Consider the following 118,136-nt stretch of genomic DNA (forward strand, 5'->3'; position numbering starts at 1 on the left):
ATGGTCCACGGTGTCAAAAGCCTTCGACAAATCAATAAAGACAGACACACAATGTAACTTCTTATCAAGAGCACAGTGGATACCATTTAAAACCTTCAATGTTGCTGAAACAGTGCTGTGGCCAGACCTAAAACCTTATGCTCAACGTGGAGTTCCTGGACAGCCCTTAGCCATGTTATATTGGCCATATATCACAAACCCCAGAGGTGCCTTATTGCTATTATACTGGTTATCAATGTAATTAGAGCAGTAAAAATAAATGTTTTGTTATACCCATGGTATACAGTCTGATATACCACAGCTGTCAGCCAATTAGCATTCAGGGCTTGAACCACCCAGTTTATAATTAAACACAGCAAATGTGGCCCAATATGTAATCCCTATGCTAGTTTTACGAAAAAGATTTCAGACATCTGCAAACTGAAATCTCAGGATGTCCAACAAATTCCCCTGTCTCTTTCTGTGGCAAATGTCAAATGTGACACTAGGCTTTGACAGAAAGACTTCTGTAGTGTCATGCAGATTTTCATGATACTGGAAGGATGGACCTCCTGATTTGACACTGGTCTTTCTCATTTGTCAAAGCCAGAGAGGGTGAAGTAGCCAGCCACCTAGAGATAAGATTTGGGGAAGACCAATTGGAGGAGAAAAGTCCTTTATGAAGTAAGCGGTCATTCTCTGAGTAGGAAACACGTCTGCTCAGCAAATGGGGATTGTTCTCGTCCATCGTGATAGAGTGACTTGCAAGGTGCAGCATCTCTATGGGAAGCAGACCACTGGTCCTCATTCAACAGCTGTTCCCCTTTGGCCGCCGGGCTCAGCCACCGCTCCTCTCCTGCGAGGCCAATGTAGAGACGGGACAAAGAGTCACGTGACCTGGGCGGTTTTTAGGGGAAAGCAGCACAAATTCATCACAATGAGAGACACAGCTGGGGGTGCCCCGGTCTCCTATAGGCTACGTCACACAATATGGAGCACTCTGTGAACTCAAAGGAGTGCCAAAATTAGAGTACACCTCATTATATCAGGGCCCGTATTTATAAAGTTCTTCATAGTAGAAGTGCTGAATAGGATCAGGTCCCTCTTGTCCATGAAGTCTCATTCTTTATGATCTAAAAGGTTAAACTGATTCTAGATCAGCAGTCCTATTCTGCAATGGTTTATGAATATGGCCCCAGCAATATATAGGTTTTCTATTAGGATTTTTTTGGGGGGGGTATTGTGGTTTAGGCAATTATTCACATCAACAGCAAATACCTAGAATCACACGATTTAAGATCAGCTAGGCTTATGTGAATTTTCATCAGAACATCTCATAGTAAAAATTCTAAGGAAAGTAGACTGTTCTTTTTCATTGAACCATTGGGTAACACTTAAAGCCTGAATGAATAATGCATTATGATGCAGGTATAATGCATCGTAAAACCTGTTATGAGCATGTATGACCCCTGTATAATGTCTTACTATCATCTTATAATGATCCTCTTGTTAACCCAGAACTAAAATGTCACGTCAGCTGCTTGATTAAGTTTGGGAGCCACTTGGGTGGGGCTCCCGAGTGGCGCAGCAGTCTATGGCACTGCATGTCAGTGGTTGAGGGCTAAGTGCTCAATCACCATAATAGGATAGGAATTCTCAATCATCTGGACCCATCTCTTGCCACTGGTTCAAATGGGTCCAACTGGCAAGCAGGACACAGGTGTTTGTAGGATGCAGTTAGGAACTACTGGTAACCTCATGGGTACACTTGCAAATACAAAGGGAAGCACAGCCGAGAGCTGCCCAGTGACACGAGCCTACCAGACGAGCTAAACTACTTCTATGCTCGCTTCGAGGCAAATAACACTGAAACATGCATGAGAGCACCTGCTGTCTGGAAGACTGTGTGATCACTCTTTCCACAGCCGATGTGAGTAAGGCCGCTGGGCCAGACGGATTACCAGGACGTGTACTGCGAGCATGCACTGACCAACTGGTAAGTGTCTTCACTGACATTTTCAACCTCTCCCTGTCCGAGTCCGTATACCAACATGTTTTAAGGAGACCACCATAGTGCCTGTGCCCAAGACCATTAAGGTAACCTGCCTAAACGACTACCGACCCGTAGCACTCACGTCTGTAGCCATGAAGTGCTTCGAAAGGCTGGTCATGGCTCACATCAACACCATTATCCCAGAAACCCTAGACCCACTCCAATTTGCATGCCGCACTTACAGATCCACAGATGATGCATACTCTTGCACTCCACACTGCCTTTTCCCACCTGGACAAAAGGAACACCTATGTGAGAAGGCTATTAATTTACTACAGCTCAGCGTTCAACACCATAGTGCCCTCAAAGCTCATCAATAAGCTAAGAACCCTGGGTCTAAACACCTTCCTCTGCAACTGGATCCTGGACTTCCTGACGGGCAGCCCCCAGGTGGTATGGGTAGGTAACAACACATCCGCCACGCAGATCCTCAACACAGGGGCCCCTTAGGGGTGCGTGCTCAATCCCCTCCTGTACTCCCTGTTCACTGATGACTGCACGGCCAGGCACGACTCCAACACCATCATTAAGTTCACAGATTACTGCACCTGTATATAGCCCATCTATAATTTAGTCCAAACAACTACCTCTTCCCCTACTGTATTTATTTATTTATTTTGCTCCTTTGCACCCCATTATTTCTATTTCTACTTTGCACTATCTTCCACTGCAAATCAACCATTCCAGTGTTTTACTTGCTATATTGTATTTACTTCGCCACCACGGCCTTTTTTGCCTTTACCTCCCTTATCTCACCTCATTTGCTCACTTTGTTTATAGACTTATTTTTCTACTATATTATTGACTGTATGTTTGTTTTACTCCATCTGTAACTCTGTGTTGTTGTATGTGTCAAACTGCTTGCTTTATCTTGGCCAGGTCGCAATTGTAAATGAGAACTTGTTCTCAACTTGCCTACCTGGTTAAATAAAGGTGAAATAAATAAATGAAATAAAATAAAAAAGTTTGCCAATGACACAACAGTGGTAGGCCTGATCACCGACAACGATGAGACAGCCTATAGGGAGGAGGTCAGAGACCTGGCCGTGTGATGCCAGGACAACAACCTCTCCCTCAACGTGATCAAGACAAAGGAGATGATTGTGGACTACAGGAAAAAGAGGACTGAGCACGCCCCCATTCTCATCGATGGGGCTGTAGTGGAGCAGGTTGAGAGCTTCAAGTTCCTTGGTGTCCACATCACCAACAAACAAACATTGTCCAAGCACACCAAGACAGTCATGAAGAGGGCATGACAAAATCTATTCCTCCTCAGAAGACTGAAAAAATTTGGCATGGGTCCTCAGATCCTCAAAAGGTTCTACAGCTGCACCATCAAGAGCATCCTGACTGGTTGCATCACCGCCTGGTATGGCAACTGCTCGTCCTCCGACCACAAGGCACTACAGAGGGTAGTGCGAACGGCCCAGTACATCACTGGGGCCAAGCTTTCTGCCATCCAGGACCTCTATACCAGGCGGTGTCAGAGGAAGGCCCTAAAAATGGTCAAAGACTCCAGCCACCCTAGTCATAGACTGTTCTCTCGGCTACCGCACGGCAAGCGGTACCGGAGCGCCAAGTCTAGGTCCAAGAGGCTTCTAAACAGCTTCTACCCCCAAGCCATAAGACTCCTGAACACCTAATCAAATGGCTACCCAGACTGTTGTTATCATCTATGCATAGTCACTTTAATAACTCTACCTACATGTAAATATTACCTCAACTAACCGGTGCCCCCGCACATTGACTCTGTACCGGTACCCCCTGTATATAGTCTCGCTATTGTTATTTTACTGCTGCTCTTTAATTACTTGTTACTTTTATTTATTTTTCTTATCTGTATTTTTTAAAAACTGCATTGTTGGTTAGGGGCTCGTAAGTAAGCCTTTCACTGTAAGGTGAAATACCTGTTGTATTCGGCGCATGTGACAAATACAGTGCCTTGCGAAAGTATTCGGCCCCCTTGAACTTTTCGACCTTTTGCCACATTTCAGGCTTCAAACATAAAGATATAAAACTGTAATTTTTTGTGAAGAATCAACAACAAGTGGGACACAATCATGAAGTGGAACGAAATTTATTGGATATTTCAAACTTTTTTAACAAATAAAAAACGGAAAAATTGGGCGTGCAAAATTATTCAGCCCCCTTAAGTTAATACTTTGTAGCGCCACCTTTTGCTGCGATTACAGCTGTAAGTCACTTGGAGTATGTCTCTATCAGTTTTGCACATCGAGAGACTGAAATTTTTGCCCATTCCTCCTTGCAAAACAGCTCGAGCTCAGTGAGGTTGGATGGAGAGCGTTTGTGAACAGCAGTTTTCAGTTCTTTCCACAGATTCTCGATTGGATTCAGGTCTGGACTTTGACTTGGCCATTCTAACACCTGGATATGTTTATTTGTGAACCATTCCATTGTAGAGTTTGCTTTATGTTTTGGATCATTGTCTTGTTGGAAGACAAATCTCCGTCCCAGTCTCAGGTCTTTTGCAGACTCCATCAGGTTTTCTTCCAGAATGGTCCTGTATTTGGTTCCATCCATCTTCCCATCAATTTTAACCATCTTCCCTGCCCCTGCTGAAGAAAAGCAGGCCCAAACCATGATGCTGCCACCACCATGTTTGACAGTGGGGATGGTGTGTTCAGGGTGATGAGCTGTGTTGCTTTTACGCCAAACATAACGTTTTGCATTGTTGCCAAAAAGTTCGATTTTGGTTTCATCTGACCAGAGCACCTTCTTCCACATGTTTGGTGTGTCTCCCAGGTGGCTAGTGGCAAACTTTAAACGACACATTTTATGGATATCTTTAAGAAATGGCTTTCTTCTTGCCACTCTTCCATAAAAGCCAGATTTGTGCAGTATACGACTGATTGTTGTCCTATGGACAGAATCTCCCACCTCAGCTGTAGATCTCTGCAGTTCATCCAGAGTGATCATGGGCCTCTTGGCTGCATCTCTGATCAGTCTTCTCCTTGTATGAGCTGAAAGTTTAGAGGGACGGCCGGGTCTTTGTAGATTTGCAGTGGTCTGATACTCCTTCCATTTCAATATTATCGCTTGCACAGTGCTCCTTGGGATGTTTAAAGCTTGGGAAATCTTTTTGTATCCAAATCCGGCGTTAAACTTCTCCACAACAGTATCTCGGACCTGCCTGGTGTGTTCCTTGTTCTTCATGATGCTCTCTGCGCTTTAAACGGACCTCTGAGACTATCACAGAGCAGGTGCATTTATAAGGAGACTTGATTACACACAGGTGGATTCTATTTATCATCATTAGTCATTTAGGTCAACATTGGATCATTCAGAGATCCTCACTGAACTTCTGGAGAGAGTTTGCTGCACTGAAAGTAAAGGGGCTGAATAATTTTGCACGGCCAATTTTTCAGTTTTTTATTTGTTAAAAAAGTTTGAAATATCCAATACATTTCGTTCCACTTCATAATTGTGTCCCACTTGTTGTTGATTCTTCACAAAAAATTACAGTTTTATATCTTTATGTTTGAAGCCTGAAATGTCGCAAAAGGTCGAAAAGTTCAAGGGGGCCGAATACTTTCGCAAGGCACTGTACAATTTGATTTGATTATTGTGATGCAATAATTCCCATGGCAATGTAGAATGTTCATTCAAATGATGTTAACTGATGTGGCTTATGCTAGACAGGGCAAACCCGTTTTGGAATATGAATTTCAAATAGAATATGACATCAATATGACTTGACCAATATACTGTACATACAGTGAGCTCCAACACATTTTTTTGATGTTTTGGCTCTGAACTCCAGCACTTTGGATTTCGAAATGCTACAATGCAACTATGAGGTTAAAGTGCAGACTGTCAGATCTAATTTGAGGGTATTTTCATCCATATCGGGTGAACCGTTTAGAAATTACAGCATGTTTTGTACATAGTCCCACCATTTGTAGGGGACCAAAAGTATTTGGACAAATTCACTTATATGTGTGTTAAAGTAGTAAAAATGTAATGGTATGCGTGAAGGGCTGTAGGAAGACAGGCGCAGGAGAGCAGACAGTTGGTAGCAAAACAGAGCCTTTTATTTGGCGACCCAAAAGCACACGGCACAAACTAACACGAAATACATATAAGGGTTTAACATAACCCAGCGTAACCAGCCTAACATGTGCATACATGAACAGATAAATAATCACTCACAAACATGGGGGAATAGAGGGTTAAATAATGAACAAGTAATTGGGAATTGAAACCAGGTGTGTAAGACAAGGACAAAACAAATGGAAAATGAAAAGTGGATCGGCGACGACGTCGAGGCCGGTGACGTCGACAGCCAAACGCCGCCCGAACAAGGAGAGGGACCGACTTCGGCGGAAATCGTGACAAAAAAAGTATTTGGTCCCATATTCATAGCACCCAATGACTACATCAAGCTTGTGATTCTACACATTTGTTGCATGCATTTGCTGACTGCTTCTTCCCTAAATAGTTCTTGCATAGTTTGGAGCTGTGCATTGGGTCATTGTCCTGTTGTAGGAGGAAATTGGCTCCAACTAAGCGCCGTCCACAGGGCATGGCACAGCGTTGCAAAATGGAGTGATAGCCTTCTTTCTTCAAGATCCCTTTTACCCTGTACAAATCTCCCACTTTACCACCACCAAAGCACCCCCAGACCATCACATTGCATCCACCATGCTTGACAGATGGCGTCAGGTACTCCTCCAGGATCTTTTAATTTTTTCTGTGTCTCACGAATGTTCCTCTTTGTGATCCGAACACCTCAAACTTAGATTCGTCTGTCCATAACACTTTTTTCCAATCTTCCTCTGTCCAGTGTCTGTGTTCTTTTGCCAGTCTTAATCTTTTCTTTTTATTGGCCAGTCTGAGATATGGCCTTTTCTTTGCAACTCTGCCTAGAAGGCCAGCATCCCAGAGTCGAACTCTTCACTGTTGACGTTGGTGTTTTGCGGGTACTATTTAATGAAGCTGCCAGTTGAGGACTTGTGAGGAATCTGTTTCTCAAACTAGACACTCTAATGTACTTGTCCTCTTTGTCACGGCTGTTCAAAGGATCGGACCAAAATGCAGCGTGTTCGTAGTTCCACATATTTTATTTACCGTGAAACTAAATGCAATACACTAAATACTTGAATACACAAAAACAACAAACCGTGACACAGAGAGAAAACACACTACTCAAAAATTAATCACCACATCACCCAATTAGAGACAACGACAACCGTCTGCCTCTAATTGGAGATCATACCAAACAAAACCAACATAGAAATACAAAACTAGAAACTGAACATAGAAATACAAAACATAGACAAACACCCCCTGTCACGCCCTGACCTACTCTATAGAAAATAACAACTTACTATGGTCAGGACGTGACACTCTGGCTCAGTTGTGCACCGGGTAGAGCTGGGTAGAGCATGCTGTGTGTGGACTCACTGGGGCACTGGGCCACACAGATGGAACTGTACTGGTACTTGGCGCTGGGGTTGGGTTCCAGTTTGAAGGTGTGCTTGTTGTAGATGAGGGTCTGGGGACACTGGGGCACACAGGAGCCTGGGTTGTTGAAGTTACGGCAGGCCTGGATAGAGAAAATACACAGTTATATGATACTGTATGCATTGCTTAATAGTATAGTTTTAACCCATTCATTTCTATGCAATGACTATCAGAACTACTTTTAAGACTTCTTTGCGGTGTGTTTGTGTGTATAGCAAACTCACAAAGCAGTCGGTGTCCAGGGGTTCGGTGCAACCTCCTGCACACTCCATATGACAGCACTCACTAGGACTCCTCCCAAAGCAGCGGCCATTACACTGAGGGATACACACTGTCTTCGTCACTGGGGGGGGGGAATAGAGAGTACTTTGAGCCAAGCAAACTGACTGAGCTGGGTTGTAGGACATTACATCAGAGCGAAGCTATCTAGTGTTGTCAGAAAATGAGAGCCAGGGGTCAAAAGTGACTCACAGCTCTGGCAGGTGTCATTCCTGGGCCCCCAACATGGACCTCCGCATGCCTCATCACATGGCTCTGAAAAACATGTCAGAAATCTTAGAAAACATAAAAGCTACATCACACAAAACCATAGAAGAAGGCCAGCATCCCGGAGTCGCCTCTTCACTGTTGACATTGAGACTGGTGTTTTGCGGGTACTATTTAATGAAGCTGCCAGTTGAGGACTTGTGAGGCGTCTGTTTCTCAAACTAGACACTGTAATGTACTTGTCCTCTTGCTCAGTTGTGCACCGGGGCCTCCCACTCCTCTTTCTATTCTGGTTAGTGCCAGTTTGCACTGTTCTGTGAAGGGAGTAGTACACAGCGTTGTACGAGATCTTCAGTTTCTTGGCAATTTCTCACATGGAATAGCCTTCATTTCTCAGAACAAGAATAGACTGACGAGTTTCAGAAGAAAGGTCTTTGTTTCTGGCCATTTTGAGCATGTAATCGAACCCACAAATGCTGATGCTCCAGATACTCAACTAGTCTAAAGAAGGCCAGTTTTATTGCTTCTTTAATCAGGACAACAGATTTCAGCTGTGCTAACATAATTGCAAAACGGTGATAATTAATTATCCATTTAAAATTATAAACTTGGACTAGCTAACACAACGTGCCATTGGAACACAGGAGTGATGGTTGCTGATAATGGGCCTCTGTACGCCTATGTAGATATTCCATTAAAAAAATCTGCCGTTTCCAGCTACAATAGTCATTTACAACATTAACAATGTCTACACTGATTTCTGATCAATTTGATGTTATTTTAATGGACAATTCTTTTTGCTTTTCTTTCAAAAATATCTTATATTTATTAATTTAATGTCATAAACTTGTGTTCATTAGACCAACTGCCTGATCATCAAATGAAATATCTGTAGTCGCACACATCTTGATTATTGACTCCATTCTCTGATTGCACTCCATTTGTTGCGTTCAGATGTCAAACACAGACAGAGAGAAGACCAGTTGTGGGAGGAGTCACATGATCCACTGACACACATAGTGCCACACCATTCTCCAGCATGACCCGATGTGTATGGGGCTGCGCCGAGCAGTTTTGAGAGGCCCATCTGCTCATGTGGTCAATACCACACACACACACACACACACACACACACACACACACACACACACACACACACACACACACACACACACACACACACATTTAAACACACACCCTCGCTCAAAGAGAGTGAGACCCACAACTAGAGTGCCAATTAGCTAAATGAGACTGATTGTTTGCTTTGTGTTGAGTTTCATTTCGAATGACGGCGCACATACAGTACATGTGACATTTTGGGTTTGCTTTGAGATTTGTCCCGTTGATTGAAACGGCTATTGATTAAGTTGATCATACTCTGTCATATGTCCTTTTGGACTTTCTCATTTATAAACCAACGTGTTGATGTTGTTTAGACACTTGGGCATTGGAGAAAAGTGGAAGGTGAGTTTTCCCTCCCTTGATAATAATGACAAATAAACATAGGGAAACTGAGGGCTAGTTCAGCTTACTTGGGGGCTGCAGAGGAGCTGTTGACAAGGTTGTCAGTCTTCTATCTAGCATATCTCATTTATAATAAAAAAATACTTACCAAAGGCACCCATTCTAAGAAAATAAAGTTATATGTTATATGTTAGTAATCCTGACTTCCTGTCAGTTTTGACTGGAGCCAACTGCTTTGTCAGTGCCGTCATGCCACGTGTCGAACACAGATATTTCCCCCTTTATTCTGCAAAAAAAAACTAAAATAGCTGACAAACCAATGCAACTGATAAGGGAAATGGAGAGTCATTTCGGCAAGGTCACTTGGGCACTGTAAATCTCCATCTCTGTGTCACGGCGCCAGGCTTCGGCCCCAATAGCCTGGTCCCAAGGGAGCAGCTGAGTTGCTGGCTGTCGCATGGCTTTAAGGTGACGGAATGTAGCCCTCTACCAATATCCCACCCCTTACACCCCCTCACACTACTGCACGCCCCATTACGAAACCCTGAGCAGATGGCCCCGGGACAAAGAGTGTGAGAGGGTGAGAAATCCCTCCCCCTGAACACACACACACCACTTCCCCCCTTAGACCCCCTCCCTCTAGCACACAGCTCGTGGTCTCAGCACTACAGCTGGCCCCTATCACACCCATTGTAACCTCTCCTCGAACCCCCCCCCAACACACAGACACACACACACTTTCCTGCACGTGCCACGTGCCCCTCAATTAGGCAGAATTGATGATGCGTTCTCCCGACATTCCTTTTTCAGCTCATATACAGATACAGTGATTATTCTAGTGGTACTTCATTTTGTGAAAAATAGCTTTTTTAATGCAGACCATAGCCAAATGGTATGTTGTTTCCTTTCAGATAAGAGTCCCCATTGGGGTCCTCTGCAGGTAATTCTCCCTTAATACTACTACTAATAATTAATAATACTCCCTTTGACAGTGCAATTGAACCGCGAGCGCTGAAGGGCTATCTGGCAAAGAGCCATTTAGTGTAAGTGCTCTCAAGGCCACCGAATGACACTTGTAGAGACAATGTCACCCCAAGTGGCACCATGAGTTGATTGCATATTGAATAGGGACAAGGGAAGTGATATATGCTCCTCTGGGTTAGAAATATGCAGTATTATTGGCAAGCATGAAGTCCCAAGGCCAAGTGTCCTCCTACGAAAGTTAATTCACTCTGGATGTGTCCCAAATGACACCCTACTCTCCACATAGTGCACTTCTTTTTACCAGAGCCCTATGGGTCCAGGTAAAAAGTAGTGCACTATATAGGGAATAGGGTGACATTTGAGGCGCAAGCCTCTAATATCAATATCAAGAGCCAAGGACAACGGGATGCTATTGGGACATTTAGCCAATAAAATCGGGTTATTTCAGTAATGCGATAGACACAAATTGTACGACATAATCTTTTGTTATGGCTTATCAGTGTAGTGGACACCTGTTCTTTTTCTGAGACAATAGAATGCACCAAACAGGCACTCGTCAGCATTTTCAACATTGTCTAATGTCATTGATCTACTGTCTGAAGCTGAGCTGACCTTTGCATGTTGTTTGTACATTTATTTTGTATTTTCTTTTGGGGGGGGGGGGGGGTAGTTTGAGCAAAAATGGACACAGCCCACGTTTTAGCGCTATAAAAAAAGAATCACATGTTCTTGTATCCTGTGTTCATGGTTTGTAATGTATCATTATTGGTCAATAAGAACACAATCACAAGTACTATTGAAATTAATGTCTCATGCAGTACAGTACATTTCTCCTATTGTCTGCTCTAGCATCCATTCAGATCAGGCATCATGTCACAGCTTTCTCCTCCTAATGCACCTTATTCTCTCTTCTTCTGCCTTCTGTAGGTCCCAGTTCCCAGGAGACCTGGTCCTCCTCACACCACCACAACGGATGGACGTCGTGGAGAAAGACCGGTGGGAGGGAGGGAGTGACACGTTTGATTGATGACCACTGAAATGGAGAGGAGAGAGACGGACAGAATCCTTTTATCAGGGTTGAGGCTCGACTAGATTAAAATGTAGTTGTACAACCCCCGTTGTTCCCCCAACAGCTCTCCGCCCTACTCCATCTCTCCGCCCTACTCCATCTCTCCCCCCTACTCCGTCTCTCCCCCCTTATCACAACACCTAATGGGTTGATGTTTTTCTCATATCTCTTTCCGTGACCTCTCATCAGACCTTCTTGTTAAGGTCTTTGGGTGGGATAGGGATGGTGAGGATAGAGTTGATTGTACATGCCTTTTCAAGTCACCTCAAAATTCAAGTGGAGGTTTTGTCATGTGTTTGTCCTATGCAGAATCCCTGTGGTCCTTGTAGCATTGTTTTCCTAAGCAGAAATAGAGCTGAAGTCAACAAAATGTTTATGTGCGTTATGGGTATGTATAAGACTACACTAAAAGTATATATTTTTTAAGAATAATTCTTCATTTTCAACTTGGACAATACTCAGAAATAAGTGAGTGAAGGGAATAAGTGGAGTGAAGGTGAAAACAAGTTAATTCCTTTCTTTTCTCAGATTCACTCACTGGTTACTGCCGATTAATGGACAAGACAATCAGGCTCATTCATTGGCTTGCAGCTGTCTCATTGTCAGGTGCTGAAGAAAGCGACTTTAGCGAAGCGCTGAAAAGACGTTCTTAGTGAAAAGGACCTGCATTTGTTTTGCAGAGGGCCCTCCACCAATGACTGGATGCGATTAGCACAAATTATCTCAATTATCGCTACTAAAACAGACCACAATAGCCACTCCCTACTAACACACTGTATGGCCTAATTTCTATGCGGTTAGCTAGTCAAATAGTGCACAGTCGCACACAAAATGAATCAGTGATGTGTATAGAGTTAAAACACACGTGCAATGTTGTACTTTATATGTAAGTATCTTTACAGATTTGCAGGATTGCACATTTTCTACCATTACCTTGTTCCTTGTATGAGTAAAACACTTGTTTTCCCCAAAAAGAAATTAAACAGAAAAGGAATGAAATTAGGCATATCGCTTTTCTTGTTGTTGGAGAGAGGGTTTTCCTTCTGTTCGTTCATTAGCAAAAAATACATCCAAAGACTTTTCAAGTCACATAGCCCACGATTTAATCCAACTGTACCTTTAGAATCTATAAACCCATCTGTATGTGTGAGGAGTGTATCCTCACTGTCCAGGCCTTGGTAAAGCCGAGTCCCAGCCGCCAGGCCAAAAGTCACGTCCGGTTGACGTTGGGGTTAAGATATTCTTAAGTGGACATAAAACTGCCAGAAACCTACAATACGGGATGAGAGTGAACAATAGCAGCTGTGGTCTCAGCACTGATTGCAGTATCTCTGAAATGTCAAAAATGTAAATGTCAAATGTGGAAGTGGTTTATGCTGGAGAGATACACATCGCAATGTAATGCCCTTCGTTCATTACATCCAATTCAATATGTACGGCTGATGGCTACATTCACATTTTACAGCCTCTGCCACATATATGTACATGTAACTACCAAAATAAAGGAAACGCCAACATAAAGTGTATTAATAGGGCGTTGGGCCACCACGAGCCGCCAGAACAGCTTCAATGCACATTGGCATAGATTCTACAACTGTCTGGAATTTGGTGTTTTGTTGATGGTGGTGGAAAACGCTGTCTCAGGCGCCGCTCCAGAATCTCCCATAAGTGTTCAATTGGGTTAAGATCTGGTGACTGAGACACACAAACCCTTTAAACCCTCTATGCACCCTCCTAATCATATTTAATTTACAGTTAAGACCTGAAGCTAGTTCAATTGGACACCTCCCTCTACAGCCGTCAAATTCATCTCTGAGTCACTGAGATCTCTTCTTCTAGTCATGGTAGCCAAAATAATGGGCTGCCCAGCATTTTTTATACATGACCCTAAGCATGATGGGATGTTTTAATTTCTTAATTAACTTAGGAACCACACCTGTGTAGAAGAACCTGTTTTCAATATACTTCAATATACTACCTCATTTAAATGTTTCCTTTATTTTGGCAGTTGCCTATATATTGCTTTTTGATAAAATCCATATCTCCATTTACAGGAGGTTGGTGGCACCTTAATTGGGGAGGACGGGCTCGTGGTAATGGCTGGAGCAGAATAAGTGGAATGGTATCAAACACATGGTTTATATGTGTTTGATGCCATTCCATTTGCTCCGTTACAGCCATTACCATGAGCTGTCCTCCCCTCAGCAGCCTCCACTGCCACTTACATATACTTTATAAAAGAAGATTATCATTATGAAATCAAATTCCATGAATCAGCATTTAGCCGTTAAATATTCTAATATCTGCAGAAGAGGGTAAGACAATAGGAGACAAGATGTTGTGTGTAGTGTCACCCATGTGCTTCAGCCATGCTATCGTCTGCTCTCACTCTCTCTCTCTCTCTCTCTCTCTCTCTCTCTCTCTCTCTCTCTCTCTCTCTCTGTGAGCGCAGTGATGAAGGGGTGAAAGAGTGGGGGTGGGAGGAGGGGGAGTTGGCTGCAATGTGCATGTGCACTCGTGTGTGTGTGTATGTGTATGTGTGTGTGTGTGTGTGTGTGTGTGCGTGCGTGTGCGCATGTGGGTGCGCGCGCTGGCATGCACAGACGGCTTGTGGTAATTTGATGTGTGTCCCCGGGGATGTTTGATGGATTAATGCTAAGCAGGCTCCCTTTTCCAAAGGCACCACCTGATCTTAGGGGACTCGTGTCCCATATAAAAGCCTGTGCGATTGCTGAGCTCAGCTAGTCTAGCCCTCTTCTCTCGCCCTCTATCTCTCTACACTTTATTTCTTTCTCTGTGTTCTTTCTCCTATCCTTTGTCTTTCACTTTTCCCTTTCTCTTCTGTCCTTTCTGTTTCTCTTCTTTCTGGCATTCAGACTGAGGCTTTTCAGGCTATTCAGGCCTGGGAGTTTTAGCAGTGAGGGAAATCTCAGAGCATCTTTTAGCATCGTCCACCACCATTTTGGCTTTCTTTGACTTGAGGCCTTTTCTAAAGGGTGCAGGCCTTTGGCTTTTTCCTGTGCAGTTTTGTTCTTCATACGTGGCATTAGGAACAGCCCGTCAAGAAAATGCCGCGTTCTTTTTTGGTGAAGCAACTGAAGGTCCACGATTTCTCCTCCAATCATCCTCATCAGCATCACAACGACGGATCGTACACAATCACACGTGCCATCAACGAGTCCACCACCAACTTGGCGGTCCGTTTGAGTGAAAATGGTGAGTCAAGATTACTTACAAATTCTGTCTCCACATTGAAAACAAAAAGTGCATTTTCATCATTAATTTGCTTGCTGTATATTTTTTATTATTTTATTTTTATTGAACCTTTATTTAACTAAGCAAGTCAGTTAAGAACAAATTCTTATTTCCAATGATGGCGTACCCCAACCAAACCTGGACGACGCTGGGACAATTCTGCGCTGCCCTATGGGACTCCCAATCACGGCCGGTTGTGATACAGCCTGGAATCAAACCAGGGTCTGTTGTGATGCCTCTAGCACTGAGATGCAGTGCCTTAGACCGCAGCGCCACTCAGGAGTATATAGATTAGAGTTGTAGGTTTTAGATCACTTTTTTGTTGCAATACTGTATTTGTTCAGGAATGGAAAAATCACAAACGCATTTGTTTTAAAAATTACTTTTATTAAAAAAAATATTCAGTAAACGGATCAACTTCTTGATCCATGTTTTGTCTTCTGCCGTGAAGCCTGTGATGTGTTTGCAATTCAACCTTCTGTTTTCTAACTCCAGTGATGCTAAATAGTATTCAGGTCACACTGGACCAATCAATTTAATACAGAGCAGATCACACAACAGGCTTTAATACTATTGTGTACATAATGGTATACATGGATGCGTACATTAGGCTTGAAATCCCATTCAAGCCTTTGTGAGGTCCAAACCTCTCCACCACCACCAGAAAGCAGATATCCACATGGGACTGGTTTGTCCTTAGCTGTTGTTCTCGAGCTTTTCCCCTTATCATCACCAACCCCCCTCCATATCTCCATCCCTCCATCTCTCCATCTCCTCATCCCTCCATCCCATCTGATCTTACAGGATGCTAGATACCCACAGGGGGTCGAATTGTAGAAATTAAATCCCTCTCTCTCCCTCTCTCTAAAATCCATTGACAAAATATACAGTTTCTCTGATGAATTGACAAAACTCAATGTTAAATGGTGAAAAAGAGCATACATTAGAAAATATTACCTTAAATGGAAAAGGGCAACATGCTTTATGTAACATTATTTGTTTATGTCACAAAATGGATTCAAAAAACGAGAGGGGAGTACAACCAACTTTAGATGTACAGGTTTTGTCAGCTGATACTGTGATTTCAGGGCAAAACACTTCCATAGAAATGTGTGGTGTGTTTAGTTTTTGTTGTTGGTGGAATGTCCTTCATAACCACAGAGCTTTGGCTCGCCGGATCATCTGTCCCCAGATTTAGGATGCCAGCTGTCTGGTTCCCTTTGTGTTGCAGGGGGGAGCACAATATAGTGTGCACTGCTGTCAAGATCAGACTATAACTCCTCCTCTCCATCCCCATCCTCAAATCACATGGCACCTGTCATTCAATCTCTCTATTACCATACTCACAGGCACTTTCAACACGCCACAGATGGAGAATGATCTGATTACAATGAATTAGTGCTTTGGGGGATTTCTCTTCTTAGACATTCTGTTTTGTTTTGGCCCAGATTTAGATATGGTGGCATTGAATGGGAAGGTGACAAGTGGATCGTTTGTGGAGAACTAACAAGTGTGTTTAATTTTATGACTGTTGTGTCAGTGCATAGAACTTGTGTTTTGTATGTGATGGTGTTTTTGATGTAGCTAGCAATGATAGTCCTTAGATGCGTCCCAAATGGCACCCTATTCCCTATGGGTCCTGGTCAAAAGTAGTGCATTATATAGGGAATAGGGTGCCATTTGGGATACAACCCTTGTTCTGAGCCGGATGAGTTATTGATCGTTGCAAAACGGTGCACTGAAGAGTCATTCATATTTAATTCGCAAATCTTGCTGAACCAAGTACTTGCAATTGGTTTCCTGTATACAGTTTCATATTGATTCGCAATGCATGGAAGATCCAGCTCACTGGACACACTGGTTGAATCAACGTTGTTTCCATGTCATTTCAATGAAATTATGTTGAACCAACATTGAATAGACGTTGAATCGACGTCTGTGCCCAGTGGGAGATTTTTACTCAATGGCTCAACAAAAAAATAAAAAACAACAAGATGCTTTCAACTGGCATCAGAAAGAGTGCTGGAATCATAAAACCATAGCATCCTCGACCCCAAAACGTATTTTGTAACAAATTATTTAGTAAAAATGTGTATACATTTTTATAAATGTATGCCCTTATTTATACAAAATCTTTCTCTTCCAACCCGCTACAGGCTACATCCAGGATTATGTCATCCCCTCAATATGCCAGAGCACAAAGGAGCTGGGTTCGAAGCAGCAGACCGGGCTCTCTGTGGGGCCCCTGTACTCTCCAGGGAGCACGGGGAGCAGCGGGGGGGAGGACTACTCCGACCATGACATGGAGCAGCCCGACAGCCCCCACTCGAGCGTCACCACCGAGTCGGATAGCAGCATCTACTACCCGGTGGATGCTTTCCTCATCTCCGACGGCCGCTCTCGGAAAAGGGCCAACCACAGGCACCAACACAAGGAAGGTGAGGAGAGAGATAGCAGTACAGAAGCAAGCTCCACAGGAGCCACAGCGGCCAAGGCTGCCAAAGGGAAGTCCGGGAAATCCAAGGGACCGGGCCGCCACACGTGTGGCGAATGTGGCAAGACCTACGCCACCTCGTCCAACCTGAGCCGCCACAAGCAGACACACCGCAGCCTGGACGGCCAGCAGGCCAGGACATGCCCCACGTGCCACAAGGCCTATGTGTCCATGCCGGCGCTGGCTATGCACATGCTGACCCACGACCTGCGGCACGAGTGCAGCCTATGCAGCAAGGCGTTCAGCCGGCCGTGGCTGCTGCAGGGTCACATGCGCTCGCACACGGGCGAAAAACCATTTGCCTGTGCCCACTGTGGCAAAGCGTTTGCGGACCGCTCCAACCTGCGTGCCCACATGCAGACACACTCAGCCTTCAAGCACTATGAGTGCAAGCACTGCGGCAAGAGCTTTGTACTCAAGTCCTACCTGAACAAGCACTATGAGTCGGCCTGCTTCAAGGGCTCTGGAGACGAAGAGGACTGCTGCTCTGAGGACTGATCAGGGATCAGTTTATTTTCTATTTCAGCTTATTTATCCAGGTCAGTCTCACTGAGATATCATCACCTTACAAGAGAGACCAGGGTTGTGTTCATTAGGGCATATAACAGAAAATATTTTAAAATACTTCGTAACTGAAAGCGAAAATTAGGGTTTCTTATTGGACAAATCCAGGTAGTCCCTCTCCTTGTTTCAGTCTGATTTCTTCCATTTGGTGCCTAATAAACACAGCCCTTGTCAAAGACGGCACTCCTCAACACTCGTCTTCCTCTTCCTGCCTTTTGGTAGAGAGCAATAATAATGACATTGAGGGTTGTTCAATAACATAGAAGATAACTGATGATGAGGACTGAATAACTTATTAAAATGTGAATATTTTTTATTCAATATTTATTTTATGGATTCTTATTTATTTACTTGCAATAATTTACATTCCAGTATTATTTTATATGCCAATTAGCTCTTAATTCCCCTTAAACATGTCTTCCACAAGAGACATACAGTGGGGCAAAAAAGTATTTAGTCAGCCACCAATTGTGCAAGTTCTCCCACTTAAAAAGATGAGAGAGGCCTGTAACTTTCATCATAGGTACACGTCAACTATGACAGACAAAATGATAATTTCTTTCTCCAGAAAATCACATTGTAGGATTTTTAATGAATTTATTTGCAAATTATGGTGGAAAATAAGTATTTGGTCACCTACAAACAAGCAAGATTTCTGGCTCTCACAGACCTGTAACTTCTTCTTTAAGAGGCTCCTCTGTCCTCCACTCATTACCTGTATTAATGGCACCTGTTTGAACTTGTTATCAGTATAAAAGACACCTGTCCACAACCTCAAACAGTCACACTCCAAACTCCACTATGGCCAAGATCAAAGAGCTGTCAAAGGACACCAGAAACAAAATTGTAGACCTGCACCAGGCTGGGAAGACTGAATCTGCAATAGGTAAGCAGCTTGGTTTGAAGAAATCAACTGTGGGAGCAATTATTAGGAAAAGGAAGACATACAAGACCACTGATAATCTCCCTCGATCTGGGGCTCCACGCAAGATCTCACCCTGTGGGGTCAAAATGATCACAAGAACGGTGAGCAAAAATCCCAGAACCACACGGGGGGACCTAGTGAATGACCTGCAGAAAGCTGGGACCAAAGTAACAAAGCCTACCATCAGTAACACACTACGCCGCCAGGGACTCAAATCCTGCAGTGCCAGACGTGTCCCCCTGCTTAAGCCAGTACATGTCCAGGCCCGTCTGAAGTTTGCTAGAGAGCATTTGGATGATCCAGAAGAGGATTGGGAGAATGTCATATGGTCAGATGAAACCAAAATATAACTTTTTGGTAAAAACTCAACTCGTCGTGTTTGGAGGACAAAGAATGCTGAGTTGCATCCAAAGAACACCATACCTACTGTGAAGCATGGGGGTGGAAACATCATGCTTTGGGGCTGTTTTTCTGCAAAGGGAACAGGATGACTGATCCGTGTAAAGGAAAGAATGAATGGGGCCATGTATCGTGAGAAAACCTCCTTCCATCAGCAAGGGCATTGAAGATGAAACGTGGCTGCGTCTTTCAGCATGACAATGATCCCAAACACACCGCCCGGGCAACGAAGGAGTGGCTTCGTAAGAAGCATTTCAAGGTCCTGGAGTGGCCTAGCCAGTCTCCAGATCTCAACCCCATAGAAAATCTTTGGAGGGAGTTGAAAGTCCGTGTTGCCCAGCGACAGCCCCAAAACATCACTGCTCTAGAGGAGATCTGCATGGAGGAATGGGCCAAAATACCAGCAACAGTGTGTGAAAACCTTGTGAAGACTTACAGAAAACGTTTGACCTGTGTCATTGCCAACAAAGGGTATATAACAAAGTATTGAGATAAACTTTTGTTATTGACCAAATACTTATTTTTCACCATAATTTGCAAATAAATTCATTACAAATCCTACAATGTGATTTTCTGGATTTTTTTTCTCATTTTGTCTGTCATAGTTGAAGTGTACCTATGATGAAAATTACAGGCCTCTCTCATTTTTTTAAGTGGGAGAACTTGCACAATTGGTGGCTGACTAAATACTTTTTTGCCCCACTGTATTTGTTTATTTATAAATTTTTTCATTCATGTATTTATTTATTTATCAAATGATGAATTGATTGGTGATGTTGTTAATTGATTTGATTTATGAATTGAACATCTTATAGAATGCTGTAATATATTTCTGAGACTAAGTAGTGCTATATCTGATTTCATTCACAATAATTGTTATATTCGTGTTCTATGTAGAAAATTATTAATATGCCCCTTTGTTTTTGAATCTATGCAAAGGATATAATTGTAAGCTACAATGTGATAGTTAGACATGTAAAGACAGAGTGAAATTGTTATACCATTATTAAGGATTGGTACCATTCATTATTTGTCCTATGTAGGTCTACAATACAGCTGTTGAATTTGAATTGTACTCAACTTTGTATGTAATCATGAAAAGCCTTGAAAAAATGCCTTGAACTTTTACCAAGTAATATTAATGATTAAAATATCATATTTTCACTAAGTTGTTGTCTGTGCCGTGTTCCATTTTCAATGGGTCAACCATCATCGACTCAACACACATGTTCACTCGAGGTAATATTACCTGACACATAAGCCATTAAGAAAACAAAAGTATCAACGAATTCAGAATATATTTTGTTTGAATCCTTCTTGCTTCACACAACATCTTTGAGTTAATTCAACTAACAAATAACAGACAACCAACCATCAGTGATTTACTTTAACTGTAGCTCTTCTCTTGACCAGCAGAGGGGGCTACCACTTTTATGAATCAGGATCCATCAAACAAACAAGGTTTGTACGACCAACCAGTCAGTCCTTAGTATACAGTACATAGGGAAAACCACAATATAGGGTGTGACAGTAGTGTGTTTCCCCCATGCTTGTGCCTCCAGAGAGCCAGTCAGAGAGCCAGTCAGAGACCCATCCGGATCTAGTTTGGGTCAGAGGCTCTCCAATGGCTCGGCTCGGCCCCCTGACCACACCACGCTGTGGGGCTGAGGACAGGATGTGGACTGGGTCAGGTGTCATGAGAACCAGGCCCCTTTCCCCCCTCTGGCCCAGACGGGGGCCCAGAAACTTCCCTTCTCGGCCCCCGGCCACTGGGTCCCCCATGGGAAAGTACAGCTATGTGTCTCAGTGCACTCCAGATGACTATTTTTAGACACAATGCGGTCCGTACACACACATAAACACCCATCCCACATACACGCGCTATTCTAAACCACAGTCCATGAAAAGGATGTACCTAGCTATTAAAAACAGCCAAACCCCACACACACTATACATTTAAAAAAAACATCAAAACAATTAACAAAAGAGTCCGTATCCCCACTCCAGGTCCACTCTCAGCCAATCGCGACTAAGGATACAAGCGGCCCAAATCAAGAGCACATTACATTAGAGGGATAAAGCGGAAGGGACCTTTTATAGCCTACCTTTACTAAATCTGATCAAATCTTCAACCTTGGAAGTAGGATCATAAAAAAGGAGCTTTTATGACCCGCCTTGTATGTTCTTGTAGATTCTCCAGCCTGATAAACTAGCCGGCCCGTGAACACCATGGAGTTGAGACAAGGGTCCCGAGGTCCCATGCGATCCAAGAGGAAGCTGTCTAATGTGGGTCAGAGGAACCGCAGACAAGGCCAGGCGACCATTAAAGCCTGTTAGCAGGCTTCTCCAAAGAATCGTCGCGTGTGAGAAAACTTCCTGTTGTGATCGAGGGGTTGACCTCCAAACTGTCTGGGAGAGATGAGGGTCTCAGAGGAGATGATGATGACATGATAGTTAGTTCATCAAACGCAGTATCAAACCTCGGCACCTGCTCCGTTTGGATATCCGTCCGTCCCACCAAAAATACCACCCAAATGTCCCCAGGTCAATACTTGACCAAGCAAGTGTAACCTTGAGAAACTGTCACCTATAATAGGAAATGTTTGCTGTTTTTGAATCTATCCTACAATGTAACAAAAGACATTGTTATTATATAGGAAACATATCTAAGTACTATCTCAAACCAGAAAATCTGCTGTTCTGGCCTTGAGCAAGGCAGATAACCCTCACAACAACTGCTCCCCGGGCCCCAATGACCTCGATAAGGGACCTCGATAAAGGCACCTCGATAAGGGCACCTCGATAAGTGCACCTCTCTGATTCAGAGGGGTTGATATTAGCTACTTTCAATGCAACATACCCAAATAAAACTAACTATGCAAGACTTAGTATGCAAAACCTATGCAAGAGATTTTACAAAGAGCATCAGATTAGGATTCTAGGATTCTATTGCATTGACAGGCACCAGCAGTCTTGAGTAGATGTGCTTGTTTTGAGATCAAAGCGAGAGCTGCATGTAGCCACGTGTACACTTACTGTATGTTCATATTCATTGCTAGTTGTGTGGAGTTATTGGCCCTGTTCTATCTCATTTCTGGTCAACATTGGGAGAGTGATTGCTTCCTACAAGAACACAAAACATGTACATTTCTAGCCATATTTGAAAAACAGGTCAGGTAAAGAGCATTTTTTATGTCTTAAAGGGGCAGTGTTGTATTTTGAGATAGGCTTGAATAAGCTAAGTAGCTAATAGGCAGAGGGTAGCATACATTTTCATCTGATTCTCTGGGAATAATCATTTATTTTATTTTGTAAAGTGTTTTCTTGCATCATGGTTGTACAGTCGTCTCAAATAAAACTGTGAAGGACCTCGGCGTTACTCTGGACCCTGATCTCTCTTTTGAAGAACATATCAAGACTGTTTCAAGGACAGCTTTTTTCCATCTACGTAACATTGCAAAAATCAGAAACTTTCTGTCCAAAAATGACGCAGAAAAATTAATCCATGCTTTTGTTACTTCTAGGCTGGACTACTGCAATGCTCTACTTTCCGGCTACCTGGATAAAGCACTAAATAAACTTCAGTTAGTGCTAAATACGGCTGCTAGAATCCTGACTAGAACCCCAAAATTTGATCATATTACTCCAGTGCTAGCCTCCCTACACTGGCTTCCTGTTAAGGCAAGGGCTGATTTCAAGGTTTTACTGCTAACCTACAAAGCATTACATGGGCTTGCTCCTACCTATCTTTCCGATTTGGTCCTGCCGTACATACCTACACGTACGCTACGGTCACAAGACGCAGGCCTCCTAATTGTCCCTAGAATTTCTAAGCAAACGGCTGGAGGTAGGGCTTTCTCCTATAGAGCTCCATTTTTATGGAATGGTCTGCCTCCCCATGTGAGAGACGCAGACTCAGTCTCAACCTTTAAGTCTTTACTGAAGACTTATCTCTTCAGTAGGTCCTATGATTAAGTATAGTCTGGCCCAGGAGTGTGAAGGTGAACGGAAAGGCTGGAGCAACAAACCACCCTTGCTGTCTCTGCCTTGCCGGTTCCCCTCTTTCCACTGGGATTCTCTGCCTCTAACCCTTTTACAGGGGCTGAGTCACTGGCTTACTGGTGCTCTTCCATGCCGTCCATGGGAGGGGTGCGTCACTTGAGTGGGTTGAGTCACTGACGTGGTCTTCCTGTCTGGGTTGGCGCCCCCCCCCCCTTGGGTTGTGCCATGGCGGAGATCGTTGTGGGCTATACTCGGCCTTGTCTTAGGACGGTAAGTTGGTGGTTGGAGACATCCCTCTAGTGGTGTGGGGGCTGTGCTTTGGCAAAGTGGGTGGGGTTATATCCTGCCTGTTTGGCCCTGTCCGGGGGTATCATCGGATGGGGCCACAGTGTCTTCTGATCCCTCCTGTCTCAGCCTCCAGTATTTATGCTGCAGTAGTTTATGTGTCGGGGGGCTAGGGTCAGTCTGTTACATCTGGAGCATTTCTCTTGTCTTATCCGGTGTCCTGTGTGAATTTAAATATGCTCTCTCTAATTCTCTCTTTCTCTCTTTCTGTCTTTCTCTCGGAGGACCTGAGCCCTAGGACCATGCCTCAGGACTACCTGGTATGATGACTCCTTGCTGTCCCCAGTCCACCTGGCCGTGCTGCTGCTCCAGTTTCAACTGTTCTGCCTGCGGCTATGGAACCCTGACCTGTTCACCGGACGTGCTTGTTGCACCCTCGACAACTACTATGATTATTATTATTTGACCATGCTGGTCATTTATGAACATTTTAACATTTTAACATCTTGACCATGTTCTGTTATAATATCCACCCTGCACAGCCAGAAGAGGACTGGCCACCCCTCATAGCCTGGTTCCTCTCTAGGTTTCTTCCTAGGTTTTTGGCCTTTCTAGGGAGTTTTTCCTAGGGAGTTTTTCCTAGCCACCGTGCTTCTTTCACATGCTTTGCTTGCTGTTTGGGGTTTTAGGCTGGGTTTCTGTACAGCACTTTGAGATATCAGCTGATGTACGAAGGGCTATATAAAAATAAATTTGATTGATTGATCAAACACAATACAACATTTCACTCACCTCCATTTCCAGTCACCTCTAAAGGACAAGTGAATAAACAGGTTAATGTCAAGCCCTGCATGTTTTTTTTGTCTCATGGAATGTAGACCTACATTGAACACCACACATTGGCTGCTACTGTAGACTGAATAATAGAACAGCTATTTCCATGTTAAAATGTTATGGGATGCATTTTCTCCATTGTTTTGGATGGTAGGCCACTCTGGTAGGCCTACATTATGATTTTAAAAATAATGTTTTGAGGGAACATTGCACCTATCTCATTGGACCAGTCTCAAACATGTACATTTTTCATAATTTGTTCATGTAATCCTGAAATAAAGTGAAACTAGGGTAAATACATTGTGGTGTAGTCAGACTACTGAAGTATAGGGCCATTTAGTGCTGATTTTAACTGACACTCCCACCTGTCCAGATAACTCAGCATGTCGAAAGCTGTGTAAGACGATCAGTATCTTTGGGAAGGCGGGAGAGAGGGAGGCAGGGAGAAAAAAAGAGGGGGGAGGGTTAGATTGAAAGCCTCATCTTTAGGTCACATTTAAGGGGTCAAAAAAAGTAGAGTCTTGCTACTTTATAGTCCTACCAAGTTGCATGAACTGAGGGACAAACTGGAAACAATGGTATTGATAGAGATTAAAGTAGAATAAAAAGTGTCATGTTCTTATATTTAATACGTTATATAACAACCATGACAACTGATGTGTTTCAGTATTAAATAGTCTCAGTCAGTAGTCAAGTAATAATAAGGAATTTCCCTCGACCACGCCCACAAATTGGGGGAAAATAACATTTCCCACGTAGGGAAATACAGGGTGCGAGAAGAGCCCTGTGGCTTCAGGCTATTCGGGGTGGGAGAGTGGGGAATGTGGGGACCCGGTGCCCAAGTAGGCTACACGTAGCTATGTGTGTGGGAAACATTTCATCACAGGTAAGACTTGTTTAGTCCGTTTGTAACTCCAGTCACTATTTCTAGCTGACTGTATAGTCTGTTTGTTTGTGTTATTGGTCTTGGCTAGCTTAATGTTCCAGTCGGTAGCTAGTTAGCACTCACACACGTGGCTGCTAGCACCGCCATGACAAGGGTCATGAGAGAAGCCCTACAATATTAGGTTTTTATAAGTAGTGAAAATGCTAGGGAGAAGGCAATGTTGAAAAGTCATCTTTAGACATGTTGTACTTTTCTTAAACGTAGCTTTGTCATTGATTTAAACAAGCAGACAACAAGAGAATTGTGTTTGAAAAATGTCATGTTTTTGCTGTGGGCCAATGGAGTAACCTAGTTAACCTTGTTTTCCCCACAGGCGGGAGGGGCAGCGACGTTCTGTTTAATACAGACATCCTCATGATGCACCTCCTCCACAAAAACGGTGTGATGTTTGCAGCAATAACCACTTCTATTGGAGCAGTCTCTTTGAATGAGTGATATAGACACCTGAAATGTTATTCAGACCTCATATCCTACCACTGCATTTACTTTTCTGTACATAAACCTCATGCTGGAACTATTGTCAATATTAAAATCTATTGTATGCCCCCAATATTCTAGGAGAGCTGCAGCTGGCAGGGTGATATTCGGTGTAGCTACTCTAGCCTGGTTCCAGATCTGTTTGTGTTGTCTTGCCAAGTCCTACACTCTTAGAAAAAAGGGTTCCAAAAGGGTTCTTCAGCTGTCCCCGTTGGAGAACCCTTTTTGGTTTGAGGTATAACCCTTTTGGGTTCTATGTAGAACCCTCTGTGGAAAGGATTCTACATAGAACCCAAAATAGTTCTACCTGGAACTAAAACGTTTTCTTCAAAGGGTTCTCTTACGAGGACAGTCGAAAAAACCCTTTTAGGTTCTAGATATAACCTTTTTATCTAAGAGTGTGTGATGACTTCATGACCACAGGTGTTGGCAAAACAGCACAAACAGATCTGGGACCAGGCTAGAGCTGCTCTGGGTCGGGGTTTCATCTGTTTTCTCCGAGGCTTCCATGAGTCAACACGCCTGACTATAGAGAGTATCTAACCCTGGCGGGTCATCATGGCAGCGCTCTGCTGGCTCTATTACAATATTGGGTCTGACTCACGATGTGGTCACCATAACATCACTCAAAACAGTGCAGGAGTTGTCCAAGAGAGAAAACAGTCAGGAGGAGTTGGTATATTGTCCTAAAGGGAGATATTTGTCAGGCCTGTTGTGACACTGTTCAGCTGCCTGCCTATACAGACATCACTTAAAAACATTATCTTGATTTTTACTTTCTTTTGTCATGTAATGGTCACAACTTGTGGTTTCTTGCAAATGTCGTTTTTTATTTCTTATTTTTCTGTCCTAAAAAATTAACAATTACTTTTTGCACCATAGTCTATAAATTGCACTTAAATACCACCTTCTCATTGTACACCTACAAACACTACTTTGGAGCACACTGTGACTGCAAACTAAATGTCCCTTAGTTAATCACCTCAACAAGTTTTAAGTGGTATTCCTTGGTGCAGGGGGGGCAAAGTATTTACGGTTCCAAACTGTGAGCTCGGGGAAAGTGAGTAAGGGGTCGTGTTGCTGGCTGGCTGAGGAGCAGTAAAAATGACCTTGGCTTGCGGTGTCCCAATTTATGAGTGTGCACTGGGTCTTCTGCAGGTCAGCATTGTTGGTGCAGCTGAGCTAGTGCCAGAGGCAGCAGGGTCTGCCGGTGGCTCGATGTGTCAGAGGTTGTGTTTGTAAAGCAAGCCAAACAGGCCCTTTGATGGCACACACCAGAGAATCTGGAAGCCATTTGCTTTTCCGCACTCCGTGTGCGCATCCCAAACAGCACCCTATTCCCTTTATAGTGCACTACTTTTTATCAGGGTCCATCAAAAGTAGTGCACTATATAGGGAATAGGGTGCCATTTGGGGCCACAAGCAGAGAAAGTGGAGGGCTTGATCACCTCCAGCATCTGCTGCCTGTTTATTTACCCAGCTCACTTAACCCTTTAAACAAACTAACCAGGGCTCACCGTTGTGCCACTCTTAGATTGGCCTCTGAGGACAGAATCTGTCACAGGGGCCTTAGACTAATACCCATAGAGAGACATAACATATACCTTGTTATAAGACATTGTAATGTTGTGAAGTTATACATAACTTATAAAGCATCATACCTGGATGCTTTAAGTAAAGTGTTATTATTTGTAAGAGGAGATAGAGTTTAGAACCCCCTTGTCAATGATCCTAGGCCTACTTTAGTTTGATTACATGATAATAAACTGTAATATGTATACTTGGGCCTACATAATAAACAATTTGTTGTGGTTATAGATTGCTTGCTTTCTAGCAGTTTTGGTAAGTGCACTTACCTTTTTATATCTTGTCTTGTTGCCATGTTGACCAAAACCTACATTTTTTATATAAAGGATTTGGTTTGAGTGCCACACCTCACATTCGTTTTGCATAATCACACTAATAACATATTTTGAATATCCAACAATGGTGGTAGGCCAATTTAAATTAGTGCAATGTTGGACAAGAGGTTTTTCTCATAACAATAGCTATTTTTTTGATGGTGGTGCATAATTAAATGGCAAAAGCAGCCTCCAGTGTCAAACAGTGTTTAAAGGGAATTCAATAAATAATTGAAATTCCACCATATCATGTAAATTATGCTTTAATTTATGAAAATGGTACTGACCTATTCAAATTATAAAAGTTGTTTATAGTCTATAATATCATTTTGGAGGGAAATTGTTTCTTTTGGACAGTTATTGGTCCTTTTGGACAGATTGGTTTGCCTGAACAACCCCTCCCCTTCTGCTGAAGAGCTACAGTAGGCTATAAGAGCTCACTCAAGCACGTTTACACACACTCACGGTTGATCATCTGGCCACACCATCCTACGGGGATATGTCAAAAAAAAAAATCTTATTCGAGGTGGAATTCTTATGCACGTTCTGGTCTCCACGGCTGTCCATGCCCACAAATTAAACTGTTGCCTTCTCTAGGGAATAGTTTCATTATACTTTCGTTTACCATGGCCTTTACCATGCTTCGGCCGGTGGCAACTTACCCCTTCTCCTCATATCCTCCTGACTTCAACATGATGTCGGACGACGAGGGGAACCGCAGCGAGAGCGACGGCAGCTCAGACCAGAGCTATGGATGCTGTGCCTCTTCAGAGAAGACTTGTCGGCAGATTTCCCGCGTGGTGGGAGTCGGTGGGGTTGTTGTGGTCAAACAGCGCAACACAGCCAACGCCAGGGAGCGAGACCGGACCCAAAGCGTTAACACCGCCTTCACCGCGCTCCGGACACTCATACCCACGGAGCCGGTGGACAGAAAGCTCTCCAAAATTGAAACGCTACGGTTGGCGTCCAGCTACATCTCGCACTTGGCCAACATTCTTGTCCTTGGGGACGGGTGCGAGGATGGGCAGCCGTGCTTGAGTGCAGTGTATCGCGTGCAAGGAGATGGCGAGGGGAAGCAACCCAGAACAATCTGCACCTTTTGCTTGAGCAACCAGCGGAAAGGGGTAAGCGTGCATGACAGTGCTATGTCAAGTATGAACTTCAAATATATTTAACTTATTTTACGTAGTAGACAGGCAGTAGCCTATGGTTCTGAAGTGGGCGCGTGGCACCTTTGACAGCTAGTATTGCATCATGTTATTATAGTCTACTGTTGCTGTGCATTCAATATCATTTACAAAAATAGTAATTTCACAATGATAGTATGGCATAAAAACAATACTAGGCCTATAACAAAATACTTTCTTACCATATCACTTGAAGATTCACGATAATGGGCATCCATCAGTTAAGGGCAATTTTTCAAACATGCTAAAATCTGTCAAACAGCTTCTTGAGAGAGAACACACAATGGAAAATGATCCCTGTTGGGACATCGTGCATTTATTAATATCATTTTCAGTCTGCTTAGATATCCTTTAAAGGAAAAACCGAGGAAGGGTTTGTTGATATCAATGACATTAGATTTCACTAAACTATTTGTATTATCCACAAGGGAGAATGAGCATGGATTTAAGCCAAAGACAAAGATGCATGTAGTATTCATATGTTGGTCGCAGATGGTTCCCGCTTCAGAATTTTCCAGAAATCAATTCTGATGTTAATGAAAAACATTGACCTAACATGCCATTTATTTTTGCAGGGGAAAGGTGGTCGGGGTTGTCTGAAAATGCATGCAAACCGTGCACTACGAATGAGCCGAAGATAGACAACTCTCAAACTCCAAGGATGGTTTAGTTCAAGTCCGCACCTCAGGGATAAAACTCCAGCTATCACTCCTACTCCTACACAGACCGACACATAGGCCTTTGAACTTCGGAAAAAGACTGTCAAAAATATGAGTATCAGGAATGTGTTTGTTGGAGAAAAGAATGTTCCTCTCATAATGCTAGTTTGGTGAAATGTGATTTTGGAGGAACAAATTAGACTATTTGGTTGCCTTTTCAACACCATTTTCTATTTTGCTTTGAAATTAAATATATTTTTACATAGTTGTTGTTGTCCCTAGTCTAATTTCAGCCCCTCGTACCAACAAATTTGTGGTGATGTTTTCATATGGTTAACCCCTTACACTTGTGGAAATTGGGCCATATTGAAATGTTTCTAACATAATAACAATAAAAAGCATATGCATGACCATGGTAGCAATTGAAAGAAAACACTTTGGAGATTATGGGGAAATTAACACACCAAAGGTTAAGACACAACAGTTTACCTGACACAAGACTGAATCTAAACATTACACTGTTGATTTTATGTGCATATTCCATTTACTGTACTTTTCACAGCATATGGCAAAAACTAAATCTTAAAATACTCTGGATACATTCAGTAACATATTCATTGACATTTTGGAGTAGGTGCAAGATGAGAAAAAAACGATTACAATGGTTTGACTGAGAGGTCTAACTGGTGTCTCCAATTGGCCGCCCACCTCTCCAAACTGTGCACAGTTCTTAACTAATTTCAATGTATGTGTATGACTCAAGGAAAGAGCCTTCAACTATAAGGTGATTTTTTTTTAACTCTCCTAGCTTTGATAGGAACACAGCCCGGATTCCCCACAATCACACAATTACTGTTTTTCTTTACGCAATCCAAAAACGTTCCATTATAAATTACAAATTGGGTGAGGTGGGAATCATTTGAAAGCTTATTCTCTTGCCAACATGGTTATAAAGTTGGTTAACAAGTTATAAAATATGATCTTAGTGTTAGGCTTTCAAAAGGCACTTCAGACAAACATATTGTCATGTTGGTGGTAATAGAATGGAGTTCTGACATGAGTGCATTCAAGTGTGTGTTCCGCTGCATGCAACACGACAAACATAAGCTCATTCTGTTCAGGAAAACCCAGGCAGGGCATAACACATGTCAGTCATCCTTTTAACTGTGGATCAAACATAGCGATCATAAACGTTGACACTGTAAATTACATTCGTTTTCAAATATGGAAATGTGACGTGCACATTTGGACTCACGGGTGTGTGGTTTGCTTGTATGACATCAAAGCTGTATTTATTATAATCCTCAATGTCTCATCTTTCAGAACACATCGACTTCTCTCAATTTACAGCATTTCCCTCACTCAGAGAATAACAAATGTGCAAAAGTAGCACAATTAGTGGGAGGGATGGGGGATCTTCTTGTCGCGCGCTGTGCTCAAGTTTATAACGTTTGTTAGTCAAAAACCATACTGAACTGTAAAGCGGAAAACCGGAACTCTGACGTCATGTATAGCATGTTACTGTACAGCGACTGCGTTCCAATTTATGCGTTTGACAATGACAAAATCTGTCATTTTCAACCCGTTTACGTGATGACAGGAGTGGAAAGGGCTACCGAAATGTCCACCAACAAGGTGAGGTAGTGAATTGTTTGAAGATGAAGTATATATGGGAATTTTAAGTACAGATTTGCCTTGAGCAATGCTAAGGAATCTCTAAAAGGAAGTGTGAGATGGGGCTTTTCCAAAATAGCTGAGCTGGCCGGTTCTAAAGTGGCCAACCAAGGGCCCTTTGAGCCTAGTAAGGATAGGACATAGCAAAGTGTGTGAGGAAAACATTATTCACTCCGAATCACCATTCTCTGAATTTGCTGTACAAAGTTAAAGGGGAAAACAGGAAAGGCAACCTGAGTAGATCTATTGTCAAGACTAATGATTACTCATGGAAACCATCAAAACGTGTGGCACATTGCTGAACCGATGCCCAATATCAGGAAATTATGGTTAAAGGTAGTGAGCTGAACAATTGGTAGCACTTCAGTTAAAGCCTCAACCAACTCAGGGGCTTTTGGTTATAGTGTCCACCCTGAGATTGGAAGGTTGGGACTTCAATCACCGGCCAAGTCATACAAAGACTGTAAAAATGGGACTTGATGCATTTTGCCGGGCGCTCAGCATTAAGGAGATTGGGGGTAAGGCCCTGCGATAGACTAGCATCCTATCAAATCAAATCAAACTTTATTTGTCACGTGCACCGTATACAACAAGTGTAGACCTTACTGTGAAATGCTTACTTACAAGCCAGCCCTTAACCAACAATGCAGTTCAAGAAGAGTTAAGAAAATATTTTCCAAATAAACTAAAGTAAAAAATAATAAAAATGAACACAAGAACATAACAATAACGAGGCTATATACAGGGGGTACCGATACCGAGTCAGTGTGCGGGGGTACAGGTTAGAATGAATTTGTAAATGTAGGTAGGGGTGAAGTGACTACGCATAAACAGCGAGTAGCAGCAGTGTACAAAACAAATGGACGCGGGGGGTAAATTTAATAGTCCGGTGGCCATTTGATTAATTGATCAGCAGTCTTATGGCTTGGGGGTAGAAGTTGTTGAGGAGCGTTTTGGTCCTAGACTTTGTGCTCCGAGTACGGTAGCAGAGAAAACAGTCTATGACTTAGGTGACTGGAGTCTCTGACAATTTGGGCTTTCCTCTGACACCGCCTATTATATAGGTCCTGGATTGAAGGAAGCTTGGCCCCAGTGATGTACTGTGTCGTACGCACTACCTTCTGTAGCGCCTTATGGTCAGATGCCGAGCAGTTGCCATACCAGTCAGTGATGCAACCAGTCAGGATGCTCTCGATGGTGCAGCTGTGGTGGTATGTAGACAGCTATGAAAAATAGAGGTGAAAACTTTCTAGGTAGATAGTGTGGTCTACAGCTTATCGTGAGGTGCTCTACCTCAGGCAAGCAAAACTTGAGACTTCCTTAGATATCGTGCACAAGCTGTTGTTTACGTAAATGCATAGGCCCCCGCCTGGCCATGGTTCACATCAACAGCATCCTCCTGGATACCGTAGACCCACTCGAATTCGCATACCGCCCCAACATATCCACAGATGACGCAATCTCAATTGCACTCCACATTGCCCTTTCCCGCCTGGACAAAAGGAACACCTATGTGAGAATGCTGTTCATTGACTACAGCTCAGCGTTCAACACCATAGTGCCCTCAAAGCTCATCACTAAGCTAAGGACCCTGGGACTAAACACCTTCCTCTGCATCTGAATCCTGGACTTCCTGACGGGCCGCCCCCAGGTGGTAAGGGTAGGTAACAACACATCTGCCACTCTGATCCTCAACACGGGGGCCCCTCAGGGGTGCGTGCTCAGTCCCCACCTGTACTCCCTGTTCACTCATGACTGTACGACCAGGCACAACTCCAACACCATCATTAAGTTTGCTGATGACACAACAGTGGTAGGCCTGATCACCGGCAACAATGAGACATCCTACAGGGAGGAGGTCAGAGACCTGACCGTGTGGTGCAAGGACAACATCCTCTCCCTCAACGTGATCAAGACAAAGGAGATGATTGTGGACTACAGGAAAAGGAGGACCGAGCACGCCACAGGTTGAGAGCTTCAAGTTCCTTGGCGTCCACATCACCAACAAACTAACATGGTCCAAACACATCAAGGCAGTCATGAAGAGGGCAGGACAAAACCTATTCCCCCTCAGGAGACTGAAAAGATTTGGCATGGGTCCTCAGATCCTCAAAAAGGTTTTACAGCTGCACCATCAAGAGCATCCTGACGGGTTGCATCACTGCCTGCTATGGCAACTGCTTAGCCTTTGACCGCAAGGCACTACAGAGGGTAGTGCGTACGGCCCAGTACATCACCGGTGCCAAGCTTCCTGCCATCCAGGACCTCTATACCAGGCGGTGTCAGAGGAAGGCCCTAAAAATTGTCAAAGACTCCAGCCACCATAGTCATAGACTGTTCTCTCTGCTACCGCAGGGTAAGCGGTACTGGAGCGCCAAGTCTAGGTCCAAGAAGCTTCTAAACAGCTTCTACCCCCAAGCCATAAGACTCCTGAACAGCTAATCAAATTGCTTCCCAGACTATTTGCACCCCCCCCCCTCCCCGGACCCCCCCACCCTGCTGCTTCTCTCTGTTATTATCTATGCATAGCCACTTTAATAACCCTATCTGCATGTACATAATTATCTCAATTACCTCAACACCGGTGCAACCGCACAATGACACATTAACTCTGAACCGGCACCCCCTGTATATAGCCCTGCTTTGTTATTTACTGCTGATCCTTAATTATTTGTTTTTCTTTTCTCTTTCTCTTTTTTAGGTATTTTCTTAAAACTGCATTGTTGGTTAAGGGCTTGTAAGTAAGCATTTCACTATAAGATCTACACCTGTTGTATTCGGCGCATGTGACAAATAACATTTGATTTTATTTAACATCGGCTACTGAGAGCGATATCACATGGTCATCCAGAACAGCTGGTGCTCTCGTGATTGCTTCAGTGTTGCTTGCTTCGAAGCGAGCATTAAAGGCATTTAGCTCGTCTGGTTGGCTCGCGTCACTGGGCAGCTCGCGTCTGGGTTTCCCTTTGTAGTCCATAATAGTTTTCAAGCCCTGCCACATCCGATGAGCGTCAGGTCCCGTGTAGTAGGATTCAATCTTAATCCTGTATTGACCCTTTGCTTGTTTGATGGTTCAGCTGAGGGCATCGCAGGATTTCTTATAGGCGTCTGGATTAGTGTCCTGCACCTGGAAAGCGGAAGCTCTAGCATTTAGCTCGATGCGGATGTTGCCTGTAATCCATGGCTTCTGGTTGGGATATGTACGTATGGTCACTGTGGGGATGACGTCGTCGATGCACTTATTGATGAAGCCCATGACTGAGGTGGTATAATCCTCAATGCCATTGGATGAATCCCGGAACATATTTCAGTCTGTGCTAGCAAAACAGTCCTGTAGTATAGCATCCGCGCCATCTGACCACTTCTGTATTGAGCAAGTTTTTGCTTGTACGCAGAAATCACGAGGATAAAATGATGATTGGATTTGCAAAATGGAGGGCGGGGGAGAGCTTTGTATGCATCTCTGTGTGTGGAGTAAAGGTGGTCTAGAGTTTTTTGAGTCTGGTTGTGTAACAGTGTAGGTTCCGTCCCTCTCTTTGCCCCAACCTGGGCTCGAACCAGGGATCCTTGCACACATCAACAACTGACACCCCACAAAGCATCGTTACCCATTGCGCCACAAAAGCCTCGGCCCTTGCAACGCAAGGGGAAACCCTACTTCAGGTCTCAGAGCGAGTGACGTCACCGATTGAAACGCTATTAGCGCGCACCACCGCTAACTACTAGCCATTTCACATCGGTTACAGTTGCATATGTGACATGCTGGTAAAAATGTGGTAAAACTGATTTGAGTTTGCCTGCATTAAAGGCCAGCATCGGTCTGTGGTGGTAAATAGACGGCTACAAATAATATAGATGAGAACACTCTTGGTAGAGAATGTGGTCTACAGCTTATCATAAGGTATACCTCAGACGGCAATACCTCGAGACTTCTTTAATACTAGACATCGCGCACCAGCTGTTATTGACAAAAAGACAATCACCCCCACCCCTCGTCTTACCAGACGTAGCTTCTCTGTTCTGCCGGTGCATTTAAAAGCCCCCCAGCTCCATATTGTCCATGTCGTCGTTCAGCCACGACTCGGTGAAACATAGGATATTACACTTCTTAATGTCCCGTTGGTAGGATAATAGTAGGTCATCCATTTTATTTTCCAATGATTGCATGTTAGCAAGTAGCGGTTCATTGACCCCCCCCCCCCCTGTTACACTGTTACTACTCGCTGTTTATTATCTATGCATAGTCCCTTTACCCCTACCTACATGTACAAATTATCTCGACTAACCTGTACCCCCACACATTGACTCTGTACCGGTACCCCCTGTATATAGCCTCATTATTGTTATTTTATTGTGTAACTTTTCATTTAGTTTTTACTTCAGTTTATTTAGTAAATATTTTCTTAACTCTATTTTCTTAAAACTGCATTGTTGATTAAGGGCTTGTAAGTACGCATTTCACGGTAAGGTCTACACCTGTTCGGCACATGTGACAAATAAAAGGTGATTTGATTTGATTACTTGTACATCAAGCTGCCACATGCTACAGAAACAGGAGAGGCTTGTGCTCCTATGAGCCATTCCAGCTCACTTGTGCAAGGCTACTTACTTAGTTAAAGCCTGGAGGTATAATTAAGCAATAAGGCCCAAGGAGGTGTGGTATACGGCCAATATACCACGGCTAAGGGCTGTTCTTATGCATGACACAACGCAGAGTATATGTTGGCCATATACCACAAATCCCTGAGGTGCCTTATTGCTTTTATAAACTGGTTATGACCAAACTACTTGTTTACTGTTCTATTTATGGTTAGAGTTGGGCCACTAACCAAAAGCTTGCCGGTTTGAAAACTGGTTTGAAAACTCTAATGCAAGAAGGCACCTCAAGGGTATGTGGTATAATAACTAAGTTTCTCATTGTGCATAAGAACAACCCTTAGGGGTGGTATAGTCCCAGTCGGTAGATAGTACACACGCCTGTGGGGAAAAAAACCTGTGGTTACCTAGGTTACCGTAATACGGGCCTTGACCTCCATTTTTTGTTGTATGCTTGTTTTAGCCAATTACAAAACTACATTTTAAAAAAGTACAATATGTCTAAAGATGACTTTTCAACATTGCCTTCTGCAGAGCATTCTCACTACTTAGAAAAAACATTTTCATGATGTTGCTAGCAGCCATGTGAATGAGTCCTTGCTAGCTACCGCCAGAACATTAAGCTAGACAAGACGAACAACACAAACAAACGGACTATACTAAACAAGTTAAACGTCGTACCTGTGATGAAATGTTTCCCATTCACATAGCTACCTGTAGCCTACTTGGGCACCAGCACCCCACATTTCCCACTCTCCCACCCCGAATAGCTTGAAGCCACAGGGCTTTTCTCGCAGGCTCTGCTTCCCTACATGGGAGCATTGCGAACCATAGGTGTCACGATCCTCTTCGTCAGAAGATATGTTGAAATCGCTGTCGGAAAAAGTTGACCAATATGCAGCGGATTGCGTGCTCATCATACTTTATTAAAATGTGAACACCACGAACAAAACAAGAAAACAACGACCGACAGGAACAGTATAGCAGGCTACACACATATAGCCGTGCTAAAACAACTACCCACAAACAACAAGACCAAACACACCCTAATATATAGGACTCCCAATCAAAGGCAACTAGAAAACACCTGCCTTCAATTGAGAGTCCATACCCCAATTAACTAACATAGAAACAGAACAGATAGAAAACCCATAGAAACACAAACATAGAAAAGAAACCCAAAACACCGACTACATAAACTAATACCCTCTGCCACGTCCTGACCAAACTACAATAACACATAATCCTTTATACTGGTCAGGACGTGACAATAGGTCGGAATTTTTGACCTGGTTACATGTATACCACGGTTTTCAGCCAATCGGCATCCAGGGCTCGAACGGCCCGGTTTATGATGGCCATTATAAAATGGGTTGGTTGAATCCTGGATGCTAATTGGTTGATAGCATCCATTCCTGAAAAATGTCATAATGCGATAATTCCATTTCAAGTATCAATGCACATCCACTGTTACTTCCCCATGCTTCTTCCATAGCATTGTGCCTTTCTGTATTTTGAAAGTTCTATATCTTGGAAACTTGATTGGTGACATGCAACATTTGTTGGGACTATATCAACAGTGGACTAATGAAACAAATACCAAAAGATAGTTTTTGAGTGGAACTTTCCTTTAAGTAAAGTGTTATTAACTGAACAAATTACATGTTTGAGTTACAGATCCACAAGTTTATCAATTCTCAGGTCTGCAGTACAGTGCACTTAGAGTAGAAAACCATTTAATGATTTTAGCTTAGAATGTATTGAAGCTGCATTTCAAGAGCTGCAGAGGATCCAAGTAAGCAGTAAGTTGCAGGGTGTTCTTTGGCACTGGTGTGTTTCAGTGAATCTCGTGGGCTTTTAATGCACATGTGCTATTGATCAGTCACACCTAATATCACCTAGCAGCCTGTGTCGAGAAAAACACAGCTGCTGATATATTAATGGTGTAAATCACAACTCTAGTCTCCGGAGCTGGAGCGGTATGGGGGAATGGGGGGTCGCTTTTAAGAGGGGAGTTGTTGCTTTGTAAGCACTTCTAAACTGGTGCAAGTTGTGATTTAGCCCTTTTTTTTTATAATCATCTGTCATAAAGACAACTTATTGCTGTCATATTGACTTATATGTCTTTTCTCCATAACACACATGAGGTAATCTTGTTTGAATAGTTGGTTACCTCAACTCTGATAATATAAGGACAAAAAAATCTATATTTGCAGTTAGTTAGTTACCATTATCAGATTTGGAATGTTGTCATGTCACCAAAATAACTACATTACTGTAAATGACAGGTGTCACAAAGTGGCATTGCAGTGGTGCGTTACGTTACAGCCGTAACTCATGAAGAACGTCCAAATAATTGCGCACTTGCATAAAAACACTCCCAGTCCCACTCCCCTCTCTATCTGCTGTCCAACAGACGTGAGTTCAAACAATATTCAAAAACATTTCTAATACTGTAGCTGGGCTCAAGTGAGCTTGCCTGGTTGCAATGGAACCAATGGAAGAGTCCTAAACCACGCCCACCTGGCACTCCAGGCACACTAATGCAAACGCTCAAATATATGAACAATTTCAAATAGTATTTGAACCTGATATGCTGTCAAAACATATCTAAATAGAAGCTGCTGCTGCCTGAGCTTATCCTGAAAGTCTGGGTTTTGGGCCCACAAGGGCCCCTTCAAATGGCTCCCAGAGGGCCCCAAGGCAGGAAGATGACACGGAGGAACAGGAAGGAAAAGCCGGAGCAGCCAGCACGGCAGAGGCCCTCCCTGTGGGGCCAGCAAGTCCTGGGTCAGTGCCAGTACTGACATCAGCCTGCAGAGCTGGGGTCCAGATGTCCAGCTTCTAATTTTAATTCCTGGGTGGGAAAGCCTGGCATTCCATCATGTATTATACAAGTCTAGAGGGATAAACTGTAACACCAAGTCCCTAACAGCTGATAAGGTTACAGGAGAAAAGATGTTACACTGTAAAAGTATGGCAACCTGTACTGTAATAGCGCCAGGCATGGAGGCTGTTGTTTTTAGTGTTACTTATCTTTATTTTACAGAGTAATTTGACTAAGAGCAGATATTTACAGCAGCAACCTGTACGTCATTGAGAACAGAACATTTAACTGCCATGGGGTTAAGAAGGAATAAAAGGAACATATACATTTAGAAGCAAATTGTCTTGTCAACGAGTCCAAACGCATCAATTCCTCAATTCCTATCTGCTAAACATTTGGTAAGGAAACCATGGGACAACTACATGAGGCTAATATTGTGATGCAGTGCCGTCCACAATGCTTCGACCAAAACAAACACTTATGCTGCTGTATCTCAGACAATCGACCAGGGAGCTCCCCCCTCCCCCTCCCCCATTCAACTTAAAGTTTCCTGGCCAACCTGCACGTCAGGAAAGCTAATCGCCATCAGATACGGCACTGCGGCCCTTTCATGAGACATGGCTTTGGATACGCTGCTTCCGATTTTTTATGATCCTTTTTTCCATGGTAGGAGGGTGGGGAGCCACCCAATCCAGCCAAGCAGTCCCAACCAGAGCCAGACAGAGGGAGGGATACAATGTGTGCATGCATGTGTGTGTGTGCGTGGCTGTGTGTGTGCGTGTACCGTAGAAGCGATACTGTTGACACACTCTCCACCCGACGGACACCCTGTGGGCTATTGTTTCTCTACAGTGTGAGGAAGGGAATGAATGCTCTGAGACATTAGCCCAGAGACAATGTCAGTCTGCCGGGGCCGGGCCCTGATTGCCATGTGTCCCTGGCTCCCGCTTCTGCCGCTGGGCCTCAGACCCAGGGTGGGGTCCTTAATGCAGAGGTGAAAAGGCGGCTAATTTCTAGCCTGATTTCTTCCCTGCCAAATTATAAAAAAAATATGAGTGCACAAGCAGCCCTTCAGGAGGAAGTAACCATCCATCATGACGTAGTCATTCATCGTTGTTTTGCGCATGAGCATGGGATCACTGGGGGTCAAGTGGAGCTGCCCAACGATCAGGTCTGCTTGTATAATACCAGACACTAGGCACAAAACCTCTCAGAGTAGGAGTGCTGGGACAGGAGGGTCAGGTCCCTCCTGTCCATGCCATCTTATTCGTTACGATCTAAAATATATATTTTTTATCCTAGATCAGCACTCTGAGGCGCTTTATGAATACGGGCCTTGACATCCATCTACCATGAACTTAATTTTATGAGTCTTCAATACATCTCAATGTTAGAATGAATAAATCAGGAAATGGAATGCAGGTCGTGTTGTTTAGCGTTCTTTTCCTCTCTTGTAAACTTTACGTGTATCTAATGGTTGCATCACCACAAAAGTGTAACTCTGTGCCGTACACTCACTGACCAACTATTTTCTGTATATCCTAACTTCGACATTAGATGGTGTGAATGACTTAAATGTGTAAAATGAGGTCTAAGAGCCTATAAATCTGATATTTTTGTTGTCACTCAGGACAGCGATGTCTGACACTTTCCCACCAGTTCCAATGTGTGTGTGAGAATGTGTGTGTTTTATTTTTGTTTTTACAGTAGCTTGGAAACTCTTCTGGCTGGGTAGATGACTAGACATCTAAAACGTAAAATAAGGTGGGCCACATTTCATTTTAACACCAGGAGCAATTGTTAGGAGGATATCCTCAATCAAGGACCCCAAGGACCCAAAGACCGCAATGAATAGCCTCACTTACAGAAACAAAATAAAACCCTACATAATGTGGGATAATTGCTGTGAGGGTGTTTATTGTTGTTCTTAAGAATTGTCCGGCCAGACGTCTAGACATATATCTGAAACATCTGCAAGCAGCATGGTGACATTTCACATGGATCCAGTCTAACCTAACCATTTTGAAGTGGGAAGTGGCCAGCATAACCAAAAGGGGACAGCAACACAACACACATTTACAACTGTGTATGGGCACAGCTAGGTTCAGTTGGCCTACTGTAGCCTACTTATCTCACTGGCACAGCATTCACAGATGCAAGTTACATATTGCCCCCTTGTGGTGTAGCCTAAATAAAGTTTCTGGAATGTTATATATAACGTCTATCTATGCTCTGGAGTGGGGTGTAAAGAAAATTGCACGTTTGTTTTATGAAACTATATTTTAATTATGTTTTTATTCATTGCTCTTTGAATTAATTACCATTTGACTGTTGTCTGTTAGTTGATGATACATGTCCAGCTGACACTTTTTATTTGATTTTTTGATTTCACCTTTATTTAACCAGGTAGGCCAGTTGAGAACAAGTTCTCATTTACAACTGCGTCCTGGCCAAGATAAAGCAAAGCAGTGTGACAAAAACAACAACACATAATTACACATAAACAAACGTACAGTCAATAACACAAAAGAAAAGATCGATGTACAGTGTGTGCAAATGTAGAAGAGTAGGGAGGTAGGCAATAAATAGGCCCTAGAGGCAAAAATAATACAATTTAGCATTAATACTGGAGTGATAGATGTGCAGATAATGATGTGCAAGTAGAGATACTGGGGTGCAAAAGAACAAGAGGGTAATAATATGGGGATGAGGTAGTTGGGTGTGCTATTTACAGATAGTGTACAGGTACAGTGATCGGTAAACTGCTCTGACAGCTGATGCTTAAAGTTAGAGAGGGAGATATAAGACTCCAGCTTCAGAGATTTTTGCAATTCGTTCCAGTCATTGGCAGCAGAGAACTGAAAGGAAAGGCGGCCAAAGGAAGTGTTGGCTTTGGGGATGACCAGTGCAATATACCTGCTGGTGCGCGTGCTACGGAGGGGTGTTGCTATTGTGATCAGTGAGCTGAGATAAGGCGGGGCTTTACCTAGCAAAGACTTATAGATGCCCTGGAGCCAGTGGGTTTGGCGACAGATATGTAGTGAGGGCCAGCCAACGAGAGCATACAGGTCGCAGTGGTGGGTAGCATATGGGGCTTTGGTGATAAAACGGATGGCACTGTGATAGACTACATCCAGTTTGCTGAGTAGTGTTGGGGGCTATTTTGTAAATGACATCGCCGAAGTCAAGGATTGGTAGGATAGTGAGTTTTACGAGGGTATGTTTGGCGGCATGAGTGAAGGAGGCTTTGTTGCGAAATAGGAAGCCGATTCTAGATTTAATTTTGGATTGGAGATGCTTAATGTGAGTCTGGAAGGAGAGTTTACAGTCTAACCAGACACCTAGGTATTTGTAGTTGTCCACATATTCTAGGTCAGAACCGTCCAGAGTAGTGATGCTGGTCGGGTGGGAGGGTGCGGGCAGCAATCGGTTGAAGAGCATGCACTTAGTTTTACTAGCATTTAAAAGCAGTTGGAGGCCATAGAAGGAGTGTTGTATAGCGTTGAAGCTCGTTTGGAGGTTTGTTAGCACAGTGTCCAAATAAGGGCCAGATGTATACAGAATGGTGTCGTCTGCGTATAGATGGATCAGAGAATCACCAGCAGCAAGAGTGACATCATTGATATATACAGAGAAAAGAGTCGGCCCGAGAATTGAACCCTGTGGCACCCCCATGGAGACTGCCAGAGGTCCAGACAACAGGCCCTCCGATTTGCCACACTGAACTCTATCTGAGAAGTAGTTGGTGAACAAACTACTTAAAGTTAAAGTTGGTGAACCAACTACTTAAAGACCCAGTGCTGTCAAAAACATGATATCCTGTGTTGTATATATACACCACCGTTCAAAAGTTTTGTCCATTAAAATAACATCAAATTGATCAGAAATACAGTGCAGACATTGTTAATGTTGTAAATGACTATTGTAGTTGGAAACTGCAGATTCTTTTAATGGACTATCTACATAGGCGTACAGAGGCCCATTATCAGCAACCATCACTGTGTTCCAGTGATGGTTGTGTTCCAATGGCATGTTGTGTTAGCTAATCCAAGTTTATCATTTTTAAAGGATAATTGATCATTAGAAAACCCTTTTGCAATTATGTTAGCACAGCTGAAAACTTTTGTTCTGATTAAAGAAGCAATAAAACTGGCCTTCTTTAGACTAGTTGAGTGTCTGGAGCATCAGCATTTGTGGGTTCGATTACAGGCTCAAAATGGACAGAAACAAAGATCTTTCTTCTGAAACTCGTCAGTCTGTTCTTGTTCTGAAAAATAAAGGCTATTCCATGCGAGAAATTTCCAAGAAACTGAAGATCTCGTACAACGCTGTGTACTACTCCCTTCACAGAACAGCAAATCAAATCAAATCAAAGTCTATTTGTCACGTGCGCTGAATACAACAGGTGTAGACCTTACAGTGAAATGCTTACTTACAGCCTCTAACCAATAGTGCAAAAAAGGTATTAGGTGAACAAAAGGTAGGTAAAGAAATAAAACAACCGTAAAAAGACAGGCTATATACAGTAGTGAGGCTATAGAAGTAGCGAGGCTACATACAGACACCGGTTAGTCAGGCTGATTGAGGTAGTATTTACATGTAGATATGGTTAAAGTGACTATGCATATATGATGAACAGAGAGTAGCAGTAGCGTAAAAGAGGGGTTGGCGCGTGGTATGTGGGACACAATGCAGAATGTCCGGGTAGCCAATGTGTGGGAGCACTGGTTGGTCTGCCCAATTGAGGTAGTATGTACATCAAATCAAATCAAATCAAATTTATTTTTATATAGCCCTTCGTACATCAGCTGATATTCTCAAAGTGCTGTACAGAAACCCAGCCTAAAACCCCAAACAGCAAGCAAAGCATGTGAAAGAAGCACGGTGGCTAGGAAAAACTCCCTAGGAAAAACTCCCTAGAAAGGCCAAAAACCTAGGAAGAAACCTAGAGAGGAACCAGGCTATGAGGGGTGGCCAGTCCTCTTCTGGCTGTGCAGGGTGGATATTATAACAGAACATGGTCAAGATGTTAAAATGTTCATAAATGACCAGCATGGTCAAATAATAATAATAATCATAGTAGTTGTCGAGGGTGCAACAAGCACGTCCGGTGAACAGGTCAGGGTTCCATAGCCACAGGCAGAACAGTTGAAACTGGAGCAGCAGCACGGCCAGGTGGACTGGGGACAGCAAGGAGTCATCATACCAGGTAGTCCTGAGGCATGGTCCTAGGGCTCAGGTCCTCCGAGAGAAAGACAGAAAGAGAGAAAGAGAGAATTAGAGAGAGCATATTTAAATACACACAGGACACCGGATAAGACAAGAGAAATACTCCAGATGTAACAGACTGACCCTAGCCCCCCGACACATAAACTACTGCAGCATAAATACTGGAGGCTGAGACAGGAGGGATCAGAAGACACTGTGGCCCCATCCGATGATACCCCCGGACAGGGCCAAACAGGCAGGATATAACCCCACCCACTTTGCCAAAGCACAGCCCCCACACCACTAGAGGGATGTCTCCAACCACCAACTTACCGTCCTAAGACAAGCCCGAGTATAGCCCACAACGATCTCCGCCATGGCACAACCCAAGGGGGGGGGGGGCGCCAACCCAGACAGGAAGACCACGTCAGTGACTCAACCCACTCAAGTGACACACCCCTCCCATGGACGGCATGGAAGAACACCAGTAGGCCAGTGACTCAGCCCCTGTAAAAGGGTTAGAGGCAGAGAATCCCAGTGGTGAATGTATAGTTAACGTGACTATGCATATATGATAAACAGAGAGTAGCAGCAGCGTAAAAAGAGGGGTTGGGGGGGAGCACACAATGCAAATAGTCCGGGTAGCCATTTGATTAGATGTTCAGGAGTCTTATGGCTTGGGGGTAAAAACTGTTGAGAAGCCTTTTTGTCCTAGACTTGGCACTCCGGTACTGCTTGCCATGCGGTAGTAGAGAGAACAGTCTATGACTGGGGTGGCTGGGGTCTTTGACAATTTTTAGGGCCTTCCTCTGACACCGCCTGGTGTAGAGGTCCTGGATGGCAGGCAGCTTAGCCCCAGTGATGTACTGGGCCGTACGCACTACCCTCTGTAGTGCCTTGCGGTCAGATGCCGAGCAATTGTCGTACCAGGCAGTGACGCAACCAGTCAGGATGCTCTCGATATTGCAGCTGTAGAACCTTTTGAGGATCTCAGGACCCATGTCAAATCTTTTTAGTTTCCTGAGGAGGAATAGGCTTTGTCATGCCCTCTTCACGCTTGTCTTGGTGTGTTTGGACCATTCTAGTTTGTTGCTGATGTGGACACCAAGGAACTTGAAGCTCTCAACCTGCTCCACTACAGCCATGTCGATGAGAATGGGGGCGTGCTCGGTCCTCCTTTTCCTGTAGTCCACAATAATCTCCTTAGTCTTGGTTACGTTGAGGGATAGGTTGTTATTCTGGCACAGATCTCTGACATCCTCCCTATAGGTTGTCTCGTCGTTGTCGGTGATCAGGCCTACCACTGTTGTGTCGTCTGCAAACTTAATGATGGTGTTGGAGTCATGCCTGGCCATGCAGTCGTGGGTGAACAGGGAGTACAGGAGGAGTCTGAGCATGCACCCCTGTGAGCTCCAGGGTTGAGGATCAGCGTGGCAGATGTGTTGCTACCTACCCTTACCACCTGGGGGCGGCCCGTCAGGAAGTCCAGGATCCAGTTGCAGAGGGAGGTGTTGAGTCCCAGGATCCTTAGCTTAGTGATGAGCTTTGAGGGCACTATGGTGTTGAACGCTGAGCTGTAGTCAGTGAATAGCATTCTCACATAAGTGTTCCTTTTGTCCAGGTGGGAAAGGGCAGTGTGGAGTGCAATAGAGATTGCATCATCTGTGGATCTGTTTGGGTGGTATGCAAATTGGAGTGGGTCAAGTGTTTCTGGGATAATGGTGTTGATGTGAGCCATTACCAACCTTTCAAAGCACTTCATGGCTACGGACATGAGAGCTACGGGTCTGTAGTCATTTAGGCAGGTTGCCTTTGTGTTCTTGGGCACAGGGACTATGGTGGTTTGCTTGAAACATGTTGGTATTACAGACTCAATCAGGGACATGTTGAAAATGTCAGTGAAGACACCTGCCAGTTGGTCAGCACATGCCCGGAGCACACGTCCTGGTAATCCATCTGGCCCCACAGCCTTGTGTATATTGACGTGTTTAAAGGTCTTACTCACTTCGGCTATGGAGAGCGTGATCACACAGTCGTCCGGAACAGATGATGCTCTCATGCATGCCTCAGTGTTGCTTGCCTCCAAGCGAGCATAGAAGTGATTTAGCTCGTCTGGTAGGCTCGTGTCACTGGGCAGCTCACGGCTGTGCTTCCCTTTGTAGTCTGTAATAGTTTGCAAGCCCTGCCACATAAGATGAGCATCGGAGCCGGTGTAGTATGATTCAATCTTAGCCCTGTATGACGCTTTGCCTGGTTGATGGTTCATCGGAGGGCATAGCAGGATTTCTTGTAAGCTTCCAGATTAGAATCCCGCTCCTTGAAAGCGGCAGCTCTACCCTTTAGCTCAGTGCGAATGTTGCCTGTAATCCATGGCTTCTGGTTGGAGTATGTACGTACAGTCACTGTGGGGACGACATCCACTATGCACTTATTGATAAAGCCAGTGACTGATGTGGTGTGCTCCTTAATGCCATCGGAAGAATTCCGGAACATATTCCATTCTGTGATAGCAAAACAGTCCTGTAGTTTAGCATCTGCTTCATCTGACCACTTTTTTATAGACCGAGTCACTGGTGCTTCCTGCTTTAATTTTTGCTTGTAAGCAGGACTCAGGAGGATAGAGTTGTGGTCGGATTTACCAAATGGAGGGCGAGGGAGAGCTTTGTACGCGTCTCTGTGTGTGGAGTACAGGTGATCTAGAATTTTTTTCCCTCTGGTTGCACGTTTAACATGTTGATGGAAATTTGGTAGAACTGATTTAAGTTTCCATGCATAAAAGTCTCCGGCCACTAGGAGCGCTGCCTCTGGGTGAGTGGTTTCCTGTTTGCTTATTTCCTTATACAGCTGATTGAGTGCGGTCTAAGTGCCAGCATCTGTCTGTGGTGGTAAATAAACAGCCACGAAAAGTATAGCTGAAAACTCTCTAGGCAAGCAGTGTGGCCTGCAATGTATCACAATATACTCTACTTCAGGCGAGCAAAATCTAGAGACTTCCTTAGATTTCGTGCACCAGCTGTTGTTTACAAATATGCACAGACCGCCCCCCCCCCCCCCCCCTCGTCTTACCAGAGTGTGCTGTTCTATCTTGCCGGTGCTGCGTGTTTCCCGCTAGCTGATTATCCATTTCTTCATTCAGCCACGATTCCGTGAAACATAGGATATTACAGTTTTTGATGTCCCGTTGGTAGGATATTCGTGATCGTACCTCGTCTAGTTTATTGTCCAATGATTGCATGTTGGATCGGGTCACCGCCTTGATGTTAGCGGAGAACGACAGGGTGTTGTCCAGGGTCACGCCAAGGCTCTTAGCACTCTGGGAGGAGGACACAATGCAGTTGTCAACCGTGATGGCGAGATCATGGAACAGGCAGTCCTTCCCCGGGAGGAAGAGCAGCTCCGTCTTGCCGAGGTTCAGCTTGAGGTGGTGATCCGTCATCCACACTGATATGTCTGCCAGACATACAGAGATGCGATTCGCCACCTGGTTATCAGAAGGGGGAAAGGAGAAGATTAATAGCTGAACGAACCAGAGTTAACTTGTTTCATTTTTTTAGGACTACAAGCTGGCGTGCTCTATTCACTGGGAACCAAACAGAACCTAACGGAAGCTAACGGAACGAAACAGGGCGGGGCCTACCTGAAGTTGTCCAATAGAAACTTTTGTTTCTATTGAACAAATTCCCAGAGTTTGATCTCCAAGTCTGTACTTTGTTCCAATGATGACAAGGATGATTCTGGCCCAGTGGTAGTGAGAGTTTTGGAGAGAATGGGTCCTTGACTTCTGGCTGATCCATGTGGTGTCAGGATAGGTGGAGAAGAGGTTGGAAACTGTTGAGTAGGTGAATGTAACTTGAAGTGGACTCTGACAAGAACTGTGACTTGCTTTGCTCTCCGGAGCAGGGTGCTGTTGAAAAGAGTGATAACTGGGGTACCATTAAGTGTTGAGGAGGATCAACTGAAATGGAAGATTCCCGGTGTCTGTGAAGCCCGCTATTTGGTGTGATGCAGACCCTGATGGAGAGCGTTGTGAAAAAGTCCTGCGGAGTCTGTCCTGCTGAGTTTTGATGCAGAGTCTTTACCCTACAAAGTCAAGTTACGATGTGTCAGTTATCCCGTGAGAGCTTTTGTCCTAAACCCATTACAGTGTTTTAGGTGCCAAGCTTATGGTCATGTTGTAGCACTGTGTAGAAGGCAGATTCCTAGATGTGAGAAGCGTGCAGGAGGGCATAAGACAAAGGAATGTGTAGTATCGGTGAAAAAAGTTGTGTGTTAACTGTAGGGATATCCATGGTGCTAGAGATCAGAATTGTCCGGTGAGAGAAAAGCAGGTTGCTGTTGCTAGGATCAGAGTAGTACAGAAGGTGTTGTATGCTGAGGCAGTGAAGAGAGTAGTAGAGGAAGATGATGGGTCCAGGGCAAGGGATCCTAAGAGGATCCCTGTGAGTTCGTCTGAGGCCAATAGAGTGATAGGAATAACATGTGCATAGCCATTGTTATCAACTGTACTGCAGAAATGGAACGTAAATCACAGAAAATAGATGTTGCGGTGGCAGCTGCAGAGTACTTGTGTCCCATCCTCTCAGGCTGCCGGCCTGGTGTAGGATCAGGGCCAAATAGTGGAATAGCGGTGAAGATTTAATGGGTGTAGAGTTAGTTGGTAGGGCAATTCTTATCCCTTCATTTTTCCCTTCCCTTTTTGTGTCACAATGTGTAACGAATTCAAACACCTGAACAGTAGGCAGAAACAAAGGGCTAGATAAGAGAAACAGAAGATGGAACACCAGCCTCGGTAGCGTGTAGTATGCCAGAAAACCACATGAAGAAGAATAAGAGCTCATAAATAAGAGCTCATAAACAGGAGCCATTTTGACATCTTTCTCAGACGGGCAGCAGTTGAACCGGTCAACGTCATCAGAACCAGATTAACGTTCATGTTTTTGAGGGAAGTAAGATTTTCAGTCTCACTGCAATGAGTCCGATCGCGTTGACTAGGGATTTGGGGAGTAAAGTAGGAGAGACTGTGTCTGCTAAAGTTTTTTGTAATGGAAGTTTTGCAGTGGTGTGTTTCAATGTTAAACAGTATGAGAAGGCGCTCAAACTCAAGCAGATATGAAAACGTGTGGTGGATAGTAGCCTGCCCGATCAAACTGGACGGCAAAAGGAGATGTGCAAAGTGTGGGGGAGAACATGCATATGGGGAATGTGGAGATGGGGTCCAGTTAAAGTGCTGTAATTGTGGGGGAGTAATCTAGAAGAAAAAGAAACGCACACCTATTAAGGCGAGGTGCTGGCTAGCGGAGTAGAAAACTTGAAAATAAGGGAGAGCCGCACACTCTAGGAGCTCAGATGCAAAAATGTAATATCCAACGTTTCGACAGCCAAGCTGTCTTCATCAGGGTATATGAGGGGGAGAATTGTGGGGGAGAACATAGTGTAGCGTATGGGGGTTGTTCAGTGATGAAAAGACAGGTGGAAGTGTAGCTGGTGGGCCAGTGAGCGTAACATCTCGTATGCAGAAGCTGTGAAGGTAGTTCACACAGAAACAATCGGGGCACTTAGAAGAGCAGGTGTTGGGAGGAGACATGAGGAAGGTTGTTACATTGGTGACAGCAGCAATCAATTGCACAGAAAAATTACAATCAAAGACTAAAAAGATAAAGATCATAGTGGAGCAGGCAGTGAGGTATCTTTGGATTACAGGACTGACATGGGAAAATGTACAGGATGACCCCAATAATATTGAGAATCAGTCCAGCCAGGAATCAGGTATTGGTTAATTTGCATTATGGTGTTAATCCTTCAATGGAATGCCAGAAGTTTGATGGCTAATTGGTAAGAGTTCAAACAGTTTTTGAGGAGTTACCAGCCAAACCTGATGAGACATGGCTAAAACCTACTCCAGATGTTGTATTACAAGGTTATGTTGCAGTCTGTAGAGATAGGGTAGCAGGGGGAGGGGGATGTGCTACCTTTATAAAGCAGGGGATCCATATACTGTACCAGTCCAAAGTTTGGACAAACCTACTCATTCAAGGGGTTTTCTTTATTTTTACTATTATCTACATTGTAGAATAATAGTGAAGACAACAAAACTATAAAATAACACATATGGAATCATGTCGTCACCAAAAAAGTGTAAAACAAATCCAAATATATTTTACCTGGAGGGTGGAAGCAGGCGATAGTGGTGCCAATACAGAAACCTGGGAAAGACCCTACTAGTCCTTTAAGCTATAGGCCGATAGCGTTGACCTCTCACGTATGCAAAATATGGAAAGGATGATAACGGAAAGACTGACGTACTTTCTGGAGAGTGGAGGACTAATGTCACCAGATCAAAGTGGGTTCAGGAAAGGCAGGGGAACGATGGATCCTGTACTGTGCCTTGAGTCAGTCATACAGAAGGCACAGGCAAATAAGGAGGTGGTGGTAGCTGTTTTCTTTGATGTAGAGAAGGGTTATGATGTGGAAGGAAGGCCTACTTATCAAGCTGGATAACATGGGGGTTGGAGGAAGGGTTTTTAACTAGATAAAGGATTTTCTTTTTGGGTGCAATCAATACAAGTGAGGGTGGAGAGCTCTATGTCAGAAAGCTATGAGGTAGTTAATGGTACCCCCCAGAGAAGTGTCATTAGTCCTTTGTTGTTCTCTATTATGATTGACGATGTATTCTCAGGTGAGACCTGACATTGTGAGGTCATTGTTTGCGGATGATGGAGCGATGTGGAAGAGAGGGAGAAATATTACCCACACAGCCAGAAGAGTTCAAGAATTGATTAGTGAAGTAGAGCAGTGGTCCCTCAGGTGGGGCTTCAAGTTTTAATAAGAGCAGTGGTTAAAAATAAGTGGCAAGAGTTGTGGAACAGGGAGACAAAGGGAAGACACCTATATAAGATCCAGGAAAAGGTGGGGGCAGGGAGGTCCTCAGGCTCCATGCCCCCACCTGGCTCAGTTGGTAGAGCATGGTGTTTGCAATGCCAGGGTTGTGGGTTCGATTCCCACGGGGGGCCAGTACAAAAAAAAAAAAAATGTATGAAATGTATGCATTCACTACTGTAAGTCGCTCTGGATAAGAGTGTCTGCTAAATGACTAAAATGTAAAAAATGTAAGAAGGGAGGAAAGTGTAGTCACAAGGCTGAGACTGGGACACACAAGTACATTGACATTGCTGGGGAAACATCCAACTGGGAAGTGTGATCATTGTCGAGAGGAGATGGAGACAGTGAAATATGTTATATTTCAGTGCCAGAAATATGTGAGAGAAAGGGAGCGATTATTATTTGATTTGAGGAGTAATGTGGTTGAAGAGCCAGGATTAAGTGAACTGCTGGGGAAATCTTCAGGGGATGTAGTATTGAATTATTTATTTTGCTTCCTTAGGGAGATGAGATTATTGGGTTGGATTTAGACCTTCACTGTCTCTGGTCCACATTCCAGTCCAGTTGGTGGCGGTTATGCACCTTAAAGTTGGTTGCCAACTGCCATTTAAAATCCACAGAATAAGGAGACCAGCTTCACACTCCAGTACAGTAGATGGCGGCATATGCACCTTTCAGTTGGTTGCGATCTGCCAAAAGAAGAAGAACAGCCGTGAGAGGCGGTAGTCGGCCATATTGTCCCTGAGACAGCAAAAATCATACGCAAGTACACCGGCGAGAGGAAAGGAAGGGACCCTGCCTTCACTCCGCTCCTAAAAGAGGAGTTGGGTCACAGATTTTATCAAAGAGGTAACTATACAATGAAAGTTATGACTCTGGTTCAAATTATTTTATGAAACAAGAAGTCAGTTAGCTATCTAGCTAGTTTTCAAGCTTGCCATTGGGACTGGTGACTAACGCGTTAACTAACTGGGCTAGATGAGACTACCAGTAGCTAGCTACTGTAGTTGGATAACAAAACTGTCCAATGTAGTTATTACTGCGCAAACCAGCCATGCGTTAGCTAGCTAGATGTGTGAAAGTGCTAACGTTAGCTAGTATAGCTAATCTTTGAAGCAACCCCTCAGCGTTTCCTAATCTTGGTCTTGGGGACCCCAAGGGGTGTTCGTATTGTTTTTTCCCCTAGTAGCACCATACAGCTGATCCAAATAATCAACTGATCGTTAAGCTTTGAGCATTTGAATCTGCTGTGTAGTGTTAGGACAAAAATCAAAACGTGCATCCCTTAGGATCGCCAGGAACGAGTTTGGGGATACGCTGCAACCTACAATTGTTACATTGATTTCGTTAACGTTCTTATTTTAATGTTTTTATTTAACCTTTTATTTAACTAGGCAAGTCAGTTAAGAACAAATTATTTACAATGAAGGCCTACTTATAAAGCCCCTCCGGCCAAACCCTCCCCTAACCCGTACGAAGCTGGGCCAATTGTGCACCGCCCTATGGGACTCGGTTATTGATACGGCCCGGGATGGAACCCGGGTCTGTAGTGACGCCTCTAGCAGTGCGATGCAGTGCCTTAGACCGCTGCGCCACTCGGGAGACGTTAGTCTAGCTAACTATCGTAACTAGTCACGAGGCACTGAGCAAACAAACATGTCTTATTCCTCAAAAGCTAGATACACATGTTTGTTGTCAAACATGGCATTCGCTACTGTTACCTACCGTTAGCTAGCTATATCTTAGCCAGAGGGCAGCAACACCACTTTTCCCCAAACGTGTCTTGCATCCATTGTAGAGAAGATTATTCATTGCTACGTATTTTTTTTGAATAAAACTGCTAACTTTAGAATGTAGTGGATGTGGAACTCACCTGTAGCATGTTGGCTGGAGTTGGTATTAAACTGAAATCTAAAGGCAACTGTCACTCAGTGGTTCTAGTTGCTCGAAGCAGAACAAAAGCACTCTGTTACAATGGTGTCGTGACCCGGCTCCACAGTTGGGCTCTGCCCAGTGCCGAGGTAACTTCGAGGAGTAGGAGGTTGGTCTTTATGACTGATAGTTTGAGACAAAATATCTAAAGGATCATATTATTAAACATACTTTCCAAATGTGGGTCTGTTGTAGACCCACTGCCTCTGCATACCTCGTGTCACTTCATAATGACCAACCATCCTGCCCACCAGCACACTAAGTTGAAATGGAATTGTATATGACTTCTTGCTTCCCACGGACTGTTGCTAAAAGCGCTTACTTTAAGCCTAGGTCAGCTACATACTATCAGAGGTAGAGAGCTAGATGTACCAGACACCTCAAAGCTAGGTAAAACTACATATCCCTGGGTCACTTACGAACCAGGTAAGCCCCAAATACACTCATAGTACTCACGTTTTCTTTTTTTTGTATCACATCCGGCCGCATTTGGGATTCCCATAGGGCGGTACACAATTTGCCCAGTGTCATCCTGGGTAGGCCATCATTGTAAATAAGAATTTCTTCTTAACTGACTTGCCTAGTTAAGTAAATGTTTAAATAAATGAAAAACCATACCTATGCCAACCTCTATACAGAGCTAGAGGATATCTTTGACAGTCACCAGAGTTATGACCGTTTGTTTTTGGCAAAGATGAGCGAAGGCTTGACTATTGCAGAGGAAATGGTCTATTGGCATGAAATATGGATAGATATCATCATTTATCAATAGAAGCCTATATAAGTATGTATGAAAATTTTTCTGAACAAATGGGAACTTCAGAGTATAAAAAGTCAAATGTGATAGTATTTTCACACCTTTTTTGACTTTTTTTTGTGGTGTTATTGATGAATTCCATCAAACGTTGATGATCACGGCAGTAAGAGAATGGATTTTGTATTTTAAACTAAATCAATAGTCGCATAGCTTATCCCCACCAGCTTTAGTAATTAAACATTGTCAATACTTTAGGGGCGATGCAGTGACACATTTTAAAACAGCCTGCTGGTAATCAGGCCTTTAATTTAGTTAGCAACCACAAATGCAGTGTTGTAACAGTGCATCAAATTCCATTACACACACACACCTGTAGAAACGTTGATTGTCTGCACTGGCCATCAGTTCTGCAGGATGCTTTTACACCCATGTCAATGATACGTATTTGATCTGGCCAAGGTGATGGTCTCAAATATAACTGACATTGTTTCTTTCCCTTTGTTTTTCTCAGCTGTCCTCCCTTGGTGCCCAACAGCCAAAGCCCCCCTTACCCTCTGCCCTGTCAGGAAGAGGCCCCTGACCTGTTCCCCCACCTTCCCTCTTCTCCCGCCTACTCTCTTCCCTCCTCATCCTTCTCTGCAGTAAGTGCACCCCCTCTCCTCTGCCAAGCTGTCGGACATGTCAGGACCCGTGCCGAGTCGGGCCCGCGTGTACACCGATGTCAACACACAACGGCCCAGAGAGTACTGGGACTATGAGTCCCATGTGGTGGAATGGGGGTACGCAGCGACCACACACACACACTCCCAGTCTCTAAATTAAGTCAGAAAATGTTGGTTGGTGCTTGCTAAACAAACTGATGACGTTCTCTTCTTTGCACATTGAATCTCTGCAGTTTAATTCCAATTTCCTTGAATAATGTAATTGACAAAAACAATTCTGACCGCAGAAATCAAGATGACTTCCAGTTGGTGCGGAAGCTGGGACGTGGGAAGTACAGTGAAGTGTTTGAAGCAATCAACATCACCAACAATGAGAAGGTTGTGGTGAAAATACTCAAGGTAAGGCCACGATGAGAAATCAGTATCATTCAGATCATAGATTTGCCATTCTATACAGACTCACATTGGCTTGTTGGAATCATATTGAAGTAAAACCACCCAGACAATCAATACAATTGGTCTTTAATTGTGTCCATAGCCCGTCAAGAAGAAGAAAATCAAGCGTGAAATTAAGATCCTGGAGAACCTCCGCGGAGGCCCCAACGTCATCTCCCTTGTAGACATCGTCAAAGACCCAGTGGTGAGTAGGAATGGTGAGGAAAGAACTGTATTGCGCTTTTAGAGGAGCTCCCATGATTTAATGCAACAACCCCTTTTCTTTCAGTCTCGGACACCAGCCTTGGTCTTTGAACATGTCAACAACACAGACTTCAAGGTAAGACGGAGCATGCGCTTTAACCCCGGGGTCGTATTCATTAGACCACACAACATCAAAACGGTTTGCGTTTCTTATTGGACAAGTTCAGGTAGTCCGTCCTCGTTGCAGTCTGTTTTCTTCCGTTTCTTGACAGTGTACATCTCTATTCAGAAACAAAGCCCTATGAAACCTTTTTTGGCGTGCATGTTGTTTCCCCGTACTCCAGTGTGAACAGTTGAAGTCGGAAGTTTACATACAACTTAGCCAAATACATTTAAACTCAGTTTTTCACAATTCCTGACATTTAATCCTAGTAAAAATTCCCTGTCTTAGGTTAGTTAGGATCACCACTTTATTTAAGAATGTGAAATGGCAGAATAATAGTAGAGTGATTTATTTTGGCTTTTATTTATTTCATCACATTCCCAGTGGGTCAGAAGTTTACATACAGTCAATTAGTATTTGGTATCATTGCCTTTAAATTGTTTAACTTGGGTCAAACTTTTCGGGTAGCCTTCCACAAGCTTCCCACAACAAGTTGGGTGAATTTTGGCCCTTTCCTCCTGACAGAGCTGGTGTAACTGAGTCAGGTTTGTAGGTCTCCTTGCTCGCACATGATTTTTCAGTTCTGCCCACAAATTTTCTATAGGATTGAGGTCAGGGCTTTGTGATGGCCACTCCAATACCTTGACTTTGTTGTCCTTAAGCCATTTTGCCACAACTTTGGAAGTATGATTGGGGTCATTGTCCATTTGGAAGGCTCATTTGCGACCAAGCTTTAACTTCCTGACTGATGTCTTGAGATGTTGCTTCAATATATCCACATATTTTCTTTCCTTATGTTGCTATCTATTTTGTGAAGTGCACCAGTCCCTCCTGCAGGAAAGCACCCCCACAACAAGATGCTGCCACTCCCGTGCTAGACCGTTGGGATGATGTTCTTCGGCTTGCAAGCCTCCCCCTTTTTCCTCCAAACATAATGATGGTCATTATGGCCGAACAGTTCTATTTTTGCTTCATCAGACCAGAGGACATTTCTCCAGAAAGTACAATCTTTGTCCCCATGTGCAGTTGCAAACCGTAATCTGGCTTTTTTCTGGCGGTTTTGGAGCAGTAGCTTCTTCCTTGCTGAGCGGCCTTTCAGGTTATGTCGATATAGGACTCGTTTTACAGTGGATATAGATACTTTGGTACCTGTTTCCTCCAGCCTCTTCACAAGGTCCTTTGCTGTTGTTCTGGGATTGATTTGCACTTTTCGCACCAAAGGACGTTCATCTCTAGGAGACAGAACGCATCTCCTTCCTCAGCGGTATGACTGCTGCATGGTGCCATGGTGTTTATACTTGCGTACTATTGTTTGTACAGATGAATGTGGTACCTTCAGGCATGTAGAAATTGCTCCCAAGGATGAACCAGACTTGTGGAGGTCTACAATTTTTTTTTTTCTGAGGTCTTGTTGGATTTCTTTTGATTTTTCCCATGACGTTAAGCAAAGAGGCACTGAGTTTGAAGGTAGGCCTTGAAATACATCCACAGGTACACCTCCAATTGACTCAAATTATGTCAATTAGCCTATCAGAAGCTTCTAAAGGCATGACATTTTCTGGAATTTTCCAAGCTGTTTAAAGGCAGTCAACTTAGTGTATGGAAACTTCTGACCCACTGGAATTGTGATACAGTGAAATAATCTGTCTATAAACAATTGTTGGCAAAATTACTTGTCATGCACAAAGTAGATGTTCTAACCTACTTGCCAAAACTATAGTTTGTTAACAAGACATTTGTGGAGTAGTTGAAAAATGAGTTTTAATGACTCCAACCTAAGTGTGTATAAACAGGTGCAGTGCTGTCTTTGGGGGCCAGGATGTTTCCTGTGTTGTGGCTCTATCCTCAATCACTGGTATACGATGATCAATTGGAATGATTGCGTCAAGTTTGGTGTTCCGTAATAGGCCTAAGTGTTACCAGTCAGATGCCCAAGTTGATAGTTTGTGATTTGAGTAATATGTGAACTCTTTGTATTAGATGATGGGTTCAGGTTGGTTAGACAGATATATGCATGGACTCTTCAGGGTTTGGTTAAATCATGGTATTGATTCATCCGTTTTTACTTGCAGCAATTGTACCAGACCCTAACGGACTATGACATCCGGTTCTACATGTTCGAGATCCTCAAGGTGGGTCTCGTAATATTGTAATTTGGGCGTGTACTACCCCATTTCATTTGTGCTCTTAAAATGTATTGGAATGCTAGAGACTGCTAGACATGAGTCAGCATTTTCCTCTCCCAAAACAAGAACATTCGGGTGCTTAGAGTATAAGCCCCTTGTTTGTCCGACGGTTACATATTAACCGTCTATTTTTCCATCAACATGTTTGTGCGCCCAGACGGGAAGAAAACGTCTGTTTTGTCATCTTTGCATTTCTTTGTTGATTAAATCCCCAGCCTCCTTGTTAACTTGCAGCCATTATGTCTCTGTCCGCAGGCCCTGGACTACTCCCACAGCATGGGAATCATGCACAGGGACGTGAAACCCCACAACGTGATGATTGATCACGAACACCGCAAGGTGAGTGTTTATGACCAATGCGGCAGAGGCACAGTTATTTCTCTCCATCCGATTTGCCCGTAGACAAGACCTTTGTCATCAGTACATTTAATGTGACTAAAAAAATTCTGGTAGTTTAAATGGAATTATTAGTCTTGATGAATCATGTTATGATGTATTATTGGAGCTGTAATACAAGCAGATATTGCACAACGACATTACAATGCCCAAGTAGTCCCTCCCTGTTTGTCTCTTTATTTATGTTTGTTGTCCTAATGAACACAACCCTGTTCTGCTCCTCTCAGTATCAATTGTCTGTGTTTGTGTTCTTCCAGCTGCGCCTTATTGACTGGGGTCTGGCTGAGTTCTACCACCCGGGACAGGAGTATAATGTCCGAGTGGCTTCTCGCTACTTCAAAGGACCTGAGCTTCTGGTCGATTATCAGGTATGTTGTCCAGCTACTGTTTGTAATTGTCAAGCTCAGTCTATATTATTTTCTGTTGTGTAGATCACAGCTACATGCACACATACCCTTTTCACACCATTGAACCAAACTGCTGAGCTGGTTAAGCATCCACCGTAGTTACTGGAACCATGCTCAACACGGCAATGTGAAAACTAAACAGGCAAATCTCCCATTGGTCATTCAAATCCATTTCATTAGATGGTCCCAATATCTCCCTAAGGGGCTGTTGCAGGGTCCTCTTCCATTCCGCCATCTTGGCTTTTCTCTAACTCACTGATTTTACTGTCTTCTTCTTCCAGATGTATGACTATAGTCTGGACATGTGGAGCTTGGGCTGCATGTTGGCCAGCATGGTCTTCAGGAAGGAGCCTTTCTTCCACGGCCACGACAACTACGACCAGGTAAACACTATCCAAAACGTTGTCCACCATGTCGCAAGGGCCACACTCATTACAAGTGATGAGAATAACCTTGGGCCTGTTCAGGAGGGTGAAAGGTTCCAGAACATTCCGATGGAAATGGATTGTATACAACAGATTTGATTATGTCAGGTACTATCGGGAATCCTGTCAGTTCTATTCATGAATGATGATATTTCCCCATGATTTTTTTCCCTTTGTCAGTTGGTGAGAATAGCCAAGGTGTTGGGAACGGAAGACCTGTACGACTACATTGACAAGTACAACATAGAGTTGGAGCCTCGGTTCAATGACATTCTGGGAAGGTATGTGGTTGTCTGTCTTTACGAATGTGTGGTTTTCTGCACTTGTTTTGGGCACTTTGTAAAACCAACTCCTGAATCTAAACACACAGCTGCTCTTAACCAGCTTTCCCCTTCCAGACACTCTCGTAAGCGGTGGGAGCGCTTCGTCCACAGTGAGAACCAGCAACTGATCAGTCCTGAGGGTCTGGACTTTCTGGATAAGCTGCTGCGCTATGACCATCAGGCCCGGTTGACTGCCCGCGAGGCCATGGATCACCCCTACTTCTGTGAGTGTGGATGTTGAAGGTTTTTAAAGGTAGACTCAGCGATGCATGAAGTAAACAGCAATATCAGGTTGATTTCCGCAACAACTAAGAGCGTTGAAGTGCAAGGCTAAACTCCTTCGCTGTTCTGGTCCCGTAGATATCACATTGTAATGACGTGAAGCGTACATGGCCAGATACTATGTCTGGTTGTATGAGAGTACAGTTTCGCATCACGCTCATTTGAATGTCTGCGGTGCTTTTCATGACAACGTCATAACGCTGAGTCTACCTTAGTGCCTCGGAAAGTTGAGAAACTTAACTTTAATTTTTTTATTTTTTTTTTATTAATTTTCTTAACCCTCTGTGAGAGGAATTTATAGGTTGGTGATGTTCTTAGAATATTCTCTGAAAGTTGCCCACATAATAATGATTGGAATGGAACTGCTGTGGGTTTATTGACTAGATCAGAAAACGATTTAGTTGTGGCTGCTGCTGACAGGAAAGATGATCCCAACTGTAACCCTGTGTGCTTTGTTCTGTGGTGTTTTTATTATGTCTTTGAACCTGTGGTCCTCTATATGGCTCTATATACCAAGCTGCAGTTACAACAGCAAATAAAAGGCTTGTTATAACGGGTTACTTCGCATTGCAACAAGGTTTCTCTTTAAAAGCAACTCACAGCTTAAACATTTTTTTTTTAAGGGAGACGGATGTTCTGGTTCTTCACATTTAGTTGGCTTTGATATCGTGCTATACAATTATTTTTGTTTGTGCTAATCAGGGTCATGTTCATTAGGGCACACTAGCAAAACGTTTTGTAGTGGCAAAGAAAAACAAATGTTTCTTCAGGTAGCTCTACCTCGTTTTACTCAGTTTTCATCCATTTTGTATCTAATGAACATGGTCCAGTTCAGTGTGGTCATCAGTAGTTGCTTATGACCATCTACTTGCAGTAGCTGGAGACTAGGGACTCAAGACTGTTGTCGTGACTTGACTAACATTATTCTGATTACTTATCTAATCAACTAACTATGTTTAATTGTTACCCGATTTTTAAAATAACAATTAACTCATTAGGATTTGGGGCACCACGAGAGAAATTCTATAGAGTTACCATCTCTTGAATTAAACTCTAAAAGGTCTTTACTTTTCACAACGAAAAAAGTCAACTTATTAATTATAACCTCGTATCATATCATTCTGAACAGTCATAACCTCCTTGCATCTGCAAAAACCAGAGCCTTGTGATTCAGTACTACACAAATTGGTTTATTTATTTACTAACTAATTAAATGGTAACACAGAATAAACATAGACACTTAATATGTTAAAAACAGGTCCCGGGGGGGGAGGTCTGGTTGAAGTCATTCATTGCAAACCTGATCTGACCTATTTGGATCCTCACAGGACAGTCATGACATTAGAGGTTTGTTCAATATGTGTTTTCTTGTCCACACAGATCCCATTGTGAAAGAGCAGGGTCGCATGCCAGGGTCGGCTAACCAACCCTGCGGAAATACAGCCGTGAGCACAGCCAACATGATCACAGGTGAGCGCACACACACCAATCAGCCTGAATCCCCTCCCGGCTCCTCGTCTGAACTCCCATTACTCAGTGTTGAGGAGGATGTTTTGTCAGTGGGAGGCCGAGCTCGGAAATGAAATGGATTCAAGCAGCCGACTTGGTCTGTGTAAAGATTCAATGAAGCTTGGTCACCTGCTATATGTGTCCAGGCAAATGTCCTCAGTATGCCGTCACTGATGTTAGTCATTTCTCTCTAAAGGCCTTTGTAGACTGTACATCATATATTCTATCTTTTACGATTATAACGTCACACTGTGCAACGTTACCAAATGAATGTCTTTATCAACCTGGCCAGATTGTATGATTTGATATAGTTCTGTCGCCACATTATGCAATTGGCTTGAGAGGCTAGGTTAACTGCTGCTGTGTGTTTGATCTGTGCATCTGCCAGCAGTGCAGGCCTTTCTTTGCTTATAAACGAGTCAAGTGAGTTCGGGAAAAACTGTAGTATGCATCTTAGAAATAGTTTTCACATTGAATCTTTATATGTCCGAACTCAGAAGCAGCTTCCCCAAAATATCATGGTCGCTGTGGTAGAATGTTTATTTTGATTGGCGATTTTTGTGAGTTTTTCAAAATCCAATCAGGTATGCTGATTACAGATTATTAGGGAAATCGTTCTTCTTGCACAGCATGTAAACGTTTCATTTGAACTATTATATCAATCGGACTATTCACAATGATCATATTCTTGTGTGCCGGCTGTGTTCCTATTGGTCAGTTACCGGGATCGGCTCAACACCAGCCACACAAGACTACGACTGCACGTAGTGTTACTTACAGGCTGACTACACCGCTCCAGTCGCGTGCGTGAGCGTTGCAAAATAAATGTAGAAATCTATATTATTCAATTATTGCACCCACGCCAATGAGCGTCTGTGTTGCCAAGGGCTGAAATAGAAGTCAGTTCCATTTCTGACGCAGATTGTGCTGCAAGTCCTGCCTCTCCCCATCTCCTCATTGGTTTATAGAAGCAGGTACCCACGTGCCATCTCATTGGTTATACCCACGTGGGTGACTGAAAGACGAACGAGGTCGTGGCAGTAATGCACCTAATTTATGAAAGTTGCCAATCGCAATATAAAGTCAAGAGAAGAAAAAGCCTAGAAGGAGGAGAGATGACTAGAAATGATTGGGTTGACCGTTTGTGTGGATTAATTGTCGGAGTAGAGGACCTTGTGCATTTTAGGTAAAATAACAACTCAATGTGTATCCCAGGACCAAATTAGCTAGCAACTGCAAGCTAGCAAAATAGGACAAATTAGCTGGCAAGTGCAAGCTAGCTAGCTAAATTGCCATAAAGGTTTAATGCTTTTCGACCTGTCCCCAAATGAATGTAATTGGTTCAGAATTTGTTTTGATATTTTAACCTGCTTGTTGTGATCGTTTGGTGTGGGGGGACAAAATACATATATGCACGATAGCTTATGCGCGCAGCCGGTTTGGGTTCTGTGTTACTTAATCGGCAGACATAGCCCTGTCACACTGATCGAGCCAAGACATCCGACTGTTGTTTATGACCAAAGAATTTGCCCGCGGCGTGCACATTTTTCCCGGGATGGCATAAGACGGCTAAAATCATACATTCGGCAAAGGCCTTTAAAGATGGGTAGTAAAATAATGACTATCACATTGACATACTGTAATTTAGTGCAATACCTTTCAGAAGAGCTCAACTCTCACCCTATTTGAGTGCATCCATTGTCATTCCTATGTAACTCATTGGTTAATGTAGTCATTGCATCATCAGAACTCCCTTGGAGTGTTTTCTAAGTAACCCACATGCTTAGTTAAGCTAAATTCCCTGTCTTTCTCTCTAGGCATCTCTGCCTTGCCAGTTGCTACTGCCCTGGTCACCCTCACCGGCTCGCCCGTTCTCTCTGCTGCCACCAACGCCCTGAGCATCCCCGTGCCCGCCGCTGCTGGTCCCCCCCAGTGATTGCAACCAACAGGGGCCACTCACTCTGCCCGCGCCACCACCTCTACTCACTCACACAGTCCAACTGCCCTGAGATCCAGGAATGCCAACCTCTGAAGGCAGTCTCATCTGAGCAATGTTAGTTTGTATCTCCTTTAATGAACTTGAGGTAAACAGACATATGAAATGAATGTTTTGTGTAATTGACACGTACAGGTATTCCTTTCATCTTGAAGTGACGATGTGGCTGTGTGTGTGTGGCTGTGTCTTATGTTCACAAGCCAAGAATAAGTTACGAATCCACTGGTGACGGGGATCCCTCCCCTTGCAACACGTTTTGTTTGTACATCACTGACAATGGTCACGCAAAGTAGTTAGCGGAAGGCAACAGGAAAGGACGCTAACATTCATACCAAAAGGAGCAGAATCTGTAGTTTACTAATGCAATGTTGTCAAACAAGACCTGGCTAGAACACCTTAAGCAATCCCCTGTGTTTAGGTCAATCCAGAACTCCATACCACCATTATAAAGACTTCGCCACGGCATTTGAAAGTGTTTGGTGCTGTTCTGTGCTCCAGTCGTGTGTTGAAACACTGAAGCCGCCTCACTCCACCTATACTAATGACACTTTAGTCTGAATAGTATGTCTTGCCTTTCTACCGAACTGGATACCTAGTCTTTTTGATGTAAGGGTTCCCTGACAGTTTTCCTTTTTTGTACTGCAATGCTATGGTGCTGGATGGGTTTAATTTACTGTGGAAACGGTTTGATGGCAGTATTGTCATCCAAACCATTCGAAATCCAGACAAAGCCATCCGTTCGGTTAATTTGAAACGTTTCTCTCTAACTTGCTGCTTTACAGTTCCTTGAATTAATTCAAGTTGTAAAAAACCAAAGTTTACTCAATCGTTTGGAAAAAGAGACTGACCAAACCTTTGTTTTGTTGGCGAGTTACACTGAGTTATGTGGAGATAATATGGGGGAGAAAGTATTTGTTAGATCACAACAGAATACGAAAGCACCGGAGTCCTGGTTAAGTTGGCTTGAAATGGATTTATCTCTGCTGTTCCAACCTGAGGAAAGTTTTCTTTTTATTTAGTTTGTTTCAAGGCTAAGTTTCGTGATCGATCATCTGTTTGGCTAGACACTGAAGGATGTATTGAACTTGAACAGTTGAATTTTTCCTGTGTTTGTGCCAGAAATGGGAATCTTGTTTGAGTGTTGCTGTACATATGCATTCTTTTTTCATTTGAAATCTCTCAACATATGAAATACATGCATACATCGACATAATGAAGTTGTATGAGTCCTTACATCACTGTATATATTTTATACATACATCGACATAATGAAGTTGTATGAGTCCTTACATCACTGTATATATTTTTGTCTGTATGTAGACTAGTATTTGAAAATATTTGTGTAAATAAACACATTTTATCAAGTATATCTGATTGAGTTGGTATGTTCACACAGATTGTCTCCTGATTGTAAGGTTTTACAAAAATCAATTTCCTTAATTATTGTATTATTTTGACGTCACTTCTACAGTATGCGTTTTTGCTATGTTTTTAAATTAATTGTAACAGTGATAATAAAACTGGTTGTTTGGATCCTGGATGCTGATTGGGGTCTAAGGCACTGCATCTCAGTGCTAAATTGGTCACTACAGACCCTGGTTCGATGCTGGGCTGTATCACAACCGGCCATGATTGGGAGTCCCAAAGGGCGGTGCACAATTGGCTCAGCGTCGTCCAGGTTAGGGTATGGCCGGGATAGGTCGTCTTTGTAAATACGAATTTGTTCATAACTGACTTGCCTAGTTTTTAAATAAAAAATAAATAAATTGGACGAGCAACGTGTTGGCCGTCACACACCTTTGCCTGCTAACAGTTCCATCTGAATGACCACTGCCCCTCCATAAGAATATCATGTTTGTTACTGTCTGAATCATCTCCTGTATTTAGCTGAACTAGAATGTCATGTTGCTGTCTGAATCATCTACTATATTTAGCTCAACTCGTACATTTCCCCTTGCTTCCAGCCTAACATTTATACTGAACAAAAATATTAACGCAACATGAAACCATTTCAAAGATTTGTTACAGTTCAAATAAGGAATCATTCAATTGTAATAAATTAATTTAGGCCATAATCTATGGATTTCACATGACTGGGAAAATAGATATGAATCTGATCACAGAAACCTTTAAAAAATAAAATAGGGCTGTGGATCAGAACCAGTCAGTATCTGGTGTGACCATTTGCCTCATGCAGCACAACCCATCTCCTTTGCATGCTGTTGATTATGGCCTATGGAATGTTGTCTTACTCTTCAATAGCTGCACGAAGTTGCTGGATATTGGCGGGAACTGGAACACGCTGTCGTACATGTCGATCCAGAGCATCCCACACTTGCTCAATGGGTGACATGTCTGGTGAGTATGCAGGCCATGGAAGAAAGCTGATATGTTCAGCTTCCGGGGATTGTGTACAGATCCTTGCGACAACGGGGCTGTGCATTATTGTGGTGAAACATGAGGTGATGGCGGCAGATAAATGGCATGACAATGGGCCTCAGGATCTCATGGTAGCTGTGCATTCAAAATGCCATTGACAAAATGCAATAGTTTGTTTTCCGTACCATAACCCAACCGCCACCATGGAGCCCTCTGTTCACGACGTTGACATCCACAAACCGCTTGCCCGCATGACGCCATACATGCGGTCTGCCATCTGCCCGGTACAGTTGAAACCGGGATTTATCTGTGAAGAGCACACTTCTCCAACATGCAAGTGGCAATCGGAGGTGAGCATTTCTTACTGAAGTCTGTTACGACGCCAAACAGCATTAGTCCATTAGCTGCTGCTGATGAGCTTCCCTGAGATGATTTCTGACAGTTTTTGCAGAAATTCTTCGGTTGTGGAAACCCACAGTTTCATCAGCTGTCTGGGTGTCTGGTCTCAGACGATCCCGCAGGTGAAGAAGCCGGATGTGGAGGTCCTGGGCTGCAGTTGTGAGGCTGTTTGGACGTACTGCCAAATTCTCTAAAATGACATGTTAGAGAAATGAACAATTAATTTTCTGGCAACAGCTGTTTGACATTTCTGCAGTCAGCATGCTAATTGCATGCTCCCTCAAACTTGAGACATCTGTGGCATTGTGTTGTGTGAGAACATTTTAGAGTGGCTTTTTATTGTCCCCAGCACAAGGTGTATTGTGTAATGATCATGCTGTTTAATAAGCTTCTCGATATGCCACACCTGTCAGGTGGATGGATTATCTTGGCAAAGGAGAAATGCTCACTAACATGGATCTAAACAAATTTGCTCACGAAACATGGGACCAACACTTTACGTGTTGCGTTTATATTTTTGTTCAGTGTAGATAACGATAATTTAAGAGTTGTATAATCTAGTGCAGAATGTAGTGAATGTGCAAGTTTAACAACATTGAATGACTGATTAACTGAGATTGCCAAGAATGAGTATTTAAACAGCCCCATCTACTCAGGAGCTTCAGCTTCCTGACCCCTGTGTACGATGTCTCTTGGATTAAATGGAAAACGCTAATTCTTTTTCATGCAGACTTGAAAGTTAGTAGGATGCCTGTATACCTTTTAAAACTATTGTGCTTTATTATCATTTTCATCTGTGAAAATAAATGAGTTATCCCCAGCACTACAGGGTGTCTTGGTGTTGACCACCGAACGCCTACTCAGAAGTCCTATGGTGATCAAACACACAGACATTACTGTACATCCACCGATGAGCAGAGGCCTCCTGCCAACCCTATTGGCAAACACCATGGAGACCAAGGTGGCGATCACTTTGACTACCCCCATGCCCACGGAATGAAAGATGTTTGAGGTGTAGAAGAGCACTTTGGGCTGACCGGTGAACTGATGAAAGATCACCAAGCCCAGCCCTATCATAGTCCTGAACCTCATGTTATCCAGCCGTTGAAAGAGGTGCACAATGCGTACTGTGCATTATCAAGTCTGTTGGAAACGGTTGCCGAATTCTCTACTTCGTGATCCTCAATGAAGCGAATAAGGCCTCTTTGGCTTTGAGCGCCTGCTCTTTGGCATTCTGCAGGTGCTCCAGCGTTGGACGGGAGGAACCAAATGGAGACAAATTGAGCCAAAGTCAGCACGATGGCTGACCCAAACATATATTTCCATCCATGTCTGGCATCAGACAGGATATAGTTCATGGCATAAGCTCCCAGAATGCCCACGGTGATACCGACTTCGTTAGGTCCCAAAAACAAAAACCTATGCTTGTCGGTGACCATCTCCGAAACAAAGATACAGCAGGACATGGAGGAGATGCATATGGCGAAGCCCACCGTGATTCTTCCCACCACCAGCGCTAAGTAAGAGGTGCTAACCAGGACCAGACTCCCTACTTAACCTAGGGAAGAAGAAAAACATTTGGAGTATATGAGTTTAACATGTTTTGTGTGAGTATAGGATTCATTTAGTCTACATTTGAAGGGGCAACCCTACTTCAAGTCTCAGAGCGAGTGACGTCACCGATTGAAACGCTATTAGCGCGCACCACCGCTAACTAACTAGCCATTTCACATCGGTTACACTTGGATAATGTGACACAATTGATCATGGTTTGGACATATGGTAAAAATATCAAGGTGCAACAGTATGTACTAATGTGTGTCTATTTTCATATGTGTGCCTATATGGAGGAAATGTATATAGTAAAGCAGCTAAAAGAAATGCTCATTTGTTTATCATAAATATATTCAATGTCCCATATAAAACATTAGCTGTTAAAAACTACATTCATGTTTGGAGAAAGGTCATAAACAATATATATTCTTCATGTACATATACATGTTTGATATGCAATATATTGCTAATGAATCTGGCAAAATTCCAGGATATTATGTAAACCCTATGTGGTATCTTTAATGATTATTCAGGCTTTATTACAGTTCTGCAGATGGCAGACTAAAACATTGCATAAGTATTGCATGTTCTTTTAGGCCTACTGTACATCAGTGGAGGCTCCTCAGAGGAGGACCATCCTCAGTGAATTTCATAAAAAGTGAAAAGGTTACCCTTTTTAGATAAAACTATACTAAATATATTCACATGTCAACAAATATTTAAAACACACTGTTTTGCAATGAAGGTCTACGGTAGCCTCAGCAGCACTCTGTAGGGTAGAACCATTGTGTAGCCGGAGGACAGCTAACTTCCAAGCTAACTTCTGTCCGTCTCTGGGTACTTTGACTTCAATACAAAACCTAGGAGGCTCATTGTTCTCACCTCCTTCCATAGACTTACACATTAATAATGACAACTTCCGGAGGATGTCCTCCAATCTATCAGCTCTAAATTATGTTAGAGTGGTTAGTGGTCATCTATTTAGGCAAACTTATTTGTATGTACAGTGCATTCGGAAAGTATTCAGACCCCTTCACTTTTTCCACATTTTGTTACGTTACAGCCTTATTTTAAAATTGATTAAATAGTTTTTTCCCCCCTCAATCCACACACAATACCCCATAATGACAAAGTAAAAACATATTTTCAGAAATGTTTGCAAATGTATATAAAAAAATAAAAAATAAACTGATATCACATTTACATAAGTATTCAGATTATAGCCTCGAGTCTTGGGTATGACGCTACAAGCTTGGTACACCTGTATTTGGGCCACTCAAGGACATTTAGAGACTTGTCCCAAAGTCACTCCTGCGTTGTCTCGGCTGTGTGCTTAGGGTCGTTCTCTCTGTACTTTGCTCCGTTCATCTTTCCATTGATCCTGATTAGTCTCCCAGTCCCTGCTGAAAAACCTCCCCACAGCATGTTGCTGCCACCACGTTTCACCGTAGGGATGGTGCCAGGTTTCCTCCAGACGTGACGCTTGGTATTCAGGCCAAAAAATCAATCTTGGTTTCATCAGACCAGAGAATCTTGTTTCTCATGATCTGAGTCTTTAGGTGCATCTTGGCAAACTCCAAGCGGGCAGTCATGTGCCTTTTTAATGAGTGACTTCTGTCTGGCCACTCTAACATAAAGGCCTGATTGGTGGAGTGCAGCAGAGATGGTTGTCCTTCTGGAAGGTTCTCCCATCTCCACAGAGGAACTCTAGAGCTCTGTCAGAGTGACCATCGTGTTCTTGGTCACCTCCCTGATCAAGGCCCTTCTACCCCGATTGCTCCTTTCTCTGAGCTCTACGGACAATTTCTTTGACCCGATGGCTTGGTTTTTGCTCTGACATGTACTGGCAACTGTGGGACCTTATATGGACAGGTGTGTGCCTTTCCAAACAATGTCCAATCAATTGAAATTACCACAGGTGGACCCTAATCAAGTTGTAGAAACATCTCAAGGATGATCAATGGAAACAGGATGCAACTGAGCTCAATTTCGAGTCTCATAGCAAACAGCCTGAATACTTACTATATGTAAATAAGATTTTTGTTTTTTATTCATAATACATTTTCAAAAATGTCTAGAAACCTGTTTTCGCATTTTCATTAGGGGGTAGTGTGTGTAGATCGTTGAGGATTTAAAAAAAAGTCAATTTTAGAATAAGGCTGTAACGTAACAAATTGTTGAAAAAGTCAAGGGGTCTGTATATTCCTGAAGGCACTGTATCCATGTTACAGCACTTGTTTACGGAAGGCAGACGGAAGCAACTACCTGTGCTAATTAGCCATCTATGGTGCTCAAACACCTGTGAGTGAGTGTAACTAGGAAGGAAGTGTATGGGAAGTGTAGTTTGTTGGCTGGAGGCACACAGCCGTATGGATCTGACCTTTTACAGTAAGTGTATCTTTTTTATTTGAAATACTGTTTTTGCTCATTTGAAAGATAAGTTCCATATTTTTCAAAAACCGTATTGCAAGCAATGGTTATTGATGATCTGTTTTAACATTTAGAAACGTCAGGATTGTAGTTCACATGGACCCACTGTAAGCAGTGCTTAGCTGAGAACCCTTGGGATAAGAAAGAATGCCTTGGGATCTTGAGAGCAACAAGCAGGCTAAATAAAAACCCTCACAGTAGTATATGCAAATAACTTATTGGCTGCAAAAGCCCATATAAATTACAGCAAGTAGGGACAAACACGTATTGTGTGATTATAAAAATGTTCTGTCTAAATAACTAACCTCACAATAGGCAGTATGGGCTATCATTTCCCGTTGTGAATTACATGTTTGATGTGACCTAACTTGCGTTATCTCCAATCTTTTTATAGATTTCGACTGAGGTCATGAACATGATCAATTACGATCCTCGTCAGTTTTACGCCGAAACAGAAGGTGGCAGCAGTTTTAAATATATGTAATTGTGCCAACTGTCAGGAAGAGGGACGGTACAGCGATTTGTAAACATGGCTGTTGAGGGGACCAGCGTGGCCCTACCGCAGTTTCTTAAGAAAATAGAACTGATAAAACAGGGTGCAGAAGCTCGTGTATATCGAGGGTCGTTTTTGGGCAAGCCAACCATTGTAAAAGAAAGGTTTCCGAAATTGTATAGACACCCGTTGTTGGATGAAAAACTCACACATCGCAGAACCGTGCAAGAGGTGCGCTCAATACTTCGCTGTCGAAAAGCTGGTGAGTAGCGTTAGCCCAAGATGTAGCTGAGGAAAGCTCAACTCCGTTCTCTTATATCAAGGAGGAGGTGAGTATTGATAACTGGTCGCGCGAAATTCATACTTTTTTTTTTTTTTTAAAACGTATCAAATACAACCACGGACTTTTTCCTCGTTTGTGTTGCTCAACTGGAGACGTAGCGGCCTTGACCTAAACCTCATGTCAACCAGATGCATTGCGTTCCGTCGGAAGTCATTCATTGTCAGTGGAGCAGTCCGCTACTCTACGTTGTGGGGTACTGCAGTGCGTTGCTTTACCGCGCTGTGGTACGAACGGAAGTACACAGACTCCACCTTGCTAGCTTTTAGCCAACGATTTTTTTTTTTATATAACTTACCCAAGAAAGACCTAGACGATAGGATGTTGTATCAAAGGGGAGCAAGTTCATCATAGTAGGCAGAGCCAAGCACGAGTTTGTGAGATCCTATTGGCGCATTCAGCATTCAGTTGCATATCTCCGTTATAGAATGTCTGAAGTTCATGTGTGCATTAACTTAATTCGACCTTGCACTCCTAAACGTCATTTTTTTTTTTTTCTTTTGCAAAGGGTAAAGTCTTGGAGATTTTTATGTTTCCAAAACTACACTGTATGGACATCAAATGTTTAATCATTTAGAAAATGTGTCTGCCAAAATCCATCTCGTTCCATCTTCTCCCACTGCCTGCCACTAAGCTTTCTCTCAGTGGATGCTTCACATTTAGCCTATGCAGTGCATTTGGAAAGTATTCAGACACCTTCCCTTTTTCCACATTTTGTTACATTACAGCCTTATTCTAAAATTGATTAAATGATTTTCCCCCCCCCTCAAATCTACACAGAATACCCCATAATGACAAAGTGAAAACAGGTTTTCAGAAATGTTTGCATTTCTGTAAAAAAAAAACACACCTTATTTACCTAAGTATTCAGACCCTTTGTTATGAGACTTGAAATTGAGCTCAGGTGCATCCTGTTTCCATTGATCATCCTTGAGATGTTTCTACAACTTGATTGGAGGCCACTTGTGGTAAATTCAATTGATTGGACATGATTTCGAAAAGCACACACCTGTCTGTATAAGGTTCCACAGCTGACAGGGCATGTCAGAGAAAAAACCAAGCCATGAGATCGAAGGAATTGTCCGTAGAACTCTTAGACAGGATTGTGTCAAGGCACAGATCAAATCAAATCAAATGTTTTTTTATAGCCCTTCGTACATCAGCTGATATCTCAAAGTGCTGTACAGAAACCCAGCCTAAAACCCCAAACAGCAAGCAATGCATGTGAAAGAAGCACGGTGGCTAGTAAAAACTCCCTAGGAAAAACTCCCTAGAAAGGCCAAAACCTAGGAAGAAACCTAGAAAGGAACCAGGCTATGAGGGGTGGCCAGTCCTCTTCTGGCTGTGCCGGGTGGAGATTATAACAGAACATGGTCAAGATGTTAAAATGTTCATAAATGACCAGCATGGTCAAATAATAATAATCATAGTAGTTGTCGAGGGTGCAACAAGCACGTCCGGTGAACAGGTCAGGGTTCCATAGCCGCAGGCAGAACAGTTGAAACTGGAGCAGCAGCACGGCCAGGTGGACTGGGGACAGCAAGGAGTCATCATGCCAGGTAGTCCTGAGGCATGGTCCTAGGGCTCAGGTCCTCCGAGAGAAAGAAAGAAAGAGAGAATTAGAGAGAGCATATTTAAATTCACACAGGACACCGGATTAGACAAGAGAAATACTCCAGATGTAACAGACTGACCCTAGCCCCCCGACACATAAACTACTGCAGCATAAATACTGGAGGCTGAGACAGTATTTATCTGTGGAAAGGTACCAAAATATGTCTGCAGCATTGAACGTCCCCAAGAACACTGGCCTGCATCATTGTTAAATGGAAGACGTTTGGAACCACCAAGACTATTCCTAGAGCTGGCCTCCCAGCCAAACTTAGCAATTGTGAGAGAAGGGCCTTGGTCAAGGAGGTGACCAAGAACCTAATGGTCACTCTGACAGAGCCCCAGAGTTCCTCTGTGGAGATGGGAGGACCTTCCAGAAGGACAACCATCTCTGCAGCTCTCCACCAATCAGGCCTTTATGGTAGAGTGGCCAGATGGAAGCCACTCCTCAGTAAAAGGCACATGACAGCCCACTTGGAGTTTGCCAAAAGGCACCTAAGGACTCTCAGACCATGAGAAACAAGATTCTCTGGTCTGATGAAACCAAGATTTACCTCTTTGGCCTCAATGCCAAGCCTCACGCCTGGAGGAAACCTGGCCCCATTCTTATGGTGAAGCATGGTGGTGGCAGCATCATGCTGTGGGGCTTTTTTTCAGGGGCTGGGAGACGAGTCATAGTCGAGGGAAAGATGAACGGCGCAAATTACAGAGGGCTCCAGAGCGCTCAGGACCTCAGACTGGGGAGAAGGTTCACCTTCCAACAAGACAATGACCCTAAGCACACAGCCAAGATAACGAAGGAGTGGCTTCGGGATAAGTCTCAATGTCATTGAGCGGCCCAGCCAGAGCCCGGTCTTAAATCCCGATCGAACATCTCTGGAGAGACCTGAAAATAACTGTGCAGCGACTCTCCCCATCCAACCCGACAGAGCTTGAGAGGATCTGCAGATAGGAATGGGAGAAACTTCCCAAATACAGGTGTGCCAAGCTTGTAGCGTCATATCCAAGAAGACTCGGCTGTAATCGCTGCCAAAGTTGCTTCAACAGAGTACTGAGTAAAGGGTCTGAATACTTATGTAAATGTGATATTTCAGTTTGTTATTTGTAATTAGCAAAAAAAATACTAAACCTGATTTTGCTTTGTCATTATGTGTGTAGATTGATGAGGGGGGAAAAACAATTTAATAAGTTTTAGAATGAGGCTGTAACGTAACAACATGTGGAAGAAGTCAAGGTGATCTGAATACTTTCCCAATGCACTGTACATCAGGTGAAATATCTGGCTAATTTTTCTATCTGTGTTTTAGCCAGTTGAAAAATGAAGCACATATACGGAAAATGCGGGCTAGACATCCAGCAAAACCAGTGGTGGAAAAAGTACCCAATTGTCATACTTGAATTAAGATTCCTTAATAGAAAATGTCTAAAGTGAAAGTCACCCAGTAAATTATTATTTGAGTAAAAGTCTAAAACTATTTGTTTTTAAATATACTTCAGTGTCAAAAGTAAATGTAAATGCTTCCTGTCATCCAGGACCTCTATACCAGCTGCTGTCAGAGGAAGGCCCAAAAAATTGTCAGACTCCAGTCACCCAAGTCAGACTGTTCTCTCTGCTACTGCATGGTAAGCGGTACCGAAGCGCCAAGTCTAGGACCAAAAGGCTCCTTAACAGCTTCTATCCCCAAGTTATAAGATTGAACAGCTAGTCAAATGGCCACAGTGCAGCTACTCGCTGTTTATTATCTGTGCATAGTCACTTTACCACTACCTACATGTACAAATGACCTTGACTAACCTGTAACCACACACATTGACTCCATAGAAGTAGGCCAGGTGGGCCTGCTATGGTACTCGGTCTCGCGCGCTCCGTCTACATTAACAGGACAGAGAAACCAGACACGTGCTCATTGCTGACATGGAGCGCGTAAATGATGGTGTGAAATAAACCAACACGTGTTTCTCACAAGTGTAGCAGGTTCCTCACTCTGCAAATGACGTTTCCACTCCGAAAACGAAATGACTAATTAATACATGCATTAACAGAAAATAATGTAGGCTAACCAAATGACAGGGATTCATGGTAAATTGTCTGTTTTACAAACGGTAGGTTACCACATGGGTATTCATAAAAGTGCATTGCGTGCCGACACTGTATGGCCTAGGCTACTATTATATTTTGCGGGGTTATGATGTGTGACAGAAAAATTACATATTTACCTGATTTGTTGGATATTTAACAATTATTTACTTAACAAATACTGAGATATTTCTGTCCTACTAATACTGTGTTTTATGGTCTCAACTGTAGCACCCTGCAGCTAATCTGGGTGTATAGTTTTACTAGAGATAGCTTGAGTGTGCAGTTGACGGCTTCATTATTGCAATAATAAGCGATATCAAATAAAGATGATTGTTTGAAGAAATGTCTCCCTCAGTATGAATTTCCACGACAGATGGAAGCATTTTTTTGTCTCGCCTAAAACGGCATATTGGCCAGGTGTTTGTGTGTGTGGGCCAGGACTAAACATAATCATTGTTGATTAGTCTATAAATTAAGAAAAGATTCCATATCAAATTATACCATGCCAGGTTCAGCAAGCAAGAGCAAGCCTGTATCTCTCCTCCAATAGGCTATTAGTAGGCTAAAGAAAATAAGTCGAAATAAGTGTCCAACAAGCATTTGTATAGTCTGGCTTTTCCTGGGACTGTACAAGATTTAAGAGGAATAGCCAAGGGTCCAGAGTGTGTGGCCTGGATGAACGCACAGATCTGCCATTTCATAATCTGTTTAACTTTATTTTCAGGCACTTTCACAGATAAATATTTAGCCTATACACTAATATTTAGCTAATGAATGGCCCTAACATTTAGCTTCTTACTTCAGTTACACATCACTATTCTCTCTCTTCCAGCTGTTTCCGTGCGCAATAGTCTATAGGCCTATGCACGCCTCTCCGCAGTAGGCAATTCCTCTTCTCATGAAATCCCAGCAAAAGCTATAGGACATTTATTTTTTATACTAGGCCTAATAGTCTATTTGGGGAAAGAAGCAGGCTTGCTCTTGCTAATTGTTGAATGTAAAACAGGCCTACAGCATAGGCCAAATTAACTGTTGTATGCAGTCCGCACTGTCATGAATGATTCAACTGAAAATCAGAGGGAGCAATCTTTGGACAAGAGGTAGTGAGTGACTACAGGTGTTCTATGCAATCATTTTTAATCTTGAAATAAATGTTAGTTACAGAGCTGCTTCTCACTGCACAGGTGTCCAGAACTGGACAGCTGTCAAATCTTTCCAATACAGGATGTAGATGATTGCCAAGCCTATACTGTTCTAGTGCAGATTATACACTATATATATGTGTACACCCCTTTATAAATTAGTGGATTTGGCTAATTCAGCCACACTCAATGCTGACAAGTCTATAAAATTGAGCACACAGCCATGCAATCTCCATAGACAAACATTGGCAGTAGAATAGCCTTACTGAAGAACTGTGACTTTCAACGTGGCACCGTCATAGGATGCCACCTTTCCAACAAGTCAGTTCGTCAAATTTCTGCCCTGCTAGAGCTGCAGGTAAGTGCTGTTATTGTGAAGTGGAAACGTCTAGGAGCGGCAACTGCTCAGCCACGAAGTGGTATGTCACACAAGCTCACAGAAAGGGACTGCTGAAGCGTGTAGAGCGTAAAAATCATCTTCTGTTGCAACACTCACTACCAAGTTCCAATCTGCCTCTGAAAAGTTCAGCGCAATAACTGTTCATCGGGAGCTTTGTGAAATGGGTTTCCATGGCCGAACAGCCGCACGCACACAAGCCTAAGATCACCATGTGCAATGCCAAGCGTTGGATGGAGTGGTGTAAAGCTCATCGCCATTTGACTCTGGAGCAGTGGAAACGCGTTCTCTGGAGTGATGACTCGTGCTTCATCATCTGGCAGTCCGAAGGACGAATCTGGGTTTGGTGGATACCAGAACGCTACCTGCTTGAATGCATATTGCCAACTGTAAAGCTTGGTGGAGAAGGAATAATGGTCTGGGGCTGTTTTCCATGGGTCGGGCTATGCCCCTAAGTTCCTGTGAAGGGGAATCTTAACTCTACAGCATACAATGACATTATAGACAATTCTGTGCTTACAACTTTGTGGCAACAGTTTGGGAAGGCCCTTTCCTGTTTTAGCATGACAATGGCCATATGCACAATGCGAGGTCCATACAGAAATGCTTTGTTGGTATTCGGTGTGGAAGAACTTGATTGGCCTGCACAGAGCCCTGACCTCAACCCCATCAAACATCTTTGGGATGACTTGGAACACCGATTGTGAGCCAGGCGTAATCACCCAACATCAACACCTGACCTCACTAATGCTCTTGTGGCTGAATGGAAGTCCCGCAGCAATGTTCCAACATCTAGTAGAAAGCCTTCCCAGAAGGAGGAAGGAGATGTTCGAGCATGTGTCCACATACCTTTGGCCATGTAGTGTACATATCAGATAAGATACAAGCCTGTATATCCCTGATCTGTATTAGTGTCTAATTATACCCCCCCTTCTCTCTCATCCCCACCAATATCTCTCTCTCTATCCCTCTCTCTCTTTCTTCAGGAATATCTGCACCAGTCGTCTACTTTGTAGACTACACCTCCCACTGCATCTTCCTTGAAGACATCGTCGGCTCCATCACCGTACGAGACCACATCGCCTCCACACAGCTGTCCTCTGCCCAGAAAAGCCCAGAGGAACACCTGGACCAGCTCGCTCAGAAGATGGGTCAGATTCTAGCCAAAATGCACGATGAGGACGTTGTCCATGGAGACTTGACCACTTCCAACATGCTGTTGAAGGCGGGCGCTGAGAGCGGAGAGACGGAGCTGGTCCTCATTGACTTTGGCCTGAGCTACATATCGGCGCTGCCTGAGGACAAGGGAGTGGACATGTACGTGCTGGAGAAAGCTTTCCTCAGCACCCACCCCAACACTGAGGCTCTGTTCGAGAAGCTGCTGAAGGCCTACGCAGCCTCGTCCAAGAAGTCCCACGCTGTCATCAAAAAGCTTGACGAAGTTCGGCTGAGAGGGAGAAAGAGGTCGATGGTCGGCTGAGAGGGAGAAAGAGGTCGATGGTCGGCTGAGAGTGAGAAAGAGGTCGATGGTCGGCTGAGAATAGAAAGGTCGATGGTCGGCTGAGAGGGAGAAAGAGGTCGATGGTCGGCTGAGAATAGAAAGGTCGATGGTAGGTTAAAGGGAACCTACGAGATAATCTGTGCAAATGCATTTATAATGACATGCCCTGTTTGGCACTGATTTGTTAAGTTCTATTTGATATTTGTATGGGAGCATATAGGCATAGAGACTGTCAGTGCCACAATGTTATGTTACTAGAAATATTAGTTTTTGAAATAAAAGACTGCTCGCTTTATTGGTTTGTGTTCTTTCAGTTTAGTATGCTGAGAATCTAGAATGTGGTTCCTCAGTCAGCCCCACACAGTATGCAGGCAATGCTTTCTCAATACTATTTCTATTGTGCCTTTCTGACGCCCACAATCACAATATTCACTGTTACGTAACGAAGTCCATATTTGGTAACTTATGAGCTTTCCTGTGACTCAATTGGAGCATGGGAACGCCCTTGACTGAGATCTGTGTCAAAGTTTACTTTCAGAATTGCTCTCCAGTCTCAATACACCTGTCACAGTAAAAAACCTGACGTGATTACCAATGAATAGTAGCTGGGATATTAAAAATGTCATTACGATTCTGCTCCTTATTTTGCATTGTAAAGGTAAGAGGAAAAACTGGCCAGTATTTTGATTGTCTTTGTATTCTAACTACAGGTTTCTTAGGAGTAGTGGGACAAAGGTCAAAGTCAGTCCTAGTAGCGAGCAACAGTATGTGTCTTGGCTACAAAACAAGTTCTTAAACATTTTTCACGTCTAATCTTTATCGTTGCATTACTACATTTATGGGAAGATATCTTACAGTAGCTGTTTATGCTATGCATGTTTTTTATGTAACAGCAGAGAATAGGCTGTTTTATATCCGGCTGTGATTGGGTGTCCCATAGGGTGGCGCACAATTGGCCCAGTGTCGTCCGGGGTAGGCCATCATTGTAAATAAGAATTTGTTCTTAACTGACTTGCCTGGTTAAATAAAGGTTAAATAAATACATAAAATAAAACGTGTCAGTTTTGATTATGGGCCAGCGGTCGAACCCCCAAGCTGCCTGTGGGGAAATCTGCAAGGAGTGATCTGGTTGTTGGCTCTTATATCCCTGTATACTACCTACCCCTTGAACAAGGCACTTTTCCCCTAAGTGCTCCCAGGGGCGCTGCTCCCAATGTGTCAGGTTGGGTACGATGACAGCAAAAAAAATGTAATCATATCTGTGCAAATTGACCAAAAAAGTATTGTATCCTATGTATTGAGTGTGAGTCAGGGTGATTATCATAAAATACCTGCCAGCTACATGCTGCAGACTGATGTGAATTTTTTTATATTCAAATACTGCAGCAAGGCACTCAACCCCAAACTCTCATGACTGAGATAAAAAGGTATTACCTAAACTGGTTTGTGTTTTGGACTGTAGGTGCAAAGGCCCAGTCTACAAAGAAGATAGCCATCTTAGCTGGCACGGACGTTACCTTAAACTGCTTTTTCAAGAAGCCTGAACGTGTACCACTGAAGAAAATCACGGTTGAGTGGGGGATGATAGTGGATAAAGAGACCATAAAGCACCTAGTGTATACGCTCCAGAATGGGAGCGCCAAGGTGCATCGTGAAGGGTCTCGAGTCGACCAAACGGGGTTGCTTCAGGGCAATGCATCCCTTCGTTTGTTCAACATGACCGTGGCCGATGAGGGACTCTACCGCTGCAGAGTGATCATCACTCCCAACACATACAAAGTTTCCTCACAGCTGGAAGTATCAGGTGCTGTCTGACATGCTGTTTGCCCCTTCTTTTGTACATTTTATCACCAGAACATTTTAGCCCAGCAGAAAATGAAGCAATGATAGGCAGTGGAGGGTGTTGAAAAGAGAACGGCTCATAGTAATGACTGGAATGGAATGTGTTTGGTACTGTTCCAGTCATTACAATGAGCCGGTCCTCCAATTTTAAAGTGACACCATCCTCCACTGATGCTACAATAGTATTGGTATTTCTGTGAAAGTAAGTGGAATTGTTGAGAATAGGCCTCCAGTAGTATCCTAATGGATGTACCTTATTGTTTACATAATGACATGGCTTTACCTTACACACACAGGCCTAGTTCACAACTTCACACTCGGGCTTAGTTCACAACTTCACACTCAGGCTATGTGTACAATGTATTTAATTGTGTGTGAACTAGGCCACAGTGAGGGAAATAAATTCACTCTCTTTACTCCATCTTCCCCTACAGCCAGACCCTTGGTGTCCCTCCCAGAGACCGCCACGGTGATGGAGGGGGAGGAAAGGACATTGATGTGTGACATCACGGGATTCTACCCAGAGAATCTGGCCGTGACCTGGCTGATCCAAAATGTCTCCCGGGTGGCCCGTGGGAGCATGGCTCGCGGGGCCATCTCACGGGATGTGTGCACTGGAATGGCTGTGCCCAATCCAGACGGCACCTACAGTGTCAGCAGTCACATCACTGTCCAGGCTTCAGCCGTAGGGAGCGGAGGAGCCATGTACATCTGTCACATCGAACATAGGTCCTACCCTGATGGGAAATACAGCAAAAGCATCTTGTTGACCGTGCAAGGTGTGAAGCCAACACACCACTCTATCAGCTTTATATTGGGATTCATAACAAATTATACTGTATTTTCCCAATGGGAAAATTTAATTTGCGGCTCTGAGCATAAATGAAAATATATCATTAAGCATATGTAACCGATGTGAAATGGCTAGTTAGTTAGCGGTGGTGCACGCTAATAGCGTTTCAATCGGTGACGTCACTCGCTCTGAGACTTCGTTGCAAGGGCCGCGGCTTTTGTGGCGCGATGGGTAACGATGCTTCGTGGGGTGTCAGTTGTTGATGTGTGCAAGGGTCCCTGGTTCGAGCCCAGGTTGGGGCGAAGAGAGGGACGGAACCTACACTGTTACACATACAAAAGACAAAGACAAATACAGATAATAAATACAGTGAGAATGAAAAAAAAATGCAATTGGGTGTTTTAATAAGGATTCAACTGAACACTACTATACACATAGTGTATTTCAATGGACTGAAAGTCAATTTCAGTGTATTTCTAGTGTATTTTATCAACATGTACTTCTAACTCATCAGATCCAGGGTTTAATGCTGTAACACTTGTGGTAGTTACTAGTCTTGTTAGTGTTCTTCTGGTCTTCTCTGCAATTGGGTGATTTAATAATGATTCAACTGAACACTACTATACACAAAGTCAATTTCAGTGAATTTCTAGTGTATTTTATCAGCTAATCAACATGTACTTCTAACTCCTCTCTCATCAGATCCAGGGTTTAATGCCGTAACACTGATGGTAGTTACTAGTCTTGTTAGTGTTCTTCTGGTCTTCTCTGTCATCGGTGGTGCAATGGTCTTCTACAGGTATTTTTACACAGGTATGTTTACATCCAAGAAGTGATTATTAGATTCAGGTGTGTTCTGTTGTGCTGGAACAAAAGCCTGCACACCTTGTAGAATGGTGACTACTGACAACATGGTGAATACTGATGTAGCATGGTGACTTCTGATGTAGCATGGTGACTACCGACGTAGCATGGTGACTACCGACGTAGCATGTTCAATACCAAAGTCGCATGGTGACTACTGATGTAGCATGGTGACTTCTGATGTAGCATGGTGAATACCGATGTAGCATGGTGACTACCGACATAGCATGGTGACTACCGACATAGCATGGTGACTACCGACGTAGCATGTTCAATACCAAAGTCGCATGGTGACTACCGACGTAGCATGGTGACTACCGACGTAGCATGTTCAATACCGATGTAGCATGGTGACTACTGATGTAGCATGGTGAATACTGATGTAGTATGGTGACTACCAACGTAGCAAGGTGAATACTGATGTAGCATGGTGACTACTGACAGCATGGTGAATACTGATGTAGTATGGTGACTACTGATGAAGCATGGTGACTACCGACGTAGCATGGTGACTACCGACGTAGCATGGTGACTACCGACGTAGCATGTTCAATACCGATGTAGCATGGTGAATACTGATGTAGCATGGTGAATACCGATGTAGCATGGTGACTACCGACGTAGCATGGTGACTACCGACGTAGCATGGTGACTACCGACGTAGCATGTTCAATACCGATGTAGCATGGTGACTACTGATGTAGCATGGTGAATACTGATGTAGTATGGTGACTACCAACGTAGCAAGGTGAATACTGATGTAGCATGGTGACTACTGACAGCATGGTGAATACTGATGTAGTATGGTGACTACCGACTTAGCAAGGTGACTACTGAAGTAGAACGGTGACTACCGAAGTAGCACGGTGACTACCGATGTAGCACGGTGACTACCGACTTAGCAAGGTGACTACTGAAGTAGAACGGTGACTACCGAAGTAGAACGGTGACTACCGAAGTAGCACGGTGACTACCGAAGTTGCACGGTGACTACCGATGTAGCACGGTGACTACCGAAGTAGCATGGTGACTACTGATGTAGCATGATCATTGTCATAATATTTGTATATTTTTCCTCAGTTCCTCCCAGCATCTCTGACATCATCAAACCCACCATCGTTTATGCAATGAAGCCGACCAACTTAAAATGCACCATTATAAGAGTACGACTTAGAGAGCTCAAAGTGAAATGGTACAAGATAACAGCCAATAGGGACTGTAACGCAGCTTCCAATAGCCAATCAACGGCACTGTTGAGCCGCAAGGACCTGAGTGACCAGGCTAACATCCACTCTGAGGGCATGCATCACGTGTCCACCCTGTCCGTCTGTTTGTCAGTCAGTGAGGACCAGGCTAAGTACCTGTGTGTTGTGTTGTACAGAGGCAGGAGGATCACCAGGGAGACCACTGTGAGTGTAAAAGGTAATGTAATATGGTCATGGAATAATTATAATAATTGAATAACAATGTAACCAGTACATCATGCTGAACTGTTCTGTGTTTAAAGTCAAGTAGTTGTACAAGCTTGAAGTGGGTCTTGAGAGCAATACAAATGAGTGGACATATTAATATTGTATATAATATTTTATATACACTGTCATTCATAAAACACAACCAAAAAAGTCCATCCAACTGAATTTGTACCAATATCTAGAAATGTGCCACTTTTGACTTAACACACTGTTCCCTTTTCATTATCCCCAGTGACTCCATCGTTCTTTCACATCTCCAGCATGCCTCAGATCCCAGAGGTGAAGAGGTTGCTGGTGCTATGCTGTCGGGTCGAGAAGTTCTACCCGGACGACCTCCATCTCGAGTGGTCGAGAAATGACGGGGAGCAGGTGGGGACAGCCACTAACTATGGACCGTTCTCTGACCACGAGCGGATGTACAGCATGTGGAGTAAGATCGAACTGACAATAGCTCAGGAAGACGAGAGGGCGGTCTACACATGCCGCTTGTATCACTCCAGTTTCCCCGGGCCAGGATACAAAGACGTTCTCTATCATATCAACACACAAGGTAACTAATCAAAGACATGCTGTTCTTTTTAGCACAGCGGTCACAAACTCATTTTGACAGGGGGGGCACCAGTTTGAGAACTATATTTTAGTTACGTTTCTACATTTATCTCACAAATGTATTCAGACAATCAAAGCTAGGCTATATGGTGGTAATTGTCATAATGTGTAGATGAAATACGAGTTAGAGGGCAAGTTTACATCCTGGAAATGGAATTGTATTTGTTGGTTGTCCTAATTTTGCTCAGAAGGGATCAACAGACAGAATATAACAGCTGTTATTCAAGATAGTCTTCCCCTGATAAGTTGATAGTGTCTTCTGAGAACTTTTTTGTGCAAACGTGATGTGTGTCATCAGTTATGTTCATTTGGGCTTATCATAGCAAAACTATTTTTGCAACTGAAAATGAAAATGAGAATTTCTTATTGGACATGTCCAAGTACTCCCTCCCTGTTTCAGGCAATTTTATTCCATTTGATGCCTACTGTAATGAATAGGAGCCATGTGTCTTCTTCACCAGGTACTCCTCCAAGCGTGATGTTCATCAAGTGTGAGCCACTACTCCCTCTGCTGGATGAGGAGTGCACGCTCAACCTCTGCGTCAAAGACTTCTGTCCTGAACAAGTGTCTGTCACATGGTTTAAGGACGGACAGACGGTCCCCAACAGCCAGTTCTTCAACTCCCCACCCAGCCTCAACGTCAATGGCCTCTACTCTATGTGGAGCTTCCTCAAACTGAGCCCCACCATGGAGGACTACGGCTCAGAGTTCAGGTGCAGGGTGGTCCACAGTGCCCAGAAGGAACCGGAGGAGAGGGTGTTCACACATCACATCTCATAGTCACCTAGTCAAGGGAAGTCAGACCTTTGTTCAAATACTTTGTTTGCACTTTTGGGACTTTTCTATTGGTTCCATTACAACAGGAAAGCTCAATAAAGGACGGCTTAAGTATTTGAAATGATTTCAAGTAGTATTTGAACCCAGGCCTGGGATGTATATAAAGATATTACAGCTAAAGTATATAGTATACCTAAGGTTATTTTTGTAAATTAATTTGATACATTTATACTTGTTTTTTTACATTTATACTTGATCACTATAAACACTTCAATTGGGGCGGCAGGTAGCTTAGTGGTTAGAGCGTTGGGTCAGTAACCGAAAGGGTGTTAATCGAATCACTGAGCTGACAAGGTAAAACTCTGTCGTTCTGCCCCTGAACAAGGCAGTTAAACCCACTGTTCCTAGGCTGTCATTGTAAATGAGAATTTGTTCTTAACTGACTTGCCTAGTTAAATAAAGGTTAAATATTATTATTATTATCTTAATAATGATAAAAATATGAATAAATATTTTTAATATATTTTTTAATAGTAACATAGATTAAGTCAGAGCTCTGGGTCTTCGGTTTTCATGTATTGATTTATTAGGGACAGACAAATTAAATATTAACACATTGAATCATCAATCAGTACCTAGATGGGTTTTAAAATGGTAAAAAAAAAAAAAGACAAGAAAACAAGAACTAATCAAAACAAACAACTGCCAAAGCAGCAGCTACTCTTCCTGGTTTCCAGCAAAATTAAGGCAGTTTATACCATTTTAAAACATTACAATACATTCACAGATTTCACAACACACTGTGTGCCCTCAGGCCCCTACTCCACCACTACCACATATCTACAGTACTAAATCCATGTGTATGCATAGTGCGTATGCTATCGTATGTGTGTGTATGCATGTGTCTGTGCCAATGTTTGTGTTGCTTCACAGACCCTGCTGTTCCATAAGGTGTTTTTTAATCTGTTTTTAAAATCAGATTTTACTGCTTTACAGTTACTTGATGTGGAATAGAGTTCCATGTTGTCATGGCTCTATGTAGTACTGTGTGCCTCCCATAGTCTGTTGTGGACTTGGGGACTGTGAAGAGACCTCTTGTGGCATGTCTTGTGGGGTATGCATGGGTGTTCGAGATGTGTGCCAGTAGTTTAGACAGACAGCTCGGTGAAGTGGTTATTTCCTTGATTTACTTTCAAACTGTTTTTTCACTTTCGGTGTGTAACATTAATACCCACAGACATGACTGCTCAAGGCTAGGGATGCAAAACTACCAGTAATTTACCAAAGTTACCGGAATTTGCAGTAAATTTGGTAATTAAACAGGTAATTTATACTTGAATGACTTAAAGAAATCTTAATCTTTACATCTGTGTACATGTTGTCCATGGGGTTGTAGTGGATAGACCATATGGTTCAAGAGAAAATACCCTACCTAATGAAAAAAGCTAATCAACCATGACATCTTCAATTAACTCTGCAGCGTCTTTTTTTTCCATAACTGCCACCACTTCGGCCCCAAAACAAAGTCATAGTAAAATAAATAACAGCATGGAAAAAATGTAAAGGATATTCCATCCTGAAACCCTGATCATGTTTTACAGCGTTGTAATTCTATTATTTTTTTTTTTAAATATATTTAAAACATCTTATTTTATATATTTTACATGGACCTAAAATCCTTGAAAGTTTAGAAATTCCTGGTTGTTCAGTTTCTGGAAAATGAGGCTTTCCAATTGATTCTAACACACTGAATTCTGTCAGATAAATATGAATCCATACATGTTAAGGCATTGGGAGAGAAATTAAACTTTGAATGTTTTGAAAGTAGAACACGGATTTACAGTATAAAATACTTTTTGCAAATCTAAAAACACAGGTCCTACCACTCCCCCTTTGTTAAGTTAATATTTTATCTTAAAAATAATATAAAATATCTTGCACAGTTGCCCCTATCAGCTGAATTTTGTAGTGGCTTTTACGTTTCCCAGCAAGAAAACCAAATAATGTCACTCAAACAGAAGGGGGAACTAACAAAAAGTCACTGACCACAACCAAAATGAAACAAGTGGGATTTTAGCAGTGGTGTAAAGTAAAAATACTTTAAAGTACTACTGGGTTGTTTAATATAAGGAATTTGAAATGATTTATACTTTTACTTTTGATACTTAAGTATATTTAAAACCAAATATTTTTAGACTTTTACTGAAGTAGTATTTTACTGAGTGACTTTCACTTGAGTCATTTTCTATTAAGGTATCTTTACTTTTACTCAAATATGACCATTGGGTACTTTTCCACCACTATTTTAGGTGGTGTTCTGAAAGACACTCATGGGGTGTCCACTGAAAGTTGACTAGCAACAACAACTGGAACCTAAGACACCCACCCTGAGCGCCCACTAAATTTGCAGAAGAGGCAATCAAAAGAAAAACCCACACCAAACTGAAAGACAGGAAGCAGACCAAAAAGTGGAGCCAAATTAAAACAGGGAAGATCAGACAAAGGAATGTTTTTCTAGAAATCAAATAGGGAGAGCCAACTAAAGGTGTTGACCCTCCACATCTCTCAAGGCAACTGGAGCACTGGGCCAGCCACTCTTAAACCTCGGCCAGCACAGGTGAAACACCTTCCGACTAACAAGATGGACGAAAGTCCAACCTCAAAACATAAATGGAAAAACCTTTAAAAGAAAACCTAATCATGAATAACTGTTTCATGGTTCGTAGACTGCTTTCATGGTGAGGAACCATCTAACATTCAATTGTAAAATACTGAACTTTTAAGGTCCCTTCCTTCAAAAAGCACATCCTTGTGCCTGTACCCTTGGAGCACACTCGATGGCCTTCCCACTTCTGACACCAATGTTGCAAAGTCAGAACGTAGTAGATCCGACTGGGGCTTGAACCCAGGACCCTGCAGCTGTCAACCCAACACCTTAGCTGTTACGCCAAGAGATCCAAACCTCTTGACAAGGTCGCTAGGTGTCACCATGTAATACCAGTACAATTGGAAAGAATGTTTCTGCATCTCTTTCAAGCTGGCTACAACAATATTGGGGTATCTTTGGAGAGCTCTTAGACCATTGGTTTCTTTTGTCCATGCAACCCAATGATTCTCCTAGGAGAAGAACATTCCATGTGCCATTATTATTTGTTTTAAAAAGAAAAATAGAAAATAGATAGGCTTTATTGACATTACAATTTGCCCTCGAAAGGGAATTTCTGTTGCACCTTTCCCCCTACAGAAACAATATCTACAAGACCTATACACAACTTACAATAGCAGAACACATTTAAAAGGTGCAGGCTGCCCGCTACTCGTTTTGGTAAGCAGCTGAGGAATGGGGCTGCAGTAATGTAAAATGAACAAACAGAGCTGTGGCTGCAAGGACTGACCATCCATTAGATCAAAATGATCCTTTTAACCATGTTTTAAAGTTTGTTCACATTTACAAACTGTCTTCAAGAATCAATGACTACATATCATTAATGTAAAAGTCCCAAAAATGGATTCACCAATTGCAAACTGTACCTTGAAAGGTCCATACACATCGAGATGTGGGTGGGCAGTTTTATCTGTAGATAATGTTAATGAGTTTAAAGACAGTTGTCAAACTATCTCTTGGATACAAACACTGTGCACAGATTCTACGAGTGATGTCCTGGAACCAAATTCACAGCTTCCCAGAGACTGGCTATGGGATCTGTCATCTTCATTCACTGTGGAACAACACAACAAGATGGGGAGTTGGACACCGGAAGTCAGAAGTCGGAGTAAGATAATAGAAATGAAGTTAACAGCTTATTGCTTACTGTTAGGAGGAAGCCACTGATGGCACTCTGCTCTCTTTCCTGGTTTTGTCAGCATCATCAGCTCTCCATTTCCTCCTGTGACTCCTGAGCTTATCTCAGATTCAGCTATGGAGCTCAGGGAGCCATATGCAGAGGTTCTCTGAGACTGGTTGTCAGATCTGTCATCTCCACTCACTGTGGAATAAAACAAGAACATTGACTAGTGTGGTATTTAGCTAAATGAGAACCAGTGTTGATCAACCTAATCACAATGGTTCTAAAGTAAACATTAAAATGACAATGTTCATGCTGGATAAATGATGTGTTATTTGAATTTTGGATAGATTATAAATGTTTTTATCAAATGTCAGATTCCCAGAAATATACTCTACATAGACCCCTGTACATCTTAGTCAGAATTATTCTTACTGTTTGGAGGAAGCCACTTCATACTGTCAGCTTACCTGATTGGTGCAGATTGTTTGATCTGATCAGGAAACACATCTCCACTGTTTCCTGCCACCATCACTTCTATCTTCTCCAGCAGCTCTGTGACCTCAGTGCCATCACCCTCATTGACATTGTTAAGAACATGGTACCTGTTTCCACATTTCTCAACAAGCCACTGGAGGGCCTTCCCCTCACTTTCAATATGCTGTTCAATGGCTGTTTCCCAAACAGCCCCCATAGGTGAACAGCACTATAGTGTGACTCCAGACTGTCTCACTGAGAAGTTCCAGGTGTTCCTCTATTGTTCTTCTTTCTTTCTCAGTGAATGAAACATCCCCCCGTATGACCAGGAGGAGAGTGTGGGGTCCTGGGGGACAGAGACACACTGTGCATAATCTCCTGTTTAACCATTCTAGGAGTGAACTCTATGGGGAGATTTCCCCAACAGCCTGGAGTGTCGACCACAGTGAGCTGCCTCCCTGCTACTTTTGAGCACTGAGCAGCTACCCTCAGGCACTCCTTTCTGCCCAGGATGGTGTTACCTGCTGAACTCTTCCCAGATAATCTAGTCACCTGGCAGAGAGATAGAACACCGACTTTTTAGGTGATGACATACATGACTATAAGAATTAAATGGCCGTTGTTCGGAATAAACTGTTTGCTAAATTGATATTCCATTGACTGTTGCCATGTACATGAGACATACAGTATGTTGTAAGGCCTTAGCTCTGTGACAGAAATTATAGTATATTGTGACACAGAGCAAAATAGGTAAGTTTTTCAGCTAAATAACTATAAAATGTGCAAAAATTGACAAAGATGTCATTAACTTCAGATTAACATACCCATTAGTCTCACAATGGTCTCTCTCTGTTGCCTCACCACCATCAGTCTCCGTTTCACTCCCTCATCCTCTGCTTTCCTTCTGTCTTCAATCTTTTCTAGTATCGCTCTCTTTAGCTTATAATGGCCTCTGTTTACTGTCACCATCTTTTCTATCTTCTCCAGCAGCGCTGTGACATCTCCCCTGTTCTTAGTGTTAAGGACATGATACCTGTTATCACATTTCTCAACAAGCCCCTGAAGGGCCTTCTCTCTGAATATGCTGCTCAATGGTTGTTTGTCCCAGTCTTTTCCCATAGGTGAACAGCACTATAGTGTGACTCCAGACTCTGTCACCGAGAAGCTCCAGGTGTTCCTCTACTGCTTCTCTGTGCTCCTCTGTGAATTAATCATCCCCCGTATGACCAGGAGGAGAGTGTGGGGTCCTGGGGGATACTGAGACACACTGAGCACAATCTCCTGTTTAACCAGCTCAGGAGTGGACTCTACGGGGTCATTTTCCCACCAGCCTGGAGTGTCGACCACAGTGACCTGCCTCCCTGCAACTTCTTTCCGTCTCTTCACACACTGAGCAGCTCTCCCCAGGTCAAACTCATCTCTGCCGAGGATGGCGTTTCCTGCTGAACACTTCCCAGATAATCTAGATCCCAGCAGCACAATCCGCAGCTCTGAGAGATGGGGAAAGTTACCTGGCAGCATGAAACATTTTATCATGTTAGCATTCATTTTCCATGTATTTGTTCAGGGCAGCAGTGCATTTACATTTACCTGGTAACTAATTTATCTAAATTTGTAATTTCAGCGTAACTCAGTTCTTTAAAAATACTGTATGTTTATTTTTTTTGACATTTTCATGCAAAATCCAACGTGAATAATAAGCTTCACATGAAGTCCAAGGCATATAAATCACAACACTTTTTGATTTCAATGTATCGGTATGCACAATTTATGATATAATTGCTGTCAGTAGACTTTTCTGTCAACTTACTATTTTCAATCTAGTTGGGTATCATTATACATAACATTTGCATATCTGGTCATTTATATTAATAACAGCATTTTGGCAGTCAATATCTATAATATCTCTATTATTCCATGTTCAGTACTTACAATATAAACACCTACAACAAGGCAACAGTAAACATGTCTCCCCCCACCTTGGGCCAATTACTGACAACAATTCAAACTAGACTATAGAGCCCCACAGTGGAGGTGTCATAATATCCTAGTGGTCAAACAGGGAAAAGGTTCCAATCGTTTTTCCACAATTCTTTTTTTTTTTTTAACACTTCAAATAAGGTCTGTTTTGTGTACGTTTACCCTGGCATGACATTTTGATAACCATGTAAATCTCTCTCAGACAAGGTGGCTTTTATCAATACATTTGGCTCTATTTACTCTCAGATTTGAAAATGCTAATTAGCGTCAAAGTAGACATCATGCAAAACTACAAATCCCTGCAAGCTCCTGCACGTTGTCTCTAGCTGACACCTTTGCTAACAGGTATTGTGTCAATTTAAAATTTGCACAAGACAGTTCACAGAATTGTCCATTGAAAGAAATGTTGCCAATTTATTCATTACTACATTAAGCTAACAGTAGATAGTTAATCCAGAGATTCTTACCTTCTTATCTCATCCAGATCATCATGGCATTTGTAGTTCTTTATGATAGACACATTAGCAGCTAAATATTATTTCATTTTTGGGGTAAATACAGGCGATAAAAAGTGACCTTGTCCTAGAAAGATTTACATGATTAGCAACATGTCACGCCAGGGTAAGTCTGCACGAAACACAGCCTTTATTTTAAGTGTTTCTAAAATGAATGGTGGAAAAATGATTGTTTGACTGCTAGGTTTTATGGGTATTATGACATTTATGGGTATTATGATACTGTGGTACGCTATACTGATATTGACAAAACGCACCCGTTATAGCGCCACCATGTGGTCGAAAATGAATGTTCTTGCATATGTTGAGTCGGAACAGTGTTTGCAACATGTGTACCAACTTTTGTTACAATACGAATATTCGTGACTTATTTATGTGCCAGACCACATGAATGTCTATTGGTCAATAGACATTCATGTCTGTTTTAGGTACTAATCTGGAAAATATTGAGTTGAGATACTTTTGGCCATAGATGCCACATATCAAGTTTTGTGCAGCGTTTTAAGTGTTTTACACAAAATGTAAAATGGCGGAAAATCTATCATCCCTATACCTTATGGGTCAAATGTGTTCCTTGTGAGAAGAAGGACCTATGTACCGAATTTCATGACTTTAAGACCTTTTCTCAATTATATTTGCTCACCTTCTGTGTCCTCTCTCGCCTCCTTTTGAAAAAGGTCCAAGTTAATCGAGGAGAGTCAGCGAGAAGAGTAGGCGAGGAGAATGAATGTGTATGGAAATGCACTTGCTTGAAATTAGATGGTCCTTCTCCACTCGCGCATCGTTAGGCAAATTATGTTTACTTGTGTCACGACTTCTGCCGAAGTCGATGCCCCTCCTTGTTCGGGTGGTGCTCGGCGGTCGACGTCACCGGTCTTTTAACCATCATTGATCAGTTTTTAATTTTCCATTGGTTTTGTCTTGTCTTCCTCCACAACTGGTTCCCATCCCATTCATTACATGTTGTGTATTTAACCCTCTGTTTTCCCTCATGTCCTTGTCAGTGATTGTTTGTGTGTTATGTGTGCGTGTATTTTGTATCGGTGTGCGACGGGTTATTTTTACCCATGTTATTTTTATATTTTAGTTTTGGAGGATGTTTTTCTATTAATTAAAATACTCTAGTTTAACCAGGTTGGTTTCTCCTGCGCCTGACTTCCCTGCCACCTTCACACACGGCTATGACAACTGGGGTGGATCCTAAAATAAATGTGTAAAGTGCTCAAAACAAGTTGTTAGTTGTGCAAGACATTTATAGATAAAACAAGTACCATATTGTTTTTAAACGTAGGCATGGTTTTCTGCTCCGACAATAGAACAGCTGATTCAAAGGGGGTGTGGCAGATATCAAAACTCTTCCGCCGTAGGATACACTTGTGCTTGCTCGCCGAAAGGAGGCTATTGAGGGGAGGACCCTACTCCGTTCGCCTTCTAACAAATTGGCATACTCCTAGACCATTCGACCACATAACAGTTTACGGTTCACGGAGGAGAAAGGAAGGAGGAGAGTGGACAGAGGATGAACTTTTACCCAAACGGGGTGTGACCTTTTAAAGTTTGCATTTTCAATCGCTTGTTAAAGCGCCATCATCTGGCCAATCAGTATAATTTTGTAAAGGCCGAGCCCGGATCTCTATGGCAAGACCATAGAGAATGATAGAGAAAGGATCCCTATATAGTTCCTATTATGGCGTCTGAACGCATGGACAGCACCATTGAGGAAATCGCCATCTTGAAGTTGTCAATTTTCTTCTTCAAGATTGGCTGATCCCTCTTGATGATCCGGTTGGACATTACTCCAAAGAGGGTCGTCAAGAAGGATCAGCCAATAAAGTTGGAAGTCCCACCCAGCTGATAACATGTTAAAACAGCATTTTGGCGACTAGCAGCCTCTATCATTCTCTATGGGCAAGACGCATCATTCATCGAAGTTCAGTCAAAATCGGGCCAGAGCTGTCAGATACTGTGTGTGAAGACTGACGGACACAGATCCACAGTCCCCTGCCCGATTTTACCGTGGGGGATAATAATGATAGGAAGTTACCTGTGTTTAATACTCTGATACACCTTTTTGCTTTTCCTGAGGATACTTCTTCACTTTTTCTTCTTTCTTGCATTCTAGAATCGTCATTCACTCCTGCAGTAAAAAATAAACTAATTTATCATCTCAGAAACACTCCAGCGATCAGGCCCTTTCCTCCCTCCAAACGATGGCAAAGTTTGTCACAAATCAGAATCAATAGTTGAATTTTAAGTGAAACATATTTTAGCTTACATGACAAACTGTGTTTTTAACCATAATTTTTCTTCCCAGCTGCCTAAACCACCAAAGGCCTTTTCACACTGGATTGTTCTAAGCCCCGGGCTATTTTAGTCCTAGGCTAAGACTGGCCCTGGGCTAGCTTATCCTGTTTTCACACAAGCATTTGTTAACCTTGGAATGAACGTTAGCCCTGGGCCATGGATTCACACTTGTATTCCAAAGCCCTGAGCTAAAAGACAAACACACATGCGACCAACATCTCTGCCACGCGACCAATTTTTTATATTTTTTATTTAACCTTTATTTTATTTGTATTTATATTTCACCTTTATTTAACCAGGTAAGCTAGTTGAGATCAAGTTCTCATTTACAACTGCGACCTGGCCAAGATAAAGCAAAGCAGTGCGACACAAACAACAGCACAGAGTTACACATGGAATAAACAAGTGTTCAGTCAATAACACAATAGAAAAAAAAGAAAGTCTATATACAGTGTGTGCAAATGGTGTAAGGAGGTAAGGCAATAAATAGGCCATAGAAGCGAAGTAATTACAATTTAGCAGATTAACACTGGAGTGATAGATGAGTAGAGGATGATGTGCAAGTAGTGAAACTGGTGTGCAAAAGAGCAGAAAAGTAAATAAAAACAATATGGGGATGAGGTAGGCAGATTGGGTGGGCTATTTATGGACTATGTACAGCTGCAGCGATCGGTTAGCTGCTCAGATAGCTGATGTTTAAAGTTAGTGAGGGAAATGTAAGTCTCCAGCTTCAGCGATTTTTGCAATTCGTTCCAGTCACTGGCAGCAGAGAACTGGAAGAAAAGGCGGCCAAAGCAGGTGTTGGCTTTGGGGATGATCAGTGAGATATACCTGCTGGAGCGCGTGCTACAGGTGGGTGTTGTTATCGTGACCAGTGAGCTGAGATAAGGCGGAGCTTTACCTAGCAAAGACTTATAGATGACCTGGAGCCAGTGGGTCTGGCGACGAATATGTAGCGAGGGCCAGCCGACTAGAGCATACAGGTCGCAGTGGTGGTTGGTATAAGGGGCTTTGGTAACAAAACGGTTGGCACTGTGATAGACTGCATCCAGTTTGCTGAGTAGAGTGTTGGAAGCTATTTTGTAGATGACATCGCCGAAGTCGAGGATCGGTAGGATAGTCAGTTTTACTAGGGTAAGTTTGGCAGCGTGAGTGAAGGAGGCTTTGTTAAGAAATAGAAAGCCGATTCTAGATTTGATTTTGGATTGGAGATGTTTGATATGAGTTTGGAAGGAGAGTTTACAGTCTAGCCAGACACCTAGGTATTTATAGTTGTCCACATATTCTAGGTCAGAACCGTCCAGAGTAGTGATGCTATTCGGGCGGGCGGGTGCGGTCAGCGAACGGTTGAAAAGCATGCATTTGGTTTTACTAGCGTTTAAGAGCAGTTTGAGGCCACGGAAGGAGTGTTGTATGGCATTGAAGCTCGTTTGGAGGTTAGTTAACTTCTTTGGGATGGGGGCGGTATTTTGATGTCCTGATGAAAAGCATGCCCAAAGTAAACTACCTGCTACTCAGGCCCAGAAGCTAGGATATGCATATAATTGGTAGATTTGGATAGAAAACACTTTAAAGTTTCTAAAACTGTTAAAATAATGTCTATGAGTATAAGAGAACTGAAATGGCAGGCAAAACCCCGAAGACAAACCATCCCCCCCAAAATAAATTAATCCTACCACTGATTTCAATGGCTGGCACTTTTATAATCGGGTGAAATCTTGCCCGATTGCAGTTCCTAGGGCTTCCACTAGATGTCAACAGTCTTTAGAAAGAGTTTCAGGCTGGTTTTTGGAAAAATGAGCCAGAAATTGTAGTTTTTCTAGGTGGCTCCCATTTTGGCCGTAGTGTTTCCAAGCACGTGAATGAGAGCGCGTTCTTTGGTATTTTTCTCCGGTAAAGACAATAACGATTCTCCGTCTTAAATTTTATCATTTATTTGCGTATTAGGGTACCTATTGTCTGATTTTAAATGTTGATTGACTTGTTTGGATAAGTTTATTGGTAACGTTTGGGATTCATTTTGTATGCATTTTGAAGGAGGGAAACCGAGTGGATTATTGACTGAAGCGCGCAAGCTAAACTGAGTTTTTATGGATATAAAGAAGGACTTTATTGAACAAAAGGACCATTTGCAATGTAACTGGGACCTTTTGGAGTGCCAACAGAAGAAGATCTTCAAAGGTAAGGCATATATTATATCGCTATTTCTGACTTTCGTGTCGCAACTCCCTGGTTGAAAATGATTTGTTTTGCATTTGTGTGCTGGGCATTGTCCTCAGATAATCACATGGTTTGCTTTCGCCGTAAAGCCTTTTTGAAATCTGACACGGCGGCTTGAGTAACAACAAGTTAAGCTTTATGCTGATGTATTGCACTTGTGATTTCATGAAAGTTTAATATTTATAGTAATTTAATTTGAATTTGGCGCTCTGCAATTTCACCGGAAATTGTCGCTAGCGTCCCACTAATCCGCAAGAAGTTAACACAGTGTCCAAAGAAGGGCCAGATGTATACAGAATGGTGTCGTCAACGTAGAGGTGGATCAGGGAATCACCCGCAGCAAGAGCGATATCGTTGTTATATACAGAGAAAAGAGTTGGCCCGAGAATTGAACCCTGTGGTACCCCCATAGAGACTGCCAGAGGTCTGGACAACAGGCCCTCCGATTTGACACACTGAACTCTGTCAGCGAAGTAGTTGGTGAACCAGCCGAGGCAGTCATTTGAGAAACCAAGGCTATTGAGTCTGCCGATAAGAATACGGTGATTGACAGAGTCGAAAGCCTTGGCCAGGTCGATGAAGACGGCTGCACAGTACTGTCTTTTATCGATGGTGGTTATGATATCGTTTAGTACCTTGAGCGTGGCTGAGGTGCACCCATGACCAGCTCGGAAACCGGATTGCACAGCGGAGAAGGTACGGTGGGATTCAGGGAGTCCTAGGCTAAGACTAGGCTAAGACTGGCCCTGGGGTAGCTTATCCTGTTTTCACACAAGCATTTGTTAACCCTGGGCTAAGCTTTAGCCCTGGGCCATGGATTCAGACTTGTATTCCAAAGCTCTGAGCTAAAAGACAAACACATTCGACCTACATCCTATCTCTGCCACGTGACCAATATTTAAATTTTTTTATTTAACATTTATTTAATCATGGAGTCATACTAAGACCAAGGTCTCTTTTAAAGATGATCCCTGAATGACAGAAAATACACACTTCAATAAAAATACAACATGCAAGCAGAAAGGATACGCCCCCCTCAGAGAGAGAGAGACACAGCTTAATGTGAGCTCTCATATTTTTCTACATGTTTTTTTTTTTTACAAAAGGATAGATTTGGAGTTAGATACACTTGGATTTTTTGGCAGGTACATATGCAGGATGCTGCCCTCCACGGCATGGCCTTTGCTCCAGATCCAAACTCCAAACCTACAACCTAATTTGAACCTAAATTAACTGGCGAGATTACTGCTTCCAAGGTTTGCTTTTTCCAAGCTATATGGAGGGTGCTCTAGCAAACAAACAGCAGAGACCCGAGGACACCATCCAACCTGGAACTGAATGAGTAGTGTTTGGTCTGATGCTATTGTGAAAGCCAAGAAGAAAAAAGAAAAACTAAGAAAAATAAAGTACATTACATGATAGATTTTCCTTTATGGGGACTGAATGCTGAGTTAAGGCTCCCAGGTTTGCAAGGACAGACCAGATACAAATTCAATTAGCATTAAGGTGTGAAGTAAAAGGCCTTTGGGCCCAACAAGTGTCAGGAGTCTTTGAAGCGTCCTCTGAAGCCCCTGACTGCTGTTCAAAGACCATTCACTGGCATTTTCTACAAGAAATCTGCCTCCAGAAATCAAAGCTTCTCCCAAGTGGGTGTGACACCTACTCCTGTTGCCTGCTGCACTGCTGCTTGGATTCCACCTGGTGATCTGTTCACCGTCTGCCCTGGCCTGTCTCCCCCTGTCTGGTACAGGTACCTCCACCACACTCCCCCCTCTCTGTTCACTGTCTGCCCTGGCCTGTCTCCCCCTGTCTGGTACAGGTACCTCCACCACACTCACCCCTCACCCGAGCTTTCTCTCGCCTCCAGCACACATGCACCGTTGGGGCGAGTGACTCTGAACTTAAAATGGCTTGCCCCAAGTCGTTATATGTTTAATTTTTTTCTTGTGCATTTTGCTATTTGCCTCATGACTCCTGCATGGTTTCTTTACCCAACCGTGGGACAGACTGTTTGTTCCCACACTCGGGACTCTGACTCTCTATTGGTTACACACTTTTGGCCTCCCATCCTATTCTAACCTCCTCTCGCAGGCTTTGTATTCATGTTACCTGATGAAATTGCTGTACAATATGATCTTGTTTCCATCTGATGCACATTCAGATGTCATAAATCAGCACTGCAGAGCTCTCCCTGTCCTCTGCCGTGCCTTCATTGTATTACTGTTGATGATATCTGGAAATGTGCATGTACACCCTGGTCCATCTACTGTTGCTAGCCCCAATTCTGACTTGTGCTCTGATATCTGCTTCACTGATTTCTGCGCTTGTAAAAGCCTGGGTTTTCTGCACGTTAACACTAGAAGCTTATTACCTAAAATGGATCAATTGAAAGTGTGGGTTCACAGCTCCAATCCAGATGTGTTGGTCATTACTGAGATGTGGTGAAGGAAGAGTGTTTTGAACACTGATGTTAACCTGTTATGGCTAGGGGGCAGTATTTTCACGGCTGGATAAAAAACATACCCGATTTAATCTGGTTACCACTCCTACCCAGTAACTAGAATATGCATGTACTTATTACATATGGATAGAAAACACTCCAAAGTTTCTAAAACTGTTTGAATGGTGTCTGTGAGTATAACAGAACTCATTTGGCAGGCAAAAACCTGACAAGGTTTCAGGCAGGAAGTGGCCTGTCTGACAAGGTGTCGTTCTTCTTGTCTCTGTTTATTGAAGAGTGAGGATCTTAGCTGTCCCGTGACACTTCCTACGGCTGCCATAGGGTCTCAGAAGGCGGTAAAAAGCTGAATCGTGGCTTTGCAGGCTCTGGCTAAAAAAAAGTAGCGCGTTTGGGTAGTGGCTGGTTACAGTACTGTGAGACTCAGGCTCGTGCCCGCGTCGACCGAAAGCTTTGTTTACTTTCCTCAGTTTAGCTAAAAGGAGATTCCCGGTCGGAATATTATCGCTTTTTCACGAGAAAAATGGCATAAAAATTGATTTTAAACAGCGGTTGACATGCTTCGAAGTACGGTAATGGAATATTTAGATTTTTTTTGTCACGAATTGCGCCATGCGCACGACCCTGATTTACCATTTCAGATAGTGTCTGGGACGCACGAACAAAACGCCGCTATTCGGATATAACGATGGATTATTTTGGACCAAACCAACATTTGTTATTGAAGTAGCAGTCCTGGGAGTGCATTCTGACGAAGACAACAAAAGGTAATGAAACTTTTATAATAGTAAAGCTGATATTGGTGAGTGCTAAACTTGCCGGGTGTCTAAATAGCTAGCCCGTGATGCCTGGGCTATGTACTTAGAATATTGCAAAATGTGCTTTCACCAAAAAGCTATTTTAAAATCGGACATATCGAGTGCATAGAGGAGGTCTGTATCTATAATTCTTAAAATAATTGTTATGCTTTTTGTGAACGTTTATCGTGAGTAATTTAGTAAAATGTTAGCGAATTCCCCGGAAGTTTGCGGGGGGTATGCTAGTTCTGAACGTCACATGCTAATGTAAAAAAGGTGGTTTTTGATATAAATATGAACTTGATTGAACAAAACATGCATGTATTGTATAACATAATGTCCTAGGGTTGTCATCTGATGAAGATCATCAAAGGTTAGTGTTGCATTTAGCTGTCTTCTGGGTTTTTGTGACATTATATGCTAGCTTGAAAAATGGGTGTCTGATTATTTCTGGCTTGGTACTCTGCTGACATAATCTAATGTTTTGCTTTCGTTGTAAAGCCTTTTTGAAATCGGACAGTGTGGTTAGATAAAGGAGAGTCTTATCTTTAAAATGCTGTGAAATAGTCATATGTTTGAAAAATTGAAGTTTTTGTATTTTAGAGGAGTTTGTATTTCGCGCCACGCCCATCATTGGATATTGGAGCAGGTGTTCCGCTAGCGGAACGTCTAGATGTAAGAGGTTAACCTTTTTGGTTATAACCTTTTTCGGCAAGACAGATCTTCCAAAGGTGGGGGAGTGACAATCTTTACCAAGGATCACCTTCAGTGCTCGGTTGTCTCCAACAAGTCTGTCCCCAAACAATTCGATTTGCTGGTTTTAAGCATTAAACTTTCAAATAGCTCTTTGTTGACTGTTGCTGGGTACTATTGTGCTCCATCAGCACTGGCCTGTACCCTACATGCCCTAAGCTCTCTCCTGGCCCCTTACACTAAGTCTGAATTTGTCCTGCTACGTGACCTAAAGTGGGACATGCTTAAACCCCCCGACCAAGTCCTAAAGCAATGGGATTCCCTAAATCTTTCTCAGATTATCACCAATATGACTCCAAAAACCCAGAAAAGGCTACTCTCCTTGATGTTATCATCACAAATAATCCTGATAGGTATCAGTCTGGTGTTTTCTGTAATGACCTTGGTGATCACTGTTTTACAGCCTGTGTTCGTAATGGCTGCTCAGTGAAACGACCTGTCCTGAGTTGTCATAGACGCTTGCTAAAAAACTTTAATGAGCAAGCCATCCTTCCTGAACTGGCCTCTGTAAAATGGTAAAGAGTCAAAGATGCTTGGACCTTATTTTTTGACATTTTCAAGTGGTATTGTTAACAAACACACACCCATAAAGAAAATAAGAATTAAAAACAGATTCAGCCCCTGGTTCGACCACGAACTTGCAGAGTTACTCCACCTCAAGAATTGCATTTAGCAAAAGGCTCGGCACATGCATACTCAGGCTGACTGGCTATCGTTCAGGCAAATGAGAATTAAGTGCACTCAGGCTATCCGGACGGCCAAAGTTAGTTACTTTAAGGAGCAGTTCTCTCTCTGTGGGTCTAACCTCAAGAAGTTCTGGAAAACGGTTAAAGACCTGGAGAATAAACCCTCCTCCTCACAGCTGCCCATGTTCCTTAATGTTGATGATGTGGTTGCTACTGACAAGAAGCACATGGCTGAGCTCTTTAATCACCACTTCATTAAGTCAGGATTCCTATCTGACTCAGCCTTGTGTTGTGTCTTTGGCATCATTAAAACTGAAGACATGTTTATCAAATAACTCTCTGTAATTATTATTACGCGATTAAAGCGATTAATCATGTAACGGTAATTAACTAGGAAGTCGGGGCACCAAGGAAAATATTCAGATTACAAAGTTATAATTTTCCTAATATAACTTTCAGATATCATACTATCTGATCTGAGTCTTCTGATTTAATGATGTATTCGTTTACCTCGTCAGTCTCATTCCAAACATCGTAAATTGTTGGTTATCTGCACGAACCCGGTCTTCACTATGAGTCATCCATACATCAATTGTCTTAAAATAATTAATTTACTAAACTAAGTAATTCACAGAAAGGCATACAAAACAGTAGGTGTCGTTACAAAGAAATGGTAGAGAAATGTGCCCTAGTGGGCTAAACCGGCATGGCGGCTTGTTAAACAAAAGGGAGGTAGGGGAGGCCCTACAGCTGAGAAGGCCCTACAGAGTTCATAATTATAACAATTGAAATGCTAATCCTTTGCACATGAACGCTCACTCATTCGGGAACAATTGCAATCAATATATATATTTACGCTCAGTGTGTCGTCGGGATCTTTGTTGAAAAGTTATTTTCTGTTGTAGAGTTTTGTCCTCGCGTTCTCTCTCTCTCTCTCGGTTAGAATGGATATTTCAAAGCGACATTCGTTCATGTCGTTATAGAATGGATGTTTCGTCGGTCTTCGCATTCAATGATACCGAATTCCTAGCTGCAGACTAGTAATTAATATCAAAGATTTGTTCTTATTCTGTCGGTATCGATAGTCTAAGAGTTTAACCTCTTACATCTAGACGTTCCGCTAGCGGAACACCTGCTCCAATATCCAATGATAGGCGTGGCGTGAATTACAAATTCCTCAAAAATACAAAAACTTCAATTTTTCAAACATATGACTATTTCACAGCATTTTAAAGACAAGACTCTCCTTTATCTAACCACACTGTCCGATTTCAAAAAGGCTTTACAGCGAAAGCAAAACATTAGATTATGTCAGCAGAGTACCCAGCCAGAAATAATCAGACACCCATTTTTCAAGCTAGCATATAATGTCACAAAAACCCAGAAGACAGCTAAATGCAGCACTAACCTTTGATGATCTTCATCAGATGACACACCTAGGACATTATGTTATACAATACATGCATGTTTTGTTCAATCAAGTTCATATTTATATCAAAAACCAGCTTTTTTTACATTAGCATGTGACGTTCAGAACTAGCATACCCCCCGCAAACTTCCGGGGAATTTACTAACAATTTACTAAATTACTCACGATAAACGTTCACAAAAAGCATAACAATTATTTTAAGAATTATAGATACAGAACTCCTCTATGCACTCGATATGTCCGATTTTAAAATAGCTTTTTGGTGAAAGCACATTTTGCAATATTCTAAGTACATAGCCCAGCCATCACGGGCTAGCTATTTAGACACCCGGCAAGTTTAGCCTTCACCAAAATCAGATTTACTATTACAAAAGTTTGATTACCTTTTGTTGTCTTCGTCAGAATGCACTCCCAGGACTGCTACTTCTATAACAAATGTTGGTTTGGTCCAAAATAATCCATCGTTATATCCAAATAGCGGCGTTTTGTTCGTGCGTTCCAGAAACTATCCGAAATGGTAAATCAGGGTCGCGCGCATGGCGCAATTCGTGACAAAAAAAATCTAAATATTCCATTACCGTACTTCGAAGCATGTCAACCGCTGTTTAAAATCAATTTTTATGCAATTGATCTCGTAAAAAAGCGATAATATTCCGACCGGGAATCTCCTTTTCGGTAAACAGAGGAAAAATCATAAAGACGGGGGCGGCCAGTGCACGCGCCTAAGCCCACAGTCCCTTGATCGGCCACTTGAGAAAGGCGATAATGTGTTTCAGCCTGGGGCTGGAATGACGACATTCAGGTTTTTCCCGGGCTCTGAGAGCCTATTGGAGCCGTGGGAAGTGTCACGTTACCGCAGAGATCCTTTGTAATGGAATGAGATGTCAAAGAAAGACAATAAATGGTCAGACAGGCCACTTCCTGTAAAGGAATCTCTCAGGTTTTGACCTGCCATTTGAGTTCTGTTATACTCACAGACACCATTCAAACAGTTTTAGAAACTTTGGAGTGTTTTCTATCCAAAGCCCATAATTATATGCATATTCTAGTTACTGGGCAGGAGTAGTAACCAGATTAAATCGGGTACGTTTTTTATCCAGCCGTGAAAATACTGCCCCCTAGCCATAACAGGTTAACCACGTGGTATGGTTAAATTCAGTAAGAGGAATGCATGGTCAAACCTTGGCCCTCTCGTTATCGAGGTAAGCTGGTCTGGGGAAAGAAACCCTGGGTGGGTTTATATACTGAACGTAGAAAAGGCTGTCACATGACGCCTTGTCCTGTCTGTGTCCCTGGGGGCGTGCCAAGGACTTGGTGAAACTTCAAACAGAAAATACAATTCTCTGACATTAACATCTTACAAGCATCCCAACATATTCCAAATAGCTTTATCCTTATTAATTCATTTTATACAACCATTAGATGTAAGTCTCACAACTGAGGCTACTATATAAACAGAGCCATGGTAATGTGGCCGTATTGTCTCTGAGTTTCACAAAATTGTACCAAACGGACCAGTTCATAGCTGGATTCTTCACCGATCTTTTATACCTTCTCCAGAACATAAATGTCGTTCAGTTCTCAAGCTCTGTGATGTGGAAGAAATTCCTTTGTCCTCTATGAAACCACTCTGTCTCAAAACTGTGGCCATGAGGCAGGACATTCCCTTTGGAATTTACGACCTCTCTCACAGAGCCTTGGTGGGGGAGACAGGTAGGGGGATGGTGCCTAGAAAACCCAAAGAGGGCAAAGTCATGACACTTGCCTCCTTGCCCATCCAACATTTCCTCATCTCTCACCCCTTACGATGCGACTAACACCGATGCTTCTCCCTCTTTTTCCCCTGCCCCGCAACAAGTTTCTCCCAGCAGGCAGTCACTGAGTCCGAGGTGCTAAAGGAGCTCCTTAACTTCTTGGGGCTATGTGGGACGCTAGCGTGCCACCCGTGGTGCACCCTATCAACAGCAGGTGCATTTCAAGAGCGGCAAATTTGAAACCAAATAAATGTCCAAATTCAAATTTTTCAAACATACAACTATCTTACACCCTTTGAAAGATAAACATCTCCTTAATCTAACCACGTTGTCCGATTTCAAAAAGGTTTTACGGCGAAAGCATAAAGTTAGATTATGTTAGGAGAGTACATTGACAATAGCTGTGTGTAATGTTTTGTCAATTCAAAGACGGGCGTCACCAAACCATAAAACCAGCTAAAATGATGCACTAACCTTTTACAATCTCCATCAGATGACACTCCTAGGACATTATGTTAGACAATGCATGCATTTTTAGTTCTATCAAGTTCATATTTATATCCAAAAACAGCGTTTTACTATGGCATTGATGTTGAGGAAATCGTTTCCCTCCAATAACCGGCAGTCAAGTCAGCACCACAAATTAAATAATTAAAATTAGAAAACATTGGTAAAATATTATATTGTCATTTAAAGAATTATAGATTTACATCTCTTGAACGCAATCAACTTGCCAGATTTAAAAATAACCTTACTGGGAAATCACACTTTGCAATAATCTGAGCACTGCGCCCAGAAAAATATGCTTTGCTATACAGACAAACGGCCATGTTGGAGAGATCTAAAATCGAAAATACTATGTAAATAATCCATTACCTTTGATTCTCTTCATCAGATGTCACTTCCAGGAATCCCAGGTCCATAACGAATGTAGTTTTGTTCAAAAAAGCTCATCATTTATATCCAAAAAGCTCCGTGTTGTTAGCACATGATCTAAGCCAGCCGGACTTCTCGTCATGAACGAGGGGAAAAAATATATTTACGTTCGTTCAAACATGTCAAACGTTGTATAGCATAAATCGTTAGTGCCTTTTTTAACCAGAACATGAATAATATTCAAGGTGGACGAATGCATTCTCTTTTATAACGTATTGGAACGAGGGTACCCAACATGAACTCGCGCGCCAGAGTCTAATCGGCCATCACCGTTCCATGGCTCTTGTTCGGTCAGATCTCACAGTAAAAGACTCAAAACACTTTGTAAAGGCTGGTGACATCTAGTGGAAGCAATAGGAAGTGCCAAAACATTAATCAACCCCTGTGTGTTTCAATGGCATAGGCTTAAAGGTAATTCAACACATCAGGTATCCACTTCCTGTCAGAAAATGTCTCAGGGTTTTGCCTGCCAAATGAGTTCTGTTATACTCACAGACACCATTCAAACAGTTTTAGAAACTTTAGGGTGTTTTCTATCCATATATAATAAGTATATGCATATTCTAGTTACTGGGTAGGATTAGTAACCAGATGAAATCGGGTACGTTTTTTTATCCAGCCGTGAAAATACTGCCCCCTAGCCCCAACAGGTTAAACTTGACCCCCAAAAAACATCTGGGTCAGATCGTTTAGTCTCTGTCTTCTTTAAGGTTGCTGCCCTATCATCGCCAAGCCTGTCTCTCCTTTCTGGGGAGGTTCCCATTGCTTGGAAGGCAGCCACGGTTCGTCCTTTATTTAAAGGGGGAGATTAAGCTGAACCTAACTGTTATAGGCCTATTTCTATTTTGCCCTGTTTATCAAAAGTGTTGGAAAAACATGTCAATAATCAACTGACTGGCTTTCTTGAGGTCTATAGTATTCTCTCGGGTATGCAATTTATTTTCTGCTCAGGTTATGGATGTGTCACTGCAACCTTAAAGATCCTCAATGATGTCACCATCGCCCTTGATTCTAAGCAATGTTGTGCTGCTATTTTTATTGACTTGGCCAAAGCTTTTGATACGGTAGACCATTCCATTCTTGTGGGCTGACTAAGGAGTATTGGTGTCTCCGAGGGGTCTTTGGCGTGGTTTACTAACTACCTCTCTCAAAGAGTGCAGTGTATAAAGTCAGACAATCTGCTGTCTCAGCCACTGCCTGTCACCAGGGAAGTACCCCAAGGCTCAATCCTAGGCCCCATGCTCTTCTCAATTTACATCAACAACATAGCTCAGGCAGTAGGAAGCTCTCTCATCCATTTATATGCAGATGATACAGTCTTATACTCAGCTGGCCCCTCCCCGGATTTTGTGTTAAATGCTGTACAACAAAGCTTTCTTAGTGTCCAACAAGCTTTCTCTACCCTTAACCTTGATCTGAACACCTCCAAAACAAATGTCATGTGGTTTGGTAAGAAGAATGCCCCTCTTACCACAGGTGTTATTACTACCTTTGTGGGTTTAGAGCTTGAGGTAGTCACCTCATACAAGTACTTGGGAGTATGGCTCGACGGTGCACTGTCCTTCTCTCAGCACATATCAAAGTTGCAGGCTGAAGTTACATCTATACTTGGTTTCCTCTATTGTAATCACTCCTCTTTCACCCCAGGTGCTAAACTAACCCTGATTCAGATGACCATCCTACCCATGCTAGATTACGGAGACGTAATTTATAGATCAGTAGGTAAGGGTGCCCTCGAGCGGCTAGATGTTCTTTACCATTCGGCCATCAGATTTGCCACCAATGCTCCTTATAGGACATTTAACATTTAACATTTAAGTCATTTAGCAGACGCTCTTATCCAGAGCGACTTACAAATTGGTGGATTCACCTTATGATATCCAGTGGAACAACCACTTTACAATAGTGCATCTAAATCTTTTAAGGGGGGGGGGGGGGGTAGAAGGATTACTTTATCCTATCCTAGGTATTCCTTAAAGAGGTGGGGTTTCAGGTGTCTCCGGAAGGTGGTGATTGACTCCGCTGTCCTGGCGTCGTGAGGGAGCTGGTTCCACCATTGGGGTGCCAGAGCAGCGAACAGTTTTGACTGGGCTGAGCGGGAACTGTGCTTCCTCAGAGGTAGTGAGGCGAGCAGGCCAGAGGTGGATGAACGCAGTGCCCTTGTTTGGGTGTAGGGCCTGATCAGAGCCTGAAGGTACGGAGGTGCCGTTCCCCTCACAGCTCCGTAGGCAAGCACCATGGTCTTATAGCGGATGCGAGCTTCAACAGGAAGCCAGTGGAGAGAGCGGAGGAGCGGGGTGACGTGAGAGAACTTGGGAAGGTTGAACACCAGACGGGCTGCGGCGTTCTGGATGAGTTCTAGGGGTTTAATGGCACAGGCAGGGAGCCCAGCCAACAGCGATTTGCAGTAATCCAGACGGGAGATGACAAGTGCCTGGATTAGGACCTGCGCCGCTTCCTGTGTGAGGCAGGGTCGTACTCTACGAATGTTGTAGAGCATGAACCTACAGGATCGGGTCACCGCCTTGATGTTAGTAGAGAACGACAGGGTGTTGTCCAGGGTCACGCCAAGGTTCTTAGCACTCTGGGAGGAGGACACAATGGAGTTGTGAACCGTGATGGCGAGATCATGGAACGGGCAGTCCTTCCCCGGGAGGAAGAGCAGCTCCGTCTTGCCGAGGTTCAGCTTGAGGTGGTGATCCGTCATCCACACTGATATGTCTGCCAGACATGCAGAGATGCGATTCGCCACCTGGTTATCAGAAGGGGGAAAGGAGAAGATTAATTGTGTGTCGTCTGCATAGCAATGATAGGAGAGACCATGTGAGGATATGACAGAGCCAAGTGACTTGGTGTATAGCGAGAATAGGAGAGGGCCTAGAACAGAGCCCTGGGGGACACCAGTGGTGAGAGCACGTGGTGCGGAGACAGATTCTCGCCACGCCACCTGGTAGGAGCGACCTGTCAGGTAGGACGCAATCCAAGCGTGGGCCGCGCCGGAGATGCCCAACTCGGAGAGGGTGGAGAGGAGGATCTGATGGTTCACCGTATCAAAGGCAGCAGATAGGTCTAGGAGGATGAGAGCAGAGGAGAGAGAGTTAGCTTTAGCAGTGCGGAGAGCCTCCGTGACACAGAGAAGAGCAGTCTCAGTTGAATGACCAGTCTTGAAACCTGACTGATTTGGATCAAGAAGGTCATTCTGAGAGAGATAGCAGGAGAGCTGGCCAAGGACGGCACGTTCAAGAGTTTTGGAGAGAAAAGAAAGAAGGGATACTGGTCTGTAGTTGTTGACTTCGAAGGGATCGAGTGTAGGTTTTTTCAGAAGGGGTGCAACTCTCGCTCTCTTGAAGACGTAAGGGACGTAGCCAGCGGTCAAGGATGAGTTAATGAGCGAGGTGAGGTAAGGGAGAAGGTCTCCGGAAATGGTCTGGAGAAGAGAGGAGGGGATAGGGTCAAGCGGGCAGGTTGTTGGGCGGCCGGCCGTCACAAGACGCGAGATTTCATCTGGAGAGAGAGGGGAGAAAGAGGTCAAAGCACAGGGTAGGGCAGTGTGAGCAGGACCAGCGGTGTCGTTTGACTTAGCAAACGAGGATCGGATGTCGTCGACCTTCTTTTCAAAATGGTTGACGAAGTCATCCGCAGAGAGGGAGGAGGGGGGGAGGGGGAGGAGGATTCAGGAGGGAGGAGAAGGTGGCAAAGATGCTTGGAATTTAGAGTGGTAGAAAGTGGCTTTAGCAGCAGAGACAGAAGAGGAAAATGTAGAGAGGAGGGAGTGAAAGGATGCCAGGTCCGCATGGAGGCGAGTTTTCCTCCATTTCCGCTCGGCTGCCCGGAGCCCTGTTCTGTGAGCTCGCAATGAGTCGTCGAGCCACGGAGCAGGAGGGGAGGACCGAGCCGGCCTGGAGGATAGGGGACATAGAGAATCAAAGGATGCAGAAAGGGAGGAGAGGAGGGTTGAGGAGGCAGAATCAGGGGATGGGTTGGAGAAGGTTTGAGCAGAGGGAAGAGATGATAGGATGGAAGAGGAGAGAGTAGCGGGAGAGAGAGAGCGAAGGTTGGGACGGCGCAATACCATCCGAGTAGCGGCAGAGTGAGAAGTGTTGGATGAGAGCGAGAGGGAAAAGGATACAAGGTAGTGGTCGGAGACTTGGAGGGGAGTTGCAATGAGATTAGTGGAAGAACAGCATCTAGTAAAGATGAGGTCAAGCGTATTGCCTGCCTTGTGAGTAGGGGGGGAAGGTGAGATGGTGAGGTCAATAGAGGAGAGGAGTGGAAAGAAGGAGGCAGAGAGGAATGAGTCAAAGGTAGACGTGGGGAGGTTAAAGTCACCCAGAACTGTGAGAGGTGAGCCATCCTCAGGAAAGGAACTTATCAAGACGTCAAGCTCATTGATGAACTCTCCAAGTGAACCTGGAGGGCGATAAATGATACGGATGTTAAGCTTGAAAGGGCTGGTAACTGTGACAGCATGGAATTCAAATGAGGAGATAGACAGATGGGTCAGGGGAGAAAGAGAGAATGTCCACTTGGGAGAGATGAGGATTCCAGTGCCACCACCCCACTGGCCAGATGCTCTCGGGGTATGCGAGAACACGTGGGCAGACGAGGAGAGAGCAGTAGGAGTAGCAGTGTTATCTGTGGTAATCCATGTTTCCGTCAGTGCCAAGAAGTCGAGGTGCTGGAGGGTAGCATAGGACACATCACTGAACTCTATAGTCCTCTGTAAACCGGTCATCTCTGTATACAGTTGAAGTTGGAAGTTTACATACACCTTAGCCAAATACATTTAAACTCAGTTTTTCACAATTCCTGACATTCAAGCCTAGTAAAAATTCCATGTCTTAGGTCATTTAGGATCACCACTTTATTTTAAGAATGTGAAATGTCAGAATTTTTATTTATTTAAATTTTTTGAATTCACCTTTATTTAACCAGGTAGGCCAGTTGAGGACAAGTTCTCATCTACAACTGCGACCTGGCCAAGATAAAGCAAAGCAGTGCGACAAAAACAACAACACATAATTACTTTTGTGTTATTGACGTACAGTCAATAACACAAAAGAAAAGAAAAATAGAAAAATCTATGTACAGTGTGTGCAAATGTAGAAGAGTAGGGAGGTAGGCAATAAATAGGCCCTAGAGGCGAAAATAATTACAATTTAGCATTAATACTGGAGTGATAGATGTGCAGATAATGATGTGCAAGTAGAGATACTGGGGTGCAAAAGAGCAAGAGGGTAAGTAATAATATGGGGATGAGGTAGTCGGGTGTGCTATTTACATATTGGCTGTGTACAGGTACAGTGATCGGTAAGCTGCTCAGACAGCTGATGCTTAAAGTTAAAGAGGGAGATATTAGACTCCAGCTTCAGAGATTTTTGCAATTCGTTCCAGTCATTGGCAGCAGAGAACTGGAAGGAAAGGCTGCCAAAGGAAGTGTTGGCTTTGGGGATGACCAGTGTAATATACCTGCTGGAGCACGTGCTACGGGTGGGTATTGCTATTGTGACCAGTGAACTGAGATAAGGCGGGGCTTTACCTAGCAAAGACTTATAGATGACCTGGAGCCAGTGGGTTTGGCGACAGATATGTAGTGAGGGCCAGCCAATGAGAGCATACAGGTCGCAGTGGTGGGTAGTATATGGGGCTTTGGTGATAAAACGGATGGCACTGTGATAGACTACATCCAGTTTGCTGAGTAGAGTGTTGGAGGCTATTTTGTAAATGACATCGCCGAAGTCAAGGATCGGTAGGATGGTCAGTTTTACGAGGGTAAGTTTGGCGGCATGAGTGAAGGAGGCTTTGTTGTGAAATAGGAAGCCGATTCTAGATTTAATTTTGGATTGGAGATGCTTAATGTGAGTCTGGAAGGAGAGTTTACAGTCTACGTATTTGTAGTTGTCCACATATTGTAGGTCAGAACCTTCCAGAGTAGTGATGCTCAAATAATAGTAGAGAGATTGATTTTTTTCAGCTTTTATTTCTTTCATCACATTCCCAGTGGGTCAGAAGTTTACATACACTCAATTAGTATTTGGTAACATTGCCTTTAAATTGTATAACTTGGGTCAAACGTTTTGGGTAGCCTTCCACAAGCTTCCCACAATAAGTTGGGTGAATTTTGGCCCATTCCTCCTGACAGAGCTGATGTAACCGAGTCAGGTTAGTAGGTCTCCATGCTCGCACACGCTTTTTCAGTTCTGCCCATAAATTTTATCTGAGATATCTACTGCAGCCCTCATCCTCCACATACAACACCCGTTCTGCCAGTCACATTCTGTTAAAGGTCACCAAAGCAGGGATGAAAGTATTTCTTTTTTTGTCAGGTTTTTGTCCTCAGATGGGAGCACTAGTGGTTCTGGGGGGGGGGGGGCAGTGCCCCTATGACAACAATTTTGGATCCCCTTGTGGCCCTCCTAAATGTGGAGTATGAAATCATTTTTACATAACTAATATTTGCTATCGTTCTTTTTTTACATCCGTTATTAGACAGTGGCAACGTGGAACACTAATTTAACCCACACATTTTCTAGAGCGACGGCTTTAGGCGGAACACAACAGTGACAACAATAACGTCTAATGTAACTGGCCCCTCTAACAGTACAACTGGCCCCAGCTTGGACCCCCCAGTTGAATGGGGGGCCACTGGATGGAAGGCTGAAATAGTATACATTTATTTATTAAAATAGTGTGTAGAACGCATCACAAGCATATGCATATTCAGTGCAGCTTTTGTGATTGGACAGTGACAATTCTATGCATTCTTGACCTGTATCACATTTAGGATGTGTTCCTAAATGCAATCTGGAGTGCCGCAGTACACTATATCTTGGGAAAGTATTAAATAGTATGGATAAATGAATCAAAATAACGTTTTTAATGAAAATATGTCAACCATTATTTGAATATGTTGGTATTCTCGAAGCCGGTGTTGGGAGGATATATTGGCACGGTTTCCCAGTTCTCGATGTGCCAATATATCCGGAGGGGCCAAACACCGGCTTCTCTGGCATTATCACTTAAATAATGCACGCTCTAGAGTGCCCTTCAAGCCATGGATACCATGGGAAGCCAGGCTTCCCGAAAACAATTAATCTTTCATTTCTCTGTGTTTCATAATTTTCCCTCAATTCGCAAGAGGCTGAATCAACGAAAGCATCAGAGCGAGCGAATCAGCTGCCCTCTGTCTCAGTTTGTGTAGCTCATCTATCTGATGCTGTCTGGACAGAAAGAGTATGACATTGTTGCCACCCGTAGCAATGAATGCAAGGGAAGCCTGAGAACATTTGGCCTCCCTTGATAAATTTTTTTTAAAATAGCACATCAGAGTTGAGCTAAACTGAGTGAGCTCAGTTGGCGCACCAAAAAAAGTGTCAAGGAAAGCCCGTTTGTATTTGGCTTCACACCAATCACATAATATCAAAAGTAATTTATAGAAAAATGTTTTATTGTTGCATCTCTTGGTTTAGAAACTATGTGGTGTCGTTGTCCTCCGGTCGCTAGCTAGCTAAAATCGTCCCTTTCCTAAATTAGCCATGGATGGAAGGGGGGATGGAAGGGATTTGGACTTGTGGTTTGACTTAATTCTCCATACTGGCCAGTGATTATAACGGCGATTCTGAACCAACCATAAATGCATACATTGTGCCCCTGGCCTGAGAGGACGGAAGTTCAATATGCATCTACTGTAGATGGAGTAATGTTAACTAGCTGGCCTGGCGCATCGTTGCCATGAAAGGAAGTTAGGCTAGTGAGCAAGCATTTTAGCCCAGCCTGGTTTCATTTAGCCAGGTAGTCTAGGACAACAAAAACTAAAAGCGTGTAGCTACTATTTGACAGAGTCATAGACCGTTTCGGCAACATGAAAGAGAGGAGGATGGGTTTGGCGTTTCTCTACAAGTAGGGTGAGTCAACATGTTTGTTTTCTACTTGCACGCACACACACACAGAAATCAGTACCATGCACATCCACATCATATTTAGCATTCGTTGATTCGACTAAATTGCTTTTAGATAATTGGCTGCTAGACTAACTTACCAACTAAAAACATTTAGCTGACATGGGCAAATTGAGTGATGGCCGATACACAACCAAATTTCCTAAGTAAGTTGAGACCCTGAAAATAACCTTTTTTTTCTTCATTGGTCCACAGTTGCCCATCCATGTTCTAAATCAATAGTTGTTTAGTAGTCCGAAAAGGTAGTCGGAAACATTCACTTGATTGACCATGCTCTAGGTCATGTAATTGTTTGTTACATGCAATATGTTTTCTGGACTTCAACAGATAGATGTTGCTCTCCGGTTTTGTGATAAAACAAAAGGTGTGGTTATTGTCTCTGCCTTAGGCCTATATCACGGTATGAACTAACAGATTATAGAGCAAACAACGCAATTATCACAACACATAGGTTGTAATATGTGGTTTTTATGGAGGGGGGGGGTTTGGCTTTCTCAGTGATTTTACCCAAACACCGCTAGTGCCTGGATGCAGCCCTTAGCTGTGGTTCATTAGCCATATATCACAAACCCCCGAGGTGCCTTATTGCTATTATAAACTGGCTACCAACATTCTATTTTGTCATACCTGTGGTATAAGGTCTGTTATAAACTGGGTGGTTCGAGCCCTGAATGCTGATTGGCTGAAAACCGGCTAAGGGCTGAATCCTGGCACTCCTCATTGCGTCACGCTTAAGAACAGGCCTTAGCTGTGGTATATTTGACATATACCATACCCCCTCAGGCCTTATTGCTTAATTATAAACTGGGTGGTTCGAGCCCTGAATGCTGATTGGCTGACAGCCGTGGTATATCAGACCGTATACCACGAATATGACAAAATACTTATTTTTACTGCTCTAATTCCATTGGTAAACAGTTTATAACAGATTTGTTCCTGGATGCTTATTGGCTGAAAGCCATGGTATATTTAAGCAATAAGGCACCTCGGGGGTTTGTGATATATGGCCAATATATCACGACTAAGTGCTGTGTCCTGGCCCTCCGTGTTGCGTCGTGCTTAAGAACTGCCCCTAGCCGTCGGAATATTGGCCATATACCACACCCCCTCGGGCCTTATTGCTTAAACAACCATGGCTTTCAGCCAATAAGCATCCAGGAACAAAACTATCCAGTTCATAATGGTTATTTTGGCGCCATGTTTCTGGGACTAGCCGGTGCTAACCATGCTCCGGAGGTGCTAGCTCACTTTAGAATGTGCTAGTGTGAAGAGTCGCTTAGCCTCAGGATAAGGAGTCTCTAGCTAACATGTAGTGTGAACACACCTCAAGTGTGCTTGGACGCCTTGACGCTTCTCTAACATTTTCCCTGCTTATGTTTGTTATTATCTCATTTTGTAGCATATACTACAACAAACTAAAGTACTGATGCTTGCTTTCCTTACATTTTTGGAATATTTCAAATCGCTGCAAAATGCTGATTCAACAGAACATAAACTTGAATTTACCGTACATGGATTCTGTCTTCTTCACTGTAGCTGCTGTAAAAAGTGACGTTCTTCTATTTTGGTGTCATGGCATTCGCACATTTTGTTTGTGTATGCTTCCACCTACTGTGCGGCAGTGTGAGTTCAATCACATTATATTTGTGAAACAAAAATAAAAAGGGAGAAATAAATAGCACCACCAACCAACCCTACACCGATATACCACTATTTCATTAAAATCTCATAACATTTCATTTAAACTTTTCTGCAGTAAAATCTCATACACTCAGGTACTTCTCTGCAGCTGCCACCTACACTCATTAAAAACCCACTACCCCATTCCACTACTTTGACCCAATCTGCTCCGGCAACATGCCCACTTCCTGGGAGGATGGGACACCACCCCACAACACACCCTGGAACTCTTCTGAAGTCAAATCTCGTATACACAAATTCTTCTCTGCAGCTGCCACCACAAAATCTATTTTCTGTGATTTAAGTTCCATTTCTGCAGTACAGTTGATAACCAATGCTATGAACACTAAGAAGCCAACCTTACTGAAGCATAACTCACTCGTTGGCCTATCCCTCTGTGCTGGCACAAATCTAATACTCACTGGGGTCTTCTCAGGATGTCTCACCCTTGACCCATACTCCTCTATTTTCTTCACTGCCTCAGCATATGCCACCTTCTGCGCTACTCTGACTCTGACCACTTCAACCTGCCTCTCTCGCACCAGACACTTCCGATCCCCAGCAACATGGGCACCCCTACAAATCAAATCAAATGTATTTATAAAGCCCTTCTTACATCAGCTGATATCTCAAAATGCTGTACAGAAACCCAGCCTAAAACCCCAAACAGCAAGCAATGCAGGTGTAGAAGCACGGTGGCTAGGAAAAACTCCCTAGAAAGGCAAGAACCTAGGAAGAAACCTAAAGAGGAACCAGGATATGATGGGTGGCCAGTCCTCTTCTGGCTGTGCTGGGTGGAGATTATAACAGAACATGGCCAAGATGTTCAAATGTTCATAGATGACCAGCAGGGTCAAATAATAATATTCACAGTGGTTGTAGAGGGTGCAACAGGTCAGCACCTCAGGAGTAAATGTCAGTTTGCTTTTCATAGCCGATCATTCAGAGTATCTCTACCGCTCCTGCTGTCTCTAGAGTTGAAAACAGCAGGTCTGGGACAGGTAGCACGTCCGGTGAACAGGTCAGGGTTCCAGCAGGTCTGGGACAGCAGGTCTGGGACAGGTAGCATGTCCGGTGAACAAGTCAGGGTTCCAGCAGGTCTGGGACAGGTAGCACATCCAGTGAACATGTTAGGGTTCCAGCAGGTCTGGGACAGCAGATCTGGGACAGGTAGCACGTCCGGTGAACAGGTCAGGGTTCCAGCAGGTCTGGGACATCAGGTCTGGGACAGGTAGCACGCCCGGTGAACAGGTCAGGGTTCCATAGCCTCAGGCAGAACAGTTGAAACTGGAGCAGCAGCACACACCCAAGTTCTTCCCACCTAAACAACACAAGCCACCTGCTCTACCTGTCCCAACTAACATTTACCCTGCCCCCACCCCCGTTGGACATTTATCATTGTTGCAGCTGTTAATATGCATATATTATTCTTATTTATATTATATATATTTTTATTATTGTTTCCTTAATTCATAACAATATCTAAAGAAATCCACAGACTCTCACACACGCACCCCTGTTGTGTATATTTTCAATCTCTCCTTGTCCCAGTCTGTAATCCCAAAATGTTTAAAGCTGACCACAAGTGTCCCTGTTCCCAAGAGCTCCAATGTAACATGAATAAATGACTATCGCCCTGTAGCACTCACATCTGTAATGATGAAGTGCTTTGAAAGGCTGGTCATGACACACATCAACACCATCTTCCTAGACCCACTCCAATTCGCATACCACCCCAACAGATCCACAGACAATGCTATTGCAATCACACTGCACACTGCCCTATCCCATCTGGACAAGAGGAATACCTACGTAAGAATGCTGTTCGACTCGCTCGCCCACCGTACCCTCCAAGCTCATCATCAAGCTGGAGGCCCTGCGTCTCAACCCCTGTGCAATTGGGTCCTGGACTTTCTGACGGGCCTCCCCCATGTGGTGAAGGTAGGAAACAACATCTCTGCTGACCCTCAACACTGGGGCCCCACAAGGGTGCATGCTCAGCTCCCTCCTGTACTCCCTGTTCACCCACGACTGCGTGGCCATGCATGCCTCCAACGCAATCATCAAGTTTGCAGACGACACAACAGTAGTAGGCCTGATTACCAACAACGACGAGACAGCCTACAGGGAGGAGGTGAGGGCACTCGGAGTGTGGTGTCAGGAAAATAACCTCTCACTCAACGTCAACAAAACAAAGGAGATGATCGTGGACTTCAGGAAACAGCAGAGGGAGCACCCCCCATCCACATCGAATGGACAGCAGTGGAGAAGGTGGAAAGTTTTAAGTTCCTCAGCATACACATCACAGGCAAACTGAAACGGTCCACCCACACAGACAGTGTGGTGCTTCAACCTCAGGAGGCTGAAGAGATTTGGTTTGTCACCCAAAACCCTGACAAACTTTTACAGATGTACAATTGAGAGCATCCTGTCGGGCTGTATCACAGCCTGGTAAAACAACTGCACCGCCCTCAACTGCAAGGCTCTCCAGAGGGTGCTGCTGTCTGCACAACGCATCACCAGGGGCAAACTACCTGCCCTCATGACACCTAATGCACCCGATGTTACAGGAAGGCCAAAAAGATCATCAAGGACAACAACAACAATTTGCATATACTCCAGAATGTTATGAAGAGTGATCAGATGAATTGCAATTAATTGCAAAGTCCCTCTTTGCCATGCAAATAAACTGAATCCCCCCAAAACATTTCCACTGCATTTCAGCCCTGCCACAAAAGGACCAGCTGACATCATGTCAGTGATTCTCTTGTTAACACAGGTGTGTGTGTTGATGAGGACAAGGCTGGAGATCACTCTGTCATGCTGATTGTGTTTGAATAACAGACTGGAAGCTTCAAAAGGAGGGTGGTTCTTGGAATCATTGTTCTTCCTCTGTCAATCATGGCTACCTGCAAGGAAACACGTGCCATCATCATTGCTTTGCACAAAAAGGGCTTCACAGGCAAGGATATTGCTTCCAGTAAGATTGAACCTAAATCAACCATTTATCGGATCATCAAGAACTTCAAGGAGAGCGGTTCAATTGTTGTGAAGAAGGCTTCAGGGCGCCCAAGAAAGTCCAGCAAGCGCCAGGACCATCTCCTAAAGTTGATTCAGCTGCGGGATCGGGGCACCACCAGTACAGAGCTTGCTCAGGTGCTCAGCTTGCGCAGGTGTGAGTGCATCTGCACGCATAGTGAGGCGAAGACTTTTGGAGGATGGCCTGGTGTCAAGAAGGGCAGCAAAGAAGCCACTTCTCTCCAGGAAAAACATCAGGGACAGACTGATATTCTTCAAAAGATACAGGGATTGGACTGCTGAGGACTGGGGTAAAGTCATTTTCTCTAATGAATCCCCTTTCCGATTGTTTGGGACATCTGGAAAAAAGCTTGTTCGGAGAAGACAAGGTGAGTGCTACCATCAGTCCTGTGTCATGCCAACAGTAAAGCATCCTGAGACCATTCATGTGTGGAGTTACTTCTCAGCCAAGGGAGTGGGCTCACTCACAATTTTGCCTAAGAACACAACCATGAATAAAGAATGGTACCAACACATCCTCCGAGAGAATCTTCTCCCAACCATCCAGGAACAGTTTGGTGACGAACAATGCCTTTTCCATTATGATGGAACACCTTGCCATAAGGCAAAAGTGATAACTAAGTGGCTTGTGAAACAAAACATCGATATTTTGGGTCCATGGCCAGGGAACTCCCCAGACCTTATCCCATTGAGAACCTGTGGTCAATCCTCAAGAGGCGGGTGGACAAACAAAAACCCACACATTCTGACAAACTCCAAGCATTGATTATGCAAAAATGGGCCATCAGTCAGGATGTGGCCCAGAAGTTAATTGACAGCATGCCAGGGTGGATTGCAGAGGTCTTGAAAAAGAAGGGTCAACACTGCAAATATTGACTCTTTGCATCAACTTCATGTAATTGTCAATAAAAGCCTTTGACACATGAAATGCTTGTAATTATACTTCAGTATTCCATAGTAACATCTGACAAAAATATCTAAAGACACTGAGACAGCAGACTTTGTTAAAATTTATATTTGTGTCATTCTCAAAACTTTTGGCCACGACTGTACATATTCTCATTCACCCCTTTAGATTTGTGTGTATTAGGTAGTTGTTGGGTAATTGTTAGATTACTTGTTAGATATTACTGCACAGTCGGAACTAGAAGCACAAGCATTTTGCTACACTCGCATTAACATCTGCTAACCATGTGTATGGTCACACTCTCTCTAACACACTCACTCTCTCACACACTCTCTCTAACACACACACTCTATCTCTAACACACACTCTACTCTCTAACACACTCTCTCTAACACACTCTCTCTAACACACACACTCTCTCTAACACACACTCACTCACTCACTCTCTATCTCACTCTCTCTCCTCTCTCTCCCTAACACTCTCTAACACACGCACTCTCTCTAACACACACACTCTCTCTCTAACACACTCTCTCTCTCACACACACCACACACACTCTCTCTCTAACACACACACTCTCTCTCTAACACACACTCTCTCTAACACACTCTCTCTCTAACACACACACTCTCTCTCTCACACTCTCTCTAACACACTCACTCTCTCACACTCTCTCTAAGAGACACTCTCTCACACACTCTCTCTAACAGACACACTCTCTAACAGACACACTCTCTCTCTAACACACTCACTCTCTCACACTCGCTCTAAGAGACACTCTCTCACACACTCTCTCTAACAGACACACTCTCTCTCTAACACACACTCTCTCTCAACAGACACACTCTCTCTCTAACACACTCACTCTCTCACACTCTCTCTCACACACTCTCTCTAACAGACACACTCTCTCTCTAACAGACACACTCTCTCTCTAACACTCACTCTCTCACACTCTCTCTAAGAGACACTCTCTCACACACTCTCTCTAACAGACACACTCTCTAACAGACACACTCTCTCTCTAACACACTCATTCTCTCACACTCTCTCTAACACACACACACTCTCTCTCTAACACACTCTCTTTAACACACTCACTCTCTCTCTAACACACTCACTCTCTCACACTCTCTAACACACACACACTCTCTCTCACTGTTAAAGGAATTTTATATCTTTATGATAACAATCAATAATCAATTCGCCTTGACTAATGCCCAAGGTTTGTAAGACAATGGGTTAAAATAATTAGGCAAGGACTCAGCTTTCTGCAAAAGGTTTCTGTAGCTTTATTCATGAGAACGTTCTGAGGTCAGGATAACAAAACAGTCATTTTATAGTTCTTGCTTACTTACGCACATGCATTTACACACAATCTGTTGGTGACCTGCAACCCCCATTGACTTCTCACGCTGTTTATCACCTTCTGGCTCAGCCTGTTCCTTTCCTTCAAGGTTAGGAA

At 43.3% G+C, this 118,136-nt stretch overlaps 4 protein-coding genes and 1 gene segment (V, D, J or C); all 5 read left to right on the forward strand.

Moving 5' to 3' along the window:
* Positions 1 to 14,099: 14,099 nt before the first annotated feature.
* LOC106583628 (transcriptional repressor scratch 2) lies at positions 14,100 to 18,746 on the forward strand. Its single transcript, XM_014168017.3, has 2 exons — positions 14,100 to 14,735; positions 16,931 to 18,746. The coding sequence occupies exons 1-2, from the start codon at positions 14,588 to 14,590 to the stop codon at positions 17,764 to 17,766; spliced, it is 984 nt and encodes a 327-aa protein (XP_014023492.1). The 5' UTR covers positions 14,100 to 14,587; the 3' UTR covers positions 17,767 to 18,746.
* A 9,315-nt stretch (positions 18,747 to 28,061) lies between these two features.
* On the forward strand, positions 28,062 to 29,712 carry LOC106583627 (transcription factor 15). The gene is made up of 2 exons (XM_014168016.3): positions 28,062 to 28,725; positions 29,364 to 29,712. The coding sequence occupies exons 1-2, from the start codon at positions 28,228 to 28,230 to the stop codon at positions 29,427 to 29,429; spliced, it is 564 nt and encodes a 187-aa protein (XP_014023491.1). The 5' UTR covers positions 28,062 to 28,227; the 3' UTR covers positions 29,430 to 29,712.
* A 21,637-nt stretch (positions 29,713 to 51,349) lies between these two features.
* LOC106583626 (casein kinase II subunit alpha) lies at positions 51,350 to 62,758 on the forward strand. Its single transcript, XM_014168015.3, has 13 exons — positions 51,350 to 51,480; positions 53,832 to 54,099; positions 54,270 to 54,381; positions 54,521 to 54,622; positions 54,707 to 54,757; positions 56,857 to 56,916; positions 57,226 to 57,309; positions 57,624 to 57,734; positions 58,055 to 58,156; positions 58,379 to 58,479; positions 58,597 to 58,745; positions 60,184 to 60,273; positions 62,130 to 62,758. Exons 2-13 carry the CDS (start codon positions 53,999 to 54,001, stop codon positions 62,246 to 62,248), a joined length of 1,182 nt encoding a protein of 393 aa, XP_014023490.1. The 5' UTR covers positions 51,350 to 51,480; positions 53,832 to 53,998; the 3' UTR covers positions 62,249 to 62,758.
* A 6,762-nt stretch (positions 62,759 to 69,520) lies between these two features.
* LOC106583625 (EKC/KEOPS complex subunit TP53RK) lies at positions 69,521 to 76,929 on the forward strand. Its single transcript, XM_082967669.1, has 2 exons — positions 69,521 to 69,825; positions 76,120 to 76,929. The coding sequence occupies exons 1-2, from the start codon at positions 69,600 to 69,602 to the stop codon at positions 76,611 to 76,613; spliced, it is 720 nt and encodes a 239-aa protein (XP_082823795.1). The 5' UTR covers positions 69,521 to 69,599; the 3' UTR covers positions 76,614 to 76,929.
* A 208-nt stretch (positions 76,930 to 77,137) lies between these two features.
* On the forward strand, positions 77,138 to 83,113 carry LOC106583624 (immunoglobulin heavy constant mu-like). The segment is given in 7 exon segments: positions 77,138 to 77,292; positions 78,097 to 78,438; positions 78,911 to 79,255; positions 79,972 to 80,082; positions 81,214 to 81,555; positions 81,838 to 82,155; positions 82,676 to 83,113. Coding segments are annotated over 7 exon segments (1,842 nt in total).
* Positions 83,114 to 118,136: the final 35,023 nt, after the last annotated feature.

Source organism: Salmo salar, chromosome 22, assembly GCF_965601325.2.
Source record: "Salmo salar chromosome 22, fSalSal1, whole genome shotgun sequence".
Classification (NCBI taxonomy): Eukaryota; Metazoa; Chordata; class Actinopteri; order Salmoniformes; family Salmonidae; genus Salmo; species Salmo salar.

Coding starts and splice junctions, on each gene's coding strand:
- LOC106583626 (XM_014168015.3), top strand. CDS start 53,999: ATGTCAGGACCCGTGCCGAGTCGGGCCCGCGTGTACACCGATGTCAAC. Junction 54,382..54,520: donor TTGTGGTGAAAATACTCAAG/GTAAGGCCACGA, acceptor TTGTGTCCATAG/CCCGTCAAGAAGAAGAAAAT. Junction 58,746..60,183: donor CATGGATCACCCCTACTTCT/GTGAGTGTGGAT, acceptor TTGTCCACACAG/ATCCCATTGTGAAAGAGCAG.
- LOC106583625 (XM_082967669.1), top strand. CDS start 69,600: ATGGCTGTTGAGGGGACCAGCGTGGCCCTACCGCAGTTTCTTAAGAAA. Junction 69,826..76,119: donor ACTTCGCTGTCGAAAAGCTG/GTGAGTAGCGTT, acceptor CTCTTTCTTCAG/GAATATCTGCACCAGTCGTC.
- LOC106583627 (XM_014168016.3), top strand. CDS start 28,228: ATGGCCTTTACCATGCTTCGGCCGGTGGCAACTTACCCCTTCTCCTCA. Junction 28,726..29,363: donor TGAGCAACCAGCGGAAAGGG/GTAAGCGTGCAT, acceptor TTATTTTTGCAG/GGGAAAGGTGGTCGGGGTTG.
- LOC106583628 (XM_014168017.3), top strand. CDS start 14,588: ATGCCGCGTTCTTTTTTGGTGAAGCAACTGAAGGTCCACGATTTCTCC. Junction 14,736..16,930: donor GGTCCGTTTGAGTGAAAATG/GTGAGTCAAGAT, acceptor AACCCGCTACAG/GCTACATCCAGGATTATGTC.